A 144,179-nucleotide genomic window follows, 5' to 3' on the forward strand; every position below is an offset into this window, starting at 1 on the left:
CTGTAGCAGTATTATGATCTGGAGTGGGGTTTGAATCCACAATATTCCAAACTTAGCTCCGACAAAAATTAGATGTTTTATCAACGGCCTTGGGTCTACCATGATCAAAGATGGCGTCAGCTGTTCTCAAATCAAGACTATCACCCTATACGCCTGCGTACAGTGACAAGAGACACGTGTCCCGGAAATATGCTCAAAGGACAGTGCACGCTGGGTAACATTCACCTTACCCCAGTGTGGGTGTTTTCTTTCATTGCTGTGTAATGTAACAGTGAGCGAATAAGGGTTAAAAAAAATTAGTTGGCTTGAGTTAGCAGGCCACATTGTTTCCCCACCTTCAAGTTAACTTTTTAAAAAAAAAATTAAAAGCACAGTCACTTAAACATGTCGGTGGAGATTTAAACTGGGATCTCGACGTCTCTCCCTTCCTTTAAAGGATGTTGATGGCGGTGCGGCCGCAGCTCTCAGCCCTGTTGCGGTGGAGCCGTTGGGGTCTCGCGGCGCTGCACAGTTTGAGATCGGCGCCCTCGCGCCGGGGCCCCGTGCCCCGGATCGCTCCTGTCAGGGGACTCCTGGCGTCCGCGCGCAGAGGGAGCGTCGCGAGCCAGAGCCGTTACCCTGCTCGAGCTCAGCCCAGGGGCCCGAGCACGGAGGCGGCGGCGGCGCTGGAGCAGGGTCTGCTGGCGGAAACGCTGTCGGAGTGGGAGCGCCGGCTGCTAGATCGGCTGGGCGGCGGGCTGTTGGGCGGACAGAGGGCCTGCCTGGCAGAGGCCATCACGCTGGTGGAGTCGACTCACAAACACAAGAAGTGCTTGGCTCAGCTGCTGCTGCAGAGAGTGCTGGCCTGCCAGAGGGAGCGGGAGCGTCTGAATGGAGGGAGGCCGTTGGCCTTCAGAGTGGGTCAGTACCGAGCCAGCGGCCTTTTAAAAACCGCGAAATCGTTGGGAGCTAATGGCGATCAGCAGTAATTGCACAGATTGCAAACCCGTTTCAACTAACGAAGCCGTGTTTATTGTTAGCAACGGCACATCAAACTAGACATTAAACAGATTTGTTTTCTCCCACAATCTTGCCAGACGGCAACGACTCTTTGCCTTGTAAGGTTCACAGGTGAGGTGAGGTGGGTATCACAGTGGAGCCTATCCTGGCCTCACATTCATGCCCGTGAACGTCCAGTAGAGGGGGTGGTGATCACTGGATGCCAATCGATGGTGAGAACCCTGGGTGATCAGCACTGCTTGGTGTTGAAAGGTCAGTGCTGGTAGGTGTCGATCAGGGTAGATCTTCCCAGAGACAGTGCTCCGTATTTCTGAGTACCTCACCACCGCTTTGACCCTTTGGGTGATACTGCTGAGGGTATTGGTCCCTGGAGAATCTTACTCTGAGGATGACAGCTGTGACCATGAGGGGAGCTCAACATTTTCTTTTGCATAATATGATTAGGCAGAGTCAACACGGTTTTCTGAAAGGGAAATCGTGTATGACATCTATTAGAGTTTTTTGAGGATGTATCTAGTGGGGTAGATAAGGGGGAACCAGTGGACGTAGTATATTTGGATTTTCAAAAGGCATTCGATAAGGTGCCACACAAAAGGTAGTTACACAAGATGAGAGCTTAAGGGGTTGGGGGTAATATATTAGCATAGATAGAGGATTGGTTAGCGGGCAGAAAACAGAGTAGGAATAAAAGGGTCATTTTCAGGTTGGCAGGCTGTTGCTAGTGGGATGCTGCAAGGATCAGTGCTGGGGCCTCAGCTATTTACATTCTATATTAATGACTTAAATGAAGGGACTGTGTGTAATGTATCCAAGTTTGCTGACGATACAAAGCTAGGTGGGAAAGTAAGCTGTAAGGATGACACAAAGAGTCTACAAAGGGATATAGACAGGTTAAGTGAGTAGGCAAGAAGGTGGCAGATGGAGTATAATGTGGGGAAATGTGAGGTTATTCACTTTGGTCGGAAGAATAGAAAAACAGAATATTTTTTAAATGGTGAGAAACTATTAAATACTGGTGTTTAGAGGGATTTGGGTGTCCTTGTACACGAAACACAGAAAGTTAACATGCAGGTACAGCAAGCAATAAGGAAGGCAAATGGTATGTTGACCTTTATTGCAAGGGGGTTGGAGTACAAGAGTAAGGAAGCCTTGCTGCAATTGTACAGGGCTTTGGTGAGACGTTGAGTATGTTCAAGGCTGAGATCGATAGATCAGCCATGATCTTATTAAATGGTGGAGCAGGCTCAAGGGGCTGTATGCCTACTCCTGCTCCTATTTCTTATTTTCTTATACTTTAGGTCTGGATCTCCCCACCTCCTTGGATCAGTCCTTCATGCACTTCCTTCATCTGAAGGACGTTCGAGTGCTCAGTCTGTCAAATTTTGAAGTCGGGTTTGCCTTTTGTGCTTAACTACTTGGTTGAAGGCTTTAAATAGAAGTTTTGACCACTGATTCCTTATGGCTATCACGATTCCTATGGCTGGGGTTGCTTCTGGTACTTAATGGTTCCATCTGGAGACAACGCCACTTCCAGCAGACAAATCAAGCCCATGTAAGATGAGAGGTCTGCGAGACTTTTCAATGACAGGGTGATCACAGCTTGAATATGTCAGCTCCAGAAGCCCCTGCACCAAGGGTAGAGCTGCTACTCAGAATCAGACTGAGACCCCAAAGTTTCACCTTTTTGTTATTATTCATTTATACACCTTGCCAAGCGTGTTTGGGTTCATCAAGTCTCTGCTGACTAACATTCACCACCAATTACTGATTTGGTGATTGTATTCCATGTGTTGTCAGTCCATGGGAAGTCTACCAACCAGGATCCAATCATATATCACCCAACATTCTATAAACTGTTAAACTCTTCTGGTGGACAGTTTTTCTGGCCGTGATCAGCAAGATTGAAATTGCGTGCCACCACATATAAATTTTGAATTTTATATATTGAAACTAATTGATTATGAAAGAGTACAGAAGTATAAATAGGGTACAATACCAAATGAGCAATGTATAAGGCATGTATAGTGGATTTTTATCACACTGAAAACATTTAGCCTAGCCCATGGCAAAACAATGACCGAAATGGTATAATTCTTCCATAATTCTTTTCCTCCTCCACCCCTTCCCAACAACATTTTCATTCAGTATTACTGAATTAAATAATATAAAATTCTTACTCTTTGAAAAGATTCTGCAATTTAGTTTCCAGTATCTGTATGGCAAATACCTCAAAACATTGGGTGAAGGAGAGCTTAACAATTATTTGAAGCCACGTATGTGTTGGAAACAAGTCCAGACTGTGGTGACTTTAATTTGCTTGTTCGCCCTTCAGGACTATCTGGTCCACCTGGTGCTGGGAAATCCACATTTATTGAAATCTTTGGGAAGATGCTGACAGGAAAGGGTCATAAAGTTGCTGTTCTAGCTGTTGATCCATCTTCAAACACCTCTGGAGGTAAGTATGAAGTTGCATATGGAGTGAGACACCTTTATGGCAGTCTCATAAGGTCAACCATATTAGTCCCACAGTCTTTTTAAGCTGGTGTTGTGTTAACTGCAAGCTGGAAATGCAGTAGAGAATATCAGTGGAGAATGGTGAACACCTAATTAATTTAATGAGTGAGAATATATTTGTAACTCTCAAGTCTGTATCATAAATATAAGATGATCACTGGTAAATCCAATAGGGAATTCAGGAGAAACTTCTTTGGTGTGCAAAGAGATTTGGGTGTCCTTGCACACGAAAACAGAAAGTTAACATGCAGGTATAGCAAGTAATTAGGAAGACAAATGGTATGTTGGCCTTTATTGTAAAGGGATTGGAGTACAAGAGTAAGGAAGCCTTGTTGCAATTGTACAGAGCTTTGGTGAGGCCACACTTGGAGCACTGTGCACAGTTTTGGTCTCCTTACCTAAGGAAGGATATACTTGCCTTAGAGGTGGTGCAACGAAGGTTCACTAGATTGATTCCTGCGATGAGAGGGTTGTCCTATGAGGAGAGATTGAGAAGAATGGGCCTATACTCTCGAGTTTAGAAGAATGAAAGATAATCTCATTGAAACATATAAGATTATGAGAGGGCTTGACAGGGTAGTTGCTGAGAGGCAGTTTACCCTGGCTGGAGAGTCTAGAACTTGGGGTCATGGTCACAGGATAAGGGGTCAGTCATTTAGGACTGAGATGAGGAGGAATTTCTTCACTCCGAGGGTTGTGAATCTTTGGAATTCTCTACCCCAGAGGGCTGTGGATGCTCAGTCGTTGAGTATATTCAAGGCTGAGATTGATAGATTTTTTGACTCTGAGGGTATCAAGGGAATAGGGGATTGGGCAGGAAAGTGGAGTTGAGGTCAAAGATCAGCCAAAATCTTACTGAATGGCGGAGCAGGCTCGGGGGGCCGCATGGCCTACACCTGCTCTTATTTCTTATGTTCTTTACCCAGATAATGGTTAGAATGTGGAACTTGCTACCGCAAGGAGTAGTTGAGGCGAATAGCATACGTACATTTAAGGGGAAGCTAGATAAACACAGGAGGGAGAAAGGCATAGAAGGATATGCTGATATGGTTCGATGAAGTAGGGAGGGAGGAGGCTCGTGTGGAGCATAAACACCAGCATGGACTTTTTGGGTCGAATATCCTGTTTCTGTGCTGTATGTCCTATGTAAGTAAGTTAGGAAGATCCTTTGTGTATTATATTGATACAATATATAGGCATAATTTTGATTTTTGTTTATTGAGAATTAAAGTGGAGGATGTTTTAGTGTTATGTCATGTTCCTTGGCCTGGATGCAATTGCATCTGGGAAAATTATATAACTAAGTCACTGCCTTGAATTTGAAAACATCTGCTCTCAATGAGTTAGAACTGTTTTGAATATAGAAAATGCCACACAGGTTACAGTGTGATACCACATTTAAACAATGAGAAGACTTGACTGTATATCATAAGAAAGAGGGAAAGAACTTGTGTTTATACAGCACCTTATCATGTCCTCATGTTCCAAAGTACTTTACAATCAATGGTTTACCTTTGGAATGCAGCCACTGTTGTTATTTCGGCAAATATGGCAGCTCAGTACACGCACAGCAAGGTCACGCTAACGCAAACGCAAACAATCAAGTTATGTGCTGTTGGAATCACAAGTTGCTTAAATATTGGACCTGTGTGGTGCTCTAAATGTACAATGGCAAGCAATATTAATATTGTTAAATGTTTAAAGAAGAAAAGTAGGACCCACCTTATATGCAAGTGAGAACATGGCAGTTGAATGCAGTATTCCATAATTTATTTAAATTTGAGAAGTGGGGAGATTTAAACATAACTGATGAAAGATTATTTTCATTTTGGTTATTTTGCTGGATTTTAAAAGCCATTTACATTTGTTTATTCAAACATTTCATTGTTGGTGTGATTATATATTTTGGTGTTTTAAACTGCTTTACCCCCCCTCCACTTCACTCTTCTTGTTGGGTATGGTTCCACAGGTGCCTCTAGTATCTTGCACAGACAGCCACTCGTGTGCCTTGTAACCCATAATCCGTTTACAGCCTTGTAATCATTCCCAGTTATTATGATCTGAGCTACTTCCCAATACATTTTACTCACGCTTACAATGAAAGCCAGCTTTACATCGAGTGAACCAAAACTTGACCTTGTCCGTGAAGTATCTGGGAGAATTCCTGTTATAATTTAACATGTGACATTCCCAGAGAACAATAATATATTTGCTTTACTTACAAGACAAAATGAGAAAAGAATTATAGATAGGACATTAAAGCCACAGAGAATTGCTATATTGATTCACCAGTAGGATAACTATAGTTATTAGAAAAGACTTTAGATACTGGGACCATTTCAGTTGGTTGTGGATTCAAGTCCCACTCTAGAGATTTGACCACATAATGCAGGCTGACATTTAATGCAGTACTGAGGGAGTGCTGCACTAAAATGTCAGGAGGAGCCATCTTTCAGATGATATGTTAAACCAAGGCCCTATCTGCCCTCTCAGGTGGATGTAAAAGATCCCATGGCACAATTCGAAGAAGAGCAGGGGAGTTCTCCTGGCTAATATTTATTCCTCAGCCAACATCACTAAAGCACATTATCTGGTTTTAACCTTTTGAAAGCTGCTATATAAATGCAAGTTTGTTCTTTCTTCAGGGCATGAAATGCTTTCTCAAAGGGAGTAATTGAAGCTGCGACCATTGCATCTTTTAAGGAAAGATCGGATAAACATTTGAGGCAGAGGAAGGTGCAGGGCTATGGGGAAAGGGCAGGGAAATTAGATTAGTTTTGGATTGCTCTAGCAAAGCGCAAGCACAAACACAATGGGCCGAATGGCTTCCGGTGTTGTAAACATTACTGTTCTATGGAATGATTGACAGAAATGTCAGTTTAAACCAATTTGAATTTGTCAATTTTGGCTCAGCTAAAATTTCATTTTTTAAAAATTAGAATTTGGAACAGAATAGATCTTGTTCTGCCACAACTTTGTAACCCTAGATCAGATTGTAGACTTGCAATCACTTCCAAATATTCATTGTTTTGATTTTATACTTTGTCAGGTAGTGTAGTAGTTTTATTCCAGTGTGAGTGTTGGCAGGTTGTCCTCACTCAACGTCCACATATACTTCCAGCAGGGTTCTGTAGATAGTGAAGTTTCTTCTACCTAACCCAGAGGTGCTAAGGCCAAATGTAGCTATACACCATTCCTTGACCAATATTGTGGTCTGCTGGTACACCTGTTAAGATTATTGTATTTTTTTGTTGAAGGCTATTGCTTCCATTGTTACCTCCTCAGATGATGTGACTCGGATCAAGAACTTGTCTGACAAAGTACTGTACCACATTGTGATTGGACATCTAATGCATTGTGCATTTGGGTTCCAGAGAAGTCTTAGGAGGTTACAGCATAGTAATTACATCAAGGTGTTCTGGTGACATGAGAGCAAAGTCTGAGGAGTAATCATCTGAAAACTAGATCAGATTATGGCCTTGACATTACACTCAGCTGCCCTCTTTTATTTCATACTGTGCATTTCACAAGATAGTTTTGTTATAGTCTAAATCTGATTTTGCAGACACATGTGTCATGACGGACAACCACAGCCAATGTGCTTCATGTATTTATAGCATGATGACATTCATACTGAAATATTAATGGTTAACTTAATTGCTGCAATGAGTGCTAAGTCGGCAAATGCGACAGCCATTTTGCACACAGCTAGGTTCCACAAACAGCAATCAAATGAATGACCAATAAATCTTTTCTTGCTGGTGTTGTTGAGAGAGGACACTGTCGGAAACTTGATGCTGTTCTTTGAGTGGTGCCGTGGAATCTTAATTGTCCAGCTGAAACAGGTTGATAGTGCTTAGGTAATGTCTCATTCAAAGGAGGACATCTTCAACAATGCAGTAATCCTTCAGTACTGCACTGGAGTGGCAACCTAGATTATGCACTCAGAAGGAAAGGAAAACAAACTTGCAATTATATAGCACCTTTCAGGTCCTTGGGATGTCCCAAAATGCTTCATAGCCAATGAAGTACTTTTTGAAGTGTAGTCACTATTGTGATGTAGGCAAACATATTTGTGCACAGCAAGGTCCCACAAACAGCAATGAAATAAATTACTAGCTAATCTGTTTTAGTGGTGTTGGTTGAGAGATAAATATCAGACAGAACACCAAGAAATCTCCTCTACTGTTCTTTGAATAGTACCATGGGATCTTTTACGTTCACCTGAGGGGCCTCGGTTTAACATCTCATCTGAAAGATGGCATCTCCAACAGTGCAGAATTCTCTCAGTACTGTGCAGAATTCTCTCAGTACTGCATTGAAGTTTCATGCCTAGAATTATGTGTTCAAGTTCTGAAGCGGGGCTTGAACTCACAATCGTATAACTCCAAGGCTGAAGGGTTGCCACCCAAGCCAAGCTAGCACTCTGCAGTAAGCATATGTTACATAGTTTTATTATGTAAGAATGTGCTAGAGTTTTTCAAAATGAGTGTCATACTAAATTTTTAGAATGATAGGGAAAACCATATGCCACGATCTGTTTCCAGAATGTAAACCAATTTTACCTGATCGTGCTTTTTTTTATTCGTTCATGGGATGTGGGCGTCGCTGGCGAGGCCGGCATTTATTGCCCATCCCTAATTGCCCTTGAGAAGGTGGTGGTGAGCCGCCTTCTTGAACCACTACAGTCCATGTGGTGACGGTTCTCCCACAGTGCTGTTAGGAAGGGAGTTCCAGGATTTTGACCCAGCGACGATGAAGGAACAGCGATATATTTCCAAGTTGGGATAGTGTGTGACTTTGAGGGGAACGTGCAGGTGGTGGTGTTCCCATGTGCCTGCTGCTCTTGTCCTTCTAGGTGGTAGAGGTCGTGGGTTTGGGAGGTGCTGTGGAAGAAGCCTTGGCGAGTTGCTGCAGTGCATCCTGTGGATGGTACACACTGCGGCCACAGTGCGCCGGTGGTGAAGGGAGTGAATGTTTAGGATGGTGGATGGGGTGCCAATCAAGTGGGTTGCTTTATCTTGGATGGTGTCGAGCTTCTTGAGTGTTGTTGGAGCCGCACTCATCCAAGCAAGTGGAGAGTATTCCATCACACTCCTGACTTGTGCCTTGTAGATGGTGGAAAGGCTTTGGGGAGTCAGGAGGTGAGTCACTCACCGCAGAATACCCAGCCTCTGACCTGCTCTCGTAGCCACAGTATTTATATGGCTGGTCCAGTTAAGTTTTTGGTCAATGGTGACCCCCAGGATGTTGATGGTGGGGGATTTGGCGATGGTAATGCCGTTGAATGTCAAGGGGAGGTGATTAGACTTTCTCTTGTTGGAGATGGTCATTGCCTGGCACTTATCTGGCGTGAATGTTACTTGCCACTTATGAGCCCAAGCCTGGATGTTGTCCAGGTCTTGCTGCATGTGGGCTCGGACTGCTTCATTATCTGAGGGGTTGCGAATGGAATTGAATATTGTGCAATCGTCAGCGAACATCGCCATTTCTGACCTTATGATGGAGGGAAGGTCATTGATGAAGCAGCTGAAGATGGTTGGGCCTAGGACACTGCCCTGAGGAACTCCTGCAGCAATGTCCTGGGGCTGAGATGATTGGCCTCCAACAACCACTACCATCTTCCTTTGTGCTGGGTATGACTCCAGCCACTGGAGAGTTTTCCCCCTGATTCCCATTGACTTCAATTTTACTAGGGCTCCTTGGTGCCACACTCGGTCAAATGCTGCCTTGATGTCAAGGGCAGTCACTCTCACCTCACCTCTGGAATTCAGCTCTTTTGTCCATGTTTGGACCAAGGCTGTAATGAGGTCTGGAGCCGAGTGGTCCTTGCGGAACCCGAACTGAGCAACGGTGAGCAGGTTATTGGTGAGTAAGTGCCGCTTGATAGCACTGTCGACGACACCTTCCATCACTTTGCTGATGATTGAGAGTAGACTGATGGGGCGGTAATTGGCCGGATTGGATTTGTCCTGCTTTTTGTGGACAGGACACACCTGGGCAATTTTCCACATTGTCGGGTAGATGCCAGTGTTGTAGCTGTACTGGAACAGCTTGGCTAGAGGCGCAGCTAGTTCTGGAGCACAAGTCTTCAGCACTACAGCTGGGATGTTGTCGGGGCCCATAGTGTTGTAGGATGCTGCAAGAAGAACGCATTGATCAGCTGTTTGAGGGGGCAGAGGAGCGTCTCTTACTGTGTGTACGTCAATCAACTTTTCAGGGGAAGTGAAGGGGCCTCTTATCCAGCAGTCTGCTTAAAACTTTTGTTATTCTTAACCTGTCAAAAGATTTGAAGAAAACTGTGTAAAATGGATATAAGATGAAGTAGCAACATTCAGGGGAGAGATCATCGAGTTAAAAGGCAGCGGTCAAGAAAGATTGATGTGGTAACAGTCAGCTGTCGGGCGAAATTGTTGGGAATACAAAGAAAGTACCAAGAGTAGTTGGGAAAAGTAACAAAGAAAAGCAGCGGGACACTGAGAGAATAGGAAGCAAAGTTAGTAAAAAAAAATGCAGTGAGAAATGGCAACATTGACTGATAAACACTGAGAAAAAAGTGGAAGGGTAACAGAGAAATACAGAGCAAGGAGAGCAGCTCACAAAAATGTGGAGAGAAAGGAAAAGTAACAAACCCATGGAGACAGTAACAGAAAGAAACACAGAGAAACAGAAAGAGAAAAGGAAAAGGAAAAGGGAGTCATTTTTGCGCAATTGGTGAGATAACCAAAGCTGACAAATAATTGAATAACCAATTAGAAAACAAATTTATGATTTGTAATCTCTATCAAACAAGAAAATTGCAAGCACTGTAGATGCAAAAAAACATATTATAAACCAACAGTTAAGAGGTTAACTTTAAAAATGAATAGGAAAATAGGTACAGTTCCATTGTCATTTGTGAACAGGACATTTCTGTAATTTCAGAGTATCCAAATCCAATTATTTTGCCTCTGCCATAGGGGAAGTCCAATTCTCTATATTTAGCAAAATCTATCTCCTGGCTACCTGGGTTCTGGCAGTAATTGTTCTTAGTTCTGGGTCTGAATCTCCCTTCCAGTATGTCCTGAAATAGTCCCTCTGCTTCCACCTTTGATAGTTTACTGATCTGTTACCAATTGTTTGTATGCCCACATTAGATGCTTATGCAGCCTGTGAAATTAAAGCTACTGAGGAATCTTGTTGCCAATAGATCACTGTGGACACTGTTTTTCTCCTGCTGGAATACACGGGAATTAGCAGCATTAGGAACTGGAACATTTCAAAATAGCAACACCCTTGACACGGTGTGAAATATAGTAGTACTATATTTCATAAAAGAAATTGATTTTAATAAACCTTTTGCTTTTCCAAATTTCAGGATCTCTCTTGGGTGACAAAACACGTATGACTGAACTTTCAAGGGATATGAATGCTTACATTCGTCCATCACCCACTTTGGGTACGTTGGGAGGAGTAACCAGAACCACCAATGAAGCGATTATTTTATGTGAAGGGGCAGGATATGATCTAGTTCTTGTAGAAACTGTAGGTAAGTTAATGTGTGTATTCATTTTTCAAATCTTCTTAATTTTGTACTGAATGTACATAATTTCTTGAGTTATAACCTGAATTATTCATTCTGCATTTAACTGACCTTTTGCAGTACCATATTTCTGCCACTAAATGTCATTAGCATGCTTAGTATTTACTATATGTAGTTTCCAGTTTTAGGTTTAAACTGAAAACCAACAATAAATGGACAGAAATTGTCAAACTTTTTTATGAAATAAACACTGGAGCCAAATAGTAAAATGTTTCTGCTGACTAATTTAAAAAAATAGCCTATTCAAATAAAATTCCATGTGCCTTTGAGAGACTTTCGACCTCTGTTTGAATGCTCATAAACGGCACGGGATTTGGTCCACAACCTACACAATGAGAATTTAAATCACTCAACCTATAGCCTCGCAATTAGAAGTGAGCTTCATCTACACATGGAGGTGATGCTGCTTGCAGTTATGGAGTGGAAGATGAAGACTGTAGAGGACTGTACGCAACAGATGATTTTGTTGTTGAAAGTATCAAAAGTAAAGAAATTCTGGTTTGAAGTTTTGTCATGTGACTACGTATCTTACTTGGGAGGACAGTAAACCAAGCACTGTTGTTAGCACTGTTTTTGATTCTGTATTGAGGGCAGCAATTTTAAATCCCTTTAAAAAATGTTGCTAAAAAACACAAAAGCCAAAATTTCCTCAAAAATAAGTAACAACAGAAGAAAAATAGAAGCTGGAAGCTGTATATGTAATTGCAGAAAATTAGGATAGCAGAAACTTGTCTTTTTTCTGGTGGAAATAGGGCATTTTATTTTTGCTACATTGCTTGTCATGTTACCTTTGATGAATGTGACAAGTAATCGTGTGCACCTAGTCATTTGTTAGCTCTTTGACTGACATAAACCAATTTTTATACAACGAGTGATGGCATTTTCCTGATGAGATACTTCCCATGTATCTCATCCTTCACAATATTGTCACAGCAAGAATAATGTTGCAGTCCACCGAAAAACGCAAAAAGAAAAAAAATGGCAAATAAACTTTTACAACAATAGAAACCTGTCTTAGAATCCCACACAGATACAAGTGAGGTGACACTTTTAACATTTATGGGGTTGAGTTTAACAGCTGGTTTCTGAATTATAAAGTAAATATATATTGCTTAAAAGGCATGATCTCTAAATCCCTGTGTGTGGTATCCTTTGTACAAAACACTCTGTAATTCAGTATCAAAGTACAAAAAGTATAATGCCTTGGATGAGTCATACGACACTATCACTTCAGTTATCCTCTTCAGCTCCTGCCAGAAATATCATACCTTACTCTCCCGATTTCAATCCCTTACTGGATGCTCACTCAAACTGAATCCAAAGGTGCTGCAGCCTTAGTGTTGTGGTTGGCTCTGAAATAAGATCTCCAGGCCGCCCCCACCATCTCCAGGCTGCCAAATTTGCTACTATATTTGCCTGCAGAACAATAAAATCTCCCTCCCGTTGGCTGTCCGAAGACCTGCTCAATTTGATTTTCAAGTGGGCCTCGAAATTAACAGCCAGCACTCCCGTCCAAAATCGGAGGGAGCCTTACTTCAATATTTAAATGGTGCTACGGCAGTTGTAGGACCTGAACATCATTTTAGTGTACTGATGCGTGGAATGTGCTCCATGTATGCTCGGCCCATTGGTACTACGTGTTGAGCAGCCGAACCAGCGGTCAAAAGGTACCACTGCAGGCCGCTTAATAGCAGGTAAGTTCCAGGTTTAAAGGTAATTTTTGTGGGGTCCGGCAGAGCATTAATACTCCTCCTATGGCCCCTCTAAAATCAACCCCTGTGATGCCTGACCCACCCCTGGGATTGCTTCCCCGCCCCTCTCTTTCACCTATCTGCGCCATTTGGGTTTCATGCTGGAGCGGCCGGATTTTCCTTGGTGAACTGTTCAAATGCACGAGCAGCTTGTTGACCGTATGGAATCTAACTGTAAAAATTGGTCAGGCTTTGGACCGATTCTATCGAGCAGTTGGTGGGCTTGCACCGTCTCCTCCCTGATGGAATTGTTCATCCAAAAATTACTCCCATTGTATCTGTACAAGTACGTTCTTTCTTAACTTTCTAATATTTAACATTAAAAACATATCACTCCCAAAATAATATTTTGAAAATGGGAAAAATCCAAGGCCAAAAGATCTTGGTGTGGAAGGAAGTAGAGGATCGTACCTGCAGCCAGTCTTCATCTTTGGATTGCTTCTGGGAAGCCCTTAGACCCTCTAATCTGAGTAGGGTGCTGGTGCAAGACCCACCAATAGTTATTTGAGGAACCTCATGGGCAGGTGAAGTGGGAGAGCCGGGAATGTCCCCCTCCCGCCTGCAACAGTTGTACCCAGGAAATTCTGGGATAGTGTAATGGGAGTGGAGACCTAATGTAAATGGTCTCCACCTCCTTTTCCTCTTCACTGCACCTGGAAACTCAGCATTCCCCATGTGCAGTGAAGATGAAGACTGCACCTATTCTGCTTTAGTCCATGTATTAGCAGATCTCCATGGCATTTCGCTCTGCTGTTTTATTACAAGACAAATGTTATTCTATGCAATAACAAAGTATTATCAGGGCCACTGATTTACAGTGATTGAATAAATCAAATTTTGTTTTTATGTATTCTGGGACATTTCTAGTGTTTTACAGCTCTGCCCATTTTTCTGCGCAAACTATAAATGTGTGGCCTTGATTATTGTTTGTTATTTTGCCTATATGGATTTAATTTTTCCCTGTTGCCATTTTAAAAGTCCAGGATACATGATCCAGATTAGAGGTAAATTTGTGCAGTTTGGCAGTAGTAGGAAAGGGTGTGTTGTTGGGTTTAGCAGCACTTTGGCAGAGTGCTGAGCTTAGATTGCATTGGTGGGTCATTCTGTGTTATGATAGTACTACATAGAAATCTATGTTTTGATAGCAGTGAGGTTCAGATTACTGACTGATTCTTGGCACACGGCAGTAGTGGGCAGCAGTGAGTTGGGGTAAGTATTCTGGGCGTATTGGAGGTGGGGTCTTTTAGAACTGGCAACAGAAGGTACCAAGAAATGGCAGGACTGGGAGGGTGCTGGAATCTGAAGTACTGAAGAGGGGTTCTAGAATGTTACAGACTGGGAGGAGGGGATGGATGTCTGGCAACTCTGGGGAAGGCCTAGAGTGGAAGCAACATTGGGAGGAGGTGTTGGGGTGCGGCAGCACTGGGGGAGGAGGGGAAGGAAGATTATGGGGTCTGGTTGCACTGAGGAGGGCCAGGGTCTGACATTATTGAGGAGGAGGCAGCCCAGGAGAATCTGGTCAGACCTGCCCAAGGCCTGGTCTTGGTAATCAAGTAACAGAATCAGGTCATAGTAGATCTAGGAGGCCAAAAACTCGAACTGCAGGCTCCTGACCGATGAGCAGGATTTGAGTACGGTGAGTTGAAGTATATGCTGTTATATGTTATGCAGTGCATTATGTAATATCAGAGCCACTGATTTTTTTGTGATTGAATAAATCAAATTTATTACAAAATATGTATAATAGTGATATTTTAGGGCTCAACTTCTATGATTTGCCTGGAAACTGATTTCTGTTAAATGTTTGTTTAACAATGTAGTTAATTTTATCTTTTACTCTTTTTATAAAAACCCAGGATACAGAGGAAGATAGTAGGGAAGATGTTACAGGTAGGAGCTAGATTGTAGGAGCTGTATGTAGTGGTAGTTGGGAGGAAGGCTCTGGGTTTTGGTAGTACTTGGAGAGGGGTGGCCATGGGGTTTGGCAGAACTGGGTTGGAGTCCTGGAATTTATCAGCACTGCGATGGGGGTCAATAATTGTTTTCACCTGAAACATTTTCGCTAAAAAAAAAATTCATAAATTGTCTCACTGTGTTTTTCCGTAATTACATAGCTGCATGAATTTGTATCACAAAACACAGATTCCCATAATTAGTGGGGGGTGGGGGTGGCGGGAAGAGGAATCAAATTTTATAGAATGAGAAAAGACACTGAGCAATAATAAAATATTCTATTAACAATAGAATATTCTATTCGTTTTTGTTTCCCAATTCTAAATTTCTATCTATAAAGAATAATTGTTTTTGAATTCTAGGTGGTACAGCCATTTTTGTCTCTTGTACTGGTTGGCTGACTGTCCTTGACTTGTACTCTAAACTAAAATTAAGCAGCCAATAACAAATGCTTGCAGCAGTATATGGATAAGAAAATATTCTCAGGGTCCTATGGACTGCAAAGAGTAGCAATGAATAGGTGCTTGAAAGGCTAACCATGAGAACAATACCCATGAAAATAAAAAAAAGTAAGCTCCAAAACTTTCAACATAGTGACAAAGAGACCAGCTATGTAAGATGATCATACTCTGAGAAATGAAAGGCTTGGGAAAAAGAGACAAGGAAAGGATGAGAATTGAACATTACTGTCAATCAAACTGGCTGTAGCAACTATAACAGATAACGTTGACACAGAATTGTGCACATGGCCATCTAATGAGTATCAGGGTTACATTCCTGGTCAAATGTCTGAGGAAAATTGGAGGAGTGGGGAGGAGGAGTTCCTTTACAAGCATACACTCCATCTTGGCCAATCTTATGATATGCGCTGCACTTTGGCACAGACCCAGGAAAATCTTACCTTGCACGTCAGCAAACTCACTAATAGTACATTAAAAGGTAAAGGTTCTGCTTCTGTGCACTTGGTATATGTTGGGAGCAAATATCGGGAAATTGAGCACCCACTAACCCATGGTTTTCTATCCATACATTGAGAATGATGTAGCAGAAAATATACCTTTAAATGCTTTAAGGCAGGAATTGGCAAGCAGTGGGGAGAGAAGTTGTAGGGAGGACACCCGAGGGTGCAAATGGGGAACAGGCAAGAATGCAGAGGAGGCATGGTGCCTGATGGTCCAAATGAGGTGAAGGGTAATTTGGGTCCTATTCTGCTGAGCCCCATTCCCCTGCTGGATCATGCTCTCTCCATTACTGCCAGATCCCATCAACCTCCTCTCCCCCCCACCCCCACCATTTTTCCTTTTGTTTGGGAGTATGGTGTGGAAGAGAGCTGCTGAGGACGAGAGACTGCATTTTTCAATGGTGGATGTGAGGAAAATGTGGCCTGCTGCTCTCTACGGTTTCCATTCTATCTCTTTGTCTTTTTTCCACCTCCCCCACACCCCTCTTGCTATTTCCTCGCCCCTACCTCTTTCCCTTCAATTTCCTTTCCCCACTAACCCCTCCGTTTTCCATCACCCCCTCACTCCCCTTCACCTTTGCACAACCCACTTACCTATGTATCCTCCCCCTCACTCCCTTGTCACCTCCCTCCCTTCATTCCCCTGAGGATAGGCAGCCTGAGGTTCCTTCCATTCACCCTTCTACACCCTCTTCCTCCCACCTCCATTAAAGCACAGCAACTGGGATTGAGCTGCAAGAGTGTGGATGGCCTGAGTGGGACCAGGATTGGGCAACCGAGGGAGTGAGGGCAGGTGGGTAGGTAGGTAGAGTCTTGAGCGAGACTGAGTAAATGAGGGAGCAAGGTTGGACGGGGAGGGAATTAGGTAAGCATTGCTAACAGCGAAGGAGGGAGAGAGGGTGGGCCTTAACTCAAGTTCATAAAAAAACTTAATATGAGCCACAGACGATTTGACACAATACTTGTGATGTTCAAAATAAGTAGGGTTTGCAGGTTCTATTCTCATTTATGTTGTTTATTTTAGTTAAATCTGGCCATTTTAAGTTTAATTTTTTTTTAGCTGTTTGAAAATGGTTGTTCTCAATAATGAACCAATAACATGTTTTGAAATTACATGGAGTTGCAGTCTTTGTGGCTAATTTGTGTAAAATGTTAAAATAAACCTGACATAGATTCTTATTTGGTAATCATAAAACTCTTTAATTGAACCATATGTTTTGCAAGTTATTTGACTTCAATCATTAAAGAAAATATTTAAACATTTAGGAAGATGAAAGCCTGTCAAAGGAGTGTGGAATTTTATTTTTGTAGCCAGTAGAAATAGCATTTTCCCTATTTTCCCAGTGTTTGTTTCATAAAATCTGGTTTGAGAATTTTTATCCCTATGTTTTATCTGTTGATTGGCACTGAAACCAGTAATCTAAATCCCTGACCATACTTTTTAGTGATCTCGCTGGTTGACAATATACTTTTTTGTTTCCAGCAGTTTAATATATTGGAGCACATTCAATGAAGCAGTGTCAATGTGTTGTGTGTTCTTTGCAGGTGTGGGCCAGTCTGAGTTTGCAGTAGCAGACATGGTGGATATGTTTATATTGTTCATTCCACCAGCAGGAGGAGATGAACTGCAGGTGAGATGGAAGCTGCTTAATGGATTTGTTTTAATGCATTACTCCTTGTTTCATGGAATTTAGAACTAATAGAAATAAAATGTTTGGGATCCCTTTTAATTTACAGTAATCGATTACCTTCAACAAAATATAGTTTGGGTTCTTTCCATTTTAAGGGGGGATAAACTTGAAAAACTACTTTAGCCACTGAGTTGCAGAATGGGATTAAAAGCTGTGATTTAAGGCCCATCTTAGTTTGTCCATCCATTAGTCCACCAGTGCAGCATCTAATTTTAAAAAATAATTATTCCACCTCCACTACTTTACCCAGAGGTCCATTCCATTTTTTGATCACTCGTGTGAAGAACTTCCAGACATCCATCCTAAATGTGTCTTTTACTAGCCTGAACTTGTGTCCCCTTGAACTACCATCACAGTTGAATTTAAAATTATCTTCTAAATTTATGTTTTCCATACTGTTTACTCTTGGTAATCAAATCCATATTTTACATGGTGTTGAAGGAAGACTAATGGATCTGTAGTTACCTGTTACCTGATACGCTTTTGGAAAATGGGCAATGTGTTAACCTGTTTCCAGTCTACTAGTATCATTGACTCCATAATGACAGTTGGTGCCTCACAAATATCTTCCCTTGTCTTTCTCAGAACTCTGGGAAAAATACCATCTAGCTCTGTGGATTTGTTGATTTAGAGAACTTTTAGCTTATTTAGGACTTTCATGTCATTTATATCAAAGTAATAATTCTACTTATCATATTGTGACTTAGGACATGTTACGCCTGTCTTCCCTTGTGAATACTTGGAGGAAGTAATCATTATATTAACTGTTAACGCTCATTCTTTGTTTCAGCCATGTTTGCATCTTTTATATTTCTTGCCTCTTTTTGATTGTCCTCTTGCTGTAAAATGTATTGAAAAAATTCTTACTGTTATATTTTGCCTCTGTAGTTATGCTTTTTTTCCATGTTTTGCTTTGCCTCTCTGACCACCAAATTAACATATTTCTACAAGTTCCCATATTCATTCCACAGAACCCCTTTATCTTCCTGCATGATTTGTTGAGGTTGTTTTTCTTATTTTACTTATGATTTTTTTTGTTTAGCCATTAGAGTTATACTTATTTATTAAGTTCGGACACTGATTCTAGATATGTATTTATCCTGAATGCTGAGGATTATGCCTTTAAACTCTGTTTCTTTCTCCACAGATGCTGCCTGACTTGATGAGCTTCTCCAGCATTTTCTGTTTTTATTTCAGATTTCCAGCATCCGCAATATTTTGCTTTTGATGCCTTTAAAGATGTTCCACTTGTCCCCATCTGATGTTTTTTGAATAAAATCACCCTCTCAATCAAGTTGCTTAAATTGGCCCCTCCCTTTTTGAAGTTAGTTGTTAAAAATGATATACATATTGTGATATATACCACTATACAACTTGTCCTGGGTGAAGGAGCATGCATCCATGAGGGATGAAAAAACAGCTTTGAAATTGAGAAGATTTGAATGTATTGTGCATAATATTGCATAGCTATCCTATTTTGATTTATCTGTAAATGTTCTTCCCTCTTCTCTTGGAGATTTATGGTTTCATGGGTGCCAGCAGCACTCCCGTACATTGTCCAAGTGGCTACTCTTCATCTGTGAATCTAGGTAATGAATATTAAAAGGCTATTTGACCACAGGGGCATCACAGCTGAACATGATCCCGTACTCACCCAACTTTCACAAGTACATACTTTTCAGCAAGAGTCACTGTATAGTAGTCAGGAGCGGGGACTATTATTCCCTAGCCAAGGGATACTGAGGCTAATTATAGTGTCTTAATTGATGCTCCAATTAAGATCAGCTAGCTCAGCACAGACTGTGAATCAAACCTGCAGTATTCTGGTTGGTGTGATTTAGTACTATATCAGGTGAGTCATTGGGAAAGTTGTAGATATGTTTTATGTGGAGTTGATTTTGATTCCTTTTTAAGCTTTTTTTAATTCAGTAAAAGTTGGTAATGATTGCTTTAAAGAAATCTTATCCAAGCATGGTTGTACTGCACTATAGTACTTACCCAGTTACATTATGGATCCAAATTATCCGTATTGTTTTAATCTAATAAAATGCTTACTTTGTAAGCACTATTTAGTAACAATCTGTGCATATTTTATTTCGATTATTAAATTTCTTCAGCTTTAATGTATAATTGATGTAAAGTAAAAAATCTTTAATTTTGTAGTATCTGTTAAATTGTCAGTTTACATTCTCGTTGCTAGGAAAGGTTTCTGCACTTAATTAGATAATGCACTTTGGACAGTTACAGATGTTTCCCTAAAAGATGGAGGGATTTTGTGTTTGAGGCATCTTGTAAACATTTTTTTCTTTTTTTTTCTGTCAGCATTGCTAAACATGTCCTATTTGTATTTGACAGATTTGATCAGATTGTGTCACTAATGTGTTTAGATGGAGTCTTTTTTAAGTTATCAATTGTAAATTCAAAAATGAGAAATGTGATGAACAAGCTCTCCCTCCCCATAAAATTACAGTAATATACATAATGCAAAATACCACATACAAAATTCATTGGATATTAAGTTGATAAAAGGCACTCTGAGAAATTTTCCAAAAATAAAGGCCATTCACAATAATTTGGACAAACAATTTGTTGCAGTTATATTTAGGAAATTTTCATTTTAAGATGGCCTTGATGATACCTTTAACTAAGATCCCAACATTGTACTAATATTCAAACTCACTAGTTGTCATTGGAAAATGGCAGGTTGATGGAGTGCAGATTGGGATTTAAGAAATGCCTATCAGGGGAAGGAATAGAGAGAGCTTATGGTGGCAGAACCAACCCTGCCCAGTAGAAGTGCATTTCCTGTCAGCCAGTCACACAGCAGTGTTGATGGCAGCTATGGAACAGTCCATAGCCAGGACCATCACATGCCCTCCTAAAAGAGAAATTGTGGAACTGGGGTGCAGCAGGGAGGTAAGAAAAGAAAATATTGAAACTTTAATTCAAAATCTCCAGGAAGTTCATACATCATTTGTGACAGAACCTCAGAGAACCCATGCTGCTTGGACAGTGGGCATTGGCAGGCTACTCAACCATGCTGCTTGCTTGCATGTCATTAAGCAATGGCTCTGTTTAACATTTGCTGCCAAATTGGAGTTTAAAGTGGCTACTGTAGGCTCCCCAGATGACTTAAAAAGTTTAGGCAGTGAGTTACAGGTAGGTTCCATCCTCTCTTAAGTTAGCTGAGCTCAATTGGTGAGATGGCAAGCATTATAATTGACATCAGTGCCCCTGGGCTAGGGAGGGAAAAATCAGGCAGCATTCCCATTACTGATTGCTATCCAGGAAGTATATGTGTGTGGATAACTGGTATGTATGTTCTACAAAGTATGAACTGTGCATGGCTTATAAATTATAAATTCCTAAACTTGTTCTGATCAGGCTCAGCTGTGATGCCTCCTCTTGTTGAGTAGCCTGCCAATGCTCACTGTCCAGGCTCACAAATGAATAATAGCCAAGGGTGTCTGCCACATGTGGATCATACTCCAGGTGTCATTGCCTTCAGGAGGCAGGAAGGGAGAAAATTAGTGAGGGGGGAAAAAGGACTGGACCTTAAAAAATGCAGCTACTTCCTTTGCAGGGAAGTTCATTATACTGAGATTCCAAAGTAATTCAGTGTTTTTTTTGTTCCTTAGGGAATTAAACGTGGTATAATAGAGATGGCAGATTTAGTTGTTATAACCAAAGCTGATGGAGACTTCCTTGTTCCTGCAAGAAGGATACAAGCTGAATATACAAGTGCTCTGAAGTTGCTTCGTAATCGGTCCAAGAGCTGGAAGCCAAAGGTTGTATATACAAAATATGAACCATGCATGTTTTACAAAGAAATTCTTAAACTTCCTCTTGTCCCACCTTAATATTCTTACTAGCAGAAATATAGAATATTTGTGTCATGAAAATAGCAGCTACCATATACATATTTATTTTTCTTTAGTTGGTGGTTCCTTATTAAAAAGTAGATTTTACCTCTCTGTAAGGCTCCTGTGCTCTGCAGCATTTTCCTTCAGGAGGCTGGGCAGACCACCTCCATCTAAGCCTCTGCCAATGCCATTCTAAGTCTGATTTTTTTTTCATTTTTACTAGATTGGGATGCACTTTTTAAAATGTTGGTGCATGTTGTGATCATCAGGTTGAGTCATGTCATTGTTAGGAAATTGAACATATTTGGAACATATTCCATATTTTGGACATAAGTGATTCCTGCTGTTGCACTCGTACACTCCCCCCCCCCCCCCCACCCATCGCCCCTCACTGCGTGGGTAACATTCAATCAGGCAGGTACATTCAAGCACTCAACTCCTGATTCTGCGATAAAAAAATTAGCATTTTCTGATGCCACATTTCAAGCATGCATAGGCCTCATTAGAGCTACTAAAATTATGTAAATTAATGGTAATTATTCCCATAATGAATTCTCTAATTCCCTGTGGCCCTTTGCAGCACAGCTCCTCATTCACTGTTTAAAACAGGTGTTGCAAGATCTCCATGCTATTTGCTATGGAACAGCAATCCTTAAAACTGGGACTGCCTGAATTTGCAAGTTGGATTTTTCCTGCTGTTTGGGAGTAGCCATACTGAAGTTTTTCCATTACTGTCAGTGTAATTGTTTTCTGGTGTTCGAAGTTTTTCTGTGATTCAGGATTCCTTTGACACACATCTCGAGCAACAGTATTCTTTCTGCCAATCTCAATTACAACCACAGTGCTCTGCATGGCATTCAATTAAGCCTACCAATGACTGACTTGGAGGAGGAAGAGGCATTCTGGTGGAGGGAGGAAAGGCAGGTACACTTGCACCTTAGGCTTCTGGCACTTACCCCCAGTCTGAAGAGATCTGCCTTCGCCATCTCCACTTCAGCAGAGTCTGTCTTCTGGCGACTGTTCAAAGTCACCACTGCATTGAACTTTTACGATACAGGATCTTCAAATTGGGAGGAACAGGTATGGTGGCAAGCTGCTGGTCCTCAATGACTTGCCTTAGCGATTCTCCTCTTTTTGCTGCGTCATCAGATAGCCCTGCAGCTAGTCCCAGCAGCTTGGCATCGGCACTGGTTTGCTGCTCCTACTTGCCTCTTCAGCTGTTCCCTGAGGGAGGCAGCTGGGAGGCATAGATGATTCATCACCTCATCCATCACTGTCTGCCCAGCTATCAACTGTCCCTTGCAGATGATCAGGGATCCACGTGGAGACAGATCCTTGATGTTACTAGGCAATGTAAAACTTCCATTAAAGTTCCCTGAAGCAATTACCCAAGTGTCTTGAGACCAGAAGTGAAAGCCTCCTTTAGATTGGAGCCCCAGGTCTTAATAGTGAAGGGTACAGTGGGCGAGCAAAACTGCATCTGCACTTGGGCTTTAACTCATCAGGGCTCCCCGCAGGTTACCCTGGAGTTATTCACTCCATAGTGTTCCGCAGGTTCATGAAACTCCTACAAATATGTTAGCGTAGCACTGCTGCAGATTCTCCACTATTACATGCAAGGAGTGGTGAAGATTTTCATGAAGAGCTTCTGCTGATTAAGCAGTTGAGCTCAGTAAGCATCATCTGAGAGTGCCTCACCAGCTACTCATATGCCCCAGCCCTCCCTCCCTCTTGTTGCTGCTCATCTGCTGCACTTGCTGCTCCTCACCATTTGGTGGTTCATCAGGTGCTTGCTCCTGACACCCCCACCTAATTTTGCCAATGTGGATGTTTCTTTGCTGGTACTTTTGGGGGTCTAGAGTGTTTGACAGGTGCTCGTGATGGGGCTGCTTCTTGCTTCTTAGTCCCAGCAGCAATATCTTGAACGACGTCTACAGAAAGTGAAAGGGAACATGTGTTAGGTAGTGTAATTGCAGCCAAAGCTGTGCACACAGTCGCAAAGCCAGTACAGTACATTGCAGCAGAGAGGCAGTTGTGGCTACCTGTTCGTCACTGATTGAATGTAAAGGGCTAGCAAGAAGTTGCTGGAACAAACATGTTGTTGATGAAACCACAACTCCCACGTTAGCTCCCACACCAATTATTGGTGGGCTTGCTCATGTGTCAGTTCAGATGTTGGAGTTTAGGTGGTCCAGTATCAGTAAGGCTCTCTCCTGAACTTTGTGGGTAGCCTTCTCCTAGAAAAACAAACCAAACAGAATTAGAATGTAACACCAGGTACAGTCCTATGTCCAACGTACATTCCATCTGGTGTCAAAGGATGAGCATGCAAATAGTTTAGAAACCTGTAATAAGAAAACCTGCAACTTATTTGAGGTAAAAGAAGCCTTTGCCTTCATCTGCTAGCAATTTGGAGCTGTAGCTTTTTAAGCTTGGTTGTGAGGGTTGGAACTAGTGCCTTGCAGGCTGCATTGCTAACGTGACAGCATACTGTGGGCTGTGTGCTTGATGCATACACTGTACAGGCATTCCTCTCCTATCATGAATGCTCTTTAGTCAATCCTGCTTAGAAACACTTCCCCAGTCCTGAAAACTTTTTCTACATTTGCTCCCATAACTTATGGATGTGAGAGACTGCATTTGCTTTATTTGCCATGTCCTACCATGCTTCTGTACATTAGTTTTATTAGGAGGGTTCCCACAACCCCTAAAGTGCCTACTTTCCTTAGCACCAGGTCATCTAGGCTCCCTTCAGTGAAGGGGCAGTTCTTGGAGCTCCACCAGAAATCTTCAGTAAGCAGTCAGCCTCCATCAACATTCTGTGTTGCTTCCTACCCCACCGAGTGAAACAGTGCTCAATGTGAAAACCATGCAAGGAGCATATTTATATTACCCAACCCCCTGGAATCCAACGGTCAGGAAGCTTCACGGGCAGTGCCGAGAACGCAGCCTATTTTATCTCCTCAATCCAGGTTTGGTATTTAAGGGATTGGGTGCAGTTCAAAGCTTTCCACTCTGCCACAATACACCGACATATCTTAACTTTCAGCCTGAGAATAGTGCCATTACTTACACTACTTTGACTTTCCACTCCCCAGACAAAGCACCCTTGTATTTTTTTCTGAATGGGATTTTCAATTTAATCCAAATTAATGCCAAATTTATGGAAAGCTTTTATCTCGTGGTTTGTATCATGCGGAGACTTGAGAAACATATTCTACTAAGGATCCTTACAGCCTTCAGTTAGAGAGGTCTTATGAGTCTGGGCTGGATACAAACGCACATCTGACAGTTGAAAGGCAGACTGATGTTCTAAGCAGTGCACCATCCAGTGTACAGATGAATAGTTTGCAGCAATTGTGAGTTATTAGACGGAGAGGTGTAACTGTTTGCAGCCAATGCAGGTCTGATCTTGTTGAATACTATTTGTACATTTATGCAATTCAGTCTTGCATCTAGCACACATCCATAATGTGTATAATAATTATCCAACATACAAAATGTATGTTATTTTTGCTCGTGATTGGCTCAAATAACCGCTGTCTGTTAAGTTAGTTATGCCAATTGCTGAATATAGACCAAACCCTACATGAAACCAATAAATTAAGTTGCTCATTTATTTTCAAAGCTATCAATTGGGAACCAGAAAGTGCTATAAAATGAAAGAATCAAATGGCTAAAACAAAATATTTACAATTTCTTTTTGCAAACATGTTGTTTCCTCAGATAACTATATACACCTATAAATTGTATTTTTTTAATGTACCACACTTCAATAATTTGTAAAAAGTATTATAACTGCCACAAAATTGCCCAAGTTCTGTTAGAAATCAGTTCATTAAGTTTTGTCCCCAGAGGCTTTTCTCTGTCAGGGGATTGGGGCTTGAGTTTTGCTCCTTCCTTGGAACTCACTTTGTACAGCTTGGCCTTTCCACCTGATATTTTTGAGCCACTGTGCAAGCAATTCAGTACCCTCTTTCTGCCCCCCCCCCCCCCCCCCTCAGCCTCCAAAGGGACATAGCGGTTATACTGTGTGCAGACTTCACTCTAACTCATTCTTCTTGTAAATTATCTTTACAGCGTCTTCAATCGATCTTTGTGGCATCTCATCTACTCCCTGCCACCAGCTTTGCAGCACTCTGACAAATCACCTCTAATGTAATCTCAACTGGTATCTGTACTCCATTCCCAGGCCAGGCCTTCCCAGACCTTAGCCTGTATTTGCCTGGGCTTGTGTCTTGGAATGCTTCCAGCATCACCTAGTGCCTTCAGCCTCAATCTTCTTTCTCCTTCTTCAGTGCTCCCACACCCAATCACACCCATTCATCCCATGTTCCAGTCATCCTCCACTTCACTCTCATTCTAGCTGTCTCACATGAACACCCCACCAGTACCTATGATCCCCTACCTGACTGCTCACAGGTCCTCCCTTCCCATTTCTCCTAGGCCCTGAAATTCCGCAGAGGATGTCTTGGTCTCCTGCCATAACTCCAACGGTAGAGTGGTGGAGGGTTATGGCAGAGGACTGAGAGCACCTCCCGTGGAATTTCAGGGTCACAAACTCCAACTTTTGAATCCTCCATGTCTGCAGATCTTGTTTCTTTCTCTCTCATCCACCGCCCCCCCAAAGTATTCCTAGGTACCAGCGCCCTTCACAACCAGCACTCCCACTCCTCTGCACTACCCCACAAGTGTGCCTATGCCCTGCCATCACCCAACTGCTATTAGAGCTCATCACCCATAAACTGTTCCCTGGCCCAGACTGCAATCTCATTGACTGCTCCCATGTTACAGTGGTGTCATACCAATGTGCTATGATTACTCCTACGTTCAGCCCTTCCCCACATTCCTTTCTGGGCGCAGACTCCTCTGCCTACACGTATGTGCCAAACTCAATCCCTTACTTCTTTCTGGCCACACCCCCTTTGACCCAGGCCCTTACTTCCCTGACCCTCACTCTTTTGTTCTGTCTCATTGTCCATATTGCAGCCAATCCCAGTACCCACCTCTAAACCAGTACATGCCCCCCATCTTGCTGCATCCCCAAAACCTTAAAAAAAAAGCTGCAAGTTAATATTGAGTGCATCAGCAAAGGGACATGTGCAAGAATCACACAAAGATGTGGGAGAGGAGAGACTTTCAGAGTGAGTGAGACAGAAACAATGAGAAAAGAGATGGTCACAGAGATATAGACACTATTATGAGAAAGGGCTATCACAGCCATCCAGATAGAGAGAGGGGGGAAAAGAGGGAAGATTAGGAGAAAAATTGAGAGAAAGACTCAAAGTGTTGTGTGGGCAGGAAATCAAGAAATAGTTACAGAAAGAGAGAAGCAATTTTTTTTGTCAAGGATAATACCACGGAGGATCAGCTATATTTGAATACGTGGTATAATGGTTGTCATTATAAAATGGTGTATCTTCCAACTTGCTGTGAGCATTGCCATGGCAGCTCTGCTCGTATATGTAAAAGATGGTGTGGATTTGGATTTGCAGTTCCCATAGTATTAGGTAAATCAGTGGAGTTTAGTGAGCAAGCTTGTTAGTTCATGGTGATTGGAAGAATATGCTAGTATATTTGAGGTACTGTTGTCAAATTAAATAGTCATTCACAAATTGCTGATAATTTCCAGAAGGCTACTTCAAATGAATTGTCTGTATTTTCTTGCAAGAGTAAACCATTGGTAAGAAAAGTTTAGTAGTATTCATTTTGTAAAACATTACTTCTTTTCCTTTCTTTCTTAGGTGATGCGTGTGTCTTCAAAAAATAGGGAAGGGATTTCTGAACTCTGGGAGAAAATAACAGAATTCCACAACACAATATTTGCAAGTGGTGAGTTGCAAATAAAAAGACAAAAACAACAAAAGGTGTGGATGTGGAACCTGATCAGAGAGAATGTTACTGAGTACTTCTGCAACCATCCAGCTGTCGGGAATCAGATTCCCAGTTTAGAAGATAAGGTTGTCAGCGGTGAAATAACTCCTGGTCTAGCAGCAGACATCCTTCTGAAAGCATTTTCAACAAGGAAATAAATACCATACTCTAAATGAAATGTTATAAACACTGAGTGCTATGGATTACATTTTAATGAAGTGAGCATGGTTTTTGCATAGACAATTTTTAATCATCCAAAGGGTTTTAAAGGAACAATCCTTCCTGGCTCAATGAGATCTCCATATAAAAACACCTGTATGAAGATTCTCCTAAATTGCTTTACTCACAATTCAAATCATCATTTGTGTTTGTACAGAATATTTCCTGGACAAGCATACAATATGATCCGGTTTCATTTGCGAAGCTGACTATGACCATAATTCACTGATCACTTTGTCACACTGACTAAATGGTCACTTCTTGTGGAAATAAAATATGGAACAGATTTCCGTGAAATAGCTTCTCTTTATAATGGTAGGTTTTGACAATTTCTCAATCTCTTGCCTTATTAGGGCTTCAGGGAAATTTTATTTTTTTTAATGTGTGTGTATATATATATATATATATATATTATATATATATATACACATGTCATAAGATTGAGACTAGAAGGTTAATTTTCCAAGTACACACTTGTGATGCGAAAGCGTTTCAGAAAATTTCATTCGCACTTTCTGATGTGCGTTGCAGGTGAGGTCTCCTGCTGCCAATACATACTCAAAAAAATTACCCCCCCCCCCCGTTGTATTAATTAAACTGTACAATAATTATGCATTTGATCAAATATGTCAAAAATCAACCAGTTCCTATCACATCAGATTTTGTCTTTTTTTACATAAGGAAAAAATAAAATAATTTATTTCACTGTTTGATTGTGTTTTATACGTGGATTATGAAGTGTTGGCCTTGAGATTGATTTTATTGGTTAATGTGCCAGTCATTTTAGGGGCTTGTTGATGTGGCGCTTTGGTTAGCTGGGCTGCATGTAATTCTCATTTTATGCAATGTGATGACAATCAGATCTTGACTGCAACTTTTCAGTATGCTACTACTACAGAAAATGTATAGCCTTTAACTGTTAAAGAAATAGAATTTTAAGTGTGTCATACGTGGTGATAAGCACTCAACACCATCTGTTATCCTTACCCACCTCAAGAAATTTTTAAAAAGCTCAAGTTTAGAGTTGACCATTTTTTTAATGATTTCAGCTCGCACACTCTGGTGCTGAAGCAACTCCTGATATTATGCTATGTTAGTTCTTATTTAACTTTATTTTTGTTAATTTAATTTCTTCCCTCTTCACATGAAGGCATTGACACATTCTAGGATGCAGTTCCGTGAGCATTGCAACCACAGGAACGTCATCTAAATGGCTATTCTTCATGTGTAAACTTAGACAGTGACTGTCAATGGACTTTATGATCACTGTGATAAGCCTGATCTTGTCCTCACTAAATGTCCTGCATCTTCCAGCACGAATCACTAACTAGCAATCAGGAGTAGGAACCCTATCTAATCTGATCCTTTCCTTCCCTTGTCCAGAGGTACGGAACCCAACTAGTAGTATTCCTACCCCCAGCCTGAATGAGATCAGCTAAATCAGCACAACCCAGGAATGAAACCAAGGCACCTTCCTGATCTTTATGGTTCAGTAGCAGTCAGGCAGGGCTTTTGCTGACTGACCTGTCAAGAACTCAAACTCCTATTAGAATAATAGAATCAGAGAAAACTTACAGCACAGAAGGAGGCCATTCGGCCCATTGTGTCCATGCTGGCTGAAAATGAGCCACCCAGCCTAATCCCATTCACTATTCTAGTATTTCTAAAGCTTTTATTTACATTATACACACACACACACACACACACACACACACACACACACCAACTTTAAACACATATCTTTTCTGCGTCTTCTGAGTTCCATTTTCCATTTTGGATCCACATTGTAAAATTTGATTTGTGGCCGAAAAGCATCTCCAAAGGCCAGTTTTTCAAACCATTCAAGGTCTAGAGTTGTAAAAGGTAACATGGTCACAATCTGGATATAGCTAGGTCAACTTTCAGTGCAATTTTACAGAAGCAGGAGGGGAATGTTGAGGGTGAGGGGAATATTAAAGGGAAGAAGCAGTAAGTGCGAGAAGGACAGTCAATACAGGGATATTTTAGGGAATAATTGGGAGGGGGAGGCCAAAGGGGGATGTTAAGGAGGCAGAGAGGTATGTAATACTTGTTATTCCTGTAGATAGCACTGTGATAAGGGTTTTCAGTGTTGTACTTGTAAACTAACATTACATGACAGACTAACTCATTGTGGGATAGATTTTCACCTTCAGCACCTGGGTAGCATTGCTCACCCTTTATTTCATTCCATTGATTTCAGTTGCAGATAAGGTTAAGATTAGGTTCTGAAGCAATGTATCTCATGGTTGAATCATCTGCCAACACTCTTTTAAGCTCACAAAGAATGGTCACTTGAACAAGGTACACCAGAGGATAACTAGTGCCTATGCAACTGTACTCCAGCAAAATAATCTCTGTGTTCAGGACAGGAGGAAGGGTGAAATTAGCAACAGGCAAAAAATCACGTGAATTGACCAGCTTCTTGGTCACTTGTAAGTTATCTTGTCTGTCTCATTATCACATTGGTATGTGCATCTTTTGTCCTTGTGTATAAGCTCTAAAACAGCTGAATGAAAACCAAAGGGAAAAGAATGATTTTATTGAATAAGTATGGTTGTATATTTTTCTAAGCAGGGCTAACAATTGCAAATATTGCAGTGCTTTAAGCAAACTGTAACTAATCCTTTTAAAAATAAAGATCTTAAAGCTTCATTTGTGTGGGAAAATGAAGCTTTGGTCATCATTCTGGCCAGCAGAAAGATCAAAATGACTATCAGTGGAGGATTGAAATTGCAGCTAGGGAAACTAATCAGAGTTGGGGGAAGCCAGATCAGGGTTGAGGGAGGAGGAAATGGACCAGAACAATTTTCAACTTTGATCTCTAGTGAAAGAACAAAGCCTCACAGCTTCCATCATCACTTGCATACTTTTAAGTTTATTAAGAATCTGTAGTGTCCTTGATGTAAAATGAGATTTTGTAACTTGAATGGTCACACTAACTGATCCAAAAGTCTGGTTGATTTCCCACAACCAAAAATTAAGTCTTCAAGGCATTCCTTATGTGTTGGTCAGAAAGAGATTAGACCCAAGGCTAATCAGCCGAACCAATCAATTATTTTACTTTGTCCTTTTTTTTAAAAAGGAAGGTAAGTGAATAGGGGAGAAAGAACTATTCTCAATAGAAAGAATTCTCCCAAGCTGCATGATGTCAAAAAATGGTACACTATACTTGTACTTTAATTTTTCACTTCCTTCCTAATAGAGACCTACTATTTCAGATTATTACACACAACTGATAGCTTATCTGCTAATGTTAAGGATGAGATTCATTTCTAAAAGGCTCCCATAGAAATCATGCAGCTCTGCATCCAGACTGAACCTTGGGCACTGATTATCTTTTCAACAGATGGAACTAATTTCTGACTATTCCAGGGAATGAGTATTTAAATACTTTCTAAAATAAGATTTCACCATACTCAATCAAAATCCTTCTATAAATCAGACTAATGGCAGTTTCTGATCTTGGTCAAGGTGAAAATTGTACCTGTATACTGCAACAGACGTTGACTTCAGAGATTAATAAGTTAAAGATTTCCTTTTGTCCTTAGATAGTGGAGTATTAGTGGAACAAAAGGCAGTTTTATTTTGAGAGAACGCTGTCGTCAGCTGCTGAATGGTATTGACAGCACTCAATATATACAATATTATAACCGGGAGAATAAGAAGCAATTATGCTTCAGGAAAATAGATATTTAATAGTACTATCAGAAACTTGTCTGTAAACTGGGCAGGAGTGGAAAATAAACATAGGGTTATTGTATTTTTGGGAGGGACAGAATAGGTAAGAAAGGAGGAGGAGTGGCATATTGGCGAAGGAGGGAATACATGCTGTAAAGGACTGATGTACATTTTTTAAAAAAGGTTCAGACAGTCAATATGGTTAGAGATCAAAGATTAAAAAAGGAATTTTTGTGGGGTTGTACTACAGATCCCTGAATAGGAGGGAAACTGAAGAGGAAATCGGTAGGCAGATCAGGGCCATGAGTAGAAATAACAAAATAATTGTTCTAGGAGATTTTAATTACACATTCATTGATTGGGACAGGAGAGGATAAACAGAGAAAAAGGAATTAAATTCCTAAAATGTGTGCAGCACTTATTCCTCAAGCAGTATGCTCATATCTACAAGGGGAGAGGTGTTGCTAGATCTAATTATGAGTAACAAATTAAATCAAGTATTTGAATTAAATGTGGGTCAACACCTTGGGAGTAATACCATAATATGATGAGGTTTAAGGTCCAAATAGAAAGAGAAAAAAATTAGTACAAAAACAAGGACATGAGATTGGAAGAGGCCAGATTTTAGAAAGGTGAGGAGCGAGCTAGTTGAAGTGAGGTGGAAAAAAGAAATTGGCGCACAGGATTGTAGATCAACAATGGGGTGTTCTAAAAAGATTGCATAAGTGCACAATAAATATATACCATTTAAAAAAAAAGACTATGGGGGGCCTCACATGGGATGGCAGTGGACCGGAATGTTTTTTGTGGGCCCAGGAGGACCACTCCTGGTCCTCCTAGTCCAGCAAAAATAAAAACTTAAAATTTCTTCCATTTTTTGAGCAGCCTCCAATGATCCCTTTAAGGACCACTTGATATTGCAATGCCTGGTACAAATGGATGGAGTGTGAGCTGTGAACACTTTCCCCAATTGTACCAAAAAATTGCATTCAGAGTCTACAACCAGTGTAGGACCCCAAGTTGCATATTTAAGCAGCCTCCTGACAGGTGTGCTGCTCATCCATTTATAGGCCTGACTAAAAATTGCACCAGGTGGGCCTTGGCTATCGAAGGGTGGGTGGGGAGGGTGAGGTGCTCTCCCCTTGATTTTCAGCTGCAGTCGCCTTTTTTTGCGCAAGAACCTGGTGACCAGCAGTTGAAAATTGCCCCTACTGTCTTTGTATGAAACCGAGGTCAGTCTGCCTGTTTAGGTTGATTTAAATGATCCCATGGCATTCACTGAAGAAGAGCAGGAAATTCTCATGGTTTTCAGATCAACATCCTCGATCAACCACCACTTCCAACAGCAGATTAAGCGGTCATTAATCTCATTTGGTGTTTGTGACACCTTGCTGTGCATAAAATTGGCTGCAACATTTACCTTCAAAACAACTGTGATTACATTCAAGAGTAAGTCAATCGCTATGAAGTGCCATGGGACATCCTCAGGACCCGAAAGGTGCTATATAAGTGCAAGCTTTTTTTATTCTAAAGGTAAGAATAATAAAATAAAGATTATTAACTTTCAAGAAAGATATCTCCAGAACCTCTTTCCCCGCTCCCCTCAACCCCCCCCCCCCCACCCTTTTAGATTTCCCAGTGCAACGCTTATTCCACAATTCAGTAGGGAAGTGATATTCTCCTAGGCTTTTATTAATGCCTTTCTTGATTCACTTGCTGGATGTGCGTAACAGCATCCTAGCTGATTGTCCCTTTGATTTTTCTTTCCTTAATAAAGAAAGTTTCTGGTCTTCATTTAGTACTTTTCCCTGATTATGACATGCAAGGTCAAGGACTTGTGTTGGAAATCACAGATATGAATTCACATGCTCCTACTTTGTGACACAATGGGGTTGAAATTCTACAGGGATTCTCCCAATCATCCGTCGTCACTTCGGTGGAAGATCCACGGAAACCCCGGTGGAATAGTGTAAATGCCAATAACATCGATTCTGCTGATCTTCCGTCAATGTTATAGCAGGCGATTAGGAGAATCCCTGTGGAATTGCAATCCTAATGTTTAGGAGCTGCTAATGTGGTGTGCTATTATATCACCTTAGATTTTAACCAGCTTTTTAAGTGACACAACAGACACAAGATTTTGTTTAAAAAATTAGGATGGTGAGATTTTTTTTTATCTTCTTACTGATCTTCTCCCCTTCCTTGGGCCATGGGCATTTCTACGGCAGCTTCGCTGATCATATCCTCATCCAATGGCCACACACATGCATTCCAAAGCAGGAAGATTCCATGTTCCTGAGTTAGCTGACCTTAACTGGGGTAGTGGTAGGGGCACTAAAATTTGCCACAGAACCCCTCAGTTACAGAGGGGAAATCCATTTGTGGCCACTATTCAGTAACCAACTGTTTCTAATGGGGTTTCGCAGGGCTCAGTACTAGGTCACTTACCTTTTGTGGTATATATTAATGATTTGGACTTAAATGTAGAGGGCATGATTAAGAAGTTTGCAGATGATACAAAAATTGGCCGTGTGGTTGATAGTGAGGAGGAAAGCTGTAGACTGAAGGACGATATCAGGTGGGCAGAAAAGTGGCAAATGGAATTCAATCCGGAGAAGTGTGAGGGAATGCATTTGGGGAGGGCAAACAAGGCAAGGGAGTACTCAATAAATGGGAGGATACTGAAAGGTGTAGAGGAAGAGAGGGACCTTTGAATGCATTTCCACAGATCCATGAAGGGAGCAGAACAGGTAGATAAGGTGGTTAGGAAGGCATATGGAATACTTTCCTTTATTAGCCGAGGCATAGAATATATTTTTTTTATTCGTTCATGGGATGTGGGCGTCGCTGGCGAGGCCGGCATTTATTGCCCATCCCTAATTGCCCTTGAGAAGGTGGTGGTGAGCCGCCTTCTTGAACTGCTGCAGTCCATGTGGTGACGGTTCTCCCACAGTGCTGTTAGGAAGGGAGTTCCAGGATTTTGACCCAGCGACGATGAAGGAACGGCGATATATTTCCAAGTCGGGATGGTGTGTGACTTGGAGGGGAACGTGCAGGTGGTGTTGTTCCCATGTGCCTGCTGCTCTTGTCCTAGGTGGTAGAGGTTGTGGGTTTGGGAGGTGCTGTGGAAAAAGCCTTGGCGAGTTGCTGCAGTGCATCCTGTGGATGGTACATACTGCAGCCACTGTGCGCCGGTGGTGAAGGGAGTGAATGTTTAGGGTGGTGGATGGGGTGCCAATCAAGCGGGCTGCTTTATCTTGGTTGGTGTCGAGCTTCTTGAGTGTTGTTGGAGCTGCACTCATCAAAGCAAGTGGAGAGTATTCCATCACACTCCTGACTTGTGCCTTGTAGATGGTGGAAAGGCTTTGGGGAGTCAGGAGGTGAGACACTCACCGCAGAATACCCAGCCTCTAACCTGCTCTCGTAGCCACAGTATTTATATGGCTGGTCCAGTTAAGTTTTTGGTCAATGGTGACCCCCAGGATGTTGATGGTGGGGGACTCGGCGATGGTAATGGCATTGAATATCAAGGGGAGGTGGTTAGACTCTCTCTTGTTGGAGATGGTCATTGTCTGGCACATATCTGACGCGAATGTTACTTGCCATTTATGAGCCCAAGCTGGATGTTGTCCAGGTCTTGCTGCATGTGGGCTCGGACTGCTTCATTATTTGAGGGGTTGCGAATGGAACTGAACACTGTGCAATCATCAGCGAACATCCACATTTCTGACCTTATGATGTAGGGAAGGTCATTGATGAAGCAGCTGAAGATGGTTGGGCCTAGGACACTGCCCTGAGGAATTCCTGCAGCAATGTCCTGGGGCTGAGATGATTGGCCTCCAACAACCATTGCCATCTTCCTTTGTGCTAGGTATGACTCCAGCCACTGGAGAGTTTTCCCCCTGATTCCCATTGACTTCAATTTTACTAGGGCTCCTTGGTGCCACACTTAGTCAAATGCTGCCTTGATGTCAAGGGCAGTCACTCTCACCTCACCTCTGGAATTCAGCTCTTTTGTCCATGTTTGGACCAAGGCTGTAATGAGGTCTGGAGCCAAGTGGTCCTGGCGGAACCCAAACTGAGCAGGTTATTGGTGAGTAAGTGCCACTTGATAGCACTGTCGACGACACCTTCCATCACTTTGCTGATGATTGAGAGTAGACTGATGGGGCGGTAATTGGCTGGATTGGATTTGTCCTACTTATTGTGGACAGGACATACCTGGGCAATTTTCCACATTATCGGGTAGATGCCAGTGGTGTAGCTGTACTGGAACAGTTTGGCTAGAGGTGCAGCTAGTTCTGGAGCACAAGTCTTCAGCACTACAGCTGGGATGTTGTCGGGGCCCATAGCCTTTGCTGTATCCAGTGCACTCAGACGTTTCTTGATATCACGTGGAGTGAATCGAATTGGCTGAAGACTGGCTTCTGTGATGGTGGGGATATCGGGAGGAGGCCGAGATGGATCAGCCACTTGGCACTTCTGGCTGAAGATGGTTGCCAAACGCTTCAGCCTTGTCTTTTGCACTCATGTGCTGGACTCCGCCATCATTGAGGATGGGAATGTTTGCAGAGCCTCCTCCTCCCGTTAGTTGTTTAATTGTCCACCACCATTCACGACTGGATATGGCAGGACTGCAGAGCTTTGATCTGATCCATTGGTTGTGGAATCGCTTAGCTCTGTCCATAGAATTTTGCTTCTGCTGTTTAGCATGCATGTCGTCCTGAGTTGTAGCTTCACCAGGTTGGCACCTCATTTTTAGTTACGCCTGGTGCTGCTCCTGGCATGCTCTTCTACACTCCTCATTGAACCAGGGTTGATCCCCTGGCTTGTTGGTAATGGTAGAGTGAGGAATATGCTGGGCCATGAGGTTACAGATTGTGCTGGAATACAATTCTGCTGCTGTTAATGGCCCACAGCGCCTCATGGATGCCCAGTTTTGAGTTGCTAGATCTGTTCTGAATCTATCCCATTTAGCACGGTGGTAGTGCCACACAACACGTTGGATAGTGTCCTCAGTGCGAAGATGGGACTTCGCCTCAACGAGGACTGTGCGGTGGTCTCTCCTACCAATACTGTCATGGACAGATGCATTTGCGACAGGTAGATTGGTGAGGATGAGGTCAAGTAAGTTTTTCCCTCGTGTTGGTTCGCTCACCACCTGCTGCAGGCCCAGTCTGGCAGTTATGTCCTTCAGGACTTGGCCAGCTCGGTCCGTAGTGGTGCTACCGAGCCACTCTTGGTGATGGACATTGAAGTCCCCCACCCAGAGTACATTTTGTGCCCTTGCTACCCTCAGTGCTTCTCAACATGGAGGAGGACTGATTCATCAGCTGAGGGAGGACAGTAGGTGGTAATCAGCAGGAGGTTTCCTTGCCCATGTTTGACCTGATGCCATGAGATTTCATAGGGTCGCAGAGTCAATGTTGAGGACTCCCTGGGCCACTCCCTCCTGACTGTATATCACTGTACCGCCACCTCTGGTGAGTCTGTCCTGCCGGTGGGACAGGACATACCCAAGGATGGTGATGGAAGAGTCTGGGACATTGGCTGAAAGGTATGATTCTGTGAGTATGGCTATGTCAGGCTGTTGCTTGACTAGTCTGTGGGATAGTTCTCCCAATTTTGGCATAAGTCCCCAGATGTTAGTGAGGAGAACTTTGCAGGGTCGATCTGGGCTTGGTTTGCCGTTAGTCATGTCCGGTGCCTAGTGGTCTGTCCGGTTTTATTCTTATTATGACTTTTGGTAGTGAGATTTTACAACTGAGTGGCTTGCGGGGCCTTTCAGAGGGCAGTTAAGAATCAACCATCATTGCTGTGGGTCTGGAGTCACATATAGGCCAGACCGGGTAATGGACAACAGGTTTCCTTCCCTTAAGGGCATTAGTGAACCAGATGGGCTTTTACAACAATCCGGTAGTATCATGGCCACCATTACTGATACTAGTATTTTAATTCCAGATTTTTATTTAATTAATTGAATTTAAATTCACCAGCTGCTGTGGCAAGATTTGAACTTATGAACTCCGGATTTTCGTCCAGGCCTCTGGATTATTAGTCTAGTAACATAACCACTATGCTACCGTACTCTGAGGGCAGGGAGGTTATGCTGGAACTGTATAAAACACTGGTTAGACCACAGCTTGAGTACTGTTTGTAGTTCTGGTCACCACATTACAGGAAGGATGTAATTGCACTAGAGAGGATACAGAGGAGATTTACGAGGATGTTGCCAGGACTGGAGAATTTTAGCTGTGAGGAAAGATTGGATAGGCTGGGGTTGTTCTCTTTGGAACAGAGGAGGCTGAGGGGTGATTTAGTTGAGGTATACAAAATTATGAGGGGCTTAAATAGAGTAGATAGGAAGGACCTATTTCCCTTAGCAGAGAGGTCAATAACCAGGGGGCATAGATTTAAAGTGATTGGTAGAAGGATTAGAGGGGAGCTGAGGAAAATTCTTTTCACCCAGAGGGTGGTGGGGGTCTGGAACTCACTGCCTGAAGGGTGGTAGAGGCAGAAACCCTCAACTATTTAAAAAGTACCTGGATGTTCACCTGAAGTGCCGTGACCTACAAGGCTACAGACCAAGTGCTGGAAAGTGGGGTTAGGCTGGGTAGCCCAATTTCGGCCAGCGTGGACATGATGGGCCAAGTGGCCTCCTTCTGTGCTGTAAATTTTCTATGATTTTATGAGTCTAACCCCTGTTGCATGTGCAAGTGTGAATGTTGGGCAAAAACAAGAACGGGGTTAATTGTGATACCCCTTACATCTGAAGTAAAAACAATTAAAAGTTGATTTGCCAAGTCGTCAGTTGGTGCCAACCTGTATTAGAAAATTGTGGAGATATTTCCCCACTTTCCTGATACAAGCTGGGGGTGAGCAAGGGCTCAGAAAGTCTACCCTTCACTGTTAAGGCTCACACATAAATAACCACCATTTGGGAGAATGCTGTCTGCGGAACTCATAGAATCATAGAACGATAGAAAGTTACAGCACAGAAGGAGGTCATTCGGCCCATCGTGTCCGTGCCAGCCAAAAAAAAGCTATCCAGCTTAATCCCACTTTCCAGCACGTGGTCTGTAGCCCTGTAGGTTACATCACTTCAAGTGCACATCCAATGTACCCCAGTATCCCAGGAATTATACCCCAAAAAGGAACATAGGAACAGGTGTAGGCCATTCAGCCCCTCAAGCCTGTTCCACCATTCAATTAGATCATGGCTGATCTGTATCTTAACTCCATTTATCCACCTTGATTCTATATCCCTTAATATCCTTGCCTAACAAAAATCTATCAATCTCAATTTTGAAATTTTCAATTGACCCCCAGCCTCAACAGGTTTTTGAGGGTAAGAGTTCCAGATTTCCACTACCCTTTGTGCGAAGAAGTGCTTTTTGACATCACCCATGAATGGCCTAGCTCTAATTTTAAAATTATGCCTCCTTGTTCTGGACTTCCTCACCAGTGGAAATAGTTTCTCTCTTGCTACCCTATCAAATTCTTTAATCATCTTAAACACCTCAATTAGATCACCCCTTAATCTTCTATACTCAAGGGAATACAAGCCTAGTCTACGCAACCTGGCCTCATAATTTAACCCTTTTAGCCCCGGTATCATTCTGGTGAATCTGCGCTGCACCCCCTCCAAGGCCAATATATCCTTCCTGAGGTGCAGTGCCCAGAACTGAACACAGTACTCCGGATGTATCTAACCAGAGCTTTATACAACTGTTACATAACTTCCACCCCTTTGTAAGGAGAGATTCTTGAGGAGTAGCTTTCTCCAGTTCTTTTCCATTTCATGTCATGCCATTTTCACGTTCTTGGCTGCCAGTGCTTGTAGCAGGGTGAGTCATCCAGATTGTGGGAGGCACCGACTGGTGCTCCACTGGCCCTGTTGCTTAGCAAAAGATATCAACAAAGCTAGTTGCAACTCAATGCTCTTTTGTGACAATCAGCTCTGCTCAGGTTCACCATGAAGCCAGGAGTGCTTCAAAATCTCTAAAAACAAAATTGTATTCTTGTAAAACACAAATTTTGTGCATCAATAATTATTTAAGATGACAATCAATTCCCTGCCTTCTGTTTCTAATTAACCTCCAATCCACCATCTGAAGAAAGACTCCACTCAAGTGGAAACTGCATGCTTTCAAATGCCATTCAGACCTTTAGATCCTGAGGAGTTTGACAAAATCAGACAGAAAGCAAGCACTGCCTGGACTGGAGAACATGAGAATCGATTAAGAAGTGTAACCACTTATACAGCAGAACACAGAAAAAAACAGCTGGATGAACCAACCCAGAACCGGGTCCGACCGAACTCCCCAACCAGACTACACAGACCCCATCCACCAGAGTAAGGAATAATTTCAGAACCATTAACAACATTTAAGGTGCAGTTTTTAAACAATAGTTAGAACGCCGATGGAATTGTTTACTAAAGCATTCTGGGAATAAAATAATACAGTATTTAATATAGTAACATGTAACTTCCCCGTTACTGCTGCTTTTGGATAAAGCAATGATCCAGATAGTTAAAATATAATTTTTATATTAATTATTAAGTGTTACAGATCATATTAACTTTGGAAAGTGGTTCAATTAAACAGGTATCTTAAGTAATTAAAGGAACTGAGCAAAACCTAGTGACCTACATTAACGCAAAGTGGGTTATCCTGAAGAGTAATTGTGAAAATTACCAGTGTACCCTCTTGATGGTACACTGGTAATTTACAACCATAACCGTATAGGAGATATTTTCATTGTTATGAATATGTTCAGCCTGAACATTTTGCACCATCATGATTTGCACAAAAAAGACATTGAGACAAAAACTAGAAAGTATTTTAAATTTGTGAATCAAATAATGAATTCATCTTGATCAAATATCCTATAATCGTAAAATTAAATCCCTGTGAAGTGGCAGAACACAGTTTTGTGTCCTTCAATCCCCACTGTGCTGAGTTAGCTGACTTCAGTCTAGCAGTGGTAGAAGGGCTACTGTTGGCTTCAGCACCCTTGCAAATGGGAGTGGAAAAATTGGCCAGGGTCCCCACTCTTGATTGCTCACCAGTGTCGCCTCCTGGAAGACAGACAAGGTCAGGATTGGGCTTGGCTATGATGCCCTCTATAGTTCAATAACCTGCCAACACTGGGGCCCTGAATTTCCGTGGGGCCAGAGGTGTACTTCCAATTTGAACAGGAGTGCAGTGTAGCCTCAGGGAAATCAGACAGAACCCAGATATGCCAGGTGCCAGCCCAGGCTGTGAATTTCTAACAGAGCCTAGGGGAGAAGAACCTCTATCAATCCCAAACATGGCCCATGACTAGAGAAGGCAGAGCTGAAGAGAGTGAATTCCCACACCAGGAGTTTTCTTGGCTCTGGCTCCTCTAACATCTCAGCGGCCCATACTTCATGAGGAGCCTGGCAAAGAGATCATTTGAGTAGCAGAGCCCACCTGGGTTCTGGCCTGCACCTCCAATTAAAATCCCAACTCCATTTGTAATATTGGCCCCCTTATAAAGGGAGTTGAATTGAAAAATGTTTTTTTTGCAGTGGCACTAGCTGCCAAAAGAGCAGCTTGTCAGCACCTCTTCCCCTGCCCCAGGCATGTGCCAAAAACGTGCCCACTGTGGTGTGAACACCAGCCATTAGCATGCAAATGAAATGACCTTTCTCTGACTCCAGATTCTATGGTAGGATCAGAAGTTGAGTTTACTGGCACCCATTCTGCCAGTAAGATGGGACCAAGGATTTTCAACCCCATACTTTCTAGCATGGGCGTAGCCAAACATTTGTAGCGTATACACAGGCATACACTTTTTAAGTGCTCAAAATAGGCTCCGCACCCTCACTTGCCTTGCTACTGCACCGGCCTTGCCAGCGACACCCACGTCCCAAGAATGAATAAAAAGGAACTGTTACTCTGGCCACTTGCTGCTCCAGGAATGAAATGCACCTGTTGCAGGAATTCTCATGATAGTTTTGCGAGATCATAAATCCTGATCACAGGAATACCATGAAGATTCTTCCCCACAGCAGCATTTCATCCCTGGAGCACCAGGAGGTAGGATTGGGGAGCAGCACTGAGAGAGAAGGGAAGGAGAATACCAGTGGGACCCGAGGGAATGAAAAGTACCAGGGGGAACTCAGGGAAGGTTAGGGGATGTCTGGAGGAACTGAGGTATGGGGAGGAGAGGAGGAGTGGGGTGAAGGGGGATGAATTGTATCAGCATTTACTGAGTGAAAGGCTGGAGGCTAAAATGTGGCAGCAGCAACTGAGAAAGTGGAAGGTGCAAGAAGAAAGTGAGGGAGCAAAGGGATGAAAGATGCCAACATGAACTGGGAGGGGGGTGAGTGCTGGTGTGAACTGAAGGAGGAGAAGAGGAGGTTAGAGAGAGAGCCTCTGTAAACTGGAGCGAGATAGTTTGAGAGAGAGAGTGCCCATGTTATTTTGGGAAGATGGATAGAGGGAGCGGGGTGGTTCTGTAAAGGGATAGAGTGACAACTGAGGCAGTCTTTGCAGATATGATGCTTTGGTTGGTCCCTCGGAAATGGATAAACCTAAATATAAAAAACAGTATGCATAATTTTAATGTAGAAATGCAAAATGTATCTGGGAAAGCATGCCCCACATCACCACCTTCCCAGAAATATGTGCATCAGTGGGTCTGTGTGTGTGCGGGAATGACATTTGAAAGAAGTGTGTACTATTTTAGACTTGCTGTTTACGTCTATTCTGTTGAGGCTCACACATGCTTTGCTGTGTTGGGTAAGTCAGTAACTGTTGGGATCGAGCTTATTGTAAATAAACTTTTGAGTTTAAAGGAATATCTCGTATAAATATTGACAAATAAAGGAAAACCTTTTCGAATAATAAGATCCTGAAAATAGCAAACAAATTTTGAAAATCAATATGATAAAATAATCTATCATGTTCTATTTGTTTTTTTGTGCCCTTCTAACCCTCAGACTAAATAATGGACTTTAAATTAGATGTGTAGATAAGAAAGCTCATAGAGGAGAGGAAGCTTTCATGTGTTGGAGTGATCGCTCAATACATGAACACTGTCCGGGTAACATAGGTTTTCTTATACATGAGCCGGACAGACGGGATCGACAAGCTTAAACAAGACACTGGGCTCGATATTAATGCAGAGCTGGGATCTGAGCGGGGGCAGGTGAAAGAGGGGATAGGCAATAGCCGACACAAAATGTGGAAGATCGTGGGATGCTTGGGAATGTCCGATTTCAACAGGGATGCCTCATTATAATTTTACTTCCGGGTTCTGCATCTCCAATGCGCGTGAGCGGGCGTGATGCAGACTCGCTTGACATAATTTCACCTCAATATTTAAAGGGCCACTTCACAGATGGAATTTGGAGGAGTTGGGTGCATTGTGTGAAATGAAGTGGAAGTAGCAATGGAATCAAGGAGACCAAAGGCTGCGCCCCAATTTAATGAGGCATCCCTTGATGTACTGCTGGGTGCAGTAAGGGCGAGAAAAGAGGTCCTGTTCCCTAGTAATAGAAAAAAAAACCTGCTACCATGATGAAGAAGGCATGGCTGGAGGTGGCTGTAGAGGTGAACAGCAGGAGTGTTGTGATGAGAAGGTGGATCCAGTGCAGGAAGCGTTTTAATGACCTAACCAGGTCAGGAAAGATGCACAAATTTGCAGATTCACCTACATCCTGTATTGCATCCCCTTTCACTCTATCTTGTCAAGCATATTCCATTCACATCACTCCTCGCACCCATTTAAGTTTTAGCAGCACACATCATTCCATTTCAATCCATTTCCTCACCTCCCTCTTCCTCCATCCACCACTGCCACTCACCCCAATCCTTATTTAACATGATCCCATCTCAGTCAACTCCCCCAATTCTTAACACACGTCCTCAAATGCATGCCAGTGACAATCGTGATGCATCTGCCTAATAGTCACCCTCACCGAATGCAATGCATCCATCAGATGCACACAAGTCTTACAGCCATTCATAGGTCTATCATGCCCCATTGCAGGAGAAAAGAGCCCAAAATACAAGGGAGAGGGAGAAGACCGGAGGCAGACCGCCACAGATCATGGAGCTCACAAATGCCGAGCAGAAGGCTCTGGAGATAAGCGACATGTTAACCTCCCTGAGCCTCGGAGATGGCGAGACTCAGACTCCACTGCTGCAGGGTGACAGAATTAATTCTCTCCGACCCACATCTCAAACAAGACTTAGTCATCTGACTTGAATTCAGCACCGAATGAAATATGATCACTGTAATCATGTGCATTTCGACATTTGTACATTCCCATGACTAAATCATATCCATCGTTTCTTTCCTCCAGGGACATCACGTGAAGAACAGCAGCCCCTGCTCTTTGGTGATGAGGATTCCTCAGAGGAGCTTATTCCTGCTGAGGGTGCACCATCACAGGACAGGTGCAAGCAAGGCACCAGCGCAGATATGAGCAGTGGGTGGTGGGTCCTGTTAGACAGTTAGGTGGGATGTCACCTGGTGAATCACATGGCACAAGTGACCACGAGCAGAGAGTGGTGGCAGGGACAGCTGTGGAGAGTCCTTGTCGGATGGCGCAGACCTCTCCAATCTCTGCTCAGCTGGAAAGAGATGCTGAACCCGGGGGGCCATCAGTGAAAAGGAGAATGATAGAGGGTCGGCTGCAAATGTGCGAGATATTGGCAATCCTGCCAGACACACTTTCCTCAATCTCCCAGAGGATGGGAGGAGCCCAGTTCAAACATTTGTGGATTGATGTCTCAGGCCATTGCGAGGATGTCTTCCATTGAGAGATTGGCCTCTTCTGTGGAACTTGAATCGCGGCACACTAATCAGTCCCCGCAGGCCCTGACCATGGCCTTCCAAGGCATCACTGTTCCAAGCTGCTCTCCAGCAGAGAGGCAGGAGTGATGTGCCGCTGGCCCAGGACAATGGTGATAGAGGAGATGAAAGTGGGAACTCCTCTTAAAGCGCTCCCACGTCTCACCCATTGCTTCCCCCCACCCTGCCCTCCTCAACCCAATACCCGACATGTTTCCTTCTATCCCGTTGGCTCAGTTGGCTCGTGCACAGGTGCAGGTGGAATAGTCTTTGGCAGGGTCCTCACAGGCTCCAACACCCAGAGGTCATCGGCCACCGGCACCTCAGAAGTCAGAGCAGGGATCAGAGCAGACTGTCACTGCCTCTGCTGAAGACACGGGGATTACACCACTTAGGAGTGCTAGGGAAAGCAAAAGAAAAGCTTTGTAGTTCACCGAGGGTGTGCACATGGGTGTTTATGTAAATGTTTTGTAAGTATCTTTAATTTGTTGAGACACATAAAATGTAATAATTTGCACCACTTTCCTGTGTTCCCCATTCCAGTGGCAAAAAATTGAGAGCAGTGATGACTTTCACAGCCACTGGTAGTGCATAGCTGCCACGTCCAGCTCGTAGGAGGCTGCAGATGTCTGCGACCACCTGACGTGACAGTCTCAGCCTTCGGGAGCACTGCTCTTCCGAGAGGTCAAGGAAGTTGAGCCTCTGTCTGTAGACCCTGTAAGGTGGGTAGTGTCTCCTGTGACCTCGACCCCTCTATTGCTCCCCTCTCTGCTGGCCACCTGCAGCTCGCTCCACAACATGCCCTTGCTGCTGATGATGATTATCTTCCTCATCCAAAGTCCTAATAAAAGCAGCCGTGTGCCACCCATCGTGATCTTCTCTGTCTGAACATCTCCAAACTCTACAAATAAGTGTCTTACAACAAGTACTCTCAACAAACTGTTTCCCAGAGGGAACTGAGAAAGCAGCTGTGAGCACTGATCCTTTATTCAGATCAGGACTCCTGACCTGTGACCATCCCGATAAAGTGCCACTCAATCTCGCCTCCGTTTCACTGACGAGGAAACCCATGCAGAAGGCGTAAATTTCAAATCGCTGCCAAAATCTCATGAATGGAGTCCATTTAAATATGCTAATTACGGACCTGCCTCTTGAGAGCAGGTTACTCGGACGCCCCAATATCTGCCATGGTAAAACGGAAACGGGCATGTACCATTGACGTTCCGTGAATTTGATGATTTAACCCCTCCCCCACACCCCGGACCCTCTCCTGCCCATTGTGGGAGGGTTAATATCGACCCAGCTGTGTTATTTTTTAAATCTTCAAAAGTACTTAACTTTTAAAAATTAAGATAAAGTACTATTGGGGAGTTTAGTTTGTTTGGTGAGCACTGTACATTGTTTCAAACAAAACTTGTTTTCTAGAACATTTGTCATTCAAGTACTTAGTAAAAACACAAATGGAGAACACTTAAATAGTTGTGTTCCCTATAGCTACTCGATATGAGTGGGAATTTGGGAGGAGGCAATTAGTGTATGCTTTATGCTGGAGGGATTAGTGACTGGAGGCTGAATGTCTGATTCTCAATTTAGTTGGCGATGGAGCCAAATTATTCACGTGGTCTTTTATATTAAAACATACATTTATATTTGTGAGCACAAGTCACCAATGCCAAATAGTACAACAGTTAAACCCTTAGCAACAGAAGGGAAAGCATATTAGGTAGATTGAGCAAGTTTAAGCTGAGTAAGACTCCAGGCTCTGACAACTTATGGTTGCTGGTGGAGTTAGCCAGGACAATTTCAAATCCTCTCTTTGTTATCTTTCAAAGAAAATAGCAAATGTGATTGCTACCTTTAATAAAAAGAGTAAGAGATGAACTATCAAATTGCAGACCCGTGAGCCTTACTGTAGTTGTGAGGATAGTTTTTGAAACTTTGATCATGGAGATAGCATAAGAGATCATTAGAGAAAGGAAAGAGGCTGGTTAGAAAAAGAACAGGGGCTGATTAGAGAAAGAACAGGGACTGGTTAGAGAACGGACAAGGGGCTGGTTAGAGAAAGGACAGGGGCTGGTTAGAGAAAGGACAAGAGGCTGGTTAGAGAAAGGACAGGGGCTGATTAGAGAAAGAACAGGGACTGGTTAGAGAACGGACAAGGGGCTGGTTAGAGAAAGGACAAGGGGCTGGTTAGAGAAAGGACAGGGGCTGGTTAGAGAAAGGACAAGAGGCTGGTTAGAGAAAGGACAGGGGCTGATTAGAGAAAGAACAGGGACTGGTTAGAGAACGGACAAGGGGCTGGTTAGAGAAAGGACAAGGGGCTGGTTAGAGAAAGGACAGGGGCTGGTTAGAGAACGGACAAGGGGCTGGTTAGAGAAAGAACAGGGGCTGATTAGAGAAAGAACAGGGACTGGTTAGAGAAAGAACAGGGACTGGTTAGAGAAAGGACAGGGGCTGATTAGAGAAAGAACAGGGACTGGTTAGAGAAAGAACAGGGGCTGATTAGAGAAAGAACAGGGACTGGTTAGAGAAAGAACAGGGACTGGTTAGAGAAAGGACAGGGGCTGATTAGAGAAAGAACAGGGACTGGTTAGAGAAAGAACAGGGGCTGGTTAGAGAACGGACAAGGGGCTGGTTAGAGAAAGGACAGGGGCTGATTAGTGAAAGAACAGGGACTGGTTAGAGAAAGGACAGGGGCTGATTAGAGAAAGAACAGGGACTGGGTAGAGAACGGACAAGGGGCTGGTTAAAGAAAGAACAGGGACTGGTTAGAGAACGGTCAAGGGGCTGGTTAGAGAAAGAACAGGGGCTGATTAGAGAAAGAACAGGGACTGGTTAGAGAAAGAACAGGGACTGGTTAGAGAAAGGACAGGGGCTGATTAGAGAAAGAACAGGGACTGGTTAGAGAAAGGACAGGGGCTGATTAGAGAAAGAACAGGGACTGGTTAGAGAAAGAACAGGGACTGGTTAGAGAAAGAACAGGGACTGGTTAGAGAACGGACAAGGGGCTGGTTAGAGAAAGGACAGGGGCTGGTTAGAGAAAGGACAAGAGGCTGGTTAGAGAAAGGACAGGGGCTGATTAGAGAAAGAACAGGGACTGGTTAGAGAACGGACAAGGGGCTGGTTAGAGAAAGGACAGGGGCTGGTTAGAGAAAGAACGGGGGCTGGTTAGAGAAAGAACAGGGACTGGTAAGAGAACGGACAAGGGGCTGGTTAGAGAAAGAACAGGGGCTGGTTAGAGAACGGACAAGAGGCTGGTTAGAGAAAGGACAGGGGCTGGTTAGAGAACGGACAGGGGCTGGTTAGAGAACGGACAGGGGCTGGTTAGAGAACGGACAAGGGGCTGGTTAGAGAAAGGACAGGGGCTGGTTAGAGAAAGAACAGGGGCTGGTTAGAGAAAGAACAGGGGCTGGTTAGAGAACGGACAAGAGGCTGGTTAGAGAAAGGACAGGGGCTGGTTAGAGAAAGGACAGGGGCTGGTTAGAGAACGGACAGGGGCTGGTTAGAGAACGGACAAGGGGCTGGTTAGAGAAAGGACAGGGGCTGGTTAGAGAACGGACAGGGGCTGGTTAGAGAACGGACAGGGGCTGGTTAGAGAACGGACAAGAGGCTGATTAGAGAACGGACAGGGGCTGGTTAGAGAACGGTCAAGGGGCTGGTTAGAGAAAGAACAGGGGCTGATTAGAGAAAGAACAGGGACTGGTCAGAGAAAGAACAGGGACTGGTTAGAGAAAGGACAGGGGCTGATTAGAGAAAGAACGGGGACTGGTTAGAGAACGGACAAGGGGCTGGTTAGAGAAAGGACAGGGGCTGGTTAGAGAAAGGACAGGGGCTGGTTAGAGAACGGACAAGGGGCTGGTTAGAGAAAGGACAGGGGCTGGTTAGAGAACGGACAAGAGGCTGGTTAGAGAAAGGACAGGGGCTGGTTAGAGAACGGACAGGGGCTGGTTAGAGAACGGACAGGGGCTGGTTAGAGAAAGGACAAGAGGCTGGTTAGAGAAAGGACAGGGGCTGGTTAGAGAACGGACAGGGGCTGGTTAGAGAAAGGACAGGGGTTGATTAGAGAAAGGACAGGGGCTGGTTAGAGAACGGACAGGGGCTGGTTAGAGAAAGGACAGGGGCTGATTAGAGAAAGAACAGGGACTGGTTAGAGAACGGACAAGGGGCTGGTTAGAGAAAGGACAGGGGCTGGTTAGAGAAAGGACAGGGGCTGGTTAGAGAAGGGACAAGGGGCTGGTTAGAGAAAGGACAGGGGCTGGTTAGAGAACGGACAAGGGGCTGGTTAGAGAAAGGACAGGGGCTGGTTAGAGAAAGGACAGGTGCTGATTAGAGAAAGAACAGGGACTGGTTAGAGAACGGACAAGGGGCTGGTTAGAGAAAGGACAGGGGCTGGTTAGAGAAAGGACAGGGGCTGGTTAGAGAACGGACAAGGGGCTGGTTAGAGAAAGGACAGGGGCTGGTTAGAGAACGGACAAGAGGCTGGTTAGAGAAAGGACAGGGGCTGGTTAGAGAACGGACAGGGGCTGGTTAGAGAACGGACAGGGGCTGGTTAGAGAACGGACAAGGGGCTGGTTAGAGAAAGGACAGGGGCTGGTTAGAGAAAGAACAGGGCTGGTTAGATAAAGGACAGGGGCTGGTTAGAGAACGGACAAGAGGCTGGTTAGAGAAAGGACAGGGGCTGGTTAGAGAAAGGACAGGGGCTGGTTAGAGAACGGACAGGGGCTGGTTAGAGAACGGACAAGGGGCTGGTTAGAGAAAGGACAGGGGCTGGTTAGAGAACGGACAGGGGCTGGTTAGAGAACGGACAGGGGCTGGTTAGAGAACGGACAAGAGGCTGATTAGAGAACGGACAGGGGCTGGTTAGAGAAAGGACAGGGGCTGGTTAGAGAACGGACAGGGGCTGGTTAGAGAACGGTCAGGGGCTGGTTAGAGAACGGACAAGGGGCTGGTTAGAGAACGGACAGGGGCTGGTTAGAGAAAGGACAGGGGCTGATTAGAGAACGGACAGGGGCTGGTTAGAGAAAGGACAAGGGGCTGATTAGAGAACGGACAGGGGCTGGTTAGAGAACGGACAGGGGCTGGTTAGAGAACGGACAAGAGGCTGATTAGAGAACGGACAAGGGGCTGTTTAGAGAACGGACAAGGGGCTGGTTAGAGAACGGACAAGGGGCTGGTTAGAGAACGGACAAGGGGCTGATTAGAGAACGGACAAGGGGCTGATTAGAGAACGGACAGGGGCTGGTTAGAGAACGGACAGGGGCTGGTTAGAGAACGGACAAGAGGCTGATTAGAGAACGGACAAGGGCTGTTTAGAGAACGGACAAGAGGCTGATTAGAGAACGGACAAGGGGCTGTTTAGAGAACGGACAAGGGGCTGGTTAGAGAACGGACAAGGGGCTGGTTAGAGAACGGTCAGGGGCTGGTTAGAGAAGGGTCAGGGGCTGGTTAGAGAACGGTCAGGGGCTGGTTAGAGAACGGACAGGGGCTGGTTAGAGAACGGACAGGGGCTGGTTAGAGAACGGACAGGGGCTGGTTAGAGAATGGACAGGGGCTGGTTAGAGAACGGACAAGAGGCTGATTGGAGAACGGACAGGGGCTGGTTAGAGAAAGGACAGGGGCTGGTTAGAGAACGGACAGGGGCTGGTTAGAGAACGGAGAGGGGCTGGTTAGAGAAAGGACAAGGGGCTGATTAGAGAACGGACAGGGGCTGGTTAGAGAACGGACAGGGGCTGGTTAGAGAACGGACAGGGGCTGGTTAGAGAACGGACAAGAGGCTGATTAGAGAACGGACAGGGGCTGATTAGAGAACGGACAGGGGCTGGTTAGAGAAAGAACAGGGGCTGATTAGAGAAAGAACAGGGACTGGTTAGAGAAAGAACAGGGACTGGTTAGAGAAAGGACAGGGGCTGATTAGAGAAAGGACAGGGGCTGATTAGAGAAAGAACAGGGACTGGTTAGAGAACGGACAAGGGGCTGGTTAGAGAAAGAACAGGGGCTGGTTAGAGAACGGACAGGGGCTGGTTAGAGAACGGACAAGAGGCTGATTAGAGAACGGACAGGGGCTGATTAGAGAACGGACAGGGGCTGATTAGAGAACGGACAGGGGCTGGTTAGAGAAAGAACAGGGGCTGATTAGAGAAAGAACAGGGACTGGTTAGAGAAAGAACAGGGACTGGTTAGAGAAAGGACAGGGGCTGATTAGAGTAAGAACAGGGACTGGTTAGAGAACGGACAAGGGGCTGGTTAGAGAAAGAACAGGGACTGGTTAGAGAACGGTCAAGGGGCTGGTTAGAGAAAGAACAGGGGCTGATTAGAGAAAGAACAGGGACTGGTTAGAGAAAGAACAGGGACTGGTTAGAGAAAGGACAGGGGCTGATTAGAGAAAGAACAGGGACTGGTTAGAGAACGGACAAGGGGCTGGTTAGAGAAAGGACAGGGGCTGGTTAGAGAAAGGACAGGTGCTGATTAGAGAAAGAACAGGGACTGGTTAGAGAACGGACAAGGGGCTGGTTAGAGAAAGGACAGGGGCTGGTTAGAGAAAGGACAGGGGCTGGTTAGAGAAAGAACAGGGGCTGGTTAGAGAAAGGACAGGGGCTGGTTAGAGAACGGACAAGAGGCTGGTTAGAGAAAGGACAGGGGCTGGTTAGAGAACGGACAGGGGCTGGTTAGAGAACGGACAGGGGCTGGTTAGAGAACGGACAAGGGGCTGGTTAGAGAAAGGACAGGGGCTGGTTAGAGAAAGAACAGGGGCTGGTTAGATAAAGGACAGGGGCTGGTTAGAGAACGGACAAGAGGCTGGTTAGAGAAAGGACAGGGGCTGGTTAGAGAAAGGACAGGGGCTGGTTAGAGAACGGACAGGGGCTGGTTAGAGAACGGACAAGGGGCTGGTTAGAGAAAGGACAGGGGCTGGTTAGAGAACGGACAGGGGCTGGTTAGAGAACGGACAGGGGCTGGTTAGAGAACGGACAAGAGGCTGATTAGAGAACGGACAGGGGCTGGTTAGAGAAAGGACAGGGGCTGGTTAGAGAACGGACAGGGGCTGGTTAGAGAACGGTCAGGGGCTGGTTAGAGAACGGACAAGGGGCTGGTTAGAGAACGGACAGGGGCTGGTTAGAGAAAGGACAGGGGCTGGTTAGAGTACGGACAGGGGCTGGTTAGAGAACGGACAGGGGCTGGTTAGAGAAAGGACAGGGGCTGGTTAGAGAACGGACAGGGGCTGGTTAGAGAACGGACAAGAGGCTGATTAGAGAACGGACAAGGGGCTGTTTAGAGAACGGACAAGGGGCTGGTTAGAGAACGGACAAGGGGCTGGTTAGAGAAAGGACAAGGGGCTGATTAGAGAACGGACAGGGGCTGGTTAGAGAACAGACAGGGGCTGGTTAGAGAACGGACAAGAGGCTGATTAGAGAACGGTCAGGGGCTGGTTAGAGAACGGACAAGGGGCTGGTTAGAGAACGGTCAGGGGCTGGTTGGAGAACGGACAAGGGGCTGGTTAGAGAACGGTCAGGGGCTGGTTGGAGAACGGTCAGGGGCTGGTTAGAGAACGGACAGGGGCTGGTTAGAGAACGGACAGGGGCTGGTTAGAGAATGGACAGGGGCTGGTTAGAGAATGGACAGGGGCTGGTTAGAGAATGGACAGGGGCTGGTTAGAGAATGGACAGGGGCTGGTTAGAGAATGGACAGGGGCTGGTTAGAGAACGGACAGGGGCTGATTGGAGAACGGACAGGGGCTGGTTAGAGAAAGGACAGGGGCTGGTTAGAGAACGGACAGGGGCTGGTTAGAGAACGGAGAGGGGCTGGTTAGAGAAAGGACAAGGGGCTGATTAGAGAACAGACAGGGGCTGGTTAGAGAACGGACAGGGGCTGGTTAGAGAAAGGACAGGGGCTGGTTAGAGAAAGGACAGGGGCTGGTTAGAGAAAGGACAGGGGCTGGTTAGAGAAAGGACAGGGGCTGATTAGAGAATGGACAAGGGGCTGGTTAGAGAACGGACAAGGGGCTGGTTAGAGAACGGACAGGGGCTGTTTAGAGAATGGACAAGGGGCTGGTTAGAGAACGGACAAGGGGCTGGTTAGAGAACGGTCAGGGGCTGGTTAGAGAACGGACAAGAGGCTGGTTAGAGAACGGTCAGGGGCTGGTTAGAGAATGGACAGGGGCTGGTTAGAGAACGGACAGGGGCTGGTTAGAGAACGGACAGGGGCTGGTTAGAGAAAGGACAGGGGCTGGTTAGAGAAAGGACAGGGGCTGGTTAGAGTACGGACAGGGGCTTGTCAGAGAACGGACAGGGGCTGATTAGAGAAAGGACAGGGGCTGGTTAGAGAAAGGACAAGAGGCTGGTTAGAGAAAGGACAGGGGCTGGTTAGAGAAAGGACAGGGGCTGGTTAGAGAAAGGACAAGAGGCTGGTTAGAGAAAGGACAGGTGCTGGTTAGAGAACGGACAAGGGCTGGTTAGAGAACGGACAGGGGCTGGTTAGAGAACGGACAAGGGGCTGGTTAGAGAAAGGACAGGGGCTGGTTAGAGAACGGACAGGGGCTGGTTAGAGAACGGACAGGGGCTGGTTAGAGAACGGACAAGAGGCTGATTAGAGAACGGACAGGGGCTGGTTAGAGAAAGGACAGGGGCTGGTTAGAGAACGGACAGGGGCTGATTAGAGAACGGTCAGGGGCTGGTTAGAGAACGGACAAGGGGCTGGTTAGAGAACGGACAGGGGCTGGTTAGAGAAAGGACAAGAGGCTGATTAGAGAAAGGACAAGAGGCTGATTAGAGAACGGACAGGGGCTGATTAGAGAAAGGACAAGGGGATGATTAGAGAACGGACAAGAGGCTGATTAGAGAACGGACAAGGGGCTGTTTAGAGAACGGACAAGGGGCTGGTTAGAGAACGGACAAGGGGCTGGTTAGAGAACGGTCAGGGGCTGGTTAGAGAACGGTCAGGGGCTGGTTAGAGAACGGACAGGGGCTGGTTAGAGATCGGACAGGGGCTGGTTAGAGAACGGACAGGGGCTGGTTAGAGAACGGACAGGGGCTGGTTAGAGAATGGACAGGGGCTGGTTAGAGAATGGACAGGGGCTGGTTAGAGAATGGACAGGGGCTGGTTAGAGAACGGACAAGAGGCTGATTGGAGAATGGACAGGGGCTGGTTAGAGAATGGACAGGGGCTGGTTAGAGAACGGACAAGAGGCTGATTGGAGAACGGACAGGGGCTGGTTAGAGAAAGGACAGGGGCTGGTTAGAGAAAGGACAGGGGCTGGTTAGAGAACGGACAGGGGCTGGTTAGAGAACGGACAGGGGCTGGTTAGAGAAAGGACAAGGGGCTGATTAGAGAACGGACAGGGGCTGGTTAGAGAACGGACAGGGGCTGGTTAGAGAAAGGACAGGGGCTGGTTAGAGAAAGGACAGGGGCTGGTTAGAGTACGGACAAGGGGCTGGTTAGAGAACGGTCAGGGGCTGGTTAGTGAACGGTCAGGGGCTGGTTAGAGAACGGACAAGAGGCTGGTTAGAGAACGGTCAGGGGCTGGTTAGAGAACGGACAGGGGCTGGTTAGAGAACGGACAGGGGCTGGTTAGAGAACGGACAGGGGCTGGTTAGAGAACGGACAGGGGCTGGTTAGAGAAAGGACAGGGGCTGGTTAGAGAAAGGACAGGGGCTGGTTAGAGAAAGGACAGGGGCTGGTTAGAGTACGGACAGGGGCTGGTCAGAGAACGGACAGGGGCTGGTCAGAGAACGGACAGGGGCTGGTCAGAGAAAGGACAGGGGCTGGTTCGAGAACGGACAAGAGGCTGGTTAGAGAACGGTCAGGGGCTGGTTAGAGAACGGACAGGGGCTGGTTAGAGAACGGACAGGGGCTGGTTAGAGAACGGACAGGGGCTGGTTAGAGAAAGGACAGGGGCTGGTTAGAGAAAGGACAGGGGCTGGTTAGAGTACGGACAGGGGCTGGTCAGAGAACGGACAGGGGCTGGTCAGAGAACGGACAGGGGCTGGTCAGAGAAAGGACAGGGGCTGGTTAGAGAAAGGACAGGGGCTGGTTAGAGAAAGGACAGGGGCTGGTTAGAGAAAGGACAGGGGTTGGTTAGAGAAAGGACAGGGGCTGGTTAGAGAAAGGACAGGGGCTGGTTAGAGAAAGGACAAGAGGCTGGTTAGAGAACGGTCGGGGGCTGGTTAGAGAACGGTCAGGGGCTGGTTAGAGAAAGGACAGGGGCTGGTTAGAGAAAGGACAGGGGCTGGTTAGAGAAAGAACAGGAGCTGGTTAGAGAACGGACAAGAGGCTGGTTAGAGAACGGACAGGGGCTGGTTAGAGAACGGACAAGAGGCTGGTTAGAGAACGGTCAGGGGCTGGTCAGAGAACGGACAGGGGCTGGTTCGATAAAGAACAGGGACTGGTTGGAGAACGGTAAAGAGGCTGGTTAGAGAAAGGACAGGGGCTGGTTAGAGAAAACACGGGGGCTGGTTAGAGAACGGACAAGGGGCTGGTTAGAGAACGGCCAGGGGCTGGTTAGAGAACGGCCAGGGGCTGGTTAGAGAACGGCCAGGGGCTGGTTAGAGAAAGGACAGGGGCTGGTTAGAGAAAGGACAAGGGGCTGGTTAGAGAACGGACAGGGGCTGGTTAGAGAACGGACAGGGGCTGGTTAGAGAACGGACAGGGGCTGGTTAGAGAACGGACAGGGGCTGGTTAGAGAACGGACAAGAGGCTGCTTAGAGAACGGACAAGAGGCTGGTTAGAGAACGGTCAGGGGCTGGTTAGAGAACGGACAGGGGCTGGTTAGAGAATGGACAGGGGCTGGTTAGAGAACGGACAGGGGCTGGTTAGAGAAAGGACAGGGGCTGGTTAGAGAAAGGACAGGGGCTGGTTAGAGAACGGACAAGAGGCTGGTTAGAGAAAGGACAGAGGCTGGTTAGAGAACGGACAGGGGCTGGTTAGAGAACGGACAGGGGCTGGTTAGAGAACGGACAAGGGGCTGGTTAGAGAAAGGACAGGGGCTGGTTAGAGAAAGAACAGGGGCTGGTTAGATAAAGGACAGGGGCTGGTTGGAGAACGGACAAGACGCTGGTTAGAGAAAGGACAGGGGCTGGTTCGAGAAAGGACAGGGGCTGGTTAGAGAACGGACAGGGGCTGGTTAGAGAACGGACAGGGGCTGGTTAGAGAACGGACAAGGGGCTGGTTAGAGAAAGGACAGGGGCTGGTTAGAGAACGGACAGGGGCTGGTTAGAGAACGGTCAGGGGCTGGTTAGAGAACGGACAAGGGGCTCGTTAGAGAACGGACAGGGGCTGGTTAGAGAAAGGACAGGGGCTGATTAGAGAACGGACAGGGGCTGATTAGAGAACGGACAGGGGCTGGTTAGAGAAAGGACAAGGGGATGATTAGAGAACGGACAAGGGGCTGGTTAGAGAAAGGACAAGGGGCTGGTTAGAGAACGGTCAGGGGCTGGTTAGAGAAAGGACAGGGGCTGGTTAGAGAACGGTCAGGGGCTGGTTAGAGAACGGTCAGGGGCTGGTTAGAGAACGGACAGGGGCTGGTTAGAGAAAGGACAGGGGCTGGTTAGAGAACGGTCAGGGGCTGGTTAGAGAACGGTCAGGGGCTGGTTAGAGAACGGACAGGGGCTGGTTAGAGAACGGACAGGGGCTGGTTAGAGAACGGACAGGGGCTGGTTAGAGAATGGACAGGGGCTGGTTAGAGAATGGACAGGGGCTGGTTAGAGAACGGACAAGAGGCTGATTGGAGAACGGACAGGGGCTGGTTAGAGAAAGGACAGGGGCTGGTTAGAGAACGGACAGGGGCTGGTTAGAGAACGGAGAGGGGCTGGTTAGAGAAAGGACAAGGGGCTGATTAGAGAACGGACAGGGGCTGATTAGAGAACGGACAGGGGCTGGTTAGAGAAAGGACAGGGGCTGGTTAGAGAAAGGACAGGGGCTGGTTAGAGAACGGACAAGAGGCTGGTTAGAGAACGGACAGGGGCTGGTTAGAGAACGGACAAGAGGCTGGTTAGAGAACGGTCAGGGGCTGGTCAGATAAAGAACAGGGACTGGTTGGAGAACGGTAAAGAGGCTGGTTAGAGAAAGGACAGGGGCTGGTTAGAGAAAACATGGGGGCTGGTTAGAGAACGGACAAGGGGCTGGTTAGAGAACGGCCAGGGGCTGGTTGGAGAACGGCCAGGGGCTGGTTCGAGAAAGGACAGGGGCTGGTCAGAGAACGGACAGGGGCTGGTCAGAGAACGGACAGGGGCTGGTCAGAGAACGGACAGGGGCTGGTCAGAGAAAGGACAGGGGCTGGTTAGAGAAAGGACAGGGGCTGGTTAGAGAAAGGACAGGGGTTGGTTAGAGAAAGGACAGGGGCTGGTTGGAGAAAGGACAGGGGCTGGTTAGAGAAAGGACAAGAGGCTGGTTAGAGAACGGTCAGGGGCTGGTTAGAGAAAGGACAGGGGCTGGTTAGAGAAAGGACAGGGGCTGGTTAGAGAAAGGACAGGGGCTGGTTAGAGAACGGACAAGAGGCTGGTTAGAGAACGGACAGGGGCTGGTTAGAGAACGGACAAGAGGCTGGTTAGAGAACGGTCAGGGGCTGGTCAGAGAACGGACAGGGGCTGGTTAGATAAAGAACAGGGACTGGTTGGAGAACGGTAAAGAGGCTGGTTAGAGAAAGGACAGGGACCGGTTAGAGAAAACACGGGGGCTGGTTAGAGAACGGACAAGGGGCTGGTTAGAGAACGGCCAGGGGCTGGTTAGAGAACGGCCAGGGGCTGGTTAGAGAAAGGACAGGGGCTGGTTAGAGAAAGGACAAGGGGCTGGTTAGAGAACGGACAGGGGCTGGTTAGAGAACGGACAGGGGCTGGTTAGAGAACGGACAGGGTCTGGTTAGAGAACGGCCAGGGGCTGGCTAGAGAAAGGACAAGGGGCTGGTTAGAGAAAGGACAAGGGGCTGGTTAGAGAAAGGACAGGGGCTGGTTAGAGAAAGGACAAGGGGCTGGTTAGAGAAAGGACAGGGGCTGGTTAGTGAAAGGACAGGGGCTGGTTAGAGAAAGGACGTGGGCTGGTTAGAGAAAGAACAGGGGCTGTTTAGAGAAAGGACAGGGGCTGGTTAGAGAAAGGACAGGGGCTGGTTAGAGAAAGGACAGGGGCTGGTTAGAGAAAGGACAGGGGCTGGTTAGAGAAAGGACAGGGGCTGGTTAGAGAAAGGACAAGAGGCTGGTTAGAGAAAGGACAAGAGGCTGGTTAGAGAACGGTCAGGGGCTGGTTAGAGAAAGGACAGGGGCTGGTTAGAGAAAGGACAGGGGCTGGTTAGAGAAAGGACAGGGGCTGGTTAGAGAAAGGACAGGGGCTGGTTAGAGAACGGACAAGAGGCTGGTTAGAGAACGGACAGGGGCTGGTTAGAGAACGGACAAGAGGCTGGTTAGAGAACGGTCAGAGGCTGGTCAGAGAACGGACAGGGGCTGGTTAGATAAAGAACAGGGACTGGTTGGAGAACGGTAAAGAGGCTGGTTAGAGAAAGGACAGGGGCTGGTTAGAGAAAACACGGGGGCTGGTTAGAGAACGGACAAGGGGCTGGTTAGAGAACGGCCAGGGGATGGTTAGAGAACGGCCAGGGGCTGGTTAGAGAACGGCCAGGGGCTGGTTAGAGAACGGCCAGGGGCTGGTTAGAGAAAGGACAGGGGCTGATTAGAGAACGGACAGGGGCTGGTTAGAGAACGGACAGGGGCTGGTTGGAGAACGGACAAGGGGCTGTTTAGAGAACGGACAGGGGCTGGTTAGAGAAAGGACAAGGGGCTGGTTAGAGAAAGGACAAGGGGCTGGTTAGAGAAAGGACAAGGGGCTGGTTAGAGAAAGGACAAGGGGCTGGTTAGAGAAAGGACAGGGGCTGGTTAGAGAAAGGACAAGGGGCTGGTTGGAGAAAGGACAGGGGCTGGTTAGAGAACGGACAGGGGCTGGTTAGAGAAAGGACAAGGGGCTGGTTGGAGAAAGGACAGGGGCTGGTTAGAGAACGGACAGGGGCTGGTTAGAGAAAGGACAGGGGCTGGTTAGAGAAAGGACAGGGGCTGGTTAGAGAAAGGACAGGGGCTGGTTAGAGAAAGGACAGGGGCTGGTTAGAGAAAGGACAGGGGCTGGTTAGAGAAAGGACAGGGGGCTGGTTAGAGAAAGGACAGGGGCTGGTTGGAGAAAGCCAGAAGGAGCAGATCTCGTTTGATCAATTTACTGTTTTTTTGAGGAGGTTACGGATGAAGGTGAGGCAGTTGGCTTGTCTATCTGGATTTCACTCAAAGCATTGACGCTGTCCCACATAACACACTAATTTGCATAAATATTGCTAATCTAGTATCAATACCAAGTTCATAATTCACAATGGATTTCCATTTGCTGAGTGAGGCTATGAAACATTTTGTGATGAAGCCCCTATAGTTAGGGCTGGTGATTTGTCATCAATATTTATGCTGAAAATCAGGGGTCGTCATGGGTAAAATCAAGAAAATAACATTCTCCAAAAACCAGGTCCAAATACCTCTGAGTGACCACTCCACTCCACTCCACTACAAACCAGCTCAGTCAACTCATTACAGCAAGCAGCCAGCTCAATTCCGCTTTCCAAACAGTCATGTTCTCTTGCAATAACTCCTGACTTCAGTCCTAACTCCTGCTGCTCCCTCCCTTTTGATGTTGCCCAGGAGTTGTGTGATTTTTAAAATTAAATTACACTCATTCTGGGCAAAATTATGCTTGTCACAATAAGTTATAAAGATTTTAGAATGTGTGATGCCATGATAAAACATTAACCTCACTGCACTATGGGGTAGATTTTCCGAGTTCTCGCCCGTGGCCAGGTAACTTGCGTGCCGCAAGTGCGTATTGGAAAATCGCAGGCCCGCTGCCATCCAAATGCATGGAAAATCGTGGGTATCGGCTCTGTGATTTTCCAATGCATGTTCATGGCATGTGGCGCACCTCGATACAGGCGAGGGCTGAGAAAATCAACCCTACAGTGCAGTTAGAGTCATAGACACATTTTTCCATCAAACCCGCTTCTTCCACGGACTGTTTACAAAATATTCTATGATGGATTTTCCCCAACTGCAAAATTTCTCCCTGTGTGAAAACACAGGGATAGATTTTGACTCTGTGCAATAGTATGAATCGGTGATAGCGAATTGGCAGACCGCTTTACATCTCTCCTGATTTTTATTTATATTGATGGCAATGGAAATAAAAATCAGGAACGATGTAGAACGGGCTGCCGATTCGCTAACACCCATTTTATACTGTTGCACAAAGTCAAAATCTACCCCACATTGTTATAATATATTGATGAGTGTATTTTTTCTCAGTAAAGTGTTTTTGTCAGCCTATTCCCATTGTGCCCCTGGTTTAATATTATAACATTGTAAAACAACAAACGTGAAAATTCTCGTGCTAAAAGCCCACAATTGTTTAAATACACTGTTTGAGAGCACGATCAATAGAGTAATGCATTCTTTGAATTTGTATAGCAGCATAAAGCTGTCCAAATTCTCTCCTGCAGGTTGCTATCTGAATTCTTCAAATGTTCTGTGTTATATTGCCAGTTCACCATATATCCTCCATGTGTTGCACTGCTATAGTTTTTGTTGCTTCTAATGTTGTCCATATAGTACACAAGATGTGACGTCCAAATTATCCATCCTGCTGAAATATTGCCAATAAACAGAACATTTACAATAAGAGCAAGAGACTCTTCGTCAGGTGACCCTGAATGTATGATGTTATATTACTTATGTAAGTACAAGTGCTTCAGTACTGCACCTGCTAACTATTATTCAGTTTCTATTAAACTGAAAAATGGGTAATTGACATCTGTGCTTTCTTTTTTCAGAATATTTTTGGTGACGAGGCTCCATAGAATTCCAGGACACTATAATACACCAAAAAATCCAACCGCTTCGCCTATGAGAGGTAAATAAAGGATACATAAATCTGTTGTGAGAATGGACTGAAGGTTCAATGGACATGTAGACTGGCAGAAGAAAAATCACTGTGAATCCTGTTATCCTGTTATCTTACCCTAATATGATTTGAGTCATTATATTGAAGTTTGTTGTGCACATGAAGTGTAGAAATTGGATGGCGCCACACCTGTTTCTCAGAGGCTACATTGGTGCCTAAGCCTCCAATATGGTGGGCAGGAAGCGCATGCTCATTATGAGCCAGAAGCGCGCAGCCTGCCATACTGGGGTAGGAAAGAAAAGGCATCCCAGGCCTGTGCCTAAAACAGGCGTTAGGCCCTGTTTATTGAAATAAGAAGCCTAACGTCTGTTTGAGGTCCTCTCTACAGTATTGGATTGCCTGAGGCTGCGATCAGGAAAACCAGGTCTACATGTAACCTAACAAACGGTCCTTAAAGGGACCGCTGTAGGCTGCAACCAACAAGGTAATTGTTTAAAATATAATTACCTGAATGTGGAGCCAGGGGCAGCAGGTGTGCTCCTCCCGACCCCACATTCAAACCACGAGGGCAGCTGCTGGCCACTGCTCCCCACATCGCGACCCCGAACCCCTCCACCCCCCGATCGCCGCCGCTACTCTCCCGATCCCAGCCGACTGCTTCCCAGCCTTTCCGGTCCCGTACACCGCTATCCTCCCCCCCCCGATCATCTCTACTCTTCACGGGGCCTCCTATTAGGTGTCCGCAGCTCGCCAGCTTGATGATAATGAGGCCTGAGGCCCAGTGTTATGTGCGCCTCTGGCCTAGCTATTCACGGGCGGGGATTGTTCACTGCGCCCCCTATGCGCTCATATCATTCAAATTTCTCGGCCTAGATTTTTTTACTGTCCTATTAAGTAATAGTCAATATCAAATATAATATTCTGTGCATTGACAGAGATAGCAGAAGTCAAAAGTTTTGCTTATGGCTGTTATTCTTTTGATAGACAAACGGGAAGAAATTCTCAGACAGACACCTGGATGGTCTAAAACTAATACACTTTCACAGACAACAATGAATATTACCGGAACCAGAGAGGTATTTAAAAAGTTTAATTTGGTGATTTCTACTTCTCAAATTTTAATTGTTTAGGGCTTATCCTTGTCAAATAAGGTGGGATAAGCAGCATTTCAGACAAAACAGACAACAAAGGAAACAGTTAAACACGCGTTAATGTGAAGTGCTATGGAAATTATTATTGATAAAATCTCTCACTTTGAGCATTGTCCTTTTAAATATAATAAATGAATATTTATGTAGCTTTACTGCGGTTAGTATAATACAAACATTTAGTCAGGTTAAAGTACATTTACAGGAACAAACTACACTCATAGTTTACCATCACCTACTAGCAAGTCTCCCATGGCATTGCTCACAGTGAGTCAGAGGATATAGTGTTTTATACATTAAGGGTGTTTATGCCATGTAAAGGGATAACATCACTGAATTATGTGACTGAATAAATTGTTTTATTGAATGGTATTCTGGGATTTTTATCAGTGTTTTGGGGATCAAATTCCACAATTTTATCCATTATTTTGTGAGATCCATTTTTTTCATTATTTTACTTTAAATATATCATATATTTATATATTCCTATATTTCATTTTTATCTCTTTACATTTCTAAGCTGAGGGTACATGGCAAGATGGCATGCAAGATGTACCAGTTGGATGTAAGTCCATGGTACTTAAAAGTAATGGGTAGAGGGGATTGGGTTTAGCAACACTGGGGAGGTCTTATGCTTTGGTAACACCGAGGAGATGGGCCTAGGACTTCGCAGAACTGGAGTGGGGGTCATGGAGTTTGGTCGGACTTGGGTGGAGGTGTGTGGGTTTGGTACTAAGGAGGAGTAATTTAGTTTTGTATTACTGTTGAGGAGCATCTTGGGGTTTGGCAAAGATGTGGGAGGTGGAATGTAGTATTGGCTCACTAGTGGGTTCCCAGTGTTTGTCAGCATTGATGGGAAGGGGAAGGCATGGGCCTGATAGCACTGGGATAAGGTGGGGCCTGGGCCTGACAGCACTGGGATAGGGTGGGGCCTGGGCCTGATAGCACTGGGATAAGGTGGGGCCTGGGCCTGATAGCACTGGGACAGGGTGGGGCCTGGGCCTGATAGCACTGGGACAGGGTGGGGCCTGGACCTGATAGCACTGGGATAAGGTGGGGCCTGGACCTGATAGCACTGGGATAAGGTGGGGCCTGGGCCTGATAGCACTGGGACAGGGTGGGGCCTGGGCCTAATAGCACTGGGACAGGGTGGGGCCTGGGCCTGCTAGCACTGGGGCCTGGGCCTGATAGCATTGGGACAGGGTGGGGCCTGGGCCTGATAGCACTGGGATAGGGTGGGGCCTGGGCCTGATAGCACTGGGATAGGGAGGGTCCTGGCTCTGACAGCACTGAGATAGGGTGGGTCCTGGGTCTGACAACACTGGAAGGGGCTAGGTCCTGGGTCTGACGACATTGAGATAGGGTGGGCCCTGGCTCTGACAGCACTGGGACAGGGTGGAGCCTGGACCTGATAGCACTGGGACAGAGTGAGGCCTGGGCCTGACAGCACTGGGATAGGGTGGGGCCTGGGCCCGATAGCACTGGGATAGGGTGGGGCCTAGGCCTGATAGCACTGGGATAGGGTGGGGCCTGGGCCTCACATTACTGGGATAGGGAGGGTCCTGGCTCTGACAGCACTGAGATAGGGTGGGTCCTGGGTCTGACAACACTGGGAGAGGCTAGGTCCTGGGTCTGACGACATTGAGATAGGGTGGGCCCTGGCTCTGACAGCACTGGGATAGGGTGGGTCCTGGCTCTGACAGCACTGGGATAGGGTGGGTCCTGGCTCTGACAGCACTGGGAGAGAGTGGGTCCTGGGTCTCACAGCATTAGGATAGGGTGGGACTTGGGCCTGACGGCAGTGGGATAGGGTGAGTCCTGGCTCTGACAGCACAGGGATAGGGTGGGTCCTGAGTCTGACGGCACTGGGAGAAGGTGGATCCTGGGTCTGACAGCACTGGAATAGGATGCAGATTCTGGCCAAAACAATGTTTTTATAAACTACTAAAAGTTACTGATTTCACTTCTTTATTTAGTGTAGGACTCTACTGTGGAAAAATCAGAACATTCCTCAAGTTTTGAGACCAAGACTCTTCCACACTATGTCTTGTCACTGTAGTATAGGATAATGGACAATTGGCTGTCTTGGCAACAGTTATCATGTTTTTCTCAGAAGCATCCAGTGTTCCTGAAAAACGCTGCTCAGACCATAGTAACCTGTACACAAAACATGAGTATTTCTCCCATCTACATCTTTAATTGTTATTTTAGGTGCCACTTTCTTCACATCTGTAGTGATTATAGTTGTCCTTGATTCTGTCAAATGACACCAAGCTGGGAACACAGATTGGGATTACAATTCCTCTGACCTTATTCCCACATAGAACAAATGTTTAGTATGGCAAACTTATGTTTATTGTATGTGGGATTGACTGATTGATTGATTGATTGATTGACTCTGCTGCTTTTGACTTTTGTTTTCTAAAACAAATTACATTTTTAAATTTGTTTTCTCTCGAATTTTCTCTCCAGTCGGGTGATAGTTCCAACACCCAATCCAGGTGGTCATTGTTCGTGAGAGAGTCTGGACACTGACTCTTGGGGATTCATCCAGCAGGATTGTTCAATCACATTGGAGCCTGATCCTATCCTCACCCAATCATTGATCATGAGCAGGAAACCTGGCAGTTTCTTTCAGAATTATAATGAGTGACATTAATCTTTAAATTTAAAGCTGCACTGAGCAATGGAATGGGATAACATGAGTTTTTACCTGTGACCCCACACTGCTGAAGACCCTGACTCAGCTGCATTGTGAAAAGGGGAAGCTCCAGGCAAGTGCCAGGCTATTCCCCACAAGGAGGGAATTGGAGGGAGAACTATTAATGACACTTCTCAGATCCCTTTTAGTGACCAGCTTCAGGGCCACATTGGTTGAGGGACAGGAGCAGGTAGTCCACCTGCTCATTTCACTGTGGGTGGTGTGTGGCCACAGGATAGTCACCTTTTGCTCAATCCAAAATTAAATGGAGGCTGGGGATAAAGGTTATATGCGTGTGTAAGACGGGCCAATTACTCGTACTGAAAATGGGGTCGTAATTGCACCAGTGCAAAATGGGGGTGGGGTTAAATATGTATATGTAAAATAGTCTGCTCATGCATGTAGAAGTGTTCACAAATGCCTGAGTGGACCATTTTGCGCAGGGACGATTAGTCCCAGTTCCGAACATTTGGATGCCCTCTTGAAAGTCCACTATTGAAAAACGAGACTTTTTCAGTTTTCAACACTTGACTATCCAATGCAAAACAGTTGTGACGTGTGGTCACCTGTTCAGTTTAAGATGAAAATTTAGGATTAATCAGATCCTGATGGACAAGACAAATAAAAAGCAAATGCTGGAAATCTGAACCAAAAACAGAAAGTGCTGGAAACACGCAGCAAGTCAATCACTATCTGTAAAGAGAAGAGACAAATCAACGTTTTAGGTGACCCTTTGTCGGAACTGGGAAAAAAAATGAACAGAACAAATGGGAGGAGGAGGAAAAGATAAAACACACACACAAGAGGGAACCCCTGAAACATTAACTTATCCATACTCCCTAAAGATGCTCATTGACCGGCTTAATCTTTCCAGCATTTTTGTTCCTAATTGTCAGGACTAGTTTCTGGTGAATTATAATCATGAGGGTTGTAAAAGAGCAAATTATTTGTTGAGTTTTCTTTTGTATCATTTTCACTATCATTTTTCTAGTAATGATTCAGTTTGTCATAATTTTTATGTAAGTACAAATGAGGGATAAATGAGTACAGTGCATGTATTTTTAAATGATTTTACAACACCAAGTTATAGTCCAGCAATTTTATTTTAAATTCACAAGCTTTCGGAGGCTTCCTCCTTCGTCAGGTGAACGATGTGAAAATCGTTTCATGTTTTCACATCGTTCACCTGGCGAAGGAGGAAGCCTCCGAAAGCTTGTGAATTTAAAATAAAATTGCTGGACTATAACTTGGTGTTGTAAAATTGTTTACAATTGTATTTTTAAAGGTGACTGTGAATTGTATAAAGTAATTAAATAAATTAGTTAAAGCATTTTAAAAGCTCCTCTTCAAGTTAATTAAGCTTATCCTGTGGGCAGCTGCACCATACAGACCAGGAGAGTCTGTACTGAGATAGCTGATGTCACACTGGGAACTGCAATTTGCCTCTGACTCTGGGTTAGAGGGAGGAGAATCACTGAACGACCCCACTTTTGATTGCTATCCAGTTACCTCTGCTTGAAATGCCCATGTTTAGTGGTGGGTGAGGATAGGTTTGGGCTGGACTATGATGACTCCGACACTTACTGTTAAGTTTCACAGATAAATAATGGCAATGTGGGTGAGATACGGGGTGGGGGGGGGAGGGGGCGGTGCCTGGAGCTTGTGGAACTGTACTCCAACAAGGAGTCAATCATCAGGAGAGGAAGGAAGGGAGGAAAATTAACGAGAGAAAATCTGTTTTCTTCCTCGCTTTCACCTTCTGCAGTCTCCCCATGTCACACACCATCCTCAGCTGAGAGGATAGGCTTGGCACTTACTCCCAGGCATTCACCAACACTGGTATGTAGCTGAAAGATAGAAAGTACACAAGAGCTGCACAGAGGTAACTGGATTTTTGACTTTTCTATCTCGCTGTAGTGAAGTACTTGGCCTTTTCTCAGTGCCCACTAAAGTCTAGGTTGAGGTGACTCCAAGATGACATGGCTGACAATGAAAGATTGGAATCAAGTAAACTTTCTGTGGAGCCTTAGTAATCTGATGCCTGAGCCAAGAAGTCCAGCCTATTCCAGGGCACTGTCGGAAACTGACTCACTGATGGGACTTGGAGGGTTAGAGCTGTCACTGGGAGCTGGCATTGTTTCCACTAGGCTGCAGATAACCCTGTGATCCAGAGACCCCGTGGATCGGGTAGCTGGAAAAGCAGTGACGAAGCATCCCAAAGCGCTATGGTAGGGTACGCGGTTTTGGCTGATTAAACTGCAGCAGTACTCCGGCGCTCACTTGGAGCTCAGCAAGCCTTACCAACCTGCACCTAAGCTCTCTGGACTTAGGTAAGTGGGGTGTGTACCTCGGGGGAGACAGTGTGCACTCCATATCAGACCAGCAGAAACTTACCTGTGGGAATTTCTCAGTAGTTTGCTTTGAAAACTGTTAAGCATGATGGTGGATTTCTTTCTGTGTCAAACATCTGGTTGACCAAAAAAAAATTGGTATCTTCTGACATTTGCACAGGTTGAGATCAGTAACTCATCATGTGAGGAGTCATGGGCACAAACCCATTTCCAACAAATGTAGTAGCTTTTTGGAGCACTCTGCACTAGCAAACAATGGCATGTTGGAGGATCCAGCTGTTTCTCTCTCATGTAACAGTGCGATTGATAAAGAGCTGGTTGCTGGTTAAAATAGTGTAAGTATTCAGGACATGCAGATACAATTTCATATATCGTACATAACGCATTTGGGACATACATGTATGTATCAGGACAATAATCAGCACATTGTTACAGAAGAGTGGAGTTGTTCGACTACACACTGTTGTATCTCTGTTCAGCACTTTTTTTTGATTCGCATCAGAAATAACTAAAACTGACTGATGCAATCCCATTCTGTTCTAGTCACTTCAGGCAGTTCTCAATGACTCAAACACAGCCTGGGCAGCAGAGGCCTGGATGAAGCTTACCTGTGAAAAAGGTAAACGGATGTGATGCTGAGTGCAAGCCAACTAATAACCACTGTTGTCTTCTGACATTTCCAGATTGAAAGTTTGACAGAAATTGTGACAGTGTGAATTATCTCGGTTCCTTAGATCGCCAGGCTGTGAAAAGGATGATAGACTGTGCCATCAGTACATCAGTGGATATAACAAGAAAAGATGCTCCAAGACAAAGCTACATCAGTCAAGTAAGTAACTGGCACTGCAGTTTGAGGGTAATTTGTAATTACCAGCACAGTTACACAAAGGCCATGTACAGACATGTACTAATCAGAAATGACAATTTCTACAACTGTTGTTGGCATTATTAGAGTGTGATAAATCATGTTATCACTGTAATAAGATGTGAAAAATAACACTGCATTGTGACAAAATTGCCTCCGGTAGTATAATTTCGCCATTAGTGCCTTGACATTCGGCTCTTCAAATATTAGCATGTAAATGCTTACTGAGTTCACTATTTGCCCACTATTTTAATGGAGGCATTGATCCATTTAAAATTTCTGTTGATATAACAAAGGAATTTGACACGAATGTGTTAAGTGTTTGCATTCTTAACGTATTTGTCTGAGATTCCTCTGACTGCCGTTTTTCAAAGAGATGAGCTTCAAGGCAAAAATTACCACAGAATTCACCACAGACAGTCTGATCCATTGCTCCTCAAACCACCTGACACAGTGCCCAGCTTACCACCCTATCTTTCACTATTTAATACATTAAAATTATTCCTTGTGTGTGCCTTTAACTTTTTTTCAAACATCTTTTAATCAAAAAAGCTTTTAAACCACAATCTGATCCAATGTCATGAACAAAAAACACATTAAAAAAAGAGGGCTGGGTTATTCTTTTTTTGTGTGGTTAGTTTTTGTCAGGGCAGTGACCAGTGACCACTAGTGTGGAGTGCAACTGTTAGTCTAGATTGTAGCTGTCGATGTGAAGGGAGAGCTTTGATGCAGAAGGTGACTGTCAGGATGGAGGGTGATCGTCAGTGTGAAGGGCAAGCTTCAGAGGGGAGGACGACCGTTGCTCCTCTCCAGGTGATGATGTACACACAAGAGGATTAATAATGGTAAAATCATTATTGCACAATGAATTTTGTGTCCATATATTATAAGTTGTAGTTGGTCTGAGTTAATATCCATTGTAAACTAACATTGGAGCATATCAGTAAACAATGGTTGATGTGAAAACACAGGCAGCCTACAGGTAGTTGGCTATTAATCTCTTAGTTCATATATATTCATGATGTCTCCTATCAGATTGTAATTTACACTGAGACCATTGGGTCATTAGTATATTCAAACCTGAATATATTCAGAATATGAATATATTTGGAGAAAATGGTTCTCAAAATTGCATCCCAGGCTATAAGTCAGCCAGTCATGCCTATGTTTATAGACTCAATTTCTCAGTGTGCCTATTTATTGACTATATGTTAGCTAGGTTGGATGTAGTCTACAGCTGCAAATTAAATTATCTTTTTATATTTATCAACAGGTTTAACAACTAACTTTAAACCATCATTAGACTTCTCACCAAGTGTTAACAAATCTAATTCTGGAGTTTTCACAACATTAAGACTGAACAACAAGTGTCTAATATTTTAAACACCAAACCAGGTGACATGTACAGTCTAGCCCTGGGGTCACGGACAATATTACCAAACATTGGCTAGACTTTGCACATCTCTCTCACACAGGATTGTATATTCTTTATGATGTTAAGAAGATAAAAAAGCAAGGGAAGTGGTTTTGTCTGTAAACTAGTACCTGGCTACTGACAGCAGCAATATTCTGTGTAGTTGAATGTGTTTCATTATTAACTGATTCTTGTGTACAGGGATATCTATCTTGTGGTGACTAATCCTGTCCCCTAGATGTTCAGTGCTGTCGGAGTGCTGCAGTTCATTTTGTTAAAAGCACAAGCCTGATTGCTTTACTAATAGATCAAGTGGATGCTGTCATTTTATTATTCTAAAAGCAGCAGGGTGTTCTGTGCCAGCCTAGCCACTGTAATCATTTGCTTGTGGTTTACTCATGCTGAGGGTGAAATTATTAATCTGCAGTCATTCCAGAAACATCCAGAGGACCTGTAAGTTATTTCTTCTCAACGTTTTAGTGTTTGACCTCAAAATCCAATTTTTGTCTTTGTCCAATCTTTTCTGTACTTCTTTAGGTCGCTCTACATCACACATCTGACCAGGGGAACAGGCAGCTGACCTGCTCCTAGGCCTCTGCCATTGATGCTTTGTAACTGGCTGTGGGGAATGAGCTAGAGTGGCCCAGGTTGATTTGCTGTCTGAATTTTTTAGATCTCAGTATAGCAAAGCACTGTTACTGTTCCCAAGTGTTCAGACAGTGTGGTCCCATTTAAGAAAAGTAAATAGTTACTCACCAAGTTAAAGGGACATTGTCTTTCTTAAAGTATATTTGGCAAGCAATTTTTTTTCGTTTTGTGAGGTAGAAGATTCAGAAGAACAGTGTGCTATTTTATGGTGAGGACATGCTCAAATGACGTGATGTTCGACTTATTTTATCATGTGTTTGTATATACAAATGGAAAAGATTTGCCAACCGCTTTTGTATGAAATGCACTGCTCAGATCACTCCTCGACGACTGCGTCATCGAGACACAATGGAGATGGATTTTCAGGCCCTGATATGATGCAGAGAGGAAGCACAAGATTGATCTTAGTGTCAAAGCATTGAGTTGTGAGGAAAATCTGGAGAAATTTAGGCTTTTTAGCGATGGTAAATCTGGAATATTATTTCAAATGAAGCCATGAGAGTAAGGCAAGGAGGCTCAAACTGGTGAAGGGCATATTTAGGACTGATTGGACCTGTAAGTATGGTAGTAGAGGAAAAACACTTGAATCACGATATTGTGATGGGATAATTCAAGGTTTTCTTGATTGTTGAACTAAACTGGACTGAATGGCCTTTCCTCATTAATACTTACCTTGTGATTTTGTGAAATCTGTATCAGTTTACAAACACATGATATAATGACATAAATTAGACTAAAATGCATCATCATACCACTTGTGTGTATTGACATCAGGAGAAAAATAATACGTATATAAAAAGATGCAGAGAAAGGGCATGGAAATGGGATTGGGATAGACAGCTCCAGTTGAAGAGCCAGCATCGACACAGGTGCGGGGGGCCAAGCGGCTTCTTTCTGTACTGTAAGCTCTATAATATTAGGATGTAACTATTCTCCTCAAACAGAAAAAAAGTTCTCCAAAGACTTTTCTCACAAAGACAGTGCCACCTCAGAAACATTCTTAATTTAAGCTAGTGTTTTGCCACATTTCCCTCTTTTTATTACTCCCATTCAAAGCTGTGCAGCTCCATAGTGTAAGCGTTAGACAAAAAGTGATGATTTGGGGAAGACAATAGCCTCTTCAGTGACCAGTGACGCCAGTGCACTTCAACAGCTCAGCTATTCACCATAATTTTGGATGGACAAGAAATTAATTTTCCTCTAAGACAACATACCTTTCCTCGAATGACCTGGTTGAGAATTTACCAAATTCAACATATATGTGGTTGATGGATTTGAGTGCCCACCCCATTGAAAATTGTTTGCTCTTAGTTCTTTGGCTCTTTCATATCGATTGTGTGGGGGGAGAGGATTTGTTGGACAGCTAAGGTGATCTGCAAGAGCAGCCTGGATTGGCCCTTCTTTCTGACTCCCTCCCTCTGACTCTCTCCCTCCGTAAAGGCATCCCTTGTTTCTGCTTGGCGCCAGAACAGGTCAGGCTGAAATCATGAGCTCAACATGTAGGGGCAGTAGGAGGGAACCTGTGTCTTGTTAATCTACTGCCCAATACATTAGTGCATCAATATCTTGCACTAAAGAGTCCACTCTCCAACAAGCAAAATTAAACTCTTTAACCAAAATGGAGCAATCAGCCACAATATGATTGGAAGAAACTGTGTAATAATCAATGGTTAAAGTGTGGCTGCTGTAAAAGAACAACCAGCAGTCACACACAACCCACGATTGTAATGAAACAAGTGAGCACAAGGGGAATTCTTGTCCTGGAGTGCCCTCTAGCACATTATTACCATTGCATTTACATGTAGTTCAGTATGTATATATATATATATATATATATGTATATGTATATATCTAAATATCAATTTAAAATGGCATGTAATTTTATTTCTAATATATTATCATAAAATGACAGTGAAGCTGACCTGCCATATCCTTACAGATATTCTTAAACATTTTTTGTGTGATATTCTTAAACATTGTTTGTTTGTTTGTTTTTTTGTTGAATGTGTATTCGGGGGTTCTGCAGGTGACACCTCTCTGTCTGAACACGGTGATTGCCTTGGCAACGGGCAGTTGCAGGGGCAGTCTGTAAACACCATGTATTGTTCTATATGTATAAATGCGTAGGCTTCAAGGAGCTCTTGAAACATTTGCCTGAGGAAGGAGAAAATCTCCGAAAGCTTGTGAATTTAAAATAAAATTGCTGGACTATAACTTGGTGTTGTAAAATTGTTTACAATTGTCAACCCCAGTCCATCACCGGCATCTCCACATCATTTTTTGTGTGGGGATTGCTCACAGTTCCATTATGGCAATGGTACAACTCTGTGCACCACTCCTGTTGTAATTCAGGAAAGTGCTCATTTGCAATTGTATAAACAGTGACACTGCTCCACAGAGCAGTAAAACACAGGTCCTTGCCCAGAATAGCCCATACACAGCGAGTTCTTGGTCTTGAGATCCTAATGGAGGAAGTGCCAAGCGAAGTTAAAGTGTTTACCCAGCAGGTGTCAGGCTTTCACTCATCATTTACCATTTGACTCAAGTGGCATTCACTGAGATATTGGGGGTTTAGCCTCTCAGATCACTGAAAACTTTAGAAATTGTGGTGGGAGTGGCTGTTCACATGAATGTTTACCATAAATTCCTGGCAGACACAATCTGTCCCTCACTGTTATGGTGTTAGGCAGCCACGGTCTTATCATAGAATCAGAAAGGTTACAGCACGAAAGGAGGCCATTCGGCCCATCGAGTCCGCGCCAGCTCTATGCAAAAGCAATCCAGCTAGTCCCACTCTCCCGCCCTTTCCCTCTAGCCTTGCAAATTTTTTCCTTTCAAGTACTTATCCAGTTCCCTTTTGAAGGCCACGATTGAATCTGCCTCCACCACCCTCTCGGGCAGTGCATTCCAGATCCTAACCACTCACTGTGTAAAAAAGTTTTTCCTCGTGTCACCTTTGGTTCTTTTGCCAATCATCTTAAATCTATGTCCTTTGGTTCTTGACCCTTCCACCAATGGGAACAGTTTCTTTCTAGCTACTCTGTCTAGACCCTTCATGATTTTGAATACATCTACCAAATCTCCTCGCACCGTCTCTGTTCCAAGGAGAACAACCCCAGCTTCTCCAGTTTATCCACGTAACTAAAGCCCCTCATCCCTGGAATCATTCTAGTGAACCTCTTCTGCACCCTCCCTAAGGCCTTCACATCTTTCCTAAGGTGTGGTGCCCAGAACTGGACACAATACTCCAGTCGTGGTCGAACCAGTGTTTTATAAAGGTTCATCATGACTTCCATACTTTTGTACTCTATGCCTCTATTTATAAAGCTCAGGATCCCGTATACTTATTTAACCGCATTTTCTACCTGCCCTGCCACCTTCAATGATTTGTGCACATATACCCCCAGATCTCTCTGTTCCTGTACCTCTTTTAGAATTGTGCCCTCTAGTTTATATTGCCTCTCCTCATTCTTCCTACCGAAATGTATCACTTCGCATTTTTCTGCTTAAAATTTCATCTGCCACGTGTCCGCCCATTCCACTAGCCTGTCCATATCCTCTTGAAGTCTATCATGATCCTCCTCACTGTTTGCTACACTTCCAAGTTTTGTGTCATCTGCAACTTTTGAAATTGTGCCCTGTACACCCAAGTCCAAGTCATTAATATATATCAAGAAAAGCAGTGGTCCCAGCACTGACCCCTGGGGAACACCACTGTACACCTTCCTCCAGCCCGAAAAACAACCGTTCACCACTACTCTGTTTCCTGTCCCTTAGCCAATTCTGTATCCATGTTGATACTGCCCCCTTTATTCTATGGGCCGCAATCTTGATGATAAGCCTACCATGCGGCATTTTATCAAATGCCTTTTGAAAGTCCGTATACACTACATTGACTGTATTGCCCTCATCTACCCTCTCAGTTACCTCATCAAAAATCTCTATCACGTTAGTTAAACACAATTTGCCTTTAACAAATCCGTGCTGGCTTTCCCTAATCAATCCACACTTGTCTGTTAATTCTGTCCTGGATTATTGTTTCTAAAGGTTTCCCCACCACTGAGGTTAAACTGACTGGCCTATAGTTGCTGGGTTTATCCTTACACCCTTTTTTGAACAAGGGTGTAACATTTGTAATTCCTCAGTCCTCTGGCACCACCCCCATATCCACGGATATTTGGAAGATTATGGCCAGTACCTCCGCAATTTCCATCCTTACTTCCCTCAGCAACCTAGGATGCATCCCGTCCGGACCGGATGACTTATCTACTTTAAGTACAGCCAGCCTTTTGAGTACCTCTTCTTTATCAATTTTTAGCCCATCCAGTATCTCAACTATACCTTCCTTTACTGAGACTCAGGCAGCATCTTCTTCCTTGGTAAAGACAGATGCAAAGTACTCATTTAGTACCTCGGCCATCCCCTCTGCCTCCATGAGTAGATCTCCTTAATCGTCCCCACCCCTCCTCCTACTACCCGTTTACTGTTTACATACCTGTAGAAGACTTTTGGATTCCCATTTATGTTGACCGCTAGTCTATTCTCATACTCTCTCTTTGCCTCTCTTATTTCCTTTTTCATTTCTACTCTGAACTTTCTATATTCTGCCTGGTTCTCACTTGTGTTATCAACCTGAGATCTGTTAGATGCCCCTTTTTTCCATTTCATCTTACTCAATATCTCTTTTGTCATCCAGGGAGCTCTGGCTTTAGTTGCCCTACCTTTCTGCCTCGTGGGAATGTGCCTAGACTGTACCTGAACCATCTCCTCCTTAAAGGCCGCCCACTTTTCAATTACAGTTTTGACTGCCAATCTTTGATTCCAATTTACCCGAGCCAGATCTGTTCTCATCCCATTAAAATTGGCCCTCCTACAATTGAATATTTTTACTTTAGAGTGGTCCGTGTCCTTTTCCATAGCTTTCTAAACCTTATGATACTATGATCGCTGCTCCCTAATGCTCCCCCACTGACACTTGTTCCACTTGGCCCACCTCATTCCCTAGAACCAAGTCCAGCAATGCCTCCTTCATCGTTGGGCTGGAAACGTACTGGTTAAGAAAATTATCCTGAACACATTTCAAAAATTCCTCCCCCTCTGTGCCCCTTATATTATTATTGTTATCCCAGTCTATATTAGGATAGTTGAAGTCCCTACTCTATAGCTTTTGCTCTCTCTGTAATTTCCCTGCAGATTTGTTCCTCTATATCCTTCCCACTAGTTGGTGGTGGTCTATATCCTTCCCCTATAAACTGGTGGAGGAATTTTCTGAGACACAATGCCACTAGTGGGGACTCAACCACAGCGGGAGGCTTGTTGGAAACTTACAGGTCCATTGTCCATGATTTTCTATTGGATGGATTTTCTGTTAAATCGCATACTGTATTTGAGGCCCTCTAGGAGGCTGAGTCTTGGAAAATTCTGCCCCTTTTGTTTAGTATTTGTATTTTCTACCTTGTGTCAACCTGGGCTAGTGTGTAAGGCTCTTGTCTCTGGATTTGAAGAATATGGGCCGAGTCCTGCACCATGACTTGAGTTTATAATCTCAGATGACATTGCAGTGTACTACTGAGGGAGCAGCACAGTGTTGAAAGAGCCATTGTTTAGTTGAGATATTAAACTGAGTCTGCCTGTTCTGATGATTCAAGTTTCTGTTAAAGATCCCATGGGATTATTTGAAGAAGAACAAAGAGTTCTCCACTCCTGGCTGACATTCCTCCTTCAATCAATACCATAAACAAAACAGATTAACTGATCACTCATGGTTGTTTGTGGAACGTGGCTGGTGAAGAACAGCTGGCACATTTCTCTACATAACAACAACCACTGTACTTACAAAGTGGTGTAAGGCGCTTTGAGATGTTTCATTGTGATAAGGCACTATATAAATGGAAATATTATTTACTCAGTAGTTAAACTGCAGTTTTTAATGAATGTTGTTTGTTACTAGACTGAGTTCATGTCTGTCTTTGATAACAGGCACTGTTCAGATATTTCAAACCCCAGTACATTGCTTCAATGAATCACTGGTTGAAGGCGGCTGGAAGGGAAGGTAAATCCATAATCAATTTGAAAGCACCATCATTGTATCATTTTATTTTAGTTATGTTTTGTGGGTATTTTATCTAAACATAATACTTTATGTTTTAATAGGATTTATTTTAAGATTATTCATAAAACAAAGGGAACAAAATACAACAGCCTCATAAATACCTTTCTAAAGGCTACTTTACAATGCAGCCTCGTTTACATTCTCATAAACTCAATAACAATGAAATGACAGAGAGCTTGGTGACACAGTTATTTATCAAGACTATCATTTCACTTTGGATCCAGGTTCAAATCAAGCCCAGCCTGAGGGGTGAGAATCTTCTCTGCCTACTGACTATAAGGCATATGTATGAAATCAGTTTGGGGATTCTCAATCCCAGTTCTTAGCTGGATTGGGAATTCAGCACAAAATTGCTCATAATTAGAATCATAGAATCATAGAAAAATTACAGCATGGAAGCAGGCCATTTGGCCCATCGAGTCCACGCCGGTTCTATGCAAGAGCAATCCAGCTAGTCCCACTCCCCCACCCTATCCCCGTAGCCCTGCAAATTTTTTCCTTTCAGGTACTTATCCAGTTACCTTTTGAAGGCCATGATTGAATCTGCCTCCACCACCCCCTCGGGCAGTGCATTCCAGATCCTAATCACTCGCTGTGTAAAAAAGGTTTTCCTCATGTCACCTTTGGTTCTTTTGCCAATCACCTTAACATTGTCATGAATTAGCACTAACTTTGCAACCTCACTCAGAAAGGCCACAGATGGCTACTATAGAAAATGGAAATTGTCCTTTTTTTTCAAATTCTGCTTCCCTTTTTCCCCCTTTACTCACCTCCTCAGATGAAGTCATTGCTGAAGTGACCACCTTTTGTGTATGAGCTTGGACAGTTAGTATTGCTTGGCTTTATGTAGGGAACCATCATAGCAAATCTAGCATTGTCCCCATCCAACATTTATACACGGACACTTTCTAGCAAGGGTCACAACAATGTGATCAGGAGCTGGGATACTGGCTAATTTTCCTCTTCATAACCAGCAACACTGAGCCAAGGTAATAAAACACAACGTTGGAATTTGATCTGGTACCTTCTGATTTCTATCCTGTTCAAAAAAGGGGAATAGAATATGCCAGGAAATTATAGCCCAATTAATCTTACCTCGGTTGTGGGCAAACTAGGGGGCCAATAATGAAGTCCTGGCATGGTGCCACCAGGACCACAGTTCCTGAGAGGCACCGTGTGCTAGCACACAAATTGAGTTGACCTCATACCATAATTCGAGGTCAGTTCACTTCAATATTTTTCCAGACGCACTCGACACGTGGTGTATGACACACAGGGAACACCATGCGGGTCTGAGGCTGGAATGTTGGGTGCCAGCAGCAACAGAAGACCTGCTGACTGCCCGATTGTTGCCACCATCTTTTTCCTGCCTGCAACTATTCAAGTCTCTTTGCACAATTTGGCCAGTGAAGGTCAAAGAACACAGGGCCAGGTGAATGAAAATCTCACTCTGTCCCACTGGTTTCCCCTGAAGCAACCATTCCAAACCAGTGCGCAGCAGCTGGAACACTGGAACAGGTGCTGCAGTCCCATTATTGGGGAGGTCCTTGAAATCTTAATGAGCCTTGCGAACAGTTTGTGCAGACTCTGGGCGCGCCATGTGTCGGTTAGCTGCATTTTGGGGCACTGAGCATCATGGGCACATTGCAAACCTCAGGCTCCCATGGGTGACATCACATTATCAGTCCCCTAGAGTCCATAATACAGGATGACATTTAGTGAACATTTAGAAAAGCTGTGGGGATTCAGGGTGAACCCTGTGAATGGATAATAAAGTGACTGAAAGGTAGGAAACAATGAGTGATGTCACAGGGGAAGGTATTGAGTGGGGTACCTCAGGGCTTAGTGTTGGGACTGCTACTGCTTCTAAATTATAAATAATTGAACTGGATTCAGAAACTCAATGCAAACTGGCCAAATTTGCAGATTATACCCAACTAGGAGGATAAAATATGTAAATGAGCAGAACAATGTCAGATGAAATTTAATGCAGAGAAGTGTAAAGTGCTGTACCTAGGAAAGAAGAATCGATGTCATGCATACTCAATGAATGGTGGTGAAATAGCTAAAGAGACTTAGGAGTCTTATTAGAATTGATGCTAAATATATTCAATCAGTACAGAGCAGCAATCAACAAAGCTAATAGAATGTTGAACTACATAGCCAAAAATGTAGAATATATGTCAGAGGAGGTAATGATCAAAGTGTATAGTGTGTAGTCAGACTGTACCTTGAACATTGCTTCCAGTTCTGATCACCAAGAAACGAGAGACATTTAAGTGCTAGAGGAATGCAGAGAAGAGCCACAAAGCTGATCCCCAGTGTCATGGGTCTGAGTTATAAGAAAGACTGGATAGATATAGGCTTTTTGTCTGAAAAGGAGGCATTTGAGAGGTGACCTTATAGAGTTATATAAGATTGGTAAGGATATAGAAAAAGTTAACCCAGAATATTACTTCAAATTAAACTGTGGGAGTAGAACTAGGAGACACAGCTTCAAACTAGTAAAAAGTAATTTTAGCACTGATATCACAAAATACTTCGTCACACAGAAAGTGATCAACATGTGGAACAAACTTCCAGATAGAGTAGTGGAGGAAAAATCCTGGAATCATGTACAAAGCAATTGGATGCTACAATGGAGGCGGGGGGGGAATCATTAGGATCTCTGAGTCAGTAGGTCGTGGGTTCAAGTCCCACTCCAGGGATTTGAGTCCATAATCCAGGCTGACGCTCCCAGTGCAGTACTAAGGGAGCGCTACACTATCAGAGATGCTGTGTTTCGGATTAGATGGTAAACCGAGGCCCCATCTGCCCTTTCAGATGGACGTAAAATATTCCATGGTACTATTCAAAGAAGAGAAGGAGAGTTCTCCCTGGTGTCCTGGCCAATATTTATCACTCAACCATCATCATTATAATACATTATCTGGTTATCATCACTTTGCTGTTTGAGGGAACTTGCTGTGCGCAAATTGGCAGCCGCGTTTCCTACAACAATGACTACACTTCAAAAGTACTTCATTGGCTGTAAAGTGCTTTGGGACGTCCTGAAGTCGTGAAAAGCGTTATATAAATGCAAGTAAGTATGTCTTTCTGTCTGTCTTTCTTTCTTCCATCTTCAGAAGAAATTTGATAAGTTGCGACATAACAGCAACAAAAAATTGCTTTTATGCAGCACCTTTAATGGAGGCAAGCATCCCAAGGCTCTTCACAGAGGAATAGGGGATACAAACAGCACAGATAATGAAGGAGAGATTAGGAGCAGTGGGCAAGGACATGGATTTTAAGGAGGAGAGGAAGGTGGGGAGACAGAGGGGTTTAGGGAGGGAATTCCAGAGAATGGGACATAGTCGCAGTTGCCAATAGTGGGGCAGAGGGAGGGGGATGCACAAGCGACTTGAGTTAGAGGAACGGTGATTACGGGCAGGGGCAGGCAGAGGGGCATTTGTAGGGCTGGAGAAGGTTACAGAGTTACAGTGGGGCAAGCTCATGGAACGATTTAAACACAAAGATGATTTTGAATTTGAGGTGTTGGGGTCCAGGAGCCAAAATAAATCAGAGCGGTCAGGGCTGATGGGCAAACAGGACTTGGTGTAGAATAGGTTACAGGCGGCAGAGTTTTGGATGAGCTGAAGTTTATGGAGGATGAGAGGTTAACCACGAGAGAATTGCAGTAATTGTCTGGAGATGACAAAGGCATGAATCAGGGTTTCAGTGGCAGAGAGGCTGAGGTGCTTATGATGGAGAATTCAAAGAAATGAGGGGAGAATTGAGACAAATGAGGATGTTTATTAACATTTCAGCAGAAGACAAATGGAGCATCATTAAAAGGATAACTCTGGTCATGCAGGATACGTACATATCTAAGACCAACAAGCTCAGACTAAACAAGTGTGATCCAAAAAGGATTAACAAACAAATTAAAAGTGAAATAAAAAGGAAAAATGGCCTCTACATATCCTGCTGGGAGAAAGGAGAAGGAACTCACTGGGATGAATATAGGATAATACAGAAACAAGATAAATAGATGATTAAAGGGCATAAGAGAAAACATAGCTGCAGAAGGAAAATACAAGAGTAAAAAAATCTTTCAATACTACAATAGCAGAGGACTGTCAGAGAAGAGGTGAGAACATTAAAAGATGGAAATGAGCTTGAAACTGATGATAAGCACAAGATAATAAATATTCTGAACAATTACTTTCTCCAAGTATTCACAAGGGAAGACATAAAAAACATTCCCTCCCCACCAAAAAGAGTATCAAGATATAATTCAAGATTTTGAAAAAATTAGGTGAAAATCCTAGACAAGCTGAAAGGCCTTTAAACAAACAATTCCCCGGAGTTAGGTGATATTTATCTCAGAAAGTTGAGAGAGATTAGTGGGGTGATTTGCAAGGCACTGACGATCTTTATGATGTGGAGATGCCGGCGATGGACTGGGGTTGACAATGTAAACAATCTTACAACACCAAGTTATAGTCCAACAATTTTATTTGAAAATCACAAGCTTTCAGAGGCTTCCTCGATCTTTATGAGGGAGTCAACAAATGCTGGGGAAGTGCCAGTAGATTGGTATCAGGCTAATGTGATGTCCAAATAAAGAAAGGGTGAGAAAACAGACACAAGCAACTACAGGCACATTGGGCATGATTTTAACATAGAATCATAGAATCATAGAAGTTACAACATGGAAACAGGCCCTTCGGCCCAACATGTCCATGTCGCCCAGTTTATACCACTAAGCTAGTCCCAATTGCCTGCACTTGGCCCATATCCCTCTATACCCATCTTACCCATGTAACTGTCCAAATGCTTTTTAAAAGACAAAATTGTACCCGCCTCTACTACTGCCTCTGGCAGCTCGTTCCAGACACTCACCACCCTTTGAGTGAAAAAATTGCCCCTCTGGACCCTTTTGTATCTCTCCCCTCTCACCTTAAATCTGTGCCCCCTCGTTATAGACTCCCCTACCTTTGGGAAAAGATTTTGACTATCGACCTTATCTATGCCCCTCATTATTTTATAGACTTCTATAAGATCACCCCTTAACCTCCTACTCTCCAGGGAAAAAAGTCCCAGTCTGTCTAACCTCTCCCGGTAGCATCCTAGTAAATCTTTTCTGCACTCTTTCTAGTTTAATAATATCCTTTCTATAATAGGGTGACCAGAACTGTACACAGTACTCCAAGTGTGGCCTCACCAATGCCCTGTACAACTTCAACAAGACATCCCAACTCCTGCATTCAATGTTCTGACCAATGAAACCAAGCATGCCGAATGCCTTCTTCACCACCCTATCCACCTGTGACTCCACTTTCAAGGAGCTATGAATCTGTACTCCCAGATCTCTTTGTTCTATAACTCTCCCCAACGCCCTACCATTAACGGAGTAGGTCCTGGCCCGATTCGATCTACCAAAATGCATCACCTCACATTTATCTAAATTAAACTCCATCTGCCATTCATCGGCCCACTGGCCCAATTTATCAAGATCCCGTTGCAATCCTAGATAACCTTCTTCACTGTCCACAATGCCACCAATCTTGGTGTCATCTGCAAACTTACTAACCATGCCTCCTAAATTCTCATCCAAATCATTAATATAAATAACAAATAACAGCAGACCCAGCACCGATCCCTGAGGCACACCGCTGGACACAGGCATCCAGTTTGAAAAACAACCCTCGACAACCACCCTCTGTCTTCTGTCGTCAAGCCAATTTTGTATCCAATTGGCTACCTCACCTTGGATCCCATGAGATTTAACCTTATGTAACAACCTACCATGCGGTACCTTGTCAAATGCTTTGCTGAAGTCCATGTAGACCACGTCTACTGCACAGCCCTCATCTATCTTCTTGGTTACCCCTTCAAAAAACTCAATCAAATTCGTGAGACATGATTTTCCTCTCACAAAACCATGCTGACTGTTCCTAATTAGTCCCTGCCTCTCCAAATGCCTGTAGATCCTGTCCCTCAGAATACCCTCTAACAACTTACCCACTACAGATGTCAGGCTCACTGGTCTGTAGTTCCCAGGCTTTTCCCTGCCGCCCTTCTTAAACAAAGGCACAACATTTGCTACCCTCCAATCTTCAGGCACCTCACCTGTAGCGGTGGATGATTCAAATATCTCTGCTAGGGGACCCGCAATTTCCTCCCTAACCTCCCATAATGTCCTGGGATACATTTCATCAGGTCCCGGAGATTTATCTACCTTGATGCGCGTTAAGACTTCCAGCACCTCCCTCTCTGTAATATGTACACTCCTCAAGACATCACTATTTATTTCCCCAAGTTCCCTAACATCCATGCCTTTCTCAACCGTAAATACCGATGTGAAATATTCATTCAGGATCTCACCCATCTCTTGTGGTTCCGCACATAGATGACCTTGTTGATCCTTAAGAGGCCCTACTCTCTCCCTAGTTACCCTTTTGCCCTTTATGTATTTGTAGAAGCTCTTTGGATTCACCTTTGCCTGATCTGCCAAAGCAATCTCATATCCCCTTTTTGCCCTCCTGATTTCTCTCTTAACTCTACTCCGGCAATCTCTATACTCTTCAAGGGATCCACTTGATCCCAGCTGCCTATGCATGTCATATGCCTCCTTCTTCTTTTTGACGAGGGCCTCAATCTCCCGAGTCATCCAAGGTTCCCTACTTCTACCAGCCTTGCCCTTCACTTTATAAGGAATGTGCTTACCCTGAACCCTGGTTAACACACTTTTGAAAGCCTCCCACTTACCAGACGTCCCTTTGCCTGCCAACAGACTCTCCCAATCAACTTCTGAAAGTTCCTGTCTAATACCATCAAAATTGGCCTTTCCCCAATTTAGAATTTTAACTTTTGGGCCAGACCTATCCTTCTCCATAGCTTTCTTAAAACTAATGGAATTATGATCACTGGTCCCAAAGTGATCCCTCACTAACACTTCTGTCACCTGCCCTTCCTTATTTCCCAAGAGGAGGTCAAGTTTTGCCCCCTCTCTAGTCGGGCCATCCACATACTGAATGAGAAATTCCTCCTGAATACACTCAACAAATTTCTCTCCATCCAAGCCCCTAATGCTATGGCTGTCCCAGTCAATGTTGGGAAAGTTAAAGTCCCCTACTATTACCACCCTATTTTTCTTGCAGCTGTCTGTAATCTCCTTACATATTTGCTCCTCAATTTCCCGTTGACTATTTGGGGGTCTGTAGTACAATCCTATCAAAGTGATCTCTCCCTTCTTATTTTTCAGTTCTACCCATATAGACTCAGTGGGCGAACCCTCGGATATATCCCCTCTCACTACTGCCGTGATGTTCTCCCTAATCAAGAACGCAACTCCCCCTCCTCTCTTACCTCCTGCTCTATCTTTCCTGTAGCATCTGTACCCTGGAACATTGAGCTGCCAGTCCTGCCCCTCCCTTATCCATGTTTCAGTAATAGCTATAACATCCCAGTCCCATGTACCCATCCATGCCCTGAGTTCATCTGCCTTGCCCATCAGACTTCTTGCATTGAAATAAATGCAGTTTAATCTAGACTTCCCTTGGTCTTTGCCCTGCTTTCTCAGACCATCTGTCCGGTCATGTTCTGTACACTCTCCCTTACTGCCTTTTCTTTCTGTCACCACTTTATTTCCCACTGACTTCCTGCATCGGTTCCCATCCCCCTGCCACATTAGTTTAAACCCTCCCCAACAGCACTGGCAAACACTCCCCCTAGGACATTGGTTCCAGTCCTGCCCAGATGCAGACCGTCCAATTTGTACTGGTCCCACCTCCCCCAGAACCGGTTCCAATGGCCCAGGAATTTGAATCCCTCCCTCTTGCACCATCTCTCAAGCCACGTATTCATCTTAGCTATCCTGTCATTCCTACTCTGACTAACCCGTGGCACTGGTAGCAATCCTGAGATTACTACCTTTGAGGTCCTACTCTTTAGTTTAACTCCTAACTCCCTAAATTCAGCTTGTAGGACCTCATCCTGTTTTTTACCTATACCGTTGGTGCCTATATGCACCACGACAACTGGCTGTTCACCCTCCCCCTCCAGAATGTCCTGCAGCCGCTCCGAGACATCCTTGACCCTTGCACCAGGGAGGCAACATACCATCCTGGAGTCTTGGTTGCGTCCGCAGAAACGCCTGTCTATTCCCCTTACAATCGAGTCCCCTATCACTATAGCTCTGCCACTCTTTTTCCTGCCCTCCTGTGCAGCAGAGCCAGCCACGGTGCCATGAACCTGGCCACTGCCACCTTCCCCTGGTGAGCCATCTCCCCCAACAGTATCCAAAACGGTATACCTGTTTTGGAGGGAGATGACCGCAGGGGACCCCTGCACTGCCTTCCTACTCTTCCTCTGTCTGTTGGTCACCCATTCACTATCTCCCTCAGTAATTTTTATCTGCGGTGTGACCAACTCACTGAACGTGCTATCCACGACTTTCTCAGCATCGCGGATGCTCCAAAGTGAATCCATCCGCAGCTCCAGAGCCGTCAAGCGGTCAAACAATAGCTGCAGCTGGACACACTTCCCGCAGGTGAAGGAATCAGGGATACAGGAAGGAGCCCTGAATTCCCACATCCCACAAGAGGAACATGACACGGCCCTGGGATCTCCTGCCATGACTTAACCATTAAATTAGCTTAAGAACAACTACAATGTCAAGAGAAAAAAAAAGAAAAACTACTTACCACTCCCTTTAAGGAGTTTACTCCTTTAAATTGTTCTCAATTTAGAGAATGTTAACTACACTAGGGACCTTGATTCACTAAAAAATAAACGCTACTTCCTATAAGACCTGCAGACCTTCCCTTTCCTTTTACTTTAGTTACTGTAGATAAGTAGAAATACTCACCTGAACCTACTCACCAATCAGGTGCCTCCCCTGTGTCGCGTCCCGATCTGATTCCTGACGTCACTTCGAACTCCGTCGCAGCTCCCTCTGAAATCCCGCCTTTTTATCGGACGCTCCCTCTGCTCCGCTCGGCTCCTCTCAGCTGTTCTCAGCGCTCTGAAATCCCGCCTTTTATCGGACGCTCCCTCCGCTCGGCTCGGCTCCTCTCAGCTGCACTCAGCGCTCTGAAATCCCGCCTTTTATCGGACGCTCCCTCTGCTCCGCTCGGCTCCTCTCAGCTGTTCTCAGCGCTCTGAAATCCCGCCTTTTATTGGACGCTCCCTCCGCTCGGCTCGGCTCCTCTCAGCTGTTCTCAGCGCTCTGAAATCCCGCCTTTTATCGGACGCTCCCTCCGCTCGGCTCGGCTCCTCTCAGCTGTTCTCAGCGCTCTGAAATCCCGCCTTTTATCGGACGCTCCCTCCGCTCGGCTCGGCTCCTCTCAGCTGTTCTCAGCGCTCTGAAATCCCGCCTTTTATCGGACGCTCCCTCCGCTCGGCTCGGCTCCTCTCGGCAGGAAGTCAGCGGGTGGGTGAGTAGTCGAGTGGGAAACCCAGAAAACTTTTCTGCACGTCGGCTCGAGCAATCACGACTAAATTGAAGGCCCTTAATGTTACTTCTGGGATTCGTATCTCCAATCTGTGCAGCGGGCGTACTTGCGCACCCGAATGACGTGCTTTGAACTGGAGTATTTAAAAGGCCATTGCAGCCATGGATTTTGACGGCTGGTGTTGGTGGTAGTGGTTGTTCCAGGCGCTCTGAGCAGTTCACTAGCTTCAGTTTGCAAATCTCACTATGGGAACCTGTTAGATATGAATGCGTCCCTGGCATCACAAGCAGCCACGTTCACAGCTGCTCGGCGACGGGTTCCCCATCTTTGTCCTCCTCCTCATCCTCTTCTTGAATGTTGCTGGCAGATGATAATGCTTCATGAACGCATTCAAGCTCCTCCACCTGTAACCCTCTCTGCTCAGCGATGTTGTGCAGGACACAACACACAACTATTATTCTGTTCACCCTCACTGATGAGTACTGAAGGGCTCCCCCAGATCGATCCAGGCACCTGAAACGTATCTTCAGCATTCCTATGGCTTGTTCAATAACAGTTCTGGTGGTGATGTGACTGTCGTTGTACCGCTGCTGTGCCTCGTTGGTGGGGTTTCTCACAGGTATCATGAGCCATGTCTGCAGGAGGTATCCCTTGTCTTCAAGGAGCCAGCCCTTAAGTCTGTCTTGTGTGTGGAAGACGGCTGGGATATTGGACTCGCGCAAAATGAAGGAATCATGGCAGCTGCCAGGGAATCTAGCACACACCTGCAGATACCTCTTCCGGTGGTCACAAACCAGCTGCTCATTGATGGAATGATATCCCTTCCGGTTGACGAACAGTCCTGGCTCATGTGGAGGTCCTCGGATTGCTACGTGTGTGCCATCAATTATGCCCTGTACCCATGGGAAGCCAGAGAGTTGAAACCCACTGTCCTCTCAGTCTGCCTGATGTCGTCGTGGGGGAAGTTTGATGTAGTCGGATGCCCTGGCAAACAAGCCATCTGTCACCTGTCATATACACTTACGTGCAGATGACTGAGAGACCCTGGAGATGTCACTGATGGCACCCTGGAAGGATCCGGAGGCGAAGAAATTTCAGGCAGTGGTCACTTTAACTGCAACATGCATTGTGTGGCCACCAGGCCCAGCCGGAAGCAGTTCTGTATGGAGTGTGCAGATGTCTGCAACCACCTGTCGACTCAATCTGATGCTGCGTAGGCACTGCTCCTCAGAGAGGTCCAGGAAGCTCAGTCTCTGTCTGTAGACCCTCTCACGTGGGTAGTGCCTCCTGCAACCTCGGCCCCTTCGTTGGTCCCCTCTCTGCTCCTCTGCAGGTCCTTGTGGCACACCTCCGTCTTGTGCACCTGCAACTCCCAGAACTGCACGACGTGCCTGCCATGGATGGTGATGTGCCTCCTCCTCAGATGTTGTCAGTTTGAGGGGCTCCAAAATATGTCTGAACACAAGAATTCTGAGTGTGAACAAAGAAATCTCAGTCTAAACACACAGAACTCCCAGCCAGGTTTGTCTGAGAGAACTGATTGTCCTGCTGCAAAAACTCACCTTTTCTTCACATGTGTCAATCACTGGTTTAATGATGGTCGGTTGCAACTTACCTCCATTTCCATGGCGTGTTTGCGAGGGCATGGGACACATGTTCAGGGAAAGTTAAAATAGTTTGTGTGGCTCAGTGCACAAACATTAAATCGCCTTAAGTGGTTCAACAATGTTAATTTTCCCTTTAAATATTGGCCCACCAGCTTTAAATGCTGGTGGGACTGCCAGGTATCAGTAGCGCTCATGCATCCAAACTCAGAAGTGGGCGTGTTGGAGCCGGAATGCGGTCCTGCTCCGAATTCTTGTAATTTTCAGTGCCCACCCGCCCCCAACCCACCCGTTCTTGGGGGTTAAAATTACCCACATTAGTCTTCAATTCCATGTAAAATAATGGAATTGATTATCAGGAATAAACTTGAAGATTATCTATACAACAACCTAATAAACAGCAGTCAACAGGTTTTAGAACTGGGTTCTAATGAATGGTCGTCACCTGAAACGTTAACTTGATTGTTCTCTCCATGGATGCTGATTGACTTGCTGAGTGTTTCTAGCATTTTCTATTTTTGTTTTGGATTTGCAGCATCTGCAGTTTTTTGCTTTTTGTTTATATTGATAAAGTCTCATTCCTGATTGGAGCAAAAAGGCTGTAAAATTGTACACAATACTCCAGATGCAGTCTCACCACATAATTGCAGTAAGATATCTTTACTCCTGTACTCAAATCCTCTTGTAATAAAGGCCAACATACCATTTGCCTTCCTAATTGTTTGCTGCACCTGCATGTTAGCTGTCATAATATACCAATCAGGGAGCAACCTTTCCTAGTCCTCCAAATTTGGAAGTTTTAAAGAATTGAAGTCGAAATTGGCTTGGGCACAAACAAGAAAGGAACTGATGGAGGCTTATCAGGTTGGATCGAAAGAACTCACAGGCACCATATTGGACATCCTCACATTAGAGAGTGCTCTTCTGAGGTTGGGGTTAAGGTACATTTTTGAAGCCAAGTAGAGGGAGATTGTCTAACTCATACTCTGCCTGCCCAAGATGGGAAAATTTCCCAGCATCAACATGATTCACCTTGATGAGCATAAATGTCGCAATCCTGATTTTTTTTTGCCATTATACAGCATCTGTCATTATAGCTCCATGGGGTGTCACAAATCTCCTTACATTCACAATGGAAGAGGTCTGGCCTCAGCCTAAAGTCATAAATGTTTATATAATGCATAATGTTAAAACTCATTCTATTTGAAATAATTATGCATTCCAAAATATGCTGTTTGTTAAGTAGTTCATTTATGAGTAATCTGCTAAACAGAAGGAAAGAAGACTTGCATTTATATAGCGCCTTTCATGACCTCAGGGCATCCCAAAGCGCTTTACAGCCAATGAAGTACTTTTGAAGTACTGTTGTAATGTAGGAAACGCAGCAGCCAATTTGCACACAGCAAGCTCCCACAAACAGCAATGTGACAATGACAAGATAATCTGTTTTTAGTGATGTTGGTTGAGGGATAAATATTGGCCAGGAAAGTGCCATGGGATCTTTTATGTCCACCTGAGGGGTTTAACCTCGGTTTAACTTCTCATCCAAAAGATAGCACCTCCGACAGTGCAGCACTCCTTCAGTATTACTGGGATGTCAGTCTAGATTATGGGCTCAAATCCTTGGCATGCCAGTTGTCTTATGATCCCACTACATGTTTAGATCATACCTCATTTTCTGCTATGCTGAGTGCCTGTAATGCATAACTACACTCAGTATACTCACTACATATTAAGAAAGCTATAAACAATTTTTTTTTTAAAATTAATAAACTATTCGTTATAGATATTATAGAACAAGCATCTGGCAGAAATTAATATTCAGAACACATGCAGACCCAGAAAATTCCAGGTACCCAAGCTGGCAGGTTTTTTTTAAAAAAAGCTTTCAGCTCACACAACATGCTGCTGAAACACAAAACAATTTGTTACTGTATTAAAATCCACTTAGATACCAGAATTAATTTTCCTACTGTAATATTAACCAGATGCTACTAAGGTAAACAGATAAAATTAGTGCCTGATTGCCTAAAAACTGGCTCCAAAAACTGCTTTTCCTTTCAGACTACTCAGGCCCAGAAGTTAAAGGTTGCCATGGTTACATCATAGTTGCAACCAAGTCAACTTTTTATACAATGTTAAGAATCAAAACAGAAGTACTAATGCTCAACAAGTTACTTGTCCTTGGCAGCCCAGAGTGGTCCATCAGGATAATTTGTCACTCACACTCTGATGGGGAAAGGCAGTAGTTTTGTGGGATAACAAAATGCAGTGGGTTAGCAAACTGTCTTTTATCTCACGGACCCTGATTGAATAAAGCTTCTCTCCAGGGATGGACATCCTGTCGTAAATATGCATTTCTTTTTGTTGCAAATTTGTAACTTTACAACATGAATTTGTGATATGGTGAGGGGTGCTCTTTAAAAACAAATCAACTCAACTTGAATTATGCTGGCAGGGAGGCAGGATTGCTTGGTTTCTTTCTGAATGTGTGCAGTTTGTGTCAGTCAGTGCAAGACCTTACCCTCAGCACAGCTGTGGGTGATTGATTCTTTAAAAAAATTCTATGGCCATCTCTAACCTAGTAGCATTTTACTAGGTCTATCTTCCCTGTGCTACTGTAGCAGCTCCAGGCAGACCCCTCCTGCATTTTAACAGCCTGTTCTCATGGCTTTCTGCACATGTCTTCTTGTTCAGCGAGCGCATTGTTTCTCTGGCTCACTTTATTCCTATGCAGCAGGCTCTCCATGCAGAGCTGTATGGAAAAGAGAGAGCTAAGAAAAACAGTAGGAGGGAAAAGAAAAGAGAAAAGGAGAGGGAGAGAGAATATAAATTAGAAAAGGAGGAGTGAGAATGTGAACCAGAAAAGGTGAGAAAGAGGGAAGGTTATTTCGAAACAAGAAGGAAGGGAGGGAAAGAAGAGAAAGAAACAACGTGAACCAAAAAAGGGGAAGAGATAGAGTGAGAGTGAATATGAATCAGAAAAGGAGGGAGAGAAAAAGTGAACCAGAAAAGCAGATAGATAATGTGAACAAGGAAAGGAGGAAGAAAGCATGAAATAGAAAAGGAGGTTAAACAGAAGAGAAAAGTAAGGATGATGAACCATAAGAGGAAGGAAATAGAGAAAACGAGAGGAGTGGGAAGAGAAAGAGGTAAGAGGAGACATGAGAGAAGTAGGAGGGAAGAGAACCAATGGAAGGAGGAGAGAGTGAGAAGTGAAGGAGGGTAGGGAGGAAAGGAGAGGGAAAGGAAGAAGGGAGAGTGGAGAAGAAAATGAAAGTAAGAGAAGGGATGGAGAAGTAAGAGTGAGAAAAGGGAAAATAAAGAAGGAAGGACAAGAAAGATAAGGCAAGGAAGAAATAAAGATTGAGAGAAGGGAAGGAAAGAATGAGTGAAATAAGGAGGAGAGTGAGTGCATGAGTGAAGGAAGGTGGAGGGAAAAGCAGAGAAAAGGAGAGGAAAGGCAGCAATAGGAGGAAATGAGAGGGAAGTAAATTAGTGAATAGAGGAGAGACGGTAAGGGAGAGACATTTGTTTCAGACTTACCAGTATCAGCATTTTGAGTTAGCAGGATGTAAGTGGCTGAATTTTTTTGGTAGACTCGACCAGTTGTAAAAGGTTTTGAAATCTATTGAATTACATTGTTTTTCTTGTCAAGAATGACATGTTGCACAAGTGAGCAATGAGCAAACCAAAGGTTAAAAACATAATTTTTGCTCCAGAGCTTAAGGATTTTGTTCAACAAAATCAGGTGTACCCAGCCCTGCTCACTCTTCCATGGCTTTGACATTCCGGGTTCTAGGTTAAATGATTTGGAAAAGTGTTAATGCAGCTCTTACTTGATGCAACACTATGGTCAAAATTTTCCAGGACCCCCACACCAGCAGTGGGGACTTGCAAACAATGGACGGCTGATCAGAAAATCACAGGTGCATTGCTCACATTTTTCCATTTATAGAAACCAATTTGACTCTAATTAACACTAAATTGGCAATCCTTCACACAGCTGTATTGTGTACAACTCTTCCATGGTCATTTTTTAACTGGGTTCTGATTTTAAAGATTATTTTTTAATTAAAATAGATCATATTCATGTATCTATTTTGGGTAGTCAATGTGCATATCCATATTTTGTGAGGTCAGTGCAGTGTTTCCATGGTGTTTATGGAAGTAAACACTGCATTCAATGGTACATTAGTTTTGTTAGTGTGGCTATGAATAGCTGGGAGCAATGCATGTTTAAGGATTGAGGCAAATTGTTCGGACAGGTTCCCTGAGGAACCATGCTCTTTTTATCAGTAAAGAAAAAAACCCAATGATACTTTCTCACTGTGGTAATTTTTTAATGACCCATACATACAATAAAAATCTTGCTATCAAGTGCCATTTTATAAGACATATTTACTGCAAACTCTTTTTAGAAACATGTTACTGAAAAGTGTGCTATTTTGTAATAGCCTGATCTTGATGATGCATGCTTGGATTATCCACATTTTTACTTTTCTGGGATGCAGTAAATGGCTCTCAGATATCTGCCTTATTTCCCCCTCCCCAGGTTTGTGATTTTGTGGCCAGTATGACCATTTCATTTATCTCGTTTGAGGCTGAGAGAATTTCAGTGTAAGTTGGGAATTTGGATCAGAAGATGAGCATAGAAATACATAAAAGTTACAACATGGAAAAACGTTGTTAGGCCCAAGCAGTATGTGTTGGTATTTATGCTCCATGGGAGCAAGTAATATATCTGCCCTTAGCCTTTACCCCCTTTTCCTTCATCCACCTATCCAATCTAATCTTGTTGATATAGTTCATGCCTCAATCCTAGAAGTGAATTCCACAGCCTCACACCTCTCTGTGTAAAGGAGTCTCTCACGTTCCCTGTTCTAAATCTTTCACTTTAATCTTGTATCTATCGCCCCTTGTTCCAGACCTCTCAACTACTGGATACCGTCTGCTTCTATCTATCCTGTCCCATCCTTTCATAATTTTAAACACAAAGTAGGACACAGGGCTGCCAGAAGTTATGTTATTTTAAAACTTTCAATTTGTAGGTTTGTGTAAAACTATTGAATCTAAATAGAATTTTCACAGGAGTTGGAACTCTTATGAAAATTCCACTGAGAGTCTGTACAGCATCATTTTTCTGCACAGTGTATGTATTTAAAATAATTGTGCCACATTAATATGGCATCTAGAGGTTGTCATTTCTCAGTTTAATAGTGAGTTACACCTTTTATATGACATATAAACTTTAACGCGAGTCATTACACCAATTGCTTTCCAAAAGTTTGCTGACGATACAAAGCTAGGTGGGAAAGTAAGCTGTGAGGAGGACACAAAGGGCTCGATTTTGGAATGAAGTAGTGGGTGCGCTGGGGGCTCCGAAAATTGGGGAAATCCCGAGCAGATTCGGAACCTGGCTCCAACCCGCCAGACAGTGACGCGTCTGGGTGTGCGCGCGCCTCCTGAGTGTGGAAGTCCCACTGGCAATTAAAGCCGGCAGGATGACAGTTAAGAGATTTATTTAGATATATGAAGTACTTGAAGTACTTAATTTTGTGCACATTGAGTCAGGGGTCCAATTTTCAAACATCTTCAGACGTGTTTCAGCCAGCAGCCAGTTGGACATTCAAATGCTTGTTTGACAGATGGGGATAAAAGGTGAGTTATTGCAGCAGGACACTCAGTTCTTTCACACAAACTTTTGGCTGGGAGATCTTTGTGTTTTCACTGAAAATTCTTACTTTCCATTCAGAATTCTTCTGTTCACAGATATTTACCAACTTTTCGGACCCCCTCAAACTGACACCAACAGGATGGGGAACATCACCAGCCTCGCCACCCCTCCCTGCAACTACACATACACCCATGGTAAAGTAATCCAATGGGTGGCATAAAGTGTCGCCGTTCATGGTGAACCTCATGAAAGGGCCCATCACAAAAGCCAGTCAAGAATGGGCAAGACATGGCAGTAGTGGTGAGAATGATAATATTTAATGTGAATATAACAAAAACTAAATATAAATGAAAAACATGACCGTCTGTTCCTACTGCTTTTATGTGGTGCATCCCCTGTGGCTGCAGCAGAGATAGTGGCAGGTTGCTCATGTTCATGCCCTGACAGCTTAGATGCTTTCGGCCTACGCCCTTTGGATTTTGGAGCCCGTGAGGGCCCCTCCAAAGACCGCTCCACCTGCAAGGGCTGTGCAGGGGCCGACTCGGCCACCTGGAGAGGAGGCAGCATTGCGGGTACTGGTTGAGAGGGGAGCAACCGGTGAGACGTGGGAGTGCTTTGAGTGGCGTCCCCACTTCTATGTCCCCTTTCACCATCATCCCTCTCCTGGACCAGGCCCACATCACTCCTACCAGCCGGCTGGACAACAGTTTGAAGGACATGTGTGAGGCCTCCGAAGACCAGTTGTAAAGTATTTGTCTGCCTGTTTAAGTCAGCAGAATGTTGTTCACCCTGAGTCCGTAGGGCCGTTGTTAGGGCCTGAATGGACTCATATATGAGCCATGTTTGAAGCTCAATGGAGGCTAGCCTTCTTTCCAATGCAGACATTCCCGCACTTACCTGTGACACTATCTCAGACACTTGCTCACTTCCCTGTGACAGTATCAGAGATTCCCTCACGTCCCTGTGACACTATCTCAGAGATTCCCTCCCGTACCTGTGCCACCATTCCACTCATGCAGGAGATGGACTCCTCCACCCTCTGTGCTATTGTGGAGAGTGCGCGTGGCTCCTGTTCCAGTACCTCGCAAATGTGCTGCTGTCCCTCGATCATTCTCCTTTTAAAGGATGGTCCCCCGGGGTTCAGCATCTACGTCCAGCTGAGCAGAGCTCCACCAACTCGGACTCTCCACAGCTGCCCCTGCCACCAGTGTCTGCCCATGCTCACTTGTGTGTGGTGCCTCACCAGGTGCCAACCCAACTAACTGACTACTAGGAGCCACCGAAGTGTGAATATCTGCACTGGTGGATGGCTTGCTATGATGTGATGGTGCAACCTCAGAGGCCGGCAGGTCCTCTGAGGAATCGCCTTCTGCCGTCACTGTGGTCGTTGAAGGCCCTGTAAGAGAACAGAAGGCAATATTAAGCATCATCACAGATGTGTCATGTTGCAATGAGCATACTGAGGTTTTGAAGATGGCAATATATGTTAACATCAATTCATATTGAGTGTGATGAATGTTAAAGTTGTGTCACCAGATGTTTGTGGGGTGCCAGTCTCGCCGTCCCCGACAGACAAGCACTTGAGGGTGAGGCTGACCATGAAAGAGGTGCATCAGAGGGTGAGTATGAGACGGAGCCATCACATTGGATCAGGATTGAGGTGAGTGGTAGTGGTGGGGTGACAAATGGGGAGGTGAGGAAGTGCTGAGGAAGTGCAGGTAAGTTGATGATGAGCCTTAAGTGGGTGTGAGGTGATGTGATCGAGTAGCCTTGGCAGTGCAGAATGAGTTGGGGGGTGGGGGGGGTCGGTGATGTGGAAGACGGAATGTAGGAGAATCAATAAGTGTACTCACTTTGACTGACCTAGTTAGGTCATTGAAGCGCTTCCTGCACTGGATCCAGGTGCGGGAGATGTTGCTACTGCTGGTGACCTCCTCTGCCACCTCGAACCAGGCCTTCTTGGTGGCTGAGGCAGGCCACTTCCTCCCGTTGGCCGGGTAAAAGACTTCCCTCCTCCTCCTCACCCCGTCCAGTAGCTGCTGCAGTGAGACACCGCTGAACCCTGGAGCAGCCTTGTCCCTGTGCTGCTCCATTGTGATTTCTGGGTCTTTGCTCCAGCAAAAGTCTTTGGAGCAATGGCCCTTTAAATAGAGCTCCTCCAGCTGACAGCCTGTGATGCGGGTGCGCAGTACGCCCGCTGCGCTGCTTCGAAGTGGCAAACCCAGAAGCCACATTAAGTGGCACCAATTCACTTGTGATCGCGTGCGAAACAGGCATATTTTATTAGTCGGGTTACCTACGCGCCCATTCACCTCCCCCCACTCCCCTCCACCCTGCTGCCATCCCGCCTCCATTCTAAAATCGGGGCCAAAGAGTCTGCAAGGGGATGTAGACAGGTTAAGCGAGTGGGCAAGAAGGTGACAGATGGTGAATAATGTGAGGTTATTCAGTTTGGTAGGAAGAATAGAAAAACAGTATATTTTTTAAATGGTGAGAAACTATTAAATGTTGGTGTTCAGAGAGACTTGCGTGTCCTCATACAAGAAACCCAAAAAGTTAGTATGCAGGTACAGCAAGCAATTAGGAAGACAAATGGCATGTTGGCCCGTATTGCAAGGAGGTTGGAGTACAAGAGTAAGGAAGTCTTACCACAGTTGTACAGGGCTTTGGTGAGACCTCACCTGGAGTACTGCATACAGTTTTGGTTTCTGTATACAGTGTTGGTCAAGGAAGGATATACCTGCCTTAGAGGCGGTGCATCAAAGGTTCACTAGATTAATTCCTGGGATGAGAGGGTTGTCCTATGAGGAGAGATTGAGTAGAATGGGCCTATACTCTCTGGAGTTTAGAAGAATGAGAGGTGATCTCATTGAAACAAATAAGATGATGAGGGGGCTTGACAGGGTAGATGCTGAGAGATTGTTTCCCCTGGCTAGAGAGTCTAGAACTAGGGGGCATAATTGCAGGATATGGGGTCGCCAGTCAAGATTGAGATAAGGAGGAATTTCTTCATGCAGAGGGTTGTGATTCTTTGGAATTCTCTATCCCAGAGGACTGTGGATGCTGAGTCATTGAGTATATTCAAAGCTGAGATTGATAGATTTTTAGGCTCTAGCGGAATCAAGGGATATGGGGTTCGGGCGGGAAAGTGGAGTTGAGGTCGAAGATCAGCCATGATCTTATTGAATGCCGGAGCAAGCTCGAGGGGCCGTATGGCCTATTCCTGCTCCTATTTCATATGTTCTTATGTTCTTAACACTTTAACAGCAATCAGCATTGACATCCTGGATTACCACAATTGTCTCTAAGTTACATATCGGAAATGTATTAGACAATGCACTCACTGCTTTTGACCAGCAAAAATGAGGCAGTAATATTCTAGACTGTATAAAATACTGCTTAGTTATTGTTGTCTAGAGCCTCATATTTTTATCTGTACAGATAATCTGGGGATTCTCAATTATCTGCCAATTTTTATTAGCTGTTGGGAGGAGAGGGGAACATAGAATCATACAGCACAGAATGAGGTCATTCACCCCATCGTGCCTGTGCCAGCTCTTTTGAAAAAGTTATCCAATTAGTCCCACTCCCCTGCTCCATAGCCCTCCAAATTTTTCCTTTGCAATTCTTATTTGTTCAATTCTCATAATCTTATTTGTTTCAATGAGATCACCTCTCATTCTTCTAAACTCCAGAGAGTATAGGTCCATTCTACTCAATCTCTCCTCATAGGACAACCCTCTCATCCCAGGAATTAATCTAGTGAACCTTTGATGCACCGCCTCTAAGGCAGGTATATCCTTCCTTGACCAACACTGTATACAGAAACCAAAACTGTATACAGTACTCCAGGTGAGGTCTCACCAAAGCCCTGTACAACTGTGGTAAGACTTTTCGATTGGCCAACATGCCAATTCCCTTTTGAAAGTTGTTATTGAATCTGCTTCCACCACCCTTTTAGGCGGTGCATCCCGATCATTACAACTCGCTGTGGGAGAAAAGTTCTTCTCATCTCCCCTCTGGTTCTTTTGCCAATTATCTTAAATCTGTGTCCTCTGGTTATCGACCCTCTTGCCAGTGGAAACAGTTTCTCCTTATTTACTCTATCAAAACCCTTCATAATTTTGAACACGATTATTTAATCTCCCCGTAACTTCTCTGGAGAACAATCCCAGCTTCTCTAGTCTCCCCACATAACTGAAGTCCCTTATCCCTGGTGTCATTCTAGTAAATCTCCTCTGCACCCTCTCCAAGGCTTTGACATCCTTCCTAAAGTGTGATTCCCAGAATTGGACACAACACTCCAGTTGAGGCCTAACCAATGATTTATAAAGGTTTAGCATAACTTCCTTGCTTTTGTACTCCATGCCTCTATTTATAAAGCCAAGGATCCCATACACTTTTTTTAACAGCCTTCTCAACTTTCCTGCCACTTTCAAAGATTGGTGTATGTGAACCCGCAGGTCTCTTAGTTCCTGCACTCCCTTTAAAATTGTACCATTTAGTTTGCATTGCCTCTCCTCATTCCTCCTTCCAAAAGGTATCACTTCAATATTCCGACCAAAGCAGTGGTTAAGCAAGGTTCCACTAAAACTACTTGGCAGTAATGCGAAATAACGGATGAGTCATTAATACAGTAAACTAGATGACTATCATAACTCAAATTGATTTCATGGAGATTACTGCTAACTTTACTGCTCAGAAATGTGATAATTCAGCACAGCAAAATTAACAACACTAATTCACTGCGGCAGATTAGCGTTTAACTCTCTCAGATGTGTTTCTGAACACATTTGGAAGTGAACACAATTAACCCATGGAATAATTAAAATATGACATCATTGACAATACATTAGATGTTTTGCCATTTGTGGGAATAACTCACTTGTGCTCATGGCATAAACCACTTATTAGCACCTAGCAGAACATTTCCTGTCTACTTAAAAAAATCCCATTTCAGTGAATGGTCAATGATCACCCCAGGATTCCTTACAATCTTTTGCTAATGGATACCCCTTTGGTGTGTACACATTTCAATTTCTTGCTCCAATTGCATTTATCATATTCAATTTTTTCTTTTGTAAACAATTTTACAACACCAAGTTATAGTCCAGCAATTTTATTTTAAATTCACAAGCTTTCGGAGGCTTCCTCCTTCGTCAGGTGAAAATGTGAAAATCAATTTTTTTCTGCCATTGTTTAAACTAATCCACTTAATTGGTCCACAGATCTTTCAATACTGTCAATCTCTTTGATACTCATTACCTGGCCGCATAATTTGTTGTCATCAGCAAATTTTATATTATTATTATTATCACTACAACAAGAACTCGCATACTCTCTGAATAGTGTGAGCAACAGAAAACCTGGAACAGAGTCATGTGGATTCTCCCCCTAGATACTGCCACCAGACAAAATCTTTCCCACTTAGCTTCATCACCTTCTGCTTCAGATTGTCAATCTGGTTTTCAATCCATTAATTCCACGGGTTTTACGGCATATTTATGATGGTTCAACCACTTCAAGTTCCTATTACCATGAAAATTGTCCTGTTCACTTTGTGGGAGGGATTCCACAGAAGCGAGAACAACATAAAAACAATTGCGCATGTTTTACTCCAGGCGCATGCAAGAAATCTAATATATTTTCAATCCTGCACATATAAAATATTCAGGTTACAGCAATTTCTGACCAGAGACCGTTACCAATAAAGTTCGGAATTTTAACAATTTAAATATTTTTCTGCTTATGAGATCACAATAATAACAACAACTTTGAAGAAGGATCTGTACTTTTGAAGAGCATCATTATGAAGTCCTCTCGTGGGACTGACTGATTCACTTCACACTGTGTGTGGAGATGCCGTTCACACTGACAGAGTTACACTGAGTAAAAAAAACAATTATGGGACAGATTTACTGTCTCGTCACTAATCTCCCCATTTACATTCCCACCCGGAACCATTCACTATCAGAAACACAGCCAGGGAATCTGGCGGCAGTTCACAAGACCCTTAAAAAAAGTGGGTCTCCGTTGCTACAGGAACAATGTGAATCAGTGGGTTAGAAATTGGTCGTGGGCCCTAGCGCAAAATGGGCGACAGCGAATTGACAGCCCGTTTTACACTCCGTTTTATATTCTTTTAGAAAATTGGGCGGAGAGTAAAACGTGCTGCTGTTTGGCTATCGCCCAAGATAAATTTATACCCCGATATTTTTATTCCGGCCAATGTGGGAAGAAAGGTCATGTGCCGTGGTTGCACTTTCAGAATGTAAAAACACCGAGGCCCAGAGTTTCTACTCGATTGCGCCGGCCTTTTCAGCACAATCCGGCCGAATCAGTGCAAAACATAGAGGAATTTTGAATTACGCCCAGCAAAAGTCGAGTTTCCGTGATGTTTTGTGTTGGCTAAAAAAAAATATTTTTAAAAAAATCGCTGAAACTAGCCCCGCCCACAAAACTGGCCACAACCCCCGCTCTTAACAATGAGGGTGGTGAGTGTCCACCGATTGCACCAGTCTGCGGCCATTCGAGGAGGGTTTTAAAATTAAGCTAGCTTTCTTGGGCGCAAAGCCACTAGTAAACACGTTTAAATGTTTTTAAATATTAAAAAATATTAATTTACTAAGATGTACACCAACGAAAGTAATAAATGCTTCAGTATAGTTTTTTTTGAGTCATTTTCAGTGATTTTAAATCAGATTACTCACAGGCAGAGGACTGGAGACCTTTATTGAAAATGTGGTATTTGTCAACTTAGGCATTTGTTCCACTCTGACTGGTTAAGAGTTTCAGTAGTATTGGAGATGGCAGTGCCTGTATTATATTATTATAGTGACTTAGAAAATAAGAATATGTATTATAACATCATCAGTTTAACATTAGGCAACATTATGAATGGTACTAGGACCAACTTGTTCAAAATGATGCAGTAACTTTACCAGAACACTCAAAGGTTGGTATTTTAAGTGAAACCGTTTTATGTTTCTAATGAAACAAAAGCGTCTTACTAAACGTAACACAAGGTATTACAATTGTGTGGGACAGGCTGGATGGACCAGAGGGTCTTTTGCTGTTCGTCATTGTTCGTATGTACGTACGTTTGTAAAACTTGTCTAAAGCTTTTTTTTTTCATTTGCAGAAACCATGGCAGTGGAACGACTACTGAGAACTCTCTCTAGTAACTCTCGAAAGGGGCAAATGCAAGGTCCTCGTTTCCAGCTTACTAATAGTGCCTCTGTGTGGGAGATGACACCTAAACGATATACCTATGATTATCAAATTCATCCAGAGTGGGTGACCCAGCCCTGGCACACTCAGTACTGACAAAGTCAAACATGAACCTTGTAACTTGGCATAGACCTTGATGCCGTAAGGAACTAAGGTCCATGGTCAAGACATCTTTGGAAAAAAAAGTTACCAATGATCATTAGCTTTAAAATTCTTGTGTTTACATTTTATTGATTTTAAAAATACATTTGTTTAAACAGTGATTGTTGATGACAGTCAAGGAACTAGTTTGAGGTTATTACTAAGCTCAGCAGCATGAAGTGAGCTGAATTAACATCAATTCAGATATAGCCATTAACCCAGAATGTTTCAGCCTTAACTGTGTACAGTAATTTAGGTCATTCATGCCATCATAGCCTTTGATAATGTCAGGGGGTATTCAGTGGGTTAAAAAAACAATATGTTTTATATAAAATAGAGCATCATTAGAATTAAAAAGAAGCGTATTAAAGGTGATTGTCACTGTGTTTGGGGAGAGAAAGCCTGGAAGAATCATATGTCAAGATGATGCAACACATTGTTTTCTGACATGAGTGAAGTCACCATGATGCAAGTTATATCACTACGCCACATGTTTACAAACAGCGGACAAGTGCTTGCAGACCACTTTCCACAAGTGGTGCTGCCTCTTTGAAATACGAATGTGTGAACAATGTCAGACAGGAAAAGACCCTCTGGTCCATCCAGCCTGTCCCACACATTTGTGACACCTTGTGCATCACAATATATACATTCCCTACCCCATCCAAAACCATGTGATCTCCTGGGAGAGTTGAGAAACCAGATAAAAAACCCAGGCCAATTTGGGGAAAAAAAATCTGGGAAATTAGTCCAGGAGATCACACTGGCCCTGATAATTCCATGCATTACTGTATCTACCTTTTGTGTGAGGTGATCTCCACCCCAGCCAGAAACAGGCCCAGCTCTCACGTAAAGGGAATTCTTAGTACCAGTCTATTACAAAGAGTAACAGTAACAGTTGCTCCAAATGCTCATTCAATTATATTGGTTCCATGAATTTTAAGGACGGGGTCTCGCCATCAGAACTAGTTTTAAGGAACAAATTGTTTGAAGAATTATAATCAACATGCTCATCTGCTATCCAGGTCACTCAACTTTTGAAGATTTTTATTTAACCACTGAGTGATGATGACATCATTGAGTTGGGTTACTGAGTCAGACTGTATGAGTAAATTGAATTAACATTAGTAGGCATACAGTTATTGATCTAGCATTGCTTCAGCATCAGCTATCAGTCAATTTAGCTCCTGCACTTTCATTAAGCCTTCTAAGACAATGCCCAATAACATCATTATTGTTCACTTTTTAAATAAAAATCTACTGAAATGGAGAACAAAAGGCTGTTAATGTTAATCATAGTTCTTTGTAATTGATTTTTTTAAAAGGAATTGTTGTTAATGAGTCTCCCTTCATGAGTTAAGAGCTGATGCAATTTGCGAGGATTAAAATACCAGATGTGATCAATTAATATTCTGTAGAATAAAAATAGGACAATGTGGTCTTTCCTAGTTACACCAAACGGATATTATAATGGGGCATGTTTTATATTCTCTGCGAGAGAGGGAATCACAAACAATGTAGAGTCAGAAAAGAATTTGCATTTTATTATAGAGCATTCACTGAGCATTTAATATCAGTGTGAAGCTATTACCAACAAAGCTAATAAGATCACAAGATACTTATGGATGAATTCATCCATCCTGAACAATCCTACACTACAATCATTGCAGCATCTAGTTGTTTCTTAAATGATTCCAGGATTTTCACCTCCATCACTCTACCCAGATGTTCCAAATTCCATTCCAAATGTTCATCACTCTCTGTGAAGAACTTCCTGATTATGAATCCTAAAGTTAGCTTTTACTAGTTTGAACCTGTTCTACTTCCACTGATTATTTTAATGTAGTAGTTCAGATTTACTTTCTACTTTTTTTATATACCTTTATAAGACCTACTGTGAGATGCCTCCTTTCCAGGCTGAAAAACCCAAGTCTTTCCAGTCTTTCTTCATAACTCAGACCCCCGACAGAATGGATCAGCCTCTTGGCTCTTCACTGTACTGTCTCCATAGTTGGAATGTCTCCCTTCTTTCTTGATGACCAGTATGGACACAGTATTCAAGGTGTGGTCTGACCAGAGAACTGTACAGTTTGATCACAACTTCCTTGACTTGTATTCTACTGTTTTGACAATGTAGTTCAATATACTATTCACTCTGTTGATTGCTGCTCTATATTGGTTAGACATGTTGAGTGTTCAGTCTACCAGGACTCTTTCAACCTCATCCTTAGCTATTTCAACATCATTCATGGAGTATGTGTGTTGTCCATTTTTCCTTCCTATACTTTACATTGTCTGCATTAAACTTCATCTGCCATTGTTTGGCTGACTCATGTATTTTGTTTAGCCCATTCAGTAATTCTTGGACTGCCTCCTTCGAGTCCACTGCCCTTCCAAGTTTGGTATCATCTGAAAATCTGTATTGAATTTCTAAATCCAAGGGGGTGATTTTAACCCTGCCTGCCCAGCAGAAACCAGACGGGTGGGCAGTTAAAATCACCCGGGTTACTTACCCGCCAGGGTCCCACCATTCTGAATTTTAACCTGCTCTACTGAGCAGATAGCAAGGACACCTACCCAAAGCTGGTGGGGTCCTTCTTTACACATTCGTATAGGGTCCTAATGACATAATCAGGACCCGACTGCATTTTTTAACTGAGGCCTAAGTGGGGAAGCTGCCATGGCTTTTCCTTAAGGTGAAAGCCGGTCAGGATCTTTCGGAAAGAAGAGGCCGAGAAAGATAACCTTTTAACTTTACTTTGTGCAAGGAAAGCTTAGGACCCCTCTGCCCCAGCTTCCCCCCCCTTCCTGAATGCAAGACCCCCGTGAGTTGACCCAGGAAGCCGATCGTTCCACCTATCTTGTGTCGGGCAATGCAATATTCTGCTGCTTTCCACTGACTTCCCACTTGAATTGCGGGATTTAAATGAGGCCCAGGAGTTAAAATAACCTGGACCTCATTTCTGGAGCAGCAGGTGAGTTTCAAACTCACCTCGTTACTCACCCACCCAAAACCCGCCCGGAGTTACAATCATTGATGTAATTGATACAACCCAAGTCATTGATATAAATTAGAAACACCAGTGGTCCAAATACTGAGCCCTGGGGTACCACTCTCAGTAATAGTCCCATCCTGACATTACCCATCTAACCAGAACCTGTTGTTTTTCTACCCTGCAGCCAGTTTCTTATCCATAGCCAAGATTTGTTCTGAACGCTCAGTTTTGAGCTTAATTAGTGACCTTTTGTATGGAACTTTATCAAGTGCCCTTTGGAAGACCAAGTACAGAATCCTATAGTGTTTACCACAATTCACTTGGATTGCCACTTCTTCAAAGAAATCAAGAAGTTTGATAAGGCAGGATTTTTCCATCCACAGCCTTGTTGACTGCTGTTTACTAGGTTTTTGTTGAACGAATAATCCTAAAATTTACTCCTAATAATTGATTCCATTATTTTACATTGAATTGAAGACTAATGGATTTGTACTTGCCTGTGACTGTTTTGTTGCTGTTTTTGAATATACACACTAAATAAGCCTGTTTCAAAATCTACTGGTACCTACCCTGGGCCCATTCTAATGATTGCCAGTGCCTTACACATTTTCTAGCCAGTCTTTCTCAACAATCTGGGATAAATACCATCCATCCCTGGAGATTTATTTGTTTTAAACCCTTTCATCTAATTTATATCGAAATCTTGAATTATATCGTGATACTCTTTGTTTATAGGGGAGGGCATGTTGTTCATATCTTCCCTTGTGAATACTTGGAGGAAGTATTCACTCAGAATATTTACTATCTTATGCTTATGATTGGTTTCAAGCACATTTGCACATTTTAATGTTCTCACCTCTTTGTCTTCTTGCTAATGTAGTATTGAAAGATTTTTTTACTGTTATGTTTTCCTTCTGCAGCTATGCTTTCTCTTAGCCACTTTACTCATCTTTTTAACTTGTTTTTGTATGATCCTATATTCATCCCAGTGAGTTCTTCCTCCTTTCTCCCTGCACCATTTGTAGAGGTCATTTTTCCTCTTTGTTTTGCTTTTAATGTGTTTGTTAGTCCACTTATTTGGTCTGAGCTTGCTGATCTTGGGTTTGTACTTATCTTGCAAGTCCAGCAGTTTTTTTTAAAAGATATTCCATTTGTCTTCTACTGAAGTGATGTTCAATATTCTCCTCCAATCTATTTGTTGCAAATTGTCCCTCATCTCTTTGAATTTGCCCTTTTGAGGTTATAAACTTTGCTCATGGTCTTAGGCTTAATTGCGTCCCAATTCTGTTCCCCCAGGGGTGCTATGACTTCCACTTCTGTACGTTGTCTGGATCATTTATGAATTCCAGGTCGAGATAAGCACTGCCTCGCTTAGATTCTCTTACACACTGAGCCATCAAACAGTCGTACATTACATTGATGAACTCTGACTTTAGACCACTTGGGTTTTCCCATTTATATTTGATTGATTGAAATCACTTTTCCACCCTTCTTATCTCTTCATCGAGCAAAATGTCCTCCTCCTTGTGCTAACCTGGTCTGTAGAATACTCCTAGTGCTGGCTTTCATTTTTTTCACTTTAGAGATTTCTATCTAAAGTACTAGTTTACCCCTTCCCTTTAGTGCCTTTCTTTTTCTATGTTTCAAAGTACTTTTTGACACTTTATAACAGCTGATCTGACATTGCATGGTAAAATACTCCCATCATTATAAAACAGCATATCAGATGACCTAATGTTTTATAATTGATGGGACTATTTTACTGTGTAATTTACAATGTATTATTTTGCTGCTGAGGCAGAGCTGTGTTTATGTGGTTTGTTCCTTTAAGGCCAGAAAGACTAATTACTATAAGCAAACACGGAATGAGGTCACTCAGCATTTAATTGTTGTTTGGCAACCCAACTTTGCAGATTGGAATGTACTTGTCTGTTTCAGGTTGCAGCTCAGGAACATCCAGCACTTTAAGATTATTTTGCACTGTAACAAGTGTGTGTGAAACATCTGTGCAGGCTGATGTACTGTATTTAATATTAGCATGGGATCTCCCGTGGTACTGCTCATGATAATGCAGAGCACGTGCTGTTTTTGCGCCTGCAGGATATGGAAGTCCCAAAAATCCACGGGCTTAAGTCTGCTGGGAAAGAGACAGGAAATCCGCCAGGACTTGGAAACGCAGGACCACCTTTCCCGCCATCCTCTCCAGATGCCCAAGATTATGGCCTGGTGCTCACAGCTCATATTCTAATTAGGTGACCTCCCCTCGACCCTGCATAATTTGGCAGGGTCAAGAGCAGAGGTCACCGGTGGATGGCTTCCTGATAGAGCAGATTTGTGCATTACTCTGGCAGCGTAATTCTGTGGAGTTTTGAAGCCAGAAAGGGTAAATTATTCCAATTGTAAGAATGATTGTTTAAAAAGTTTAAACTTTGCTACATTTACACTTAGTTTGGAGTGATCAGTTTTTAAAGAAATACTGACTAAACCAAAGGAAAGAGGAAATTGATATAGAGGTGAATACTCAAATGATACAATAATTTACAGCTGTACAGTCAGGGTTAATGTTGTAGAGTGCGTTGAGGACCTCAATTATTTATGAAATTAAATTATAATAAATCAGTATTTTGAGCTGTTGAGTAATTCGTAACTCACACCCACACTCTGCATTTTCAAACTGCAGCATTTTGTGCTTTTCAAAAAATATAAACTCTCAAACTCTCCCAATGAGTAAAGGCACATGTGAACTACTAAGGCATAGGGCATGATTTTAGCTTGGAGCCAGGAACACAGCGCGTCCACAGATATTCGCTTGGGGAACCCGGAAGCCAAATGAGTAGGTCGAACTCTGCGATCGCAACTCAACTGAAGGTAAGTATTTGTGCTTCTGGGTTTCCCACATGCCAGGCAGCCAGATTGACAGAGATCGTGGGCCGTGGAAGAAATCGGAGGTGGGGAGGGTGGGGGGAACGTGGACGACATCAGGTGGGCCTTGAAGAAGATCATGGGGGGGCTCCAGCATCCAATGGGGGGTGGGGTTGTCCAGCATTGGTGGGGGGGATCCAGCATCGGGGAGCGGGGGGTCCCATATTGGGCTTTAAGTGGGGGCGGGACTTCTGGGTTTCTGTTGCACGTTCGCATCCTAACGCATCTGGGTTAAACCCGGAAGTAGGTGCGTTGGAGCCGGGATATGGTCCCGCTCCAAAAATCATCTATTTTTACTGCCCACCAGTCCCCAACCCACCCATTCTTGGAGGTTAAAATTACCCCCATAGAGACAGGAAGCCACCAGATTCGATTCCTGTCCTGTACTGAGTGAGTCGATCTCAACAAAGGCAGCATTTAAGGTGCTGCAATTGACCTTAATGCTTCTGGATAAGAGGAAAGAAAGGAGGGAAAAATCAGCCAAGGTTCCTGCTCCCGACTGCTACCCAATGACCCCTTTTGGGGGAGCTGCATATGGATTTTAGGTGAGGACACGATCAGGCTTAGCTGTGATAGCCTGCAAGTTAGAATAGCTTGTCAACACTTGCTGTCCAGGCTTTCAGATGAATAATGTTCACTTGGGTGGGGTACCGAACAGCTGAAATTGCCCATGGGATCAAAACCTGGCCAGTGACTTTAGGAGAGGAGGGAAGAAGATTGAAAGGAGAAAAGAAATAATCAAAAAGCTTCTGAAGGCAATGGGGCCGATTTTCCATTGTCCCCTGCGCTCAAGTACAATTGAAGCATCGCACACCAGTGTGATCTGCCGAGACGCATCAGTACCTATCTATATCTCCAGGTTCAGTTGCTTTATATGTAGTGGTTTCACACCAGGTAACTGCAGCAGCTCAAAGGATAGAAAGAACTTGCATTTATACAGCACCTTTCATGACCTCTGGACGTCCCAAAGCGCTTTATAGCCAATGAAGTACTTCTGAAGTGTCACTGTTGTAATGTAGGAAATGTGGCAGCAAGATCCCACAAACAGCAATGTTTTGCACCCCAAAATAGGCGCATTCGGGGCACAAAGCAGAGGAAAATCAGCTCCAATAATCATTTTGAGAAATGTATAGTTTTGTCCAAATTGACACCAATTTACACTAATGCAATCATAATCAGCCAGAAAAAAAATAAAGTTATTTATATTAAATTGGTACCATAATCTTGGTTGATAATCAAATCTGAAAGGCAATTTGCAAGGACCTTCTCCATTTATAGCAATGTAATGGAGAGTCTTTCTAAAATGTAACTTCCTTCCAATGCTGACTGATCTGCTAAAGATTTTCTGTTTTTCTTACAGTAATGGATTGAATTTTTCTACAGTGTAACCACAGATGGGTTTTTAAAAAAGCAACTAGAGCCAATAGGAGTTGAGCAGGGTTGATTGATGGTGCGAGGGATCTGCACTCAGGAAATTGGAGCATGAGTTCATAACCAGCTGGATGTGACTACATCAACAACAACTTGCATTTATATAGCGCCTTTAACTTAGTAAAATGTGCCAAGGCGCTTCACAGGGGCGTTATCAAACAAAATTTGACACCAAGCCACATCAGCGCTGGTGTGAAACGTGTCGATGAGGTGGATTTGGTTTAAACCATTACTTATTAGCAAATGGAGATATTGGGCCAGAGATTACTCACCTGAGGACGCTGCTCCATAATGGCGTCCCCTCCAACCGCTGGTGAATTGATTGTGCAAGTTCGTGAATGCACACATGCGCAGTAAAACCCTGAAATCATGAACTTGCTCCCATTGGTTCGCCGGCGGTTTGACAGTTACGATTAAAGGGCCACCTACACTACAATCAATAAAATCAGGAAACATTCGTAAACTTACCCATCTGCCCAACTTGAACGAAGATACTTACGCCACCAAAAGGTACGCTGGAAAATACCAGCCCTACACTACTTTTTAAAAGCGTGGTGAATGTTAATGACTGCGAAACAATAAAAAATTAAATTTAAAAAATGTGGAATGTCAAATTACTCTAATTTTAATATTTTTTGATCATTAAAAATATTAAAAATTACATTTTTAAAAACTTAATTTCTGTAAGTTTCATTAAATTAAATAATTTGCTTGGATTTTTATAATAAAGTATGTTAAATTTTTATTCACACTAACATAGACAAGTTCACTCTAAACGAATGTGTTTTACGTACCTGCTTGTGGGCGTGACTTCTCTTCTTGACAGATTCTGTGGGCGTGGCTTCCATTCCCACAGAGTTAATCAGTACGAAGGAAGGTGTGCTCATATCACAGCACTGAACTGAGCAAGTGGACATCGGAGACCATGAGGTAAATATTTTCGTGTCTTTGTCCGCAGGATGTGCGGACAGCCTTGCCATGCCGGTTAGAGCAAGTTCCGGCCCATTATGTAAAATGGATTATTGAAAACAAACAGAAACTCTCAACTGGTTGTGAGTAACAATTTATATAATATAGCTGACAGAAACAAGTGATACAGCATAATGGGCCGAATCCTGCTGGCAAAATAATGGCCTGCTAATGGCGCACACCATTACTAATGGCCAAATCGGCCAACATATTCAGGGGATTAAGAGATACACCATGAATCTCCAGAACTTGCTGGTCGATTTATGCCGGTCCACCGTTTGCTTTGCATAAACGGCATCTCGCTCCTTAGCTTCCCTGTTATTTTTAAGTACTTACTGGATTTGCATATTAATTGCCCATTAAACTCACTGCAGAACGTTAGGGCTGGAATTTAACAGCCTAAGTACCTTTTTAACGACATGATAATTATTAATGCATCGCCAATCAACTTCTCTGGCCCAGAAAGGAAACAATTTAAAGTGTTCAATCTCATTTCTGTATGTAGAAAATTGTTAGAGATTTTAAAAATGTTAAATTTTAAATTTTATTTTCTTACTTATTTTTGTTCTCTTTTTTTCTCTATCTCTTAATCTTTCTTTCCCTCTCTTTATTTCTCTTTCTGTACCTGTTTTGTCTCTAATTCACCCTTCTTCTCATTGGTTAAGGAGATACATTGTTGGTCCCGCCATGAGGTCCCCGATGCCCCATTGCCCTCACCACACCGTTATTAGCTGGCACTTCCAGCAAATTACGGTGCAAAAAAAATTTGAGTTGAAGGGTGCAGGAAAACAAGTAACTAATGGTGTACGCCATGAGATGCCCCACTCCAGCAAGATCTGGCCCAATGTTTATTTAAGTTGTAATTTATTGCAAAGCAGTAAGCTGCTCCGTATCTTAGTGTGGATTTGCAACAGAAACACACGACGATAGATTTTACAAATTTGCACTCCCAACATGAAGCAAATGGAGAATTAGTGCACGGAGGTCAGTGCAGGATTTGCAGTCGTCAAGTTTAACTTGTAAAATCTACTCTATAGTGTCAGCTTGGCTTTGATGGTAGTGCTCTCACATCTAAGTCACTTAAATGGGAAGTACTTTTTGTTCAAAGTATTCTCCCAATGCCTATGTAAAAAGAACGGTTATAAAAATGTAACCTTTTTAAAAAAATACACGATAGCAGATTTGCCTACACTCAGAGACATATACAGCACGTCGTGATTGAATTCAGTAAACATATTCTGGGCTGGAAATAAATTACATTGTAAGATTGAAAGTATAAATCTTTTAGAGCGATCCTTGACATCGTTTGTGTATTTAAGGTTGTGGATGGTTGCCAGATATGGAGCTGAAGTGAGCTGGGATTACCAGCAAAGGCTGCAAGACTATAGGTTGTAGTTTAAGCTTATTGATTATTCACCTGTCTCTCTGATATTCAAACTGCCTGGTCAAGATTTCCTATAGGATCTCTTCCTCTTCCATAAGGCAATAACTTGGAGCCAGGAACAAGAACACATACTACAAACATACAAACATAAGAAAATTACCACAGGAAAAAACAAGTTGGTCCACCAAGTCTGCCCCACACTGATGATGGCTGGAGCATCGTGACCAGACACTTCCTTCCCCTTCCCCACAGGTATGTAACCTCCTGGGAGAGGGAAAAAAACAGAAAAAAACCCAGAGCCAAAAAGGGAAAAAAAACTCTGGAAAATTCCTCGACAACCCTCCCCCCACCAGGTGATCGAAACCAGTCCAGGACAACACATTGACCATGCGTACGTTAACTGTCAATCCACTTACCTTCTATATGATGCAATTTCTGCCCCAGCTAAGAGCCGGTCCAGCTCCTTCTTGAAGGCATACAGAGAATCAGCACCCACCACAACACATACTGCTCTCTGGGTAAAGAAGTAATGATTAACATCCAGTCTATTTCTACTTTTGCATAGTTTAAACTTATGTCTCCTGGTCCTTCCCAATCTGTCAAACTGAAATAATCCAACAATAGGCACGCAATCCAGCCCTTTCGTTATTTTATAGACCTCTATCAGGTTGCCTCTTAAGTCTACGCAGCTCTAGAGTAAATAGACCCAGTTCTTTGAGCCTATCTGAATAGCTGTGGTTCTTTAAGCTAGGAATTATTCTTGCTGCTCTCCTCTGAGCCTTTTCCAAGGTTACTATATCACCCACCATATGAGGGAACCAAAACTGGGCGCAGTGCTCTAGATGCAGTCTAACCGACGGCCTGTATAATGACAGAATGATCTCCTTTAATTTGTACTGAAAGGGTATTGGATTGTATTAATAGAACCAGTTAGCTTTAGCTACAGCTTCTGTGCATTGGTCATGAACCTTCAGTGATCTGTGCACAATAACACTTAGATCCTTTTCTCTCTCAACTGCTTTCAGTATCGCTCCCTGTAAATGCAAAGTTATTCTGCGTTGGTCCTACCTACATGCATGGCACTGCTTTTATCCAGGTTAAATGCCATTTGTCATTGTTTGGCCAATTCCCCAATGCATCTAAATCTCTCTGCATTAGATTGTACTCCTCTACTGCCTTAACCCTTCCTTGCACAGATTTTGGTGTTATCTGCAAATTTATTGACCATACCTCCAACACCACTGTCCAGGTCATTTATCAAAAACAATGAACAGTAGTGGGACTATGGCCGATCCCTGGGGGACACCACTAGTAAGGTACCTCCAGGCTGATCCACAACTCTTGACTACAACTTATGAGTCTCCAGGCCTCATAAGGAAGCATTGGGCTTCCCTTGCTCTGGGCTCCCCGCCGATCACATCCAACCTTTCAGTTATGTCTGGATGCGTCGTGCGCAGCACCTTCCCCCCACCAACCCATTAAAATTGGGGCCTGTGTGCACTCTGTATTGGGTTTTCTGTGCATGTGAAATATCAAACGGGCCAATAGAGTACCTCCATAATATTCAGTATCATACAAGAACAACCTAGCCTACCAAAGACATTTGAACATTCAGATATAAAACCCACACGATGATGGCCAATTACATTTTTATTTATTTCACCAGTCCATTTTTTTTTTATTCGTTCATGGGATGTGGGTGGCACTGGCAAGGCCAGCATATATTGCCCATTCCTAATTGCGCTTGAGAAGGTGGTGAGCAGCCTTCTTGAACTGTTGCAGTCCGTATGGTGAAAGTTCTCCCACAGTGCTGTTAGGTAGGGAGTTACAGGATTTTGACCCAGCGACGATGAAGGAACGGCGATATATTTCCAAGTTAGGATAGTGTGTGACTTGGAGGGGATTGTGCAGGTGGTGTTATTCCTATGTGGCTGTTGCCCTCGTCCTTCTAGTTGGTAGAGGTCACGGGTTTGGGAGGTGCTGTTAAAGAAGCCTTGGCGAGTTGCTGCAGTGCATCCTGTGGCTGGTACAGTGTCCACAGAGGTATTACTAATGACTATCCTCTACGTGCTAAGTATTACAATAGACATTATAGAAATAAGTCAATAGCCTTCTGTGCTCCAACAATTTCTATACTGAAAAATATAAAATATTTTTGTAAACTGAAAATTTGAAGAGATTTTTAAAATGCCTCAAATACATTATATAAACAGTATAATGCATGCCAAGGTGTTTCATACGGCTTATAAAAAATTGTGATGGCAGACCTGTATAAATCATTTTGACTGGCAGTTGCCAAGTGTGCAACCCATTTCTCTCAAAGTATCTGACATTTGGGACTTTTTGCAACCAACACAAGGGGAAGAATACACAAACTGAAACAACAGTGGGGAGAAAGGGCAAATGTCTAACATGTGCGATCAATTCCAGATTCAGCACCTATAAGTCAGTTATATCTGTACACACTGGGCACATAAATGATCCATTATTTACAGGGTCCTGAATAATTTTCTGATTAAAAATACCTTATGTTTTGAACTACTTCCTATGAGGAGAGATTGAGTAGAATGGACCTATATTCTCTAGAGTTTAGAAGAATGAGAAGTGATCTCATTGAAATGTATAAGATTCTGAGAGGGCTTGACAGGGTCGATGCCGAGAGGCTGTTTCCTCTGGCTGGAGAGTCTAGAACTAGGGATCAAAGTCTCAGGATAAGGGGTTGGCCATTTAGGACTGAGATGAGGAAAAATTTCTTCACTCAGGAGGTTGTGAATTTTTGGAATTCTCTATCCCAGAGGACTGTGGATGTTCAATCATTGAGTATATTCAAAACTGAGATTGATAGATTTTTGGACACTGGGGGATATGGAGATAGAGTGGGAAAGTGGTGTGAGGTCAGAGATCAGCCATGATCTTATTGAATGGCAGAGCAGGCTTAAGAGGCCACATGGCCTACCCCTGCTCCTATTTATGTTTTTATATTGTACCTACATAATACATCCATTTGAATGTTTGTTTTCTTGAGATTAGACTTGATCTTTTATTACAAATTTCCTTTCATCCTCTGCAATTTAAAAGGACGTTACCCAAAATGTAGTATAGATGTTGAGGAAGAAATTACAAATGAAATATTGTAATTAAGGGCTTCAGCTGTTGTAATAAAACAGCACGATTGTGGTGCATTATTTTAATTTGAACTGAGACCACAGTAACTGAAGTATTTCATACAGGCAGAGCTCAACATTTAGGCTGCAGAGCACCAGGCATCAACACCAACAGCTCAAACTTCAATTCAAAGTAGAATATACCAACATAAAATCTAACAATGTATTTATCTCATTTTGTGCTCAAATGTACATTGGAGAGGTTTGTTTCATTAAAAAGCCAGTGATCTTTCTCCAATCACTTCCTTTTCCCACCCTTTGTGGGATATATTATCCACCAAATTTCCCTCCTATTTTCTTCGTTTCTTGGCCATGTATCTTTTGCAATTGAGGGCCGATGAGTATTGTTGATGTGTGATAAAATGGAACAATTGCGAACTGATTTTTCCATACCTCAAAGGGGAATACAAGCTTTCTGCTTAATACCTATTCACTAAGTCTCTGTGTGCTGCTATGAAGTTGGGAATTAAACTCTAAGATTACCTCTGCTTGACACTCTAGGTCTGTATTCCGACACATGGATGTTAGCCATTTTAGAAATAAAAGTTCAAAATGTCTATGAGGACAGATTATTTTGTTGGCACTTCTTTTGTCAGTCGATGTCAGACAGCTAAAATACAAAGAAAATAGGAGGGAAATTTGGTGGATAACATATCTCCCAAAGACTGGGTAAAAGGAAGTGATTGGAGAAAGATCACTGGCTTTTTAATGAAACAAACCCCTCCAATGTACATTTGAGCACGAAATGAGATAAATACATCTTTTATCAGTCGATGTCAGACAGCTAAAAGTGTTCCTTCAAATGGTGACTCTCTCACAAAGACTAAATTTATAACTTAAAACCCTTCGTGTGCTGCCAATGAATTATCTCAAGTGCAAGCCAGTCCCTGGAGCCATTGACTTGAGTAGCAATGCTTCTCATTTTGGTATTTAAACTGGGTCAAAAGTTCATCTGGTTGCATAACTTTTGAGGCAAAGGATTAACATTACAGGAATAAAGCTAGCTGTAACATCTGCATAGCTTTATTACTGCATTGGTGGTTTTTGTTTCAGCATCAGTGTGTCCAAGTTGAAAAGTTTAAATTAAAAATAAATCCAACCCAAGGAGCCGAGAATTTCTTGGAGCTTCCAGCAATCTAATGGAGTTATTAAGATTACTGAAATGTCATCTGGGTAATAAAATTCAATACTATATTACAAAACAGCAATGGATAGTCAAGATTAAATTGGATGGAGAGAGATTTAATTGTTAGTTTGGGGCTTCTATATGCTGCAGAGGACGACAAAAATTAACTTACAACCTAATTCAACAAAAATAAGTACAACCAAGCCAGTTTGACCAGGTCTGGTCACCCTCACTATAGAATCATTAAATGATACAGCACAGAAGGAGGCCATTTGGCCCATCATGCCTGTACCGGCTCTTTGAAAGAGATATCTAATTAGTCCCACTCCCTCGCATTTTCCTCCGAGCCCAGCAAAATTTTCCGCTACAAGTATTTATCCAATTCCCTTTTGAAAGTTACTATTGTATCTGCTTCCACCACCCTTTCAGGCAGTGCAGCATAATTTTTTTTTCCCTAATGTCGCCTCTGGTTCTTTTGCCAATTACCTTAAATCTGTGTCCTTTGGTTACTGACCATTCTGCCATTGGAAACAGTTTCTCCTTATTTACTCTCATAAAAACCTTTCATGATTTTGAACACTTCTGTCAGATCTCCCCTTAACAGTCTCTGCTCCAAGGAGAACAGCCCCATATTCTCTAGTCTCTCCACGTACCTTAAGTCTTTCATCCCTGCTACCATACTAGTAAATCCACTCTGCACCCTCTCTAAGTCCTTGACATCCTTCCTAAAGTGTGGTGCCCAGAATTGGACACAACACTTCAGCTGGGGGCCTAACCAGTGTTTTATAAAGGTTTAGTGTAACGTCCTTGCTTTTGTACTCTACGCCTGTATTTATAAAGCCAAGAAACCCATTTGCCTTTTTAACAACCTTCTCAACTTGTCCTGCCACCTTCAAAGGCTTGTGCACGTACACTCCCAGGTCTCTCTATTCCTGCACTCCCTTTAAAATTATATCATTTAGTTTGTATTGCCTCTCATTCTTCCTACCAAAATGAATCACTTCATACTTCTCTGCGTTAAATTTAATCTGCCATGTGTCTGCCCATTCCATCAGTCTGTCTATGTCCTCCTGAAGTCTGTTATTATCCTCCTCACTGTTTACTACATTTCCGAGTTTCGTGTCATCTGCAAACTTTGAAATTATACTCGCTATACCCAACTGCAGGTCATTAATATATATTAAAAAGAGCAGTGGTCCCAATACCATCCCCTGGGGGACACCACTGCACACTTCCCTCCAGAGAAACAACTGTTCACCACTACTCTCTGCTTTCTGTCCCTTAGCCAATTTCATGTCCACACAGCAATTGCCCCTTTAGTTCCATGGCCTTCAATTTTGCTAACAAGTCTATTATTTGGTAATTCATCAAATGCCTTTCGAAAGTCCATATACACAACATCAACCACACTACCATCATCAACCCTCTCGGTTACTTCATCGAAGAACTCAAGCAAGTTAGTCAAACACGATTTGCCTTTAACAAATCTGTGCTGGCTTTCATTTATTAACCCGTATTTTTCCAAGTGCCGATTAATTTTGTCCCCGATTAATGTCTTTACAAGTTTCCCCACCACCAACGTTAGGCTGACTGGCCTGTAATTGCTGGGTTTACCCCGCTCCCCTTTTTCTTTGCCCACTGCCTCCACAAGATCTCTTTGGTCCCTAATCGGCCCCACCCTTCCTTTGTTACCCTTTTACTATTTTTGTTTATAGAAGACTTTTTTGTTCCCTTTTATGTTACCCGCTAATCTATTCCCATACACTCTCTTTAGCCCTCTTATTTCCTTTTTCAGTTCTCCCCTGTACTTTGAGTTCAGCTTGGTTCTTGACTGAATTACGAACGCAACATCTATCATAAGGCTCCTTTTTCTGTTTCATTTTAATCTATATCTTTAGTCATCCAGGGAGCTCCAGCTTCGGATGCCCTTCCTTTCCACTTCGTGGTAATGTGACTAGTCTATGCTTAAACTATGTCCTCTTTGAAGGCCTCCCATTGTTCATTTACTGTTTTATCTGCGAATCTTTGAATCCAATCCACCTGGGCCAGATCCCTTTTCAACTCACTGAAATTAGCCCTCCTTCAGTTGAGTATTATTACATTTGACTTTTCCTTGTCCTTTTCCATAACTATTTTAAAACTAATGATATTGTGATCACTGTTTCCCAAATGCTCCCCCACTGAAACATGCTCCACTTGCCTCACTTCATTTCCCAGAACTAGATCCAGCACTGCTTCCTCCCTTATTGGGCTGGAAACACACTGATCAAGAAAGTTCTCTTGGAGGAATGTACACATTTCAGGAAGCCCTCCCCGTCTCTGCCCTTTACACTTATTTTCCCAGTCTATATTAGGATAATTTAAGTCCCCCATTATCACTACTCTCAGGTTCTTGCATCTTTCTGCAATTGGCTCCTCTATCTCCTTCCCACTATATGGTGCCCTATAGTGTACACCAAGCAGAGTAATAGCTCCTCTATTGTTCCTTAATTCTAACCAAATGGATTCAGTCTTTGAACCCTCAAGTACATCATCGCTTTCTAGTGCTGTAACAGTATATTTGATCAATACTGCTACCCACCCTCCTTTTTTCCCGTCCCTATCTTTCCTTAATACCTTGTAGCCGGGAATATTAAGTGCCTAGTCTCCCTTTGTTTGAGCCAGGTCTCTCTTATTGCCACTATATCATAATCCCACTTGCTACTTGCGCCTGCAGCTCACTAACCCCCTGCCAAATTAGTTGAAACCCTCCCTAGCACTAGTTAATCTTCCTGCAAGGACTTTGGTCCCAGGCTGTTGAGGTGCAACCCATCCATCTTGGGCAGGTCCCTCCTGCCCTAGAACTCATCCCATTGCCCCAGGAATCTGAAGCCCTCCCTCCTGCACTATTTCTCCAACCATGCGTTAACCTGTCTTATCTTACTGCTCCTATACTCACTAGCATGTGGCACTGGGAGTAATCCAGAGATTACTTCCTTTAAGATCCTGTTCTTTAACTTCCTCCCCAGCTCCTGAAAATCTATCTGTAGGACCTCAACCATTTTCCTACCTATTTCATTGGTTTCAACATGGACCACACCTTCCAGCTGTTCCCTTTCCCCCCACAAAATGTTCTGCACCCAGTGATGTCCTTTACCCTGGCAGCAAGGAGGCAACACACCATGCGAGCCTCACATCGGCAGTTGTGATGTGAGGCTCGCATGGTGTGTTGCCTCCTTGCTGCCAGGGTAAAGGACATCACTGAATAGGTGCAGAACATTTTGTGGGGGGAAAGGGAACAGCTGGAAGGTGTGGTCCACACCTGTCTATCCCCGACTATCAAATCTCTGAAGACCACTGCATTTCTACACTTTGCTGTGCCCCCCGTGCAGTCATTTGCCCCATGGTGCCATGGATGTGCTCTAAACTCATCGGTATTCAGCAGTGAAAACCAGTTTGAGAGTGCCACATTCCTGGAGGATTCCTGCACAGCCTGCTTCTTCCTACCCTGCCGGATGGCCACCTACTTACTATCCTCCTGAATTCTCTGTAGCTGCAGGGTGACCACCTCCTGCAACGTGCGCTCCAGGAAATTCTCAGCCTCCCATATGCCCTGCAGTGACTCCAGCTGCTCCTGTGTTTGAGCAACTGGAGGCACTTCCTGCACACGTGGTTACCCAGGACACATGAAGCGTCCTGGAGTTCCCACATGGCATAGGAATTGCAGGCAACGGGTCTCAGCATTTTGCTTAAAAGGCTATCTGCTTATGTTTTATACAAAAATGTCTCACGTTATTATATATATTGTTTTTAGTTTAATATCCCCTTACTCCTATTTTTATGTACACCAGATTTTATTTAATGCAATTTGGATCCTTTTAATGTTGGTATCCACTACTTACTTAATTTAAATTTTATCCCCTTAAATCTAATTAATTACTAATTATTTATATATTTACTTATTTACCATTTCCCCTTGGTTTAAATTACTTAGCACCTCCCCTCTGCAGCGAATTCCCACTCTCTTCCTGTCGTCACTCTATTTAGCCAGCCACTCCGTTTAGCAGATTCACCCAACTCTCACTAAGTTCTGTGCTTTTGCAGATATCCCTCCAATATATACCTTTCAGAAACACACTAGTTACAACTGGACAGTCAACTCTAGCCACAATAACACACAATTAGTCAGGGACCCACTTATAGCTGATTGACTGTTAAAGTAAGAAAACTAGGTTTTATTTCAGTTTGATAAAAACACACTTTCTGTGCTACTCACTCACTACTTACCAGTAAATTCTCACTCACCAAATTTCCATAGTCACTGTGTTTAGTAAACCACTCCATTTAGCAGATTCACCCAACTCTCAGCAAGCTGTGTTTTTATATATTAAAAATTTTTTAAAACTTATGTAAATTTTGTAATTTTTTGTTTATGTGAGGACACTAATTATACTACCACTGTCCATTTTTTAAAATTGTAGATTGGCAGCCATGCAGGGAAACCGGAACAGGTTACCAGGAAGTTGCAGCCATCAAATGAGAGCACAGAATATTCAAGAATCTGGAATCTGTCAGGAAAAGCACAGAGTATCATTACAGAAGAATGGTAGGCAACATTGATGCAGAAGCATGGGAAAGCCAATCTTCACAAGAGCCAGCAGTACAAATACTTTGATTTGTGTGGTGGAGATAGGCCATTAGAGGATCAGAAAATATCCAAACTCTTCTGGTGCTGAACTACTTCATTGAAGTTTCTGAAATGTCTGAGAGGATCTACTGAGGTAAATCTGAACTGGATTTTAGATACAAATAAGTCACAAGTCAATTCACCCATAATTCAGATCTACAGAATAGGTATTTATTTCAATGGAATATTTGAAATAGCCACTGTATTATTTAACTTTTGGTGCACAATTACTTTTTTGGTGCCATAATCAATGCAATCTTTTGAATTACGGTTACAAATGGGGTGGGGGCGATTAATTCTGAAGAAATAGATTAAAGTACAGGAATTTAAAAACAGACAAAAATAGTTCTGTGAAGTTCAGAAAGCTGATCTAGCTGCTTTGTGTGGTACCACTGGCTGAAGTACAAGGCAGTTTAAAACTTGCTCTCGCCTTATATCAGCAAGTCCTGTACAAATCAACTGATTTGGAACAAAGCATTTCTACGCAGAACGTAACAGTATTTCTACATTCGATCTTGTTCCTCTGGGATGAACCAAGTTTTTCCGATTCCCACTACATTCATTATAGCACAATCATTACACAAAGCAGGGCTGTGAATTATGTGAACAGAACCATCAGAAAGCACGACTTGTTTGTAACCGACAAAACTCATCAGTGTGATTAGCAATTATCAACATATAATAATGGAAGCTAAAAACATATACATGATAAGGTGATGTCTGTCAAAAGCTGTTTTTTTGTAAAAAGCATGGACACTACTTCTATTTAAGAATTATGTCACATGTACATGTTGAGCTTGGAAAGCGATCAGTCTCACCATTACAGGATCACATTTGCTGCAAAACGTACCAGACTCAGTTAGTGCACCTGCTCCAGTTTCAATTCATGATCAATAACATGATCAAAAGGAATGAAAAAGAAAAACGTATGATGAAAATATAAGCATATAAGTGCTACTTTGGGAGGAACGAAACCAGGAAAAGATAAAGCACTAGGAAACCAAAATAATGCAGATTTATTTTGAATATACTGCAGGTTACACTAGGCATCGGAAATGCAACTGAACATGAAATAGAGCAAAAAATCTAAGTGCCAATCACTGTCACAAACAGCCTTTTAACAGCTTTTCTTTTAAATGCAGCAAAGCATAATCAAAACAAAATATATATATATATATATATAAAAAACACACACACACATATATATATATATATATATATATATATATTAGTGTGCGTCTATAGAGATAGATATATATATATCTATACACACACACACATATATACACACACACACACCACACACACATTAGTACACACACAGCATCTACACGAAGCCCAAAATACTGAAAACAATGCTGCATTTTCAAAAAACAAAACAATGGAACTCAATTGTGTGGCTGAAGATGAACTCCAAATATAGTGCAGAGATCATTTATACTGCATTGAATGCAAAAACGTCAATGTGCCAGTCTAAAGCTTGGAGATGATAAATGCTGAAAACAAAAGTCAGCAATGTCATGCATCTTTCAAAGTGCTAATGGTTGTTGCCAAAATAAACGTGACTGATCACTATCGCGCTGATCAGATTTAGTCATACTGCTGCTTTGAAATTAGTAACACTAGGTAGAAAATGAAACTACTTTAAGTGACACAAAAATGTGCAAGACTAAGCATTGTGCAAAATTCTGCCTCATCACATACTTTTTCTTTTTTTAGCCTGGGCAATTTTTTTTCAGCCCAGGGTCCAACTACCTCTTTCCAATACTTGGGTTTCCATACAGTTATGGACATTTAAGTACTTTATATATAATTCAAGCAGCACTTATATGAATACAAGAAGCATTTACAGCCACTTCTACACATTCTACTCTTCTACAATAATAAACATTTTTGAAAAAGAAACAAATCTTGTATTGCAGCAATAACCACTGTTCACTGTGGCTTAAACCTAAACTGTGTTTGCCCGTTCAGTTAAGCCAAGATAGGCCAAGAACGAGTGTTTCGGGGAAACAGTATCTGGGGGTGCTGTCTGCTGCTGAGACGAATGGAATGTAGCTTCACATTTGTTTTGTGGAAAAAGTGTAGTCAGTGGAATAATGTGTGTGAGATCACAATTCCTGTATTTACTGAGATGTGCAGAAATACCATTCAAGCCAAATAAGCCAAGTGCTGATCTCGTTGCAATTCCATTGTTGCCGGTCACCGACAGTGCAACAGTCTGCAAAGCCTGCGATGCGGACATAACTGAAAGTGGTGAAAGGAGGTTTCTGGGATTGCTGCTGTTTAAGATAGAGTTACTTTCTTTTCCAGTCACAGGCTGGGCCTTCTTCTCTTCTTCCAGATATTCACCATTCTGATGTTTTTTCACATGGCGGCTGAAGACAAACGGATGGGTGGTTGTGAAGAAGCATTCGTCACAGCACAGAGTCTGTCTTGGAGAGTGCTTCAGCTTTTTGTGTAGGTTCAGATTGTCTTTGCGCTTGCAGCTGTAACTGCACTGGTCGCAATGGAAAGGACGCTCCCCTGTGTGAACACGAACATGCTCTATCAGTTTATTGGCCGTCTTGGAGAGATAGCCACACTGATCGCACTTATAGTGGTTGCCGAGGCGATGTTCGCGAATGTGCATCTCTAGCTCCAGTTGATTCGCTTTAACCACTTGACAGATTCGACACTTGAATTCCATTTTGTAGTGTGTCCTTAAATGGCATTCCATGGCTGAAGGACGGTTTGTGGCATAAATGCAGAATGGGCACCTGATGTATAATTAAAAACAAAGATGAAATTTAAAACTGGGGGATTTGATGTTAATACCCATTGTATTATACTAGCAGGTTTGATACTGCAATATTATGAAACAATGCATCAAGCTGCTCAAAAGTATGAAATAATAGATCCACTGAAACATTACTGAATTGGTTTCAACATCCATTAATTATTAGATCAGCAGCAAAAGGTCAAAGTAAGTTTTGTCTAGAGGGGAGAAAGAAAGCGTCCTCCAATAAACCATGTTTCAGTAGTAAAGACAGAGACTCTTGCTGCTTGGAATGTTCCCAGAACAGGACTAGCAGAGGTTGGTAACATCCATTCGTCCAGCTGACTGAAACGTGCAGAGCTATCACTCAACTTATTGGGAATTAGAGTACTCTTATGCCCCCACAGATATGAGACACACATCCATAGAGAGGACACTCAAGTACTTGCAACTCTAATCAAAAGCTCCTAACACCATGGTGAGAACAGATCAGGACATAATAGTTAGGCATTTTCAAAATGCCACATTTCAAATGCTACTTAACCCTTTACGATTTTCACCAATTAGAACCTTTTTTTTTGGGTATGCCCTTACCATTCTCTATTTTTAATGCATTGATTTCAAAATTGTCCTCATTTACAAACATGGTCTTGCTCCATCCTCTGTAACCTCCTCCAGCCCCACTGCCCAGCTTGCAGCCTTTGCTCTTCCGATTCTGGACTCCTACTTGTTTCCCAGCTCCCTCTACTCCATCACTGGTGGCAAAGTGTTCAGGCATCATGGCCCAACGTTCTGTAATTCCCTTTCTAAACCCACTTGCCTTGCCATATTTCTCCCCACCTTCAAAAGCTTCTCAAAACCTAATTCTACGTCCATACCTTTGGTTACCTCCTCTAACTCCTGCCTGGTGTGAGATTAGCCCCTCAACGATGTGCCTTGGGAAATTCTGCTATGTAAGAAGCCCTATACAAGCATAAATTGTTTATAATTCAGCACTGTAATGATTAATTTGGTACAATCTCAAACTGGAATGTGGTTTCTACATTTCATAGAGAAAAATCATGTAAATAAAGGATATACAACAAGGCTTAGTGGTTTACCAAAAAAAGTCTTTACAACTCACCAATGCCACAGTAAACCATCAAGTCAAAGTTGTGCATCCGATTTATACCACATCACTTTACAGAAATTGCAACTTCATGGTTCAAAGTATCTGTTTAAATAAATATTTAGAGAAATGAATAAGGAGACCAAGGATTTATTAATTTTGGAGATGGGTGGAGGAAAAGACAGATGTATAAAAATAGCCTGGTCAAGGATATTCCAGCACAAAAGATAGCTGGTGCATACAGGTGTGGTAAAGCTTAAGACATAAACATCACAGGGACCGGTGGGAGAGTAAGTGATAGAAACTGCAAAGATTGATGCAGCAGGCGGGACTAGAAGAGATGGACACAAACAGACAGACGTGTCAAGGAATGCAGCTGGAGTGGGAATGTGGGGAGATCTGGGCCTAAAAGACAATATTATGAATAGAAAGGGAGAGAGATTCAAAGTTAGAAAAGCAGGAAGTACTTTTGTGTGACTGTTGCAAAATTTAAAGAAGAAACTTTCTAATATTGCTTACCAGAAATTCTCAATGTTAACTCAATGGCCAGGAATAAAGTGAGAAACTGGCAGTTCAAAAGGGCAAGCCAAAAAAGTATTGGGCAGGATGGGTGTTGACACTGGATACTAAAAGTAGAAAAACATTTAAATTCCTAGTAACATCCCTCACCTTAATGAGCATAAGAAAGGAATTCATTCATCAGCTCATGGCAGGACTAATCGACTGCTCGAGTGTGGTAGATCCAATTCAGTTGAATAGACTGTAGAAACTAACACACTGCGCTTAAACAGAACTTGTCATCCATCGTACATCAGACCTGCCCCATTGTTACTAAAAATATTCAATAATACTTTCATTTTCTTTCTCCTTCCTTTTTAAAAAAAAAAATTTTTCTCTTTCTTCATCCGTCTCTGAAGGTGTTGGCTCCATAATGCCCAAGTGGCCATTAATTATATGTGAGCATTGACAGTGAATGTCGGTAGGTTATTTGACTGTTAGGCACGTCACAGTAGAGTCTGATCCTGCTCTTAAAGTAGTCCACGTGTGTCCATTTTTAGCAAGGGTCACTGGATAAAGATCAGGAAAGGGAATTCTGGCTAATCTTCCCCTCTAAACCCAGGGGTACAGAGGACAATTGTAGCACCCTGGCTGAAATCAGTTTACACACTACAGGTTGGGATAGAACCTTGGATCTTTATTTTATATATGACTCAGCCACAATGCATTAGCCAGCTGAGTCACCAAAGGAGAAGAATGTTGTTCAGATTTATAGAAGTTCTTTTGCAATGCACATCTTTTTAACCAAACAAAAAGTTACTTCAGGAAATCAGTTCTCTAAAGATTTCAACCACTTGCTGTATATTATATATAAATCCAGGCTGCAATATTCCATCTGAGGTTGGGGAAAGGAGGAGAAAGAGAGAAGTTATGACATTATTTGATATTTTATTTCATTTGTTTTCCTTCTTCCCTTTTTAATCGATTTTCTCTCCTTCGTTCCTCCTCTCCTGAAGGCGCCAGCTCCTTACTGGGGTAAAGTTCCAAAGGTGCCTTCTTGTACTGCCCTACGTGGCCATTGTTGATAACCCAAGTCAATGCCAAATGCCTAGCCATTAGTCCTCCATTCACCACAATACTTCTGCAGCTGTTGATCCACTGAACCATTCACTCTCCTGAACCGTTGATACCCTTGTCGTTAAGAAAACCTTTATATATCTCCCATTCCAGTCGTTCCCCCTGGTATGGCCCCCCACCCCCCGCCCCCATCTTCACTCCCTCAAGTCCAAGGGTCACAGACTTGAGCATTGCTGGTGCACTACTGGTTTAGCCATCCAGCACCAGATTTGGCTGGACCACGACAAGTGCGAGGGGCTCGTGGACTTCTTTGTTAGCAAAATTGAGACCATACATTCAGCTGCCTCCGCTGCTTTCTCTTCCTCTTTCACCAAGCCACCCCTCTCCGCCAGGCTTCCCTTATCCTAGCCCTCAACTCGCATCTTTCTTTAGTTTCTCCCCTATCTCCACTCATGCCCTCTCACAAGCTTATCTTGTCCATGAGACTCACCTCCATCTCCTTTGACCCCATTCCTACTAAACTGTTGACCACCCAACTTCCCACCCTGGCCCTCACGCTAGCTGACATTGTAAATGGTGCCATCTCTTCAAAAAACCCACCCTCGATCCCTTTGTCCTTGCAGACTACTGCCCCACCCCAGCATCCCTTTCCATTCCAACGTTCTTGAAGTTGCTGTTGATTTCCAAATTCGTGCCCATCTTTCCTGCAAGTCTATGTTTGAATCATTCCAAATCAGGTTTCTGCTTCTGCCACAGCACTGAAATAATAATCAAAATAACAAATGATGTGACCAGGGTGCACTATCCTTCCTCAACCTCTCTGCAGCCTTTCACATGGTCGACCATGCCATCCTACTCTAATGCCTCTCCTCCATCGTCCATTTCAGTGGGACTGCTCCTGTCTGGTTCCACTCTTACTCATCCAATGGCAGTCAAAGCATCTCCACAAATTGATGCTCTTCCTACCCCCATATTGTTATATCTGGAGTCCCCCATGGATCTATCCATGGCGCCTCCTCTTCCTCATCTACATATTGTCCCTTGATGACATTATCCGAAGACAAGGGGTTAGCTTCCACATGTACGATGACAACACCCAGGTCTACCTCTCCTCCACTGCCTGTGTGTTGTCAGACTGCTTGTCCAGCATCCAGTTTTGGATGAGTCACAATTCCTCCAATTCAACATGGGGAAGACCGAAGGCATTATCTTTGACCCCTGCCGTTGAGACCCCCCCCCCCCACCGCCTCGGGTTGAAGCAGACTATTTGAAAGCTCGGCATCCTATCTGACCCCAAGCTGAGCTTCCGACTTCATATCCTCTCCATCACAAAGACTGCTACTTCCACCTCCGTAACATCACCTGCTTCTGCAACTGCCTCAGCCCATCTGCTGCTGAAACCCTCATTCATGCCTTTGTCACCTTTAGATTTGACTATTCCAATGCTCTCCTGGCTGGTCTCCCATCCTTCACCCTCCATAAACTTCAGCCTCATAGGAACATAAGAACAGGAGTAGGCCATTCAGCCCCTCGAGCCTGTTCGGCCATTCAATGAGATCATGCCTGATCTACATCCTAACTCCATCCACCCGCCTTTGCTCAATATCCCCCAACACCCTTGGCTAGCAAAAATCTATCAATCTCAGATTTAAAATTATTAATTGAGCCAGCATCTACTGCTTTTTGTGGAAGAGTTTTCCATAACTCTACCACCCTTTGCATGAAGAAGTGTTTCCTAATTTCTCTCTTGAATGGCCTGGCTCTGATTTTAAGGTTATATCCCCTTGTCCTAGACTCCCACACCTACAGAAAATGTTTCTCTCTATCTACCGAATCACTTTCTTTCAAAATCCTAAAAACCATCAAATCACCCCTTAACCGTCAATATTCCAGGGAATACAAGCCTCATTTATATAATCTCTCCTCATAATCTACCCCTTAGAGGCCTGGTAACATTCTGGTGAATCTGCGCTGCACTACTTCCAAGGCCAATATATCCTTTCTAAGATGCGGTGCTCAGAACTGTACTCAGTACTCCAGAGGTGGTCTAATCAGGGTTTTGTATAGCTGTAGCAAAACTTCCTCCCCTTTATATTCTAGTCCTCTAGTTATAAAAGGCTAACATTCCATTAGCCTTTTTGATTATTTTTTGTACCTGACTACTACATTTTAGTGATCTGTGTACATAGACCCCTAAATCTCTTTGGACTTCCACTGTTCCTAGCTTTTCACCATTTAAAAAATACTCGGATCTACCCTTTTTTGGTCCAAAATGGATGACCTCACATTTACCAGCGTTGAAATCCATCTGCCACAGTTTTGCCCACTCACTTAATCGATCAATGCCTCTTTGTAATTTTATGCTCCTGTCTACACTACTTACTACGCCACCAATCTTTGTGTCGTCAGCAAACTTGGATATATGGCTCGCGATTGTGTGATCTAAGTCATTAATAAATAAAGTAAATAGTTAAGGCCCCAGCTCAGATCCTTGTGGGGCATCACTAGTCACTTCCTTCCAATTCGAGTACATACCCATTATCCCTACTCTCTGTCTTCTACTGCCTAACCAATCTCCTAACTAGGTCAATAACTTGCCTTCAATTCCACGAGCTTTAATTTTAAGCTAATCGTCTCTTATGTGGAACCTTATCAAATGCCTTCTGGAAGTCCATATAAACTATTATCCATAGACATTCCCCTGTTTACTACTTCAGTTACTTCCTTAAAATATTTAATTAGATTCGTCAGACATGACCTACCAGTTACAAATCCATATTGACTGGCTCTAATCAAATTTCTTTAAGTGCACAGTCACTCTGTCCTTAATTATAGATTCCAATAACTTCCCCACATCAGATGTTAGATTAACAAGTCTATAATTTCCTAGTTTCTCGCTCTCACCTTTCTTAAATAATGGAGTTGCATTTGCAATTTTCCAATCTAAAAGGGACAATTCCTGAATCAAGAGAGCTTTGGAAAATTATGGCTAAAGCATTTGCAATTTCCTCACCTACTTCCTTTAAAATCCTGGGGTGGAAACCATCAAGTCCTGGAGATTTGTCAGTCTTTACTGCCATTATTTTTTCTAACACTGTTTTCCTGCTTATGTTAACTTTAGTGAATTCCAGTCCTTCATTCATTATTAGTTTCCCTGGAATGTCAGATATATTATCCTCTTCCTCTACTGTGAAGACTGATATAAAGTCATTATTAAACAAGTCTGCCATTTCCTTATTTTCATTCGCAATATTACCTGCATCTGTTTTTTAAAGGGTTCACATTAACCTTGACTACCCTCCAAAACTCTTCTGCCATATCCTACCCTGCATCAAGTCCTGCTCATCCATCACCCTATCCTTGCTGACTTACATTGGGTCCTGGTCCCCCAATACCTCCAGTTTAAAATTTGCATCCTTGTGTTTAAATCCCTCCATGGCCTCACCCCACCCTATGTCAGTAACCTCCTCCAGTCCTACCACCTTCCCCCCCCACCAAACTCCACTGGCCTCTTGTGCATCCCCTCCTGCCTTTGCCCCACTTTGCCAGCCGTGCCATCAGCTGCCTAGGCCCATCGCTCTGGAATTCCCTCCATAAATCTCTCCGCCACTCCACCTCACTCTCCTCCTTAAAAGCCACCTAGATGACCAAGCTTTTGCTCACCCTTCCTAATATCTCTTTTGTTGGTTTCATGTCCATTTTTGTCTGGTTACGCCTCCAGGAAGTGGCTTGAGACCTTTTTCTACGTTAAAGGGACAATATAAATGCAACTTATTGTTATCATTGCTTGTCCTTTGTAATGCAGTCTCAATAATAGTCTGCAGTAAAATCATAAAAACTAAACGTAGTTATCCATGACACAGTATGGTTCAAAACACTTAGCAGTGGAAACGGTTAATATTTTTTAAAATTAAAAATAGGGCGGAGTTTCTCAGGAGCAAAATATATCTCAATGACAAATGCCACTTAAAGAACATGCAACTATACCTTTGTTGGGAAGTTCACTGCCCGTACAGAAATTCTTCACTTCAAACCCTAGTCTAAGTTTAGCCAATTTCAGCTGCAGCAGCAATAGGGGTGCTACAATTGCCCTCAGAGTATAGGGAAAGAAAATCAGCAAGGCTCTTCCTCTCCTTTGTTATCCAGTGTATCCTACTGGAATTTGCATGTATATGGGCACTAGGTGAGGACAGGATTGGACTCAGCTGAAACACCTCCCCACCCCATTGATAGCCCTCCAGTACCTCATTGAAGTGGCCATTCCTTATGTACAAAATTGCAATTATTCTCAGTTGCAACTTCAGTTAAAGAAACTACCTAGTATTTCGACAGGTTTGATGTTAAACTAAACACAACTTTCAACAGTAACAGGAGCAGTTAGTACTGAACAAAATAAAACAGAAAATGCTGGAAACCCTCAGCAGGTCAGACAGAATCTGCTGAGAAAGGAAAAAGTTTATGTTAACAAGGTTAGGTCAACGATCCTTTGCCAGAGCCCGGTTTTGACAAAGGGTCATAGACCTGAAACGTTAACCTAGCCTTTTTCCTTTCTCTAAGAATGCTGCCTGACCTGCGGAGCGTTTCCAACATTTTCTGTTTCATTTCAGATTTCTTGTATTTTGCTTTTTGTGGTACTGAACAAAGCTGGCTGATCTTCTCATTACCATTTTTTTTAAAAAACACTAGAATAAGTTTCTGAAAGCCAGTATAAACTCAGCTTGCATCAAACCCAAAACTTTTAAAATAATTAGTGCTGATAGTTTCCTTAATGTCAGACCCTGAGAATGGCAGTCTACATCCCAGCTTTCCTTACTTGAGTCCTCCAGTGGATACGTTATGGCATTTTTTGTGCTCCAACAGTTGCTCTGGTGTTTTCAAAAATTTGTGACAGATGTCACACTCATACATCCTGGTGATGAGGTGGATCTGCAGATGTCGTTCATACATCATCTTTGTTTTACACACAAAGTTACAGAAGATGCACTCAAAACCTAAGGATTAACACAAGCACCATAATTATAAATCTAAAAGTGAAGTTAACACATTAGGATAGGGTGGATTTTTAAAAAATATATATAACTTTGGGCATATAGCATAATACTGCTATAAATTATAATATTAGATTTGTTCGACAAGTCCCTTTAAAAAACAGTAATTAAGTTAGTTATGAGTTACGATCAGCCTTGCTAAGATGGAGGGTGGGGAAGATAGGAGCACTACTTCCTTCAACACCATAAGCTGCTTTTATATTGGTTTTGTGCTGTGCGAGTGCTGTCGACGCTTGACATGCAGGTCTCATGCAGCAGGCAGCAATCCCAAATCAAACTTGCCAGAATCGCCTCGGTTGACATCATGCGTCAGGAGACTGTGTCACTTGCCCCATCTCATGCAATAGAAAAACAGACAAGCCTGGAGTCACCAAAGAATCATGGTGTTTCATTTTAGGCTCGTCGCCCCCAACCTCCTTCCCCAAACTTTTTACCGTATTTATAGCTTAACAACAGTTTCAGTAAGCAGAAACCTACACCTATATACTCTGCTGCGTATCGGTCTGGCAATTAACCCTGAATTGTGTTATCACTTCCATGAGAATGAGATGCTCACCACTCTCTCCTGTCACCTCCTAAGGTGGAAACACCACACTGTTGGATCATTGCACATAATCTAAAACTACATTTTATTTACAGATAAAGTAACGTGCACAAGCAGAAAGACTGACAAGATAATAAACAGCACTGTAATCAAACTTGTACCACACAGAAACCAGGCTGTTTAAAAAGACAATGGGTCTGAAAACCTCAAATTCCTGCCTTAACCAAGAGACTGCAAACTACAGTGGGGTGTGCTGGGCTGGATTGAAGGAGGGAGTAATGTTAAGTCACGCAGCACCCCCCCCACCAATCTGAAACATAATTAATGTGCTCCTACTTCCCCCCATTACCTTCACAAAATCTTGTTTCTTCAGGGCATTGGATTGGTCTATAAGCATAGACTCACTCAGCGTACCTGTCCACCAATGCTCTGCCAGGCCAGGGACACGGAAACTCCTGGCCTGGGAGTCCCCGCCTTCGGCCATGCTCCCTCTACACTGCAGACCTGGTTTGGGGAAGGTGGATGCTCTGCCCCATACAAGATTCCACAGAAACTCCGGGGAAAGGTGTGAACCTGGGGTACTGCGGCCTCTCCTGCTGAATTTCCACCAGCGTTATGGCAGGAGTGCGTTGCAAGGGCCGCAAATTTTTGGCTCTGTGCAGCTCCTCTCAGGAAGCTCTTAGAAATATCTGGTCTACGGTGGCATGTATGGAGGATTATTCTTAGAGCTCTAATTGTCCCTTCATGTATACAGGTGAAACAAATAGAAAACCAAGAACCACAGGAAAGTACCTAGATTATAAGGATGTCCTCTGAGTTTCAGGGAGATGTCTCATTTTATATTATGTGGTTTCAGACAGTTATGGTAAATCAAATTTTAAAAGAAATGGTTTCAGGCTGCTACATCTCTGGAAGGTTTATATGGCTCTGTGGCAATACCTGTAATTGGCTGCATGCAATCCGACTTGGTCATTATATTCAATAAGAAACATCTGCCCTAAATCGATTTTCTTTGTTGTTCTAATGCGTATTGTGCTACATGAAATCCTGAGTCATTAGAGTAAGCCAATAGTGGGGCGAAACCACACTGAAGGAAATGTATGTTTAAGGAAACAGTAAGTATGCAGACATTAAAAGAAAAAAAGGCCTTGCATTTATTTAGCACCTTTTCATATCTCTTAGAAATATCCCAAAGCGCTCTGCAGACAATGAATTGGTTTTAAGCGCGGTCACTGTTACGTAGGCAAATGTGGCAGCCATTTTGCCCACAGTAATTGCTCCACAAACAGTAATGAGATGCATGAACTGTTAATCTCTCTTTTGGTGAGATTGGTTGACATCTCATTTCATAAGGCACAAGATCTGTTAAACTATCAGCATGTTTACTTTAAAACAAATGGTTGTAACATGAAGTCCCATTGCAGCATAGGCTGCTAGCTTATTTCTGGCAATGAGATGCAAAGTCTGTGGATGAACTAGAATTTGCATCCCCTATGCACATCTCAACTTGGAAGGGTTACCAAGAAACAAACCTGATTGTTTAATCAAAGTCCTGTTGCTCATCACATGGTGCAAGAAATACAGTTTATGAATAGGGTATATTAACCTTGTGGACAAATTGAAGTTTTTTTTTAAGCACAGTGCTGCTGGACACCTTGCTGCAAATTTTTAACTTCTTTCTATTATTTAAGCCGTAAATAATTATAGCCAAGTAGTTTTGGCGTGTATGTATTGGTCTGAAAGCACATTAGTCCGCCTTTGGGAATGTAGGAGAACATGGTGGACACTCCAAATATTTTCCAGTGCGCAATATATTGAGATCTGGAGTTAATTATTTAACTTGGGCACGCTATTCCATACACAGCATGTATATGGATGAAGATTTTGGATCGTGGGAGTTTTGGTCTGTTTATGGAAAATGCTGATCATGAATGTGAACACAAGAGTGTTGAGGAAAAGTCCAAGCCCAAACTTCTTTCCTTTGAAGTTCAAACAATTTCTTTGCAGCAATCAAAATTATTATTTTTTTAAAAAACAGTTTTAATACCTTGACAGACCAAAGGATAATACTTTAGGACTACTGGGTTTCTGACAACCAGAATAACCAGCTTGTTTTGACACGTGCAGTAACCGGAAGTTACATTTCCATGCTGAACAACATGCTATATTCACTTGCCACCTTTATCTTCATTGATTTTTGAACAAAAGTTATCTGCGCATCTTTCTTGCAGACTTACGGTCTCCTGTCTTTTATTTAGAAACTTAGTGAAAGACAGCCTCCAATTAAATCCTAGCTACTTCTACACCATTCTGGGTTATCATACATGGGTGCAAGCTCGCATTTTAATATTCAGCTGCATGGCACGCAGAAAGGCCGTAGGTCTATGAAAGTACTTCCCCATAGACTTGGCTTCCACTTTAAGGTGTTAAAGTGGCTCAACACAAGAAGGAAAAAAGAATGTAACCACCTGGACACAATTATCAAAGAGATGAAAATCTTTAATTGGATTCTTGAGACAATAAACACTCCCTCACCTTTCTCAGTTTTTTCCTCAGAACCTGATGTAGATGACCCACTGAATGCCATTAGAGGGTTGGAGGAAGTGGTTCGCTCCTCGTTGGCGAAGACAGAGTTGGGGATTTCAGAATCAGTGACGGAATCACAAAGTGCTGAAGATGAAGACAATGACGATGACGACAACGACGATGATAATGATGACAAAGAGAACACTGGGGCTGCCTTGGATTCACTGATGGGGCTAAGACAAGAGGGCGTTTGGACTTTCTGATCTGTAGAAATGTCAAATACAGTGACGTTAAACACCCAGAAAAAGTTCTGCCATTAGCTGCCAGCACAAATATATACTTTTTGACAAGTGTAACCCTAAACCAAAAAGTGATAGTTTAACTTGACATAAAAACATTGGCCCTGAAATTCCATGGGGATTGTCCTGATCTTCCATCATTACTTAGGCGGGAGATAAGCTGAACCCCAAGAGAAATGGTGTATACGGCTGAAAATGTCAGTTTATGTCATGAGTCTGGGATTCTGCTGGTCTTCCACCCAAGTTAGGGTGGGAGACTGTAAGAACTCCTGCAGAATATCCAGACAATTTTTTTTTAATCCAATATTGTTAGAAAAAGACATTGAGAACTTGCCTTACAATTGGTTAAAACTGATGTCACTTTCACATCATCTCCAACAACAGCAAGAGAGTCATGCAGCTAATACCAAAGAGGAGCTTCACTTCATAAATTAACTCAACCTGATTAACAGTTGCTGCAACTGCAACACATTCAGTGCAAGGTTTTAGTAAAATTTAATTTGAAAATTGTTGAAACTATTACCAATTAATCCAGAAATACATAAATGGTTTAAACATTACTTCTTCAATTTAAATTTATCATCAAGTGTTTTAAAAAAAAATAAAATTCTTCTAACTATAAAGGGGCTTATGTTAACAATTCAACTATCTTTCTTGTGTTGCAGTTCCAATTATCTATCCAGGCTTCAAAACTTTTAATATCTCCTAATGATAGTCTGACAGATAAAACTTTACATTTAAACTAACCACCCAAATGGTTAAGGGTGGTATCCAAATGGCGATATCCAAGTGCATATTGAAATCTAAACTTAAATAATGATTTTTTTGGATTTACATGCACTTACCAGGCTATGGTGTTACTGGATTTAAATGCAAGTTAATAAATGTGACCATGAAAGGAAAATTAAAAATGCAGACAACCAGAATAATTCGTCACCCAGTACTAAAGTTAGCTGCCTTGGTTACCTGCATGTGCTGCATCCACGTGTGTTTTCATTTCGGTTTCATCCATGCAGGAAAAGTTACAGGTGCTGCAGCACAATGAAAACATCCACTGCTCCTTATCTACATGTAACGACATGTGGCTGACAAACTGCAGGTTCACCTCAGTCTCAAATCCACAAACATGGCAGCTAGATAGAAAATTAGGCAACTTGAAAATTATTGCTTTCCATTTTGTTTCTTCTTGTGTGCGCAATACTTTAAGTAATATAACACAGGTCCAGCATGATCATGAACTGAAGTTAATTAACAACCTGTAAATCAGAAACAGAAGTTACCTGTAGTAATATGGACTGTTCTTACGATCGCAACTGTTTGAGGTTACAGCACTGGCTATGTCCTCAGAATCCCCACTCACTAACTTCACTGAATGGATTGTCAAATGCTGGTTTAAGTTCGCTCGACACTTGGCAGCATACGGACACAAGTGACACTTGTACCTTCTTTCTTCTACAAAAATAACAGTTTACAATGGTTAGTTTTTAAAACACCCTTACAAGGCAACCTTTCAACTCCTCCACGGGATGGTCATTCGAAATTTAGATATAGCTACATTTCCTTTCGTCTAGCATCCAATTTACAAACAATTTTTTAAAAAAACTTATGAACACTGCACTGTATTCATAACATCTCCTTACCTGTGTGCAAAGAAAGGTGTCGAGACAGTGTCTGTTGCCGGCCAAAAACTTTCCCACAAACCTTACAGGGAAAAAGCTGCTCACAAAATTTCCACGGCGGGGTTATAGTCCCTGACTCGATAGTTAATTTTCCTGCTTCTGCAAATGGACAATAGTTCTTATGTAGTCTTTACTTCATAGGCATAACAGTGTTTTCAACTATGTTTAGAGTGATATCTGTCTTGTCAAAGAGAGTTAGCTTTGAATAAAGATCTTTGCCAAATTGGTTCCCTATTAACTTTAGTATTTTCACCCTCTCCCTCTCAACAGCCACATTATACTTTTAGTTAGGAAAGTGAGTGAGCAGACTACGGATTCTATTAAAACTTAACGTCAGTTTTATTCTGCAGATTGAACAGCATGGTGGCAACAGAACCAGCACTAGTTCTCTACACTGTGGTGCTTGTCCATCTCAATTTCAAAATGGGCAAAACCCTTCATGTATTTTATATGCATATTTTCCTTACAAGATTATAATATGTTCTGACTTTTTGTCAGGATTGCATTTGTAGCTCCTCGTTATAACCATTTTAAAACAAAACAACCGTCAGCAGATATATTTAATGCCTTTGTGAAATGGGGTAGATTTGGATCAATGACCCAGGAATATGAATGAATATATATATATATATATATATATATATATATATAAAAAAAAAACTAAACATAAATAAATAATATATAATAAAAACAAAACAGACACAGTCAACTTGTTTGTACATTGTTGATTGTCTCAGTGCAGTTAGAGTCAGGCCATACAGAGGTATAGTTCCCTACAGAAAGAAGCCTACACCTTTGTCACCGAACTATTGAAATGTGGTTCTCAGCAGTCTGTAGACCCACTATAATCCACAGGTAATATACACAATTCATCTCATATACGGGCCAGACGGTAGGAAGTGAGCAAAAGGTACGGAATGTATAGCAGATGGAAAAAAAAAATACCTCTAACATTCTGATGTGATGGAGCAAAAATAGTCATTTCAATACTTTGATGGCATACAACTGTTCAGTATTTGTAAATTTAAAATCTGTTTCGAAGCGTTATGTTCCCCCCACTTCCTCCCTCAAAGGTGCTGACTCTTGCTAGGATACAGGTCAATTGGTGCCAACTGCAATCTGGGATCACACCCAAGTACTGTTAGGTATGGTTTAAACTCTTCTGCATCAATTGAAGATTTTTTAAATGGTTGTACTCTTAATCTTGAAGTATTTTTTTTTGAAGTGGCCATATTGCCAATTTGATTAATACTTGGTGTCTTAAATGCTGCGTTGATTAACTTCTTCAAAAAGACCTCGGTAAATATTTGGTTAGAAATGGGAATTAATCATTAATAAGTGCACCCAGAGGTACAAAATATTCCAAAGGAACATGGTGATTTTTGTGTTCAGGCCAAAAGAAACCAAATCTTCAGAAGGTGACCAGCCAAGATGGATATCTTGACTACTGTGAGGTTTTGTTTAATTAACATGGAGGGGAGGCATAAAGGAGAACCTATGCAGGATGGGCTTCTGGGATGAATGGCCTTTTTCAATCATTACCTTCTTATGTTTCATGCTTAAATTATCTCAGCTTTTTATTGGATGCCCAATTTCAATGGATGCCATAGTATCTATGATGATACTGCTGTTAGCTCTTTAAGGCCACCCGCATCTAAGCAAGATTTTTTTAAAAATCAAGAAAAGGTCATTCAGCCTATTGAAGCTCATCTTTCTGGTACCCTAACTCTCCCAACAGAGATTTCTACTGTAAGGATACCTTCCACCTGAGTGCACTGCCACCATATTTATAGATGCCAGGATGGCACCATTCTCTTGGACACTGTAGGTGGATTCCATTGGCTTTAAAAAAAAACATAAAAGTCATTTCTCTTTGTTGGATAAATTGCACTAATTGCATGCTGCAGCAGGGAACCGCATTTGAAGGGAGTTTGGATTAGAGAATCGATGTTACAGTGCTGTAGCCCTATCTCCCACCAACACTGCCTTCAAGCTCGGGATTGGTGAATTTACACTTACATCTGTTCATGTGGTTAGTTATTTCTACTTTTTGAAAATCATATCCAGGTTATGGTATGCAATCATGGAACTTTGAAAAAGTATTTTTCAAAAATAAGATGCTTCACAAAAATAAATTAATATGCAACCAGACATTTAAAACCGTAGCCATACTGTAAGCATTACTTACCTTGTGATGGTGGTCTCCCTTGGAGATCAGATAAAGGATCTCTTGAGTTTGAAGTGAATGGTGATTGTCTAAATGCTTCTTCACAAAGAGAAGAACTGGACCAAAAGAAAAAGAAAAAAAATTACTGATTAAGTACTTCTGAAGTTCCCAACACGGTCAAATTTGCTTATTTAAACAGAGAAGAAAAAATTATTCATGAAATAGTTAACAGCAATGAAATCATTAGTAACAAGTTCAGAGAAACATATTCTTAGCGACATGGATGATTATCCTTTTACCTCTGGGACTTCGGTATGAATCTAGCCATGACCACAATTATGAATACATTTCACCTGCAGTTCAGTGCCATGTCCTGCTGAGTTGCCACAAGACTGCTCAACATAGAATCTTGCATTAATCTTTTCATAAATCTCCACTACTTTTATAAAAATATTTATTTTTGTCAATGTACTCTCCTCCTCTCAAAGGCAACAACTCCTGCTGAGGTAGGATTTCACAGGCATCTTCAGCCCTCTATACCTCACCCAAGTGGCCATTCTTCATGTATGAGCCCTATCAGCTGGTTATTTGACCATCTGATGCACAAAAACTGAACCCTATCCTATCCTCACCATATACCCCCACACACACAAAATCACTTTACAGGTAGAGTCATTAGATAGCAATCAGAAGGTAGAATCCCAGGTGATTTTCCATTCCCTACTACAAGGACATGAAGAGCAATTGCAGCGCAGACCAGGGATTGATCTTGGCACCTCTGGTCTATGTTGCTCAGCTAGCACACTGTCTATTAATTGAGCCATTGAAAAAAAAAGGCAATACCTGCCTAAGTAGTTTTGCTGGTCAGACTTAAGTAAAAGTGGAGACCACATCTGGGCAAACATTGGGGCATCGTGATAAGCTTGGCTGTGTTAAGCTTCAAGTCCTCCATCTAGTTTTTACCAGATTGCCAATCAAATGCAGGTAAGTTGTATACCACAGTGCAATTTATCATACTTGGATATTTTCTGGAAAACATCAAATGGATAGAAGTAGTGCTTGGTGGAGATGCTGAGGTTACGTCTGATCATTTGTTTCCCTTCCTGAGTCTCCCTGGATCATGCAGCATCTCTAGTTGAGAATTTAGGTATTGACATGCTTCCAGGCCTCCACCAGTACCACTCTGAAACCGGGTATGAGGAAGTGCATAAGAACAGCTGGGTGATTATTCAGGTTTTCTTCCCTTTGTGGAAATGCAAGAACAATTGAGATCAGGAACCCACGGCATAGTTCACTGAGTTCCAATGTATTGCACCACTGCCATATTTTGGCACTATTGACCAAAGCTCCTTTAACAAACCCCTTTTCATAAAAGATTACCTCATACTCTCTTTCACATTCTCCTAACAGCATTAATCTAACAGGAGCCAGATGGAGGATACTTTCCTTGATCACACACAAACTCAACTATTATTAGAAAGCACTGCCAAAGTAATCACCTTCCCTGGCTATTTAATTCTCAAGTTAGAGTGTCAAGAGTGATGTAGGTGCCCACTTACACAAATATAGGAATGCATACAGCTCTGAAGTGAGGTACAGTACATTCACTTTCTTTACAAGAGTTCCAGTTCTCACTCATCTGCTTTATCCCAAGGATAAGCATCAATTTCTTCTATAAGTCCCTTAATTTGTGGATTGATGGCATACCTAATCCCAAGAACCTCAAGAATACTTGCCTGCCACAAATAGATTCCTCCAGGATTGTAATACTAATCTTTGCACCAAATTCATCTAATGGTTAACTCTTGGCATTTCTTTTCAAAACGTCTGCAACAAGAGGTCATTTAGCTAGAATCATCGGATTTTGCCGTTGTGGTCCTGGAGCACCAGACTAGTTGTGAAACTGACCCTCAATATCACCTCTGTCCTGGGTGGGGGTCGGAGATTGCACACATCTTGCTCTGCAGCTCAATTTAAATGCAACGTTACGCAACCTGGGATTTAAAATCCTCAGCTCCTCTCCCCCTCATCTTTAAATGACCAATACCTTTCACAAACTGGGTCTTGTTCTTTCTCCACTCTACATAATTTTGCAGAACCCCTCTTTAGATTCAAAAAAATGTTGCTTCGAATGTACAGTGGAACCATAGCAAACAAATAGATGCTAGTTGAATATCAATGAGCTCATCGTCACAGCATCCAATTTGCCATGGAGGAACAGAGGACGGTTTTGCAATTTAGCCAGGTTTTATTTAACCCTACTAAACATTGCACTAGAGTTTAATTCCAATGCAAGCCCCAGGAGTATCCACTTGTATTGAGATTTTCCTAGATACTGGTAAAGAGGTTTATGGCTTTTGTAAAAAGAGTAAGGTGTCATTGACATAGAAGCCTATTTTAAGCTTGCTCTTTGCCAGAAAGCCCTGGACGCTCGGATCCACCTTAACAGCTACTGACAAAGATCTCCATTAATTTAAGAAAGATCAAAGGGGATAAAGAACTGTCTCCCTGGTTACTGGCCTTAACTAATAGTGGAGAAGGATAGAGTGATGGTTACAATGGAATTAGAATATCTGAATCCCTCTGAAGAATCCTCCAGTCTTCAATGAATACTGCCGTTCTATCTTACTCACTGCCTTCTCAGCATCTAGTGAGAGCACCATGCCAGGATAATTTTCTTTTTCATTCTGCTCTGTGAATTTGATAGAATGAATGCTTTAAAAGTTGTCAAATGATAAATCAAGAATCATCCTTCGACAAAACTGACCTTTCTTTATAGATTATATTTGGAAACACCTGTGCCTGCCCCGTGGCCAGTGTTTTGGCTAAGTGTCAGAATTCAGCAGAAATACAGAAGACACCTCCCACATTCCTGTGGTGCTTTACACTTAGAATGCCATTACTATTCAACCAAACAGATTTCAACAAGGTAATGTACAATATCTTACAATAAACCTGACCTATCCATCTCCAAAAACTGTACCCCTAGTATCTTGTATATTTCTCCAGCCAGGAGAGATTAGTGAGCCATAGCCAACTTCTTTAAATGGCACTCAAACTCACAACCATTTTATTGGGACCACTTCTACATTACTGATCCCCATCCACTAGGAACAGGGTTAAGATTATAGTACAGAAAGAGAATCTCCTTTCATTGATCAGGTGTGTATCCAAATCTAAGCCCCATTTTACCACCCAGATAAAGAGTACACTTAAAATAAAACAAAAAACTGTTACTCACCTGTTACTACTCAACTCTGAAGTTTCTTTTCCTTGTTCTTGTGCTTTGCTTACTTTTTCTACAAGAGGACAAAGCAGAGTCCAAACATTAAAAACTGCAACACAGCTTTAATATGAAGTTTTTATTTAAATAAAACACGAGAGGAAATACTATTTTTTGTTAGTAGGCACAGTGACAGAGAGGGGTTCTGTCACATTTCAAATCAGAAGTAAGTTTGAAGAGAGTATGTCAAGTTGAAAAGAAGTCAAGTTGAAAAGAAGTAAATTTGAAGAGAAAAAATTTGCAGGGCTACGGGGAAAGAGGGGGAATGGGATTAATTGGATTGCTCTTACAAAGAGCCGGCACAGGCTTGATGGGCCGAATGGCCTCCTTCTGTGCTGTAACAATTCTATGATTCTAAGTCTATATATTTTTAATATCTATTTTAGGAACACAGCAACAGGAGTAGGTCATTCAGACCCTCGAGCCTTGTTACGCCATTCAGTTAGATCAAGTTTGATCTGTACCTCAACTCCATTTAACCGCCTTTGCTAGATATCCCTTGATACCCTTACCCAACAAAAATCTACCGATCTCAGTCTTGAAAATTTCAATTGATCCAGCATCCATACCTTTTTGGAGAGTGAGTTCCAGATTTCCACTAGCCTGTGTGTGAAAAAGTGCTTCCTGATTTCACTTCTAAATGGCCCAGCTCTTATTTTAAGATTATGCCCTCCTGTTCTGGATTCCCCCACACCAAAGAAAATAATTTCTCGCTATCTACCTGATCAAATCCCAAAATCTAATTTTAAACACCTCGATTAGATCACCCCATAACCTTTTAAACTCAAGGGAATACAAGCTAAATTTATGCAACCCACCCTCATAATTTAACCCTTTAAGCTCTGGTATCATTCGGGTAAATCTGTGCTGTACCGCCTCCAAGGCCAATATATCTTTCCTGAGGTTCGATGCTCAAAAGTGAACGCAGTACTCCAGATGGGGTCTGCCCAAGGCTCTGTACAACTGAAGCATCACTTCTTCACGTTTGTATTCAACCCCCTGGAGATAAAGGCTAACATTCCATTAGCCTTTTTGATTACTTTTTGTATCTGTACACTAGCTTTTAGTGATTTGTGTACATGGACTCCTAAATCCCTTTGCTCCTTCACAGCTCCTAGTGTCTCACCATTAAATATTCCAATGTGTCTTTCTCAGATCCAAAGTGGATGACCTCACAATGAATTCCATCTGCCGTAGTTTTGCCTTAGTATGTCTACGTCCCTTTGCAACTTCCTGCTCCTATCTAGACAACTGCCAATATTTATGAGATATGGATCATCACATTAAATTTGATTACCACATGCTGAGAGAATCTCCCAGCTATCTATGTCTCTGCCCACTTGATTTCTACATGTTGGGCAGGAGACATAACTAATGTGTAAAATGTCACTTCATAAGGCAAATGATCACCGCTGTGTAGATAAATGACTTATTTGCCAAGTTCACATAGGTAACAAAATCAGTTCGTATTGTTTACATCTGTGCCAGCCAGAGACAGCTAAATCAGTCATGTCAGAGGGTCCTGATACCTAGAGACTCGTAACTTGGCTTTGTACAAGGAATAGATGGACTCAAGTCAGGTTTCTTGGAAGAAGGCCCTGTTCCTTTGAAATCCACTTGACGGACAGCTCTGTAGCCAGGGGATACTAATTCGGTGGATAAACACAACAGCATTCTTCTAGTCCTTCAGTTCCGCTCACACAACTAGATTGCAACCGGTGCGGTGGTGGACTTATGGAGACTCTGGTCGTTGAGGAAACTTCACATATAAGTTTTACATTGTGGATGTTGGTTTAATGTTGTGTCTGTTATTATTCTTTTATGCCTAAGATACAAGTTAAACGATTTGTATTCAAGTAAGATCTGCTGTATTGATTTTCCACTGTCGTCTACTTTCTACTTTTAATAAGCCCGATTTGCAGTTTACAGCCTAAGTTGCATAGTCTGACAGTGTTTATTCTTCCAACATCTGAACACTAAAACACAAGAGGGTTTATGCCAGTTGAGTGAGCTAATTACAGTAACAAGACTTTCTGTTTCACCCCAGGCCACATTACATTAGCAGATATTGTGCATATTATAGGGAGCTCACAGTTCTTTGGTGATGAATGTGAGATTTTTGTGAAACCCTAAATATGTGACAGACACATCGCTAACAAAAAGAGAAAAAACCTCATGTCTCGGTAAGTCGATATTAAGTTAGATAATGTAATGTACTGATGTAACAATTGACATCTATACTGGGCAACGGATAGGTGGAGTTATTTCAAAAATCAAGTATTTCAACTGCCTTACTAGCTTCAAATCCCCAGTACTGTACAGGTAGAGCCCATTACTACTATTCAAACAAAATTTTAGCTGTTATTTGAGTCACTTTGCTGTTTCTCTTTGGCATCTTTTAAAAATCTCGAACTGGATTCAAACACCAACATGCAGCTTTCCATTGCAAAAGATATGTAGCATGATACAGATCCTGTGAGAACACTCTCACTTAAAATTTTAACATATAGCCAATCAGAATACTACATTGTCAAAACAGTTCTATTACATTGCAGTTGTGCAGTAGCAATGGCATAACTTAAAAGGTTTCCAGCTGTGGGAAGGTTCTCATTTGTGTATACTCAGAAATAAATGCAAGAACACATGGCTTTTCCCATACAATTCAAACCTTCAAGCCCATTCCTTCTGAAAACCATGTACAAGTTGCTTGATCACAAGCTCTACTCTTCTGATTTAGCCTTCTGAGGAAGATGAATAACCACAGGTGGAACTTCCAGGAAGATAAAGCTTTGCCAATTTTCTCCCTGACCCCAAAAGTAGTCCAGCAAAACTCCAAGAAACCAGTTTAACAGTATAACCTATATTATTCAACTCTGACCAGCTGATAGCACAAGTAACATTTCCATGGTCCCAGCAGCAATGGCTCTTTGTACAGTATTAGTTGTCTAGCGCTGCAGTAATCGCCTTCAGACATATTCTTTACCAGAGTTAAATCAGTATAGAATTTATGTAAATCTATTTCATTATCTACTGCTCTGTGGAAATTTTCTCAGAGCTGCTCCCACTCCACCGCCATAACTTCATCATTAGTGCGGAGGAAACCAGGTTCGTACATCCGCTGAAGTTATGGTGGCTGAGTGGAAGCAGTTCCGAGGAAATTAAATATTTTAAATAAAACTTTGCATTACTTAATTGTGCAGTTAACAACGCATGCACGATACAGCTTCTATCCAATATAAAAGGCAGCTGAAGTTAAATAACTTGCTTTTGTCTACATTATTCATTTTAAATACTTGGATATGCCTCTTCTCAGTTATTTTTCCTCCAATCAAGCTTACAATAAACTTAAGGCCACCACCCGCCTCCACGGGTCAGACTAGATAGTATAACAGTAAATCCCACGTGACAATATTTCATGTACAATTTATTAGCTTTAAAAAAGTAAAACTGTTAACATACATGATAAGTTGCTTTGCTATAAGAAAAACCCATTTGTAGTTACTTCATACCCCATACAAGGGCAGCTGTTACTGCTTATATTTTCATCACTCACACCCCAACATTTTTAACACTCAATTTGTATGAGAACACTTTACACGTTATAAACCATTCTATTAATTGTTATCAGCTTTTCAAATTTAAAATTATGGTCGAATACTGGCTGCTTCTTCTGATGCCATAGAAACTGTCCCGTCTGCATGGCTAGGTGCTTTCTACAGCAACTGGATGCACTTCAAACATTGCATCCAGGTTTGGCACCACAGTCTGCGCAGCGATTTTCACATTGCTCCAGCTGCTGTGAAATTACCCAGCTATGTAATACAGTACTCAGGATCTGAACTGGTATTGCAGAACTACCAGCTGAAGTTATTCTTCAACATAAATGCACCATTAAAGGTAACCATTCTCTGGCCTTAACACATTCCTATCAATTTTTTCCTCATTTCCAGGTGAACCATTAGGGACGAGTAACTTTATAAGTCAAAAGTTCAGGGGGTGTTTCACCAGCAGCTTAATGGATAAAGAGCATAGCAATAAGCCTTAAGGAATACCCCACAGTTCAATTCCCAGCTGGTGTTAAGTTAACTGGTCTCAGCCAGGGCAGCGGTTGGGTTGCTACAACTGGCTTCAACAAGACTTACCTATCCACATATACAAAGTGTACCACTTGTCCTGAGGATACTAACTAGTTGAGGGACATTCCCTGGCCTAGATTGTGACCATTTTATCTAAAGCAGCCTCTCAGCAAGGGATGCGAGAACAAGGTGCTAGTAGCTCCTCTGATGATTCAGCTGGTTATGGCAGCATGTAGCTGGACCACATCGTCCGGATTCCAAGTTTGCTTCCCACAGTCTGTGCTGAGTTAATGGATTTCAGCCATGGTGGCAGTAGGTACCTTGCTTCAGTGGAAGGGATCAGCCAGGGTTCCTGCTCCTGATTGCTATCCAGCAATCCTTGCTGGAAGAGTGCACACTGATGTTGGTTGAGAACAGGATCGGCCTTTCCTCATCACCTCACTTGCCCCACCACCCCCCCCGCATTAAAGAGGTACCAATAATCTCTGCCTAGGCCAACAGATCTTTTGGATGAGGACTGGATGGCAGCTAGTGCCCAAATAACTGATCTCTTGCTGGGGTACAATGTCTTCTGAAGAGGAGGGGCAAAAAAAGGAATAGAATTTAGGAGTAAAATTATAGAACAAAAACAGGAAACACACAAAACATTGAATTTAATCCCTCCAATGAAACTAGGAAGTAGGTATTTGGAGAGCATTATGGAACACCTTCAAGAGATGCTTAGTGGTAATGTCTAGTTGTGGGAGTGGGGGTTAAAGAACAACAACTATGGCAATCTTGCCTATTTCAAAATGCTGTTAAGGGGACACTTAAGGGTAAATTTTAACAGTGAGCCAGGAAGGGAGCCTGGGGGGGGGGGGGGGGGAGGAAGGGAGGGGAGGGAGGAAGGGGAGGGGAGGGGAGGGGAGGGGAAAGGCTGCTCCCAGATTCTCTGATGCCTCACTCCAAGTCCTAGTGGATGGGGTGAGGAGGAGGAGGGATATTTTCTACCCAGCCGATGGGAGGAAGTGGACTGTCTCTGCCACCAAGAAGGCCTGGCTCGAGGTGGCAGAGGAGGTCACCAGCAGCAGCAACGTCTCCTGCACATGGATACAGTGCAGGAAACGCTTCAATGAACTAACTAGGTCAGCCAAAGTGAGTACACTTACTCATTCTCCTACAATCTGTCTTCCACATCACCGCCCCCACCCCACAACTCCTACTGCACTGCCAACGCTACTCTATCATCACTCCTCACACCCACTTAAACCTCATCCTCAACTTACCTGCACTTCCTCACCTCCCCAGTGC

General features: G+C 43.1%; 3 protein-coding genes across 10 annotated transcripts in view; 2 read left to right on the forward strand and 1 right to left on the reverse strand.

The window, feature by feature from the left end:
- Positions 1-242: 242 nt before the first annotated feature.
- Positions 243-28,117, forward strand: mmaa (metabolism of cobalamin associated A). Of its 2 annotated transcripts, XM_067992323.1 has the most exons (6): positions 243-900; positions 3,332-3,454; positions 10,871-11,041; positions 17,306-17,391; positions 21,090-21,239; positions 27,059-28,117. In XM_067992323.1, the coding sequence occupies exons 1-6, from the start codon at positions 438-440 to the stop codon at positions 27,344-27,346; spliced, it is 1,281 nt and encodes a 426-aa protein (XP_067848424.1). In that variant the 5' UTR covers positions 243-437; the 3' UTR covers positions 27,347-28,117. The 2 variants fall into 2 exon arrangements, with proteins under 2 accessions (XP_067848424.1, XP_067848429.1); XM_067992328.1 differs by lacking the exon at positions 3,332-3,454.
- Positions 28,118-39,067: 10,950 nt separating this feature from the next.
- LOC137299591 (uncharacterized) lies at positions 39,068-101,479 on the forward strand. 2 transcript variants are annotated; one of them, XM_067968477.1, is made up of 7 exons: positions 39,068-39,462; positions 59,767-59,846; positions 60,822-60,913; positions 66,581-66,656; positions 66,772-66,866; positions 74,944-75,016; positions 98,939-101,479. In XM_067968477.1, the coding sequence occupies exons 1-7, from the start codon at positions 39,260-39,262 to the stop codon at positions 99,121-99,123; spliced, it is 804 nt and encodes a 267-aa protein (XP_067824578.1). In that variant the 5' UTR covers positions 39,068-39,259; the 3' UTR covers positions 99,124-101,479. The 2 variants fall into 2 exon arrangements, with proteins under 2 accessions (XP_067824578.1, XP_067824666.1); XM_067968565.1 differs by lacking the exon at positions 74,944-75,016 and having other exon boundaries at positions 98,939-99,064.
- Positions 101,480-118,026: 16,547 nt separating this feature from the next.
- znf827 (zinc finger protein 827) overlaps positions 118,027-144,179 on the reverse strand; it is an 84,685-nt gene continuing 58,532 nt past the window's right edge. For 3 of the 6 annotated variants that reach the window (XM_067992347.1, XM_067992357.1, XM_067992339.1), the window contains 8 exons: positions 138,772-138,829; positions 135,552-135,646; positions 133,325-133,462; positions 132,965-133,136; positions 132,651-132,817; positions 131,395-131,649; positions 128,081-128,258; positions 118,027-120,585 (listed from right to left, as the gene is read on the reverse strand). In XM_067992347.1, the coding sequence (XP_067848448.1) occupies positions 119,778-120,585; positions 128,081-128,258; positions 131,395-131,649; positions 132,651-132,817; positions 132,965-133,136; positions 133,325-133,462; positions 135,552-135,646; positions 138,772-138,829 (1,871 nt within the window). In that variant the 3' untranslated portion in view covers positions 118,027-119,777. Of the gene's footprint in view, positions 120,586-121,707; positions 121,798-128,076; positions 128,259-131,394; positions 131,650-132,650; positions 132,818-132,964; positions 133,137-133,324; positions 133,463-135,551; positions 135,647-138,771; positions 138,830-144,179 lie in introns of those variants that run through there. The other 3 variants (XR_010964322.1, XM_067992354.1, XM_067992370.1) reach the window with 3 other exon arrangements.

The sequence above is a fragment of the Heptranchias perlo genome, chromosome 1 (genome assembly GCF_035084215.1).
Source record: "Heptranchias perlo isolate sHepPer1 chromosome 1, sHepPer1.hap1, whole genome shotgun sequence".
Classification (NCBI taxonomy): Eukaryota; Metazoa; Chordata; class Chondrichthyes; order Hexanchiformes; family Hexanchidae; genus Heptranchias; species Heptranchias perlo.

Coding starts and splice junctions, on each gene's coding strand:
- mmaa (XM_067992323.1), top strand. CDS start 438: ATGTTGATGGCGGTGCGGCCGCAGCTCTCAGCCCTGTTGCGGTGGAGC. Junction 901..3,331: donor GCCGTTGGCCTTCAGAGTGG/GTCAGTACCGAG, acceptor TTCGCCCTTCAG/GACTATCTGGTCCACCTGGT. Junction 3,455..10,870: donor ATCTTCAAACACCTCTGGAG/GTAAGTATGAAG, acceptor TCCAAATTTCAG/GATCTCTCTTGGGTGACAAA.
- LOC137299591 (XM_067968477.1), top strand. CDS start 39,260: ATGCCATTCAGACCTTTAGATCCTGAGGAGTTTGACAAAATCAGACAG. Junction 39,463..59,766: donor CACAGACCCCATCCACCAGA/GTAAGGAATAAT, acceptor TTCTTTTTTCAG/AATATTTTTGGTGACGAGGC. Junction 59,847..60,821: donor AACCGCTTCGCCTATGAGAG/GTAAATAAAGGA, acceptor TTCTTTTGATAG/ACAAACGGGAAGAAATTCTC.